This window comes from Oncorhynchus mykiss, chromosome 5 (assembly GCF_013265735.2).
Source record: "Oncorhynchus mykiss isolate Arlee chromosome 5, USDA_OmykA_1.1, whole genome shotgun sequence".
NCBI lineage: Eukaryota > Metazoa > Chordata > Actinopteri > Salmoniformes > Salmonidae > Oncorhynchus > Oncorhynchus mykiss.
The window spans coordinates 40,239,036-40,383,214 of NC_048569.1; the positions used below are offsets into that span (position 1 = coordinate 40,239,036).

A 144,179-nucleotide genomic window follows, 5' to 3' on the forward strand; every position below is an offset into this window, starting at 1 on the left:
TCAACTTCCGTTCACCAGCACAAACAGAGACCCGTGTCCTATCCATGAACTTCTTCCGTCCCCTTTCTCTGTCTTAGCTAGCCACTGACTACACTTTAGTTATATAGTTAGCAGAGCAGTAGATTTAAAAAAAAAAAAAAGCTTAGATAATCGTTTGTACAGTATGTGGACTTTGGTGTCTATTTCAGACCTTATGTACATTTTCAAGGATGAACATAAGAGCATTTAAAGGGGAGAAGACCTCTGTAAGTCTGGCCATGTGGAGAAGTGCATCTAAACCTAGGGGCAACTAGGTTAGCCAGCATGAGGGATGGAATTTATATTGTGTCGGTGAGTGTAGCTATTAAGTTAAGTTTGAGCATCTTAGCAATATAATGTGTTCTTTACTACTATCGACATTCTACAAAAAAAGAGCCACTTAATCAATTATAAAGTCATTAACCAGATTACCCCAGATACCAGACTTAGACAAGTGATAACTCAGTTCTAGAATGTTGTCCTTGAGGAGAATACATCTAAACATCCATTGGCATTCAGAATGGACTTTGTTTAAACATCCAGCCTTTATTGTAGTTTCATGACCAGAGACAAATCTTTAAAGGCACAGTGTTTATTTACTTGGGGTGGAACATGCCTATGTCAAGTGATAAAATCCCAAAATATCAATTAAAAGTTTATGGAAAAACTGCACTTGTCCTCATTAAATATTCTTTAGCTGTAACGCCATCAATCAAATCAAACTGTATTTATATAGCTAATTGCTTACAACACACATATTTCAAGGTGTTCAAAGTCATGCGTAGAAAGGCACGTGGCACTTAACATCCGTCCTCTTGCTAGGTCTCCATAGGTAATAGGTGGTTCTCTTTACCACATGTGAATCCCCCTGTAGACTGCAGTGTAGCCATGCAGCTGCATTGGCTATTTTTGTGATTCGCGATATTGGCTGTACAGATGTGGAATGCGAGTGGAGGAAGCTAGCTGTGCCCGACCAGGTGCAGTCAGTGGAGGACCTGTACCAGGTCGAAGACTACCACCCTCTGACCCGAGAGCCCACAGAAGAGGATCTTCAGTGGCTAAGGAACCGTCTCCGGGGCAGGTTCAGTGGAATGACATGACTCCTTGAACCTGAGCCAGAACAACCACTACCTTCCTGTCATCACCGGACATTGTTAAAAAAAACAAGGGCACCTGGGGCATGCAGGGATCCTGGCTGGCATGGTGCTATCAGTCGAGCATCAGGAGGCTATACTGTAGGCAACAGTAGGACAGTGCATCAACCCCAACTGGCACACCATGAAGAGAGGGAGGTTGACAGCCAGCAGTTATGGAGCAGTGGTTAGGGCCAAGTTCATTACTCCGTCTCTGCTAAAAAAGGGTCCTCAGATCACAGTCGTTGGTTGGGGGTGTTTTCTGTAAAGTGGGGCATCGATAATGAAGAGGAGGGCATCAAGGTATTCAAAATGGCTACAGGGATGGATTTGCTGGAGTCACGGCTTTGGGTTATGGGGTCCAGGATCCTGGGTGCCTCACCGGATGGTCTGTTGGGCACCACAGCAGTGGTGGAGGTCAAGTGTCCCTAAGGTGCAAGGGAACTTACCATTGACGAGGCAGTGAAGTCAAACTATTTCTATAACCAGGAGTAGGGAGGATTTTACTGCCTCCGGGAAGAAGATCCTTACTGGCACCAGGTCCAAGGGCAGCTCCAAATCATTGGAAGGGGCTTTTACTTTTTTGTTATGTGGACCACCAAGGCCTTCATCCCCATCCAGCGTGACGACCACTGGTAGACTCATATTGCTGGACTAGAGGAGTTTATCAAGGACCACATGCTCCCAAAGTTGGCACTGCAACAGTGAACCTCTGTAAATATATTGTAACACTGTCACGTTCTGACCTTTATTTCCTTTGTTTTGTATTTATTTAGTATGGTCAGGGCGTGAGTTGGGTGGGCAGTCTATGTTTGTTTTTCTATGATTTGGGTATTTCTATGTTTCGGCCTAGTATGGTTCTCAATCAGAGGCAGGTGTCATTAGTTGTCTCTGATTGAGAATCATACTTAGGTAGCCTGGGTTTCACTGTGTGTTTGTTCCTGTCTCTGTGTTTGCACCAGATAGGACTGTTTTGGGTTTTCACGTTTCTTGTTTTTGTAGTCAGTTGTTCATGTGTACCTTTACGTATTAAAAGAACCATGGACACTTACCACGCCGCATATTGGTCCTCTGATCCTTTTCGCCTCTCCTCTTCGGAAGAAGAGGAGGAAATCCCTTACAGACACACACACGTATCCCAGAATAGGTTATACTACATACAAGATTTGCTCAAAGCAGCCAACTAAAGTAATGTACTTAACATAAATTAAATCACAAAAGCTGGTATGAGTGCATCTTCTTACAGTTTTATTCAGTGGTACAACATAATTCACATTGCATTTTATCATGGGCACAGTGGGAATTTATATATGTAATGTTTAAATTATTTCTTACCCCCCTTGTTGTGTGGAGCTTCGTTTTCTGGTAAATTCAGGGCCATTTTTCTTTCCCAATGGAAAATTTGCAATAATGCAATGATTAAAGTAGTTAGCAGATGTTTCCTTTTAGCTCATTTTGCTGTTATACCAGGTAATTGACAAATGTAACAGCACAGCATCATGTCACTCCTCCTCAAACTATCAATTAGCCAGGTCAATTTGTAGATGTAGCTACACAGTATGTTTGTTATCCAACTAACCAGCCAATTTAAGTGGAATGATTAACTGACAATATTTACATTTAACGGACAATATTTAAACTTAACTTCCATCAACCAAGCTAAGAAACATCTAAGCAAAAGGCTACCTGCTATCCCGACATCTGGCATCAACTCTCGTGCCTGGAACGTCAATGTTATCAATGAAATCCAAATAAGAAGTAAGTAGAGTTGGATAGGTCACACCCTACGAAAATAATCTGGACTGATTACCTAGAGATAGTACATCTAAGGATGGGAGAGACATCACTTCCAGCAGATCTCCTTGCTGAGGGTGGCGTTGATCATGCAATGCTTCTCGTGGGGTGAGCTTAATGTGTGAATTGGATCCTTTTCCTGTTCTGCAAAGCATTCAAATTGTAATGAGTAACTTTGGGTGTCAGGGAAAATGTATGGAGCAAAAAGTACATTATTTTCTTTAGGAATGTAGTGCAGTAAAAGTTGTCAATAGTAAAGTAAAGTACAGATACCCCCAAAAACGACTTATGTAGTACTTTAAAGTATGTTTACTTGTGTATTCTACATCACTGTGGGTGAGTGACTGACTTTTTCCCCATCATATCATTTTTTTGATGGCTACACAGCCACAGATGCAGGTGTCATTTGGTTAGCTAGCAAGAAATGTTCATCACTTTGCTAGCTAGATATGCTGTACGACTGTTATCCTGTTAGCATATCTCTTGCATATCCCTTGCGTTCGTAAATTTACTCTGTTACACGGAGCAGACTCAGACGAGGAGACTGGGATGAGGTAACCAAGGTATTTATTGAAAAGCAGGGGGAAGATAGGGTGCAGGCCAGGGAAAGATTGTGCGGTTTACAGGGAGACAGGTGCTGAGGCTGGGGCTGGAGTTAGGGCTGGGTAAGCAGGTCCTGGTGAGGAATCCAAGGAAGCAGTAGAGTGGGGGGTCCAGGACAGGGTGGCAGGATTGACGAAATGTGGGACTGGAGAAAAAGACCAGAGTCAAAGCAGACAGAACTGTAGCAGAGAGGAAAACAGCATCAGGCATGGGAAAACAGGCACAACACAAAAACAGGATCTATGCAGGAACAAATGGCTAAAAACGCAGACTGACTGAGCAGAGGTTACGATCTGGCAGTGTGGAAGTGGTAGGGCTGAGTATTTGTAGAGGTCTTGATTATGGAACAGGTTGCAGCTGGTAGGGATCTGCTCTGCCTACAGCACACATGTCTCCGCCCACACAATCACACATACATACAGAGAAAGAGGGAGCGAGCACTGGGGGAGTGGAACGAGCTGGAGGTGAGAGCGGTGAGAGGTGCTGCCAGATGGCTGTAGTTGCAGATGAAACGTGTGTAAAAATGTGCAAACCCCAGGAAACGCTGTAGCTGCTTCAGGTTTGAAGGCGCAGGCCACTCTGACTGCCTTGACCTTGGAGGGATCCATACATAACCAGCCCTGTGCAATAATATAACCCAGGAAAGACACAGAGGATGGAACTCACATTTTTCAGCTTTAACAAGTAGCTGGAGAGTGACTTGGGAAGGGAGGCAGTCAGAGGAGGAAAACCAAGCAAAGAAGGTTATCTCACACAGAGAGAGAGAGTGAGAGAGAGAAAGAGGGAGAGAGCACTGGGGGAGTGGCGGCAGGTTAGGGAGACAAGACGGAGCAGTAGAAGACGTGGCAGGCGCAGATGTAACACTCTGGCTATCTACTCCTATTTCAGAGCACTCTCGCACGCAGGATAACTGATTAATCTGTGAACGCGCAACACCTGCTGAATATGACCAGTGTCAGTAAACATAGGAGAAAAAAATTATAGTTAGTCAAGAAAACTCTAGATAACATGTAAACAGCCTAACCAGCTCTGCTAGGTCTAGTAAAATGGTCAGAGTGAGGTGTTCTCTCATTTGTGTCAGGAAGTAGCTAGCTAGCAAGCTAGCCAACTTTAGCCAGTTAGCTTGGTGCTTGATTGGGACAAGCATGCATTGGCAGGTAAGCTGCAGGATGAGCAAGCTACTTACTATTCCCCATTGTTCATCAGTGAAATTTTGATGGTCAACTATCTGAAAAAGTTTGAGAGGGTTTATCTAATGTTCCTTCGTTAGATTTGAGCTCATCTTGCTCTGGCTAGCCTTAATCTTGTTGATGTGGATATAGGGAAAGATAGCCTACCTTTTTATGTTTGCTTGATCAATACGACTAAAATTTAAGAGGACTCCAATGGTATTTGCATAAATCTATTCAGGTGTATTTTCTGGCTTTTGCCAAATGCTTTCTAATGGTTTAAAGTTGCATTGTTGCAACTGCCTGTAAACACACAGTTCAGTTCACAGTGAATGATGACAGGCCCTTGTGGCAAATGGCTTGTTTGCATAAAGGCCTACTGTAGCTCTGATTGAATATGTGCAGACCGGTGTCTGCATACACTCTGGTCCTGGAAGACTGATGTTTTTACTAGGTTTTATTTACTGCAGTGTCTATTTAAGTGATAATGCCAGAGAAGCCGATGTTTTGATGATATATTGGCTCAGGTGCTGATAGGCCCAAGACGAAGTCGAGGGCCGGCAAACCATGCTAATATATCCTCCAAACACCGGTTTTGAGGGCATTATCACTTTTATACAACTGGTTACCAACATATTCAAATAATGATTTACATATTTTAATTTAAAACATTATTTTGATGAATTTAATCACACTATTTCATAGTGTGAAATAGCTACCCAAGCCAGCTGCTACCCAAGCCATCTGGTCGTTCGTTCTATCGGTTCGGTTGCCAGAGACGAGACCCAGTTGCTAAGTCTTTTTGTTCTGTATCTATGGACCCAGTCATTCGATCGAAATGTTCTGTTGCTATACTGGCTGGCAACATTCTTATCCCTTGCTTACTAGCTAGCCAACTATGGCCAACTTACAGTCACGTCAAACAGTGCAGCCAGAATAACAACCAAGTAGCTGCATTTGTTTAAGCTGTTTTCTAGTGACATTTACTTGGATACATCCATTGTCAGAAAATGTAATAAAAAATTGTCATATTCGTCCTGGGGGTGTATATGAACAGATTTGAATAAGATTTCATGTTGCTAAAATACTGTTGGTTCCAGGTCCACTAAAGGCTTAGAGGCCTATCTGGGAACCTATCTGGCCTGAGAGTTTCTTTACAAATACACTGTGTCCTTATCTCCATTTGGACTTAGGCAAAAAGTTATATTCAAACCATGATCAGTGATCACCCACTGATAAATAGTTATATCCTAAGAATATATAGATAAAGTAAACATTCACAAAAACCTATTGCATTGCCATACGGTTTCCACTGCCTTTTCCAACACCCTGTACTATTCAACAGTAGTGGTGGTGACGAGCACTCAAGATAGGATACTGCTCCCTCTAGTGGCACATGGTATTCTCATTTCGCCACCCAGTGGAACTACCACACTCGTGGCGAAGAATTAATGATGTGCAATATGGAAAATCTTTGTTTTATGAATAGCATCAAACCTGTACGGTATGCATTATTTGTCCCCAAACAACTGCTCACAGTCTTAAATACACAACTCCATAACCATAACGAAATAAGTGACCGATTTTGTGTGAATCAGCATTCTACGTAGACCTAAGGTATTCCATGTAGCAACAAATTATTATATGGTTACAATATAACCCAGACAAAGGGACTTTACAACGACAATGACCCTGGACATTTGAGCTGGGACAAAAGCCTACTTTCCCATTAAATAAATTGAAATGATCTTGGCTGTTAGATAATGTAATTGTATGCAAGCCAAAGTATTTTTTGCACCTAAGTATCTCTCTTCTTAAGTACGTCAATGTATGATTCTAATTAAGGGGACAAAAATATGTAAAGATCAGAACATGTTGCCAAGACAAAACCCCTAAGTAAGACAAAGGATCTGGATAAGAAGTTCCTATCGTCAGTGGGCAGATGTCAAAATACTGGTGACAGTGTGTGAATAATTTATAACATGTTTCATGTCCTCTTGATAAGGTTTAACCACTGTTTGGCCATATAATTCCATTCTAGTTCATGGGGGTTGACACCTATGTCATGTGCACAGCAGAAATCTATCAGTTTTAGAGGATCATAAATGTCTCATTAATTTGATACCATCAATCTTGTTTGGATCAAAGGGGAGAACGTTCAACGTTGCTGCTCAAGCCAAGCTCTGGTTCACTCAGTTAGTGTGGATTCCAAGGCCAAGAGTTTACCTGCTGTGAACCTGGATGCACATGTTCAGATGGATGAGAGGGTTGCCAATAGGTTACTTTCCCACTCTCTCTGACTAATCCTATTCAAACATTTACATGCTGATGAAAAAAAAAGAAACTCTCTTCAAAGGAAGTTAATGTGTAAAGGATGTTTAATTACTCTCACACCACATGTACTATGAACGCAAGAGTGAACTGGCATAGAAAAAAGTCCTCTGTCCAGCCAGCACTGCAAACAGGACCCAACAATAGAGTAGAATAGAACACCTGGATGTCATTGCTGAGGTAGCCTTCCTGGGGAGATAATAGGGCACTTGGCAGTGACACGTTTGACAAAGTAACAGTGCTAGTGATATGTCCTAGAAAAAGCGATATATCTTTAACAATTTACATAGCACATTCAACCAAGTTTATGAGCATTCTGTGCCTTGGAGAAAGCATTCAATCACTCAACCCCCTCACGCTGACTCTCAGTCTCATCAGTGAATGGATGCCTCAGTTTCCATGGTTATGAACCAGCCCACAAACCCATCCCCCATCCCCTCGTCTCTCTTTCTCTGATTGGAGGATTAGATGAGCGGGCCCTGGATGAGAATGAGGCTCCTATTCCCATCATCCCTTGCTCCATCCGGCTGTACTGAATCAGGCCTGGGTGTGAGCACAGTGAAGATCTCAGAAGAGAAGGCATGGCTACTGTATCCTCTCACCAGCCTCCACACCCCTTATATCAGAGTGAGTCCCCTCTCCTTGTACACTGTGTTGACTGGTTCTATGCAGCCACAGATGGACCCCTGGAGAGGGGCTTTTGCAGATAAAACGGATTCATTTCTAGACTGAGAATGAATAGTACATCAGACAACACCCTGACTCTGGTGTATTTAAAGAGACAGAGTAGTCATCCTCTCATATCTATAATTTATAGTATGCGTCCTAGTTAGACATTTATAAAACAAAGTATTGCCTTACTAATGAATTGTATAATATATTTCAATGTTCAATTGAAAAATATATTTTTTCATCAGCATGTTGTATTCCTCTCTTCATGTCTTTCACATATACAGTGCCTTCGGAAAGTATTCAGACTCCTTGACTTTTTACACATTTCGTTAAGTTAGAGCCTTATTCTAAAATTGATTCAATAAATACAAATCTTTATCAATCTACACAAAACACAACATCAATATTTTTTTTTTTTGCAAATGTATACAAAACAAATCTGAAATACATTATTTACTAAAGGATTTAGACCTTTTGTTATGAGACTCAAATTTGTACTCAAACATGATTCATGTTTTAATGTTTCCATGAATCATCCTTGAGATGTTTCTTGAACTTGATTGGAGAACCCCTGTGGTAAATTCAATTGATAAAATCAAATCAAATTGTATTAGTCACCTGTGCTGAATACAACAGGTAGACCTTACAGTGAAATGCTTACTTACGAGCCCCTAATCAATGCAGTTTTAAAAAAAAAGGGAGGGAGGTGTTTAGTCCCAGGGTCCTTAGCTTAGTGATGAGCTTTGAGGGCACTATGGTGTTGAACGCTGAGCTGTAGTCAATGAATAGCATTCTCACATAGGTGTTCCTTTTGTCCAGGTGGGAAATGGCAGTGTGGAGTGCAATAGAGATTGCATCATGTGTGGATTTGTTGGGGCGGTATGCAAATTGGAGTGGGTCTAGGGTTTCTGGGATGATGGTGTTGATGTGAGCCATGACCAGCCTTTCAAAGCACTTCATGGCTACAGACGTGAGTACTACGGGTCAGTAGTCATTTAGGCAGGTTACCTTAGTGGCCTTCAGCACAGGCACAATGGTGGTCTGCTTAAAACATGTTGGTATTACAGACTTGGAGGGGGAGAGGTTGAAAATGTCAGTGAAGACACTTGCTAGTTGGTCAGTGCATGCTCGCAGTACACATCCTGGTAATCCGTCTGGCCCTGCGGCCTTGTGAATGTTGACCTTTTTAAAGGTCTTACTCACATCGGCTGCGGAGAGCGTAATCACACAGTCTACCGGAACAGCTAGTGCTCTCATGCATGTTTCAGTGTTATTCCCTCGTAGCGAGCATAGAAGTAGTTTAGCTCTCTGCCAAGCTTGTAGCGTCATACCCAAGAAGACTCAAGGCTGTAATCGCTGCCAAAGGTGCTTAAACAAAGTACTGAGTAAAGGGTCTGAATACTTATGTATATGTGATATTTCAGTTTTTTATTATACATTTTCAAACACTTCTAAAAACCTCTCTTTGCTTTGTCATTACTGATTGACGAGGAGGAAAAAACTATTTAATCAATTTTAGAATAAGGCTATAACGTAACAAAATGTGGGAAAAGTGAAGGGGTCTGAATACTTTCCGAATGCACTGTATAGGTTTTTCAAGAGGTATTTTTTTGTCTGGAATGAATGGTATACAAACGGATGATGAGCAGTATTGTGTTGCACATGAAACAATAACAATATACACATTTCAGTAATTTAGTACTGTTACTCTACTGAAGCCAGTTACACGGTTGGACAGGGGTCTGTTGAATGCAACGTCTTCAGCCCACCAACAATGTTGCCATTCACTATGAAATACAGCCAAACAAGGCAAAAACCTAGATGAACTGAATAACTGATTAGTGAAAAATACCTCTTTAGTTTGCATGTAAGCTATTCCATTATAAAAGGCTATATAATATCATTCTATACACAAATATTATTTCATACATGTCGTTTATTATGTTTACACAGCTTCTACTTCATATTGATGATCCAGACCTTTTGGAGGGTATGTTTCAACTTAACTAGTCAAACAGAGTGATAAGTTATGGTGTATGCCAAGACCTGGCACAAATCAATTCACACACATCTCACAAGACCTCACTGGTCAACGTTTGACTTAATTAATCTGGATATAATGTCAAGGGCCATTGTACAACTTTTCCCTCATGGCACAATAGTGGAAAGACCAGACGACACATAGTCTGTCTTGTGATCCCACACTGGAGTCATGCCATACCATAATGGGATTTCACATGGGATTTCAAGCTAGGGCATTCTTTAATATTAGGTCCACAGATATGACATCACTGCAGGTCACGAGACAGGAACTATTAGCTAGTCACAGATCGATTTCTGTACCATAACACTGAGCACAATGGGACTTCATATAGCAGATTTGGAGTGTTGTGCTCCATGGCTTAATTGGCTAAGTCTTAGTCAATGACATAGCTAGAAACCAGGAACACAACTCACCATCTAGTAGTTCATTAATGAGGACTAATATGCAATGCAGAAGTAAAAAAGAATGTGTGAACACGTATTTCCCTTAAAAGGCAAACCTTACTAAACCCTAGGCCTCTGGAAACAGGACATTCAGTCAAATGCAAAATAAATCTAGTTCTAAAAAAACATGTACATTTCCATTTTTGACACGATGACAGATATATTAATGTATGCAATACATAATAAACTGAGAACAGGGATCATTAATCTGGTGTCAAGTCAATAGTGAATGAACCCCTATCTTATTGCTGTGTTGTAAGACAATCACCAAACCAGGTCACTGTGTCAACTAGAACTACTGCATGTTAACAGTTTGTGACCCTTCTGCTTTAGTTTCCATTTGTGACCCTTCTATTTCTGTTTCTGTTTGTGACCCTTCTTCTTCAGTTTCAGTTTGAAAACTAACCAGATCCCAGGTTAGGTCTGAATATTAACAGATAGATAAGCCACACCAGCCAGTAAACGATTGACTTTTGTTACCCTATTGCCCTGAACAAAATTAGATTGCCAAGGGAGGCCTTGCTTCCACTTTATGGACAACCCAAAAGGAGACAGTGGCCCCACCTCCCCACACTGTCCAGCCTATGGCAATGATCAGTGTCAGGACAAGGGTTGCCCTTATCGCTATACTCATCCAACATAGATTTGAGACAACACCCTTTTTGTCATTCTACTCCGGGGTAGCAAGAGAGGCGTGTGTATGACACTACCAGAGAGACAGGAGAGACAGGATAAGAGAAAGTAGAGAGAGAGCATGTGACACTCACATGTTGGCTGTGAGAGAGAACACTGATAGCGGTGACTATTTGTAGGTGTACCTGTAGGTTACATGTTCCTGACTACAAAACTTTGACACAAAATTTGCATTCCTCTTTGGGTTGGCAGAACGAAGTGTGGGTGAGTTATTGTTTTGCCTCAGCCTGAACATTGGTAGAATAACAAGTAGCCTGCGTTTGTAACCTATGTGTGCCATTTCATGCATTTCACGCGTTTTAAGACAGGTAAACGTAGAGCATCTAGAGGAGGGTCTAAAAATGATTTTGACCTAAAATTGCTATTACTATTTGAGTACCGTTAGTGCAGTTAATACATGAGGGGTGAGTGTTGACTTTGGTACAGGAAGAAGAAGCAGGAATCAAAGCCCATCAGACAGCTGTAATGAGGTTATGATGGGACACAACGATAAGATTTAATCTTCTGTTTACTGCTACCGTTAAGGGTTATCATCCCACCGGGCACAACGTCTGTTGCATGTTGGTGCAACCTAAGTTCATTGAAATGACATGTAAACAACATTGATTCACTCAGTGTGTGCCCAGTGGGACAGTTATCTACTGCATAGTTTAGGGCTTCTGAAGACATGATAAGACATGATGAGCTCTATGCTGAATGTCTGGATCACTCATTCATCTCAATCTAGAGATGTTCAGACTGTCCACAGTGGGAAATGTAGGAATTTCTTTCTTTCTACTGATTAGAGGCATGCTTTCTATCATTAGAGGCATGCTTTGATGCTTGATATTTCCGGTTAGGTCGCATTTAAGATATATTGGAGTTTTAGATGGTTTGTCAATACATTGTCTGCGTTTGTCTTTGAATTAAGGGGCAATCTGAGATGGGTTGCCTAAGACACCTGTATATTTTCACTGTGGTCCTTGAGTAAGTGTTGCCACGGTTATCACCACTCAGGTAAGACCCAGATGCAGACAGCGTCTATGTAACAACAGTTTATTAATCGAACAGGGGCAGGCAAAAAGCAGGTCAAGGGCGGGCAGAGGTCGGTAATCTAGATTGGTGGTGCAACGGTACAGGATGGCAAGCAAGCTCAGGCTCAGGGCAGGCAAAATTGTCAACACCGGGAAAACTAGGAAACAGGCCATATAGAGAGACAGGAGCAGAGGGAAAACCACTGGTAGGCTTGACGAAACAAAACGAGCTGGCAACAGACAAACAGAGAACACAGGTATAAATACACAGGAGATAATGGGGAAGATGGGCGACACCTGGAGGGGGGTGGACACAATCACAAAGACAGGTGAAACAGATCAGGGTGTGACAACGATGCTGAATGTCTCTGTGTAACATTGAACTTGATGTGGGAGCACATTAACAGCAAGCAGGAAGTTTATTTGACGATAGCCTAACTAATCTCTCACAGATCCCGACATGTTTATTGCTTTTCAATGTTTTAATTTTCACTAAATCACTCCTTGACTGAACCTCTGTTACAGTTTCAATGATACAATAAACTACGCATCAATGTTTAACGAGAGAACTATGAGTAATGCAACACCCCTTGAATGCAAATGCTTGTTGGGAAGGTGTTTAATCATTGTTTCCTTCGGGGAGGACACACTATCTAATGATCAATGAGTGTCATGATGAGTGAAGATTCTCTGTCTGATTCATTCCAGGAGCACAGCTAAGCACCCCACCCCCACCCCCACAACCCACCCCTTTCAGAGGCCATGGAGGAAGCCAAGGTCACTGAAGTTCCCCACCTGGAGCGGAGGGTCCGGCAGCGGAAAGAGCCCATGACCGTTCTGAAGACCAAGCTGAGCCGTAGCCTGTCTTGCTCTGTGCCCAGGGTCAAGAACACCTTGACTGGGTTCTTCCCTGTGGTGCTCTGGCTTCCCAAGTACAAACTGAAAGAGTATATCTGGGGTGATCTCATGTCAGGCCTCATCATAGGCATCATCCTGGTGCCCCAGGCCATCGCCTACTGCCTGCTGGCCGGAGTGGACCCTATCTATGGCCTCTACACCTCCTTTTTCGCCAACATAATCTACTTCTTCATGGGGACCTCCAGGCACGTGTCTGTGGGCATCTTCAGTCTTATGAGCCTCATGGTGGGCCAGGTTGTGGATAGAGAGGTGTATATGGCAGGGTTCGAGCTGGATGACACCAAAGCAGCCACCATAGATGGATTCTTAAACGTAACAGAAGACTCAGACAGCTCAGCCGTCAACCTGACAATAGGGGCCTTCGGCATGGAGTGTGGGAAAGAATGTTATGCCATCAGCATTGCAGCAGCCTTGACGTTTTTGGCTGGGATTTACCAGGTACAGTTTCAACTACTCTGATTGATTCAGCACTCTCATAACTGCTTTCAACATGTAGTGGAACAGATTTCAACATGTAGTGGAACAGATGTAAATCAGTTAGACTTGATTACTCATGTCCTAAACATCATAAATTAACTCACATCAAAGATGACTGTGCTGAATATTGACCTTTAGATTAGATTAGCTATCTGATAAACATGGTTACCTCCTTTCAGGTATTGATGGCTGTGTTCAGACTGGGCTTTGTCTCCGTCTACCTCTCTGCTCCCATGCTGGACGGCTTTGCCACAGGCGCATCGTTCACCATCCTCACCGTCCAAGCCAAGTACCTACTGGGGCTCAAGATCCCTCGCCACCAGGGCTACGGCACTGTGGTGGTCACCTGGATCAATATCTTCAGTAACATCCAGAACACCAACTACTGTGACCTCATCACCAGCGTCATCTGCATCTCTGTCCTGGTGTTGGGGAAGGAGCTCCAAGATCGCTACAAGGATCGTCTGAAGATCCCTTTGCCCACAGAGCTGGTAGTGGTGGCGGGCGCTACACTGGTGTCCCACTTTGTAGACTTCCACGGACGGTACGACTCCAGTGTCTCTGGTGCTATCCCCACAGGCTTCATCCCCCCTAAGGTGCCCAGTTTTGGTCTGATGCCCCGGGTGGCCTTCGATGCCATCCCACTGGCTGTGATCAGCTTTGCCTTCACGGTTTCCCTCTCTGAGATGTTTGCCAAGAAGAACGGCTACACCGTCCGGCCCAACCAGGAGATGTTGGCCATTGGTTTCTGTAACATTATCCCTTCCTTCTTCCACTGTTTCACCACCAGTGCTGCCCTGGCTAAAACTATGGTGAAAGACTCCACGGGCTGCCAGACTCAGGTCTCCAGCATTGTAAGTGCCTTTGTCGTTCTCCTGGTCCTGCTCTTCTTCGCCCCCTTCTTTTATTCCCTCCAGAAGTGCGTCCTGGCCTGTATCATCATCGTCAGCCTGAGGGGAGCTCTCCGTAAGTTCAGAGACGTGCCCAGTAAGTGGCGCGTCAGTAAAATGGACGCTGTCGTCTGGATGGTGACTATGGGTGCCTCAGCACTGATCAGTGTGGAGATGGGGCTGGTGGTTGGAGTGGTTTTCTCTATCCTCTGTATCATCGTCCAGACCCAGAAGCCCAAGGTTTCTCTGTTAGGACAGGTCCATGACACTGTCTACTACGAGGATTTGGAGGAGTATGAAAACCTCATGTCCCTCCCTAAAGTGAAGATCTTCCGCTTCCAGGCCCCGCTCTACTATGCAAACAAGGACTTCTTCCTAAAGTCGCTGTACAAGGCCGTGGGCGTGGAACCCTTCCTGGAGATGACCAGGAGGATGGAAGCAGAGAAAAAATCTGAAAAAATGGCAGCGAAGGAAGTCGGGAGAGACGACAAGACTAATGGAGAGGTGAATGTAGGGCTGGTATCCAGAGAACTTGACTTCCACACTATCATCTTAGACTGCTCTGCAATGCCCTTCGTAGACTCCACAGGGATGCAAACCTTCAAAGGGATCATTAAAGACTATAAGGAGGTGGGTGTTACAGTGCTGCTTGCAAGCTGTAATACAACAGTCATAGATTCTCTCAGACAAGGCTCTTTCTTTGGGAAGGCTGACAAAGACATGGAACGCTTGGCATTCTATACTGTACACACTGCAGTTCAATTTGCCAATGACAGGGCAACATCTGCATTTATTGGTGACACATTGGTGTAGACCAGAGCCGTATATTTCCAAATGAATGGATATGTAAATAAATGGCTCTGGTCAGGGATGGACTGGCCTTCTGGCAATTCTGGAAAATGCCAGATAGGCTGGACAATTTTTCTGTTGGGTGGCTTGGTCAAAATTGACACACACACAAACCTTTTTTTTCATATCAAAATAAAACAATTAAAAAGGTGACATCGCCGGCGGTCCATGGGCCTGGTAGCCCTTCACACTCACAGCCCCTGTCATCCCCTTTACGGGTTGAAAATGGCAGATTTGGTCCCTCATAAGCATCTAAATCTGAATGCAGTGGCTGTAATACAGTAATGTACTATATATGATGTCAGAACAAGCTCTTTACTTTACAGCTCACTTTACAGCCCTGTGCGCGATTCAACTGACAGTCATTCTAAACATGTGTACCACGCACAATAAAATAAATGCCCCCAAACCCTCCTGCTAATTGGGCTAGTAGTTAAGCAACATTTTTGTGGTCTGAGTGAGGGGACGCTGTAAATTGAGAGGAGTCAATGTGTTCTGACAGATGACACTTGGAGGATTATAATAAACACTGCTTTGATGTCATACAAGCAAACCACACACCCATAAGTCCAAATGTGCACTTCACATTTCCATATTTGAAAACTGATGTAATTTTACCGTATCAACAATCATGATATCTATATTTGATGTACAGTTACACGAATGACAAGCGTCATACCATGGGTTGTCCTGAACAGAATGTTTGTCATATTGTGAAGAAAATTTGCTGCAGAACACACACTTGAAGGACTCCATTCTATGCGCACCAAAATTACAATATGTTTGTCTGAAGTGCCTTGTGAAAGCCCAACACTGTAAGATCCTATTTTATAACTAGTCATGTTGGCAATAGAATAAGCTTTCAAATGATGTCCACCTGACCCAGATTGTGATTTATAATGGAAAGGTTTTTTTTAACGTAATTGTGTGATGGTGGGGACGCAGGGCTGTGTTCCAAACAAAAGACTGTAAGTGTGCTTGCTTCAGTTCCTCAACGGCAAAGCTAGGAGATCTAAAAAAAAAAACACCTTTAAGTTGAAGGCTCTTTCCTTGTGTCACAAAAGTGCATTGAAATGACTTAGGTACTGTGCACAGTTTGGAGAGGTGTGTGTCCACTTGAAGACACCAGTTAGACTTCTCACTCAAGCCCTTGTAATAATGTTTGCACCTACCCCAAAATTGCAGTGAATATTCTTATCTTATGAGTGTATTCGTTATCAACAAATGCAGCGAAAAGTACAGTAAATGTTAAACGCAGATGAAATCAACAGCGTAATGTTTGGATTTGTTTGGTCTTGTGTCAGGTGAACTGTTGTGTTCTCACCTTTGGTCTGATAATTTCCTTCAATTTATACCATAGTCATGAATATACTTTTTATATTTCTTCTGTTAGAAACTATCCATATAGGTGTAAAGGGTTAAAGATATACCAAGCAGAAATCTTTCCGACATTTCCTGGTTGCTAAAATTCTAATAGTTCACCAAATTTCAGTTTGTGACAAAATAAGCAAGTATAGAGTAGAGAATCATTGTACAATCTGTGAAACATATTTTCCATAAGCAAAAGTATTGTATTTTCAGCTGTTTGAAGCTGGTGTATAAAACCGAAAGTAAAAGACACAAAAATTAAATTTAAGACTGGGAAGCATAGAAATGGCGGTCATAGAACAGATCTACTGCTTCTTAGACTTGCTTTCAAGAAGAATGACAAATCTATAACTCACATTTCTATCAAATTTGCCTTTGGTTGTTCTGTGGGCAAGGGCCGGCCCGGTTTTCTGATCGGCTGAGCTGAGGTCAGGCAAACTCACCTTCAAGGTCAAACGTGGCATCAGCAAAGAGACCTTCCCCGACTCTGTCATAAGTTATACAGCCAAGATCATGGATTGTAAAAAACGGAAAGGTGTTTATAAACGTAGCAAGAGCAAGTTGTACATTGTACATTACACTCACTCAAAATATCCTATTTTTTTGGCAGCTAAACCTATGATTTGGTCAAACAGTAAAGTGTATTATCCTCATGATTCCTGTAATTTTTTATTTTACCAGGTAAGTTGACTGAGAACACGTTCTCATTTGCAGCAATGACCTGGGGAATAGTTACAGGGGATGAATGAGCCAATTTCAAACTGGGGATTATTAGGTGACTGTGATAGTTTGAGAGCCAGATTGGGAATTTAGCCAGGACCTCAGGGTTAACACCCCTACTCTTACAATAAGTGCCATGGGATCTTTAATGACCTCAGAGAGTCAGGACACCCATTTAACATCCCATTTGAAAGACAGCACCCCAATCACTGCCCTGGGATATTTTTTTAGACCAGAAGAAAGAGAGCCTCCTACTGGCCCTCCAACACCACATCCAGCAGCATCTGGTCTCCCATCCAGGAACTGACCAGGACCAACCCTGCTTAGCTTCAGAAGCAAGCCAGCAGTGGTACGCAAGGTGGTATGCTGCTGGCAATGAAAGTGTCGACCATGTGCCTGTGCCCTTGCTGGTGTCTGCCTCCGTGATGAGCACTCTCTTCTCCCCCATGCACTCGAGAGAAGAAGAAAAAAACAGCTTTGGAAGCTTCGTGCCGTTCGCCCCCTTCTTCCGGTCGAAGGGAGGAAGGACTCAGGTTTCTGTAGGTATACTTTGATTTTAAACAACCAACATGAGAGACTCAGCTTTCGATGGTGGTGTCAACCATTCAGACGCTACAGACAGAAGTTGGCACATCGGTGGCACCGACTTCAGATGATTTTCAGGGATGTCTCCTGGTCGGACAAACACCGCTGTAACTCTGCCACCTCCCACCACAGATGTGGAAGACCAACACAGGTGGATTGAGACGCAGCCCATGCAAAAGAAAAACATTATCTCTAGCTTAAACAGAAGGATTTCCTTGATCATGCTAATGGTGGTGGTGGTGGTGGGGGGGGGGGGGGGGGGGGGGGTTAATGTTATTTGAATAATAAAACTAGCAAGCTTTTGTACAGTGATGAATGTGTCAGTGATCATGTTATCCGCTGGTTGTTTTATAGGGGATTTATGATTGACCATCTAACTACTAATCAAGGGAGAATCAATCTATTTTATGTTTCATTTTGAGTTTGACCAGGACAGATTCACCATAATATATTGATGGTGACTTCACCAGTTATTTTGTAACACACAAACTCCAGTTTCTATTCCAACAAGGTGCTGGTATCTAAAGATTTACAATAGAAGTTGATGTTTCAGATGAACTTTTAAAGTTTGGAATCTTATCAAACTATTCTTAAAATCGTATTTTATATTACTTTGTAGAGTTGTTGACGGTTGAATGTTTTTATATACTGTGCATCTTAGTTATCAATAGAAACAACGCTTTTGTATAAAGTATAAGTAAATTCATGGTTTAATAAACTACTACAATACTAGCTATGTGTAATTTAAATGACTAATGATTTTGAGACTATGAAGTTATATTGAATGCTAGTTCTTTTCAATTGCCAATTCACTTGACAGCAGGTGTGTCAATGATTAACTGGCAAAATAACAGAATGCAGCATTGGAACAATTCCTCTGCGCTCAGCCATTACAGGCTTACTACCGTTTAGTCATTTCACAATTTGCTGTGTCAGTTTGATAGAAATAATAATTTACTTTGGACATTGGCATGAATTATGCTGACTTTTCATATTGCAGGTTCAAACATCACTCCAGAGCACTACAGACATTGAGTACAAAGTGAGCTTTCCTGACTCTTCATTCAACATGATTGAATGTATAGACTTATGTGTATCCATCTAATCAGCAACATCTACCAGCAAATAACATTGATATGGCGTGTGGCGTAATTCTATAAAAGTATTTTGACTTTCTTGGTATAGTACTGAAGTGAAAATGCAATGTAGCCTACTGTCCACTTGATGACGGCAGAGAGCCTCCCGACCAAAGTGAGAAAATGGGAGTGCCATTGGTGAGTGAATAGCCTATTACAGCGCTTCTTGAACAAGGACGTCTTTTTTGAATTTTTTTGCACAAGCAGCTGAAAGGGCACTGTTTCCGCACCGCTGTAGTGACAAATGAAACTAGCCAGCCATCTACGTCTTTTTGTATAAATAATTGATATTCCTCAACAGCTACCTATTTTTCCTTTATTGTTTTCGGGGAAAACTATGTCAAGTCGGAGGAGGTAAGTTCAAGTTGACTTGGCTTGCTAAAGTATGCTAACCTTAATACAGACGGTAGCACCACAGTTATACGAAATCTTTGGTAGTACCAGTTAGCTAGTTAAGTTAACTGGTACTGTCTCTTAGCTAGTTAGCTGCATCAATGTTTGGTTGATTACCATTAGAAATTGCTTCCGCAATAGAAATAGCTAATGACATTGCAGCATTGCCGAGATAGGGGGAAATGTTCAAACCGTTGGTAGCTAGCTAACAGAGGTAGTATCTTTGATACCCTTACAAACTAGCCAGCTGTGTGTTAGCGCTGGTCCAGGGTGTTATTTTTACATTCGCCCCTAGATGGATTTCCACCTTAATATTGACAGACTTTAACATACATCTGCTACTCGCCAAAGTAAAGATGTTGCTAGAGTAACGGTTGCTGACGAACCTTTATTTGCCTGAACCGCGAAAATAGTTGTGTGGTCCATCCGTTGTAGTACAGATCTAACGCATACGCTTGGACCAGAGCTAGTCTGGCAGTAAACAAAGTGTTCAAAATACCTAGTTATATGTTTGCTAGCTACTTAGCCAGCATATGTTACCAAATTTGATTGTCTTGTCACTCATCTCTGCAGTGAAGCCCTGGCTTTCTCGCTAGTGACGGGTATAAACCATGCCATGGCCAGGCTGGTGGACATCTGGGACAGCATGGGCATCATGGAGGAGCAGAGGGTGGAGCGAATGGAGACAGTGAAGAAACACATTGAGGTGAGGCTTTAGAAAACAGTATATTCAGATGAACTGCATGTTACTGAATCCTCGTTAAGTAGTCAATTAAATTAACCAACTCTGACACTATTTTCCTAAGGGCCTTTTGAATGACATGATCACCGAGGAAGAAGCCTTGAGGCACCGCATCCGGGCCAATATCATCACTTTTCAAAAACAGCTGGATACCTTGTGCCTGGAAATGTCAATGGATCCATACAAAGTAAGTGGTACTTTAAGGCCTTTTATAATCAACCTCAACATTGTTTGCTGATTCCTTTCCTTGACTCCATTCCTTCCTTTGTACAAACCTCCTGTCTCCGTCTTGCCCACCTGTCAGATGGAGGAGGGCCTGACAGTCCTCCAGATTGAGAAGAACCTGCGTCTGCGTGTGGAGGTTCTGACCAAGGAGAAGGGGGAGCGTTTGAAGGAGCTATACAGACTGCAGCAGCAGGATAAGGAACTGTGTGTGGAGCTGTGCGTCACCCCCTATTACATCCCCACTGGCAGCATGCCATCTCGCACGCAGCTACAGGAACTCCGGGAGCACATCCAGACCCTCAGTGAGGAAAAGGTACTGTAATGGCTGCAGGCCAGGTTGAAGATTTGGGTTTAGTATGAATGTCATTTTGAACTTCCTATTGTCTTTAAAAAGCAGCATTATTATTCAAACTGTACATTTGTCATAACTGCCCATTACTGGTATTCTGGAGAGAGAAAAAATCTAAACTCTTGTCACTCAATCCTGTAGAAGAGTCGTGCAAAGGTGTTCTCAGGTCTGCGTGAGGACATCAGGAAGCTGATGGAGGAGATGGGTCATGAACCAGAGACTAGCCTGGAGAAAGAGTCTGTGGGCCACGACGAGGATATATTCCTGCTCACTCATGAAAATATCAAAGCCCTCAAACTGCTGCTCTCCCAGGTACTGAAAATAATCTAGCCGCGCTACTAATGATTACTTAGATATTATATTGTAGTCTTTTATTGTATCTGATGTGACTTCTAGGTCTGGGTCTAGTATTTGTATCATTTTGTGTAGATGGAGGTCAAGAAGGAATCACTGACAAATACTCTAGCTGAGCTGAAAGAACGATCCATGTGCCTGTGGAATCGTCTGGATGCGCTGGAGCAAAACTGCAGTGTGTTCCAAGAGAGTGTGCAGGGTACCCTCTCTGACCAAATCACACAGGTTGGAACTCTCTCCTCCTTCATACCTCTCCTTCACCACTATGTTGGACAAAGCTTCACATGCATACCACACACCACTGTTCAAAACAGTAAACCTTACACTATGACTATAATGTTGCCCCGGACAGCTAACAAGGAAACAGAACAGAGATGTGGTGTTAGTATCCCACAGTGTTTGAGACAGTCCTTACCTGGGTAATGTTCATTGGGGACCACTGAGGAAAAATGTGTTTCTTATAGTACCTCCTCGTATCACTGTTTCTGAGCGTTGTTTTCCTTTTTCTTCATACTGAACCTGACCATGTTGTCCGGTCCAGTGGCAGGGGGAGGTGGACCGTCTGACAGACCTGCAGAAGACCAGGCTGGGGGATGTGATTGAAAAGGTCAGACAGGAACTAGTGACCTTCTGGGACAAGTGCAACCTGGGCCGTGAGCAGAGGGAACCCTTCAATGCCCACTTCTGTGACAGTGAGTAGAACAACACTATGAAATCTCACTCTCACAGACAAAATACACATGCATCTGATCGAACCCATTTGTTTTTCCCTAGATAACTTCACAGAGGAGTTGTTGGCGCTGCATGATGCTGCGCTATTGAAGGTGAATAATTATTACGACCAGGTAAAGCCCTTACTGGAGGCCCTGCAGAGATGGGAGAAGTACTGGGCCCTCTTCCAGGATTTTGAGGTACTGCTGGTATTTGCGGTCAGGCTATGTTTGAATGAAATTGCAACGTTTTGTAAAATTGTGCACTACTTGGTGCATGTCATCTAGGACTGTCCGTAACAACAAAAAATCGACCAAGAGTTGACTTCTTTCGACCAATCGATTGGTTTAAATTTCAAAAGGTGTATTTTTCCCTATATACAAATCAACTAGCCTATATGTAGGCTAATGAGCTTGTCTTATGTTTTAAGCACAGTGATTAAATAATTAAGACACAAATGACTCAAGAAGGAGCCAGAGATAACCCACCCTCTTCCTCCCCTTGCTGCTGGCTTTCTGCAGTTAAGCTCCTGAAGTTGCTGGTAATAAATAGCCTGTAGAAACAAAATAGCCTACATAAAGTTAACAAATAAAATGTTGAAGCCTGCAGGTAGAAAATATCTTGACTAAAAATAAATATCATATAAATCACATTGGCTATGCATGGTTTGTCTGCAAGGAACATTGTATCAACTTGGTCCGGCCTGAAGCTCGCGCTAGCAAACTTGCAATATTGTATAAAAATATTCTGGGCCCTTAGTTTCCCGCAAATTAGCTCCAGACCGACAAGGCTGTAGATACACAGTTGTAGGCCTATTTTACAAGGTTTCCACCGGATCACAGCACAAGTGGTTATCGAAGGAGCTGGAAAGATTTTTCAAATAGGCTACGTTGAGGAACTATTGTCTTTCTCAATGAATGTAAAAACAGACCTTATTTACTTGCTGTTTGAGTTGAAGAAAGAAGGAAGTTCTTACTGACTTTATTGTCCCAATGGGTAAATGTTGTTGCAGTGTCATTTACACTTTTTAATGTGCTTTTAAATACAAAACAAAATTGTCAATACAACTTTCATAACAGTTACATACCAATACATAAACATTAAAAAAAAAAAGACTAGCCTGCCGGCCTTACTGAGTCTGTAGGAACATTAGCCCGAGCTATTTAGGAGTGATATCACACCTGGCACAAATGATTGTCTGCTTCTGTTTTTCCTGCTGAGGGGTGCCCTTTACCTGCGCCCAGAGGGGAGTACGTCAAAGTCCGGGTACATGGGATGGCTTGGGTCTAAAATGATTTTGTGAGCCTTGCGGCGGGCCCTGACCTTAAAGATCTCATCTAGACCTGTCTGTTTGACTCCAAGTACCTTGCTTGCTGTGGTGATAATCCTTCTCAGCATATTTCTCTGGCTGACAGTGGCACTGCCAAACCAACAAACAATAACAAGTTCCACAGTGGTGGTGAGGTAAGACAATCAGAAATACTATCAGATCCCCAAATGGGCACGTTTATAGGCCTACCTTTGCACGAAGGCCAGGCAGCCTAGGCCTATTTCTCTGCATAATCCAGTGTGAGTTCTCAGTTAACGTTGATAGGAGAGCTACAAACAAAAGACAGTTCATGAATTGACAACTCGGAAATGGTATGGAATAAACCAAAACTTGTTCCTCTTAACTGTAGCCTAGGTTGTGTGGTCCTTAAACAACGTGTCCACTCCGGACAATGAGAACGGTAAAAGGCGGTAATAATAATATATTGAATGCATTAACAGAAATTAAACCAATGTTGTAGATTAGAACGGTAAATGTACTACTGGTAATACTACCGCAATGGATTAGTCCACTGAGACAGGCGCGAGTCAGGCGTTGTCTCGCGAGTCAGGCGTTGTCTCGCGAGTCAGGCGGTGTCTCGCGAGTCAGGCGGTGTCTCGCGAGTCAGGCGGTGTCTCGTGTACCATACGTATTTTTTATTTTATCTTTTACAAAAATGATGTATACACTACCGTTTAAAAGTTTGGGTTCACCTAGAAATGTTCTTCTTTTTGAAAGAAAATGTTAAAAAAAATTCCATTAAAATAATATCGAATTGATCCGAAATACAGTGTAGACATTGTTAATGATGTAAATGACTATTGTAGTTGTAAACAGCATTTTTTTAAAATATTTTTTTAATAGAATATCTAAGTAGGTGTACGGAGGCCCATTATCAGCAATCATCACTCCTGTGTTCCAATGGCACATTGTGTTAGCTAATTGAAGTTTATCATTTTAAAGCTAATTGATCATTAGAAAGCCATTTAGCATTTGTTAAACTGTTGTGCTGATTTAGACTTGTTGAGTATCTAGAGCATCAGTATTTGTGGGTTCGATTACAGGCTCAAAATAGCCAGAAACAAAGTGCCTTCTTCTGAAACTCGTCAGTCTGTTCTTGTTCTGAGAAATGAAGGCTATTCCATGTGAGAAATTGCCAAGAAACTGAAGATCTCGTACAGCGCGGTGTACTACTCCTTTCACAGCACAGCGCAAACTGGCTCTAACCAGAATAGAAAGAGGAGTGGGAGGCCCTGGTGCACAACTGAGCAATAGGACAAGTACATTAGAGTGTCTAGTTTGAGAAACAGATGCCTCACAAGTCCTCACTGGCAGCTTCATTAAATAGTACCTGCAAAACACCAGTCTCAACGTCAACAGTGAAGAGGTGACTCCAGGATGCTGGCCTTCTAGGCAGAGTTGCAAAGAAAAAGCCATATCTCAGACTGGACAATAAGAAGGTTAAGATGGGCAAAAGAACAGACACAGGACAGAGGAATATTGGGGGTAAAAAGTGTTATTAATCTAAGTTTTAGGTGTTCGGCTCACAAAGAAGAACATTGTGGAGGCAATGTGATGGTCTGGGTGTGCTTTGGTGGTGGTAAAGTGGGAGATTTGTACAAGGTTGAAGAATGAAGGCTGTGACTCAATTTTGCAATGCCATGCCATACTCAGTGGACAGCGCTTAATTGGAGCCAATTTCCTCCTACTCAGGACAATGACTCAAAGCACAGCTCCAAACTTTACAAAAACTATTTAGGTAAGCTGGTATTCTGTCTATAATGGAGTGGCCAGCATTGTCACCGAATCTCAACCCTATTGAGTTGTTGTGGAAGCAGCTTGACCTTATGGTACATAAGAAGTGCCCATCAAGCCAATCCAACTTGTAGGTGCTGCTTCAGGAAGCATGGGGTGAAATCTCTTCAGATTACCTCAACAAATTGACAACTAAAATGCCAAATGTCTGCAAGGCTGTAATTGCTGCAAATGGAGGATTCTTTGATGAAAGCAAAGTTTGAAGGAGACGATTATGTCAATAAAAAAGTATTTATAGCCTTGTCAATGTCTTGACGATATTTCTTATTCATTTTGCAACTCATTACATATATGTTTTCATGGAAAACAAGGACATTTCTAAGTGACCCCAAACTTTTGAACGGTTGTATGTATGCACACATACACAGTGCATTCAGAAAGTATCCAGCCCCCTTCTCCTTTTCCACATGTGTTTTACATTGCAGCCTTATTCTAAAATTGGTTAAATAATCATTTTTCCTCATCAATCTACACACAATACCCCAAAATGACAAAGCGAAAGCAGGTTGTTAGAATTTTGGCCAAATTTATTACACATTTTTTTAAAAATGCCTTATTTACGTAAGTATTCAGACGCTTTGTTATGACACTCGACAAACACCTGTCTATATTAGGTCCCACAGTTGACAGGGAAATAACCACGCCATGGGGTTGAATGAATTGTCCGTAGAGCTCTGGGACAGGATTGTGTGGCTGTACAGATCTGGGGAAGGGTGGCAACTTTGCGGCATCATTGAAGGTCCCAAAGAACACAGTGGCCTCTGTCATTCTTAAATGGAAGAAGTTTGGAACCACCAAGACACTTCCTAGAGCTGGCTGCCTGGCCAAACTGCGCAATCGTGAAAGAAGGGCCTTGGTCAGGGAGGTGACCAAGAAGTCGATTGTCACTCTGGTGGAGTGCAACAGCTCTGTCATTCATGCCTTTATGGTAGAGTGGCCAGACAGAAGCCACTCCTCAGTAAAAGGCATATGGCAGCCTGCTTGAAGTTTGCCAAAAGGCACCTAAAGGACTCTGACCCTGAGAAATGAGATTCTCTGGTCTGATGAAATCAAGATTGAACTCTTTGGCCTGAATGCCAAGAGTCATGTCTGTAGGAAACCTGGCACCATCCCTACGGTGAAGCATGGTGGTGGCAGCATCATGCTGTAGGGATGTTTTTCAGCGGCAGGGACTGGGAGACTAGTCAGGATTGAGGAAAATATTAACCAAGAAAATTGCAGAGACATCCTTGAATAAAGGCCTACTATAGAGCGCTCAGGACCTCTGAGGTAAAGGTTCGCCTTCTAACAGGACAATGACCCTAAGCACACAACCAAGACAATGCAGGTGTGGCTTCTGAGTCTCTGAATGTCCTTGAGTGGCCCAGCCAGAGCCCTGACTTGAACCCGATCGAACATCTCAGGAGACCTGAAAATAACTGCTGCAACGCTCCCAATCCAACCTAATAGAGTTGGAGAGGAGCTGCAGAGGAGAAACTCCCCAAATACAGGTGTCCCAAGCTTGTAGCGTCATAAAGAAGACTTAAGGCTGTAAGTGCTGCCAAAGGTGCTTCAACAAAGTACTGAGTGAAGGGTCTGAATACTTATGTAAATTTAATATTTCAGTTTTGCATTTTTTATAAATTTTGATATTCTATATAATTTGACAAGAAAATGTATAATCTATTACTGAAACTTCTCTTTGCAGAAAAAGGCAAATGATCCAAACCGTTTCTCCAACAGAGGAGGAGCCCTTCTTAAAGAGGCCAAAGAGAAGGTCAAAGTTCAAAAGATGCTGCCAAAGGTAAGACTTCATTTGATTTAAGTCATGTCCTTCTATACATTTGTATGGCAGTTGGCTTCACAGTCAGAAGGAATGTTATATACCATTCATTCATCTCTGACAATTATTTTCACCTGCTTAAAATCTGTTGTAAGTTGTAGAAATTATAGTCTTTACATTTTTACATATAAAATATGTTTATGAAAAGTGACAGACATGGTTGATGATGGTAATCAAACAAACTCCTGCTAAATTAGTTGGAGTGCAGCGTTATATCGCCACAGCTTCTATTCACAACCACTCACTGGAGCATCCAATGATCGGTTCAAGGTCATTCTCATTCTTATATGGCGGTGTCATTGACGTTGTACTCTGATTTAAAATGCCAATGATGTATACAGTGCATTTAGAAATTCCATCATTCTTAAATGGAAGAAGTTTGGAACCACCAAGGCTCCTAGAGCTGGCCGCCCGGCCAAACTGAGCAATCGGTGGAGAAGGGCCTTGGTCAGGGAGATTCTCACGCTGACACAGCACCTGAGTTCCTCTGTGGAGGTGGGAGAATCTTCCAGAAGGACAACCATCTCTGCAGCACCCCACCAATCAGGCCTTTATGGTAGAGTGGCCAGACGGAAGCCACTCCTCAGTAAAAGGCATTTGACAGCCCGCTTGGAGTTTGCCAAGAGGCACCTAAAGAACTCTCAGACCATGAGAAACCAGATTCTCTGGTCTGATGAAACCAAGATTGAACTTTTTGGCCTGTATGCCAAGCATCACGTCTGGAAGAAGCCTGGCACCATCGCTATGGTGAAGCATGGTGGTGGCAGCATCATGCTGTGGGGATGTTTTTCAGCGGCAGTGACTGGGGACTAGTCGGGATCAAGGGAAAGATGAACGGCGCAAAGTACAGAGAGATCCTTGATAAAAACCTCCTCCAGAGCACTCAGGGCCCCAGACTGGGGTGAAGGTTCACCTTCTAACAGGACAATGACCCTAAGCACACAGCCAAGGCAATGAGCGAGTGGCTTCGGAACAAGTCTCTGAATGCCCAGCCAGAGCCCAGACTTGAACCTGATCGAACATCTCTGGAGAGACCTGAAAAAAGCTGTGCAGACACGCTCCCCATCCAACCTGACAGAGCCTGCAGAGGATCTGCAGAGAAGAATGGGAGAAACTCCCCAAATACAGGTGTGCCAAGCTTGTAGCGTCCTATCCAAGAAGACTCGAGGCTGTAATCGCTGCCAAAGGTGCTTCAACAAAGTACTGACTAAAGGGTCTGTATACTTATGTTAATGTGCTATTTCAGTTTTGTATTTTTAAGACATTTGCAAATAATGTTTTGTCATTATGGGAAGTGTTGCAACGATATGACACTTTTTTTTTTGGCCGATAGCGATATCCGATATTTTCCTTCCTAAAAAACACGATATCGGTATTTTAAAATTTTAGTGGCCTTTTAAGCATTCTAGCACAGTTAAATAGTTAACACACACACATGGACGCAGCACTCTAAGGCACTGCATCTCATTGCAGGAGGCGTCACTACAGTCCCTGTTTTGAATCCAGGCTGTATCACATCCAGCTGTGATTGGGAGTCCCATAAGGGCGCACAATTATACATTATGTATGTACTGGTATGTCCCCATTACCAGTAAAGCATAATCGAAGCCCATTTCTTTCACTTACTTGCTGTGCTGTTTCGTTGTTCAGTCGTTTCATTCTCAACCAGGATTTCTATGGGATGCCATTTGGATCTTTGCGTGTCAAAATAGAAATCAATGACCAGTAGATAACACTATTTGACGCGTTAGATAAGCTTGCTGACCAATCAGGACCTGAATGTGACTGCACGTCACATCATCATTTAACGCATTCATACATTTTTTACGCAGTTATTACACATTGATTACACTATCACTTGTATTTCATGTGACAATGATTAATCGATACGTATGCTATGATGCTGGTAAAGTTGCCTTGTGCACCTACAGTGCTGGTCATAAAAATAAAAGCTAGCTTAGCTCAGGGATGCAAACAATGTTCTTCCCCAAAAACGACATCTGTTTCAGTAGCCATTGTTAGTTAGCTAGCTAACTATATAGCTAGGTGTTATCATTCATAAGACAGATTTTATTTGATTAATGGTGGTCGGGCCCATCTATGTGAAGCCAACCACAATAATAATTAGCCACAATAGTGGACTTTGCGGTTAGCCTTCAAAATAACAGTATGGCATAATTCTACTATTTTTTTAATCATTTGTATCACTTTCAATTACTTATTTTGAAGGCAAACCGCAAATTCCACTATTGTCCCTAATCCTTATTGTGGCTAGCTTCACCACACATAACCATGTCCGGTCGAGCCTCACTAGCCAGATGAAGCTAGCTGGCTTCTTATAACGTTAGCTTTGGGCAACAGGGTTAAGTAGCTGGCTAGCTATTTATTTTCATGAACTGAAGTTAAATTTCAATAGGTGAACAAGTGGCAACCTAGCTAATACTTAACTCACAAGGATTCCTAAATCATTGCTAAGAATAATGAAAATGACTGCAGTGTGTACCGGTGCTCGAACAGTTAGCGAAAGCCAACATCATTCATGACAGAGAACGGTTGATTGTCAAGGGCAATGAATTCCATAATCTTGGATTTTGCCTTTTGAGTTGTCTCGCTAAAATGTTCTTACTCTTACTCTTTACATGGCGTGATTACGTTATATAGGTATGCACGTCAACTTTGACATTGGTTTCTCACATCAGCGTTAAACTAGACATTAGTTGATTCCGATGTTGGCATTTTTAGCTAATATCGTCCGAATCCGATATGTTCACCGATATATCGTACATCCCTAATTATGGGATATTGTGTGTAGATTTTACGAGGGGGAAAAAACTATTTAATCCATTTTAGAATACAGCTGTAATGTAAAAACAATAAGGAAAAGGTCAAGGGGTCTGCATACTTTCCAAATCCACTGTAAATAACAGTACGGTGTGTGTGTGTGTGTAAAGGCTTTTTACAAAGGAAAAGTGACATTGTTTCTCCCTGTTATGTGATGTGACCAGTTGGAGGAAGAACTGAAGAAGGGGGTTGAAGCCTGGGAGAAGGACCAGGGTTCTGCCTTCCTGGTTCAGGGCCGGAGAGTCATGACCTACATCTCCAGCCAATGGGAGGAGTACAAGCAGCAGAGGGACAAGGAGAAAAGTGAACGTGCCGCCGTAAGTCCAGCCCCTCCTAATTCTCACCCATAGATTACCACAGTCATAATCCCCATAAACCCTAGCAGTCAAACAGGGAATTGGTTCCAATTGTTTTCCCACCATGCATTTTTCCCATAGGGGATTTTAGAAACACTTAAATGAAGGTCTGTGTTTCGTCTAGGCTTACTCTGGCATAACGTTTTGATACCTGTGTAAATCTGTCTTACAAGGTGACTGTTTTTCATCACAAACTATCGTAAAGCAATATCTCTCTGTTCCCATGTGCAAAAGGCCGATTCTAAAACTTACTGTGCTGAATGTAGATTAAAATAGACTTGTACAGAGTAGCGTGGTCAACATGTGTAACTGCCAAATGGCAATGCTGAGAAATGTGGATTTGACCATTCTGGGGCATTGATCGTTTGTTACTGACTGGTCTGTGACTGAGGCTTTGTTTGTCTCTGTGTTTAAGTTGCAGACATCAAAGAAGGGGGAGATGACGACTCCATTCAAAACTCCCACTAAGAGGGCCCATGGAGGGATAAACGGCCCTACCCCCAACAAGATCAGAAAGGTACTAGGGCTGGGAATTGCCAGGGTCCGAACAAGCTATGAAGGAAAAATACTGGAGTTTTGGTACAGGGACAGCTGACTAGCGCAAACATAATATTTCGATTTTTTTGTAAAAAAATAATCTCCAGATATGTAGCTGTAGAAGGTACAGTAACTAGCACTTACAGTGGTCCTTATGAGACGAGTTCACTGGCCTCCGAAACCAACTCGAGCACTTTATTATTGTGGTAACACTTATTTTGATATAATTGCGTATTGTAAGAATCTCATTAAGTACCTTACGTATATGGAAAATGTAAGAAATGTGTCACTAGTCTTACATGACCTTGACCCACATAGCCCTTCTTTCAGAAGACTCCTAGCCAGGTTACCAGGGTGCGGTCAGCCAACACCTTCATTAGTGTGCCCAGCAGCAAGCCTCCTCTCTCCCAGGTTCAGATGCAGGTACACACCCAGCACTCACTCCAAACTGTGGACCATTGTTGGTTCTTGTCCTTGGTGAACAGCTTCCATTTATATAGCGCAATGACTATTAAGAGAACCACTAGGTGATTGCTGTTATAGAGTTTTTCCTGTTCGAGCCATAAACCACTTTCCAAAGTCTACCTAGCTTGTGAAAGACACAGTATTGACAGCAAAATCCAAACTCGTCTTTAGAATCTAATCTCTTTCCAAGTTAATAATTCTATTAAAGAGATGTAGAAATATAATACTTCAGGTGGATTTGATAGGTAAGCAGAGAAGGAAGTGTGCTGCATGTTCAGAATGTTGACTCTGATGTGTTTGTTTGTGTCCACTCATTGGCTGTGCAGAAAATTAGGCCCCTGGAGAGCAGCACCAGTCAGAGAACGCCCCTGCTGGAGTGCAACAGTACAGAGAGGAAACAACCTGTTGACATCAGCTACCTTGACTTCACTGTGAGACCAGCCTTTTAAACTATACTCTGACTTTAAGACCAGCTGTTAATGATTTATTTATTTTTACAAATATTTGAATAGGATTTTTCTCTCGGCTCTATAGTCAACCAATTAAATAAACATGGCACTTTACAAAACAAAGGCAATTCATACATTCTCATAGCTCATCATATATTGTTAGTTACGCATTTTAAACTACTCTGACTTCACTGTAAGACTAACCCTTTAAACTAAACTCTACAACCGTCTTGTCTGCAGAAACATTTTGCTCTCAAAATCACATTTCCTGCAATTCTACACATTCTGTCATGGGGTGGAGAGAAAATATTAGTTTTAACGCAAATTTCCTGCAATTTATATATTGTTAAACCAGCCTTTTAAACTATATTCGGACTTCACTGTGAGACCATCCTTAAGTGTCAAGACTGTCATGACTGTGTCATGAATTTACAGTGCATTCGGAAAGTATTCAGACCCCTTGACTTTTTTTCAACATTTTGATACGTTACAGCCTTATTTTAAACTGTGGTGAATGCAATTGATTTGGAAAAACACACCGGTCTGTATAAGGTCCCACAGTTGACAGTGCATGTCAAAGCAAACACCATGCCATGAGGTCAAAGGAATTATCTGTAAAGCTCTGAGACCGGATTGACGTGCAGATCTGGGGAAGGATACCAAAACATTTCTGCAGCATTGAAGGTCCCCAAGAACACAGTGGCCACCATCATTCTTAAATGGAAGAAGTTTGGAACCACCAAGACTCCTCCCAGAGCTGTCAGCCTGGCCAAACTGAGCAATCAGGGGAGAAGGACCTTGATCAGGGAGGTGACAAAGAACCTGACGGTCACTCTTACTGAGCTCCAGAGTTCCTCTATGGAGATGGGAGAACCTTCCAGAAGGACAACCATCTCTGCAGCACTCCACCAATCAGGCCTTTATGATAGGGTGGCCAGATGGAAGCCACTCCTCAGTAGAAGACACATCACAGCCCACTTGAAGTTTCCAAAAGCCACCTAAAGACTGTCAATGAGAAACAAGATTCTCTGGTCTAATGAAACCAAGATTGAACTCTTTGGCCTGAATGCCAAGCTTCACATCTGGAGGAAACCTGGCACCATCCCTACGGTGAAGCATAGTGGTGGGAGCATCATGCGGTGGGCATGTTTTTCAGTGGCAGTGACTGGGAGGCTAGTCAGGATCGAGGGAAAAAATGAACGGAGCAAAGTGCAGAGAGATCCTTGATGAAAACCTGCTACAGAGTGCTCAAGACCTCAGACTGGGGAGAAGGTTCACCTTCCAACAGGACAACGACCGTAAGAACACAGCCAAGACAACGCAGGAGTGGCATTGGGACAAGTCTCGAAGTCTAGGCTGGGCCAGTAACCGAGAAATTGCTGGTTCGAATCCCCGAGCTGACTAGCTGAAATTTGTCAACGTGCCCTTGAGCAAGGCACTCAATCCTAATTGCTCTTGTAAGTCGCTCTGGATCAGAGCGTCTGCTAAATGTAAAGTCTCTGAATGTCCTTGAGTGGCCCAGCCAGAGCCCGGACTTGAACCCAATCAACCATCTCTGGAGAGACCTGAATAAAAGCTGTGCAGATAAGCTCCCCATCCAACCTGGCAGAGCTTGAGAGGATCTGCAGAGAAGAATGGGAGAAACTGACTAAATACAGGTGTGCCAAGCTTGTAGCGTCATACCCAAGAAGACTCAAGGCTGTAATTGCTGCCAAAGGTGCTTCAACAAAGTACTGAGTTAAGGGTCTGAATACTTATGTAAATGTGATATTTCTGTATTTTTGTTGTAGATTTGTAAAAAATATTGAAACCTGTGTTCTTTGTCATTATGGGGTATTGTGTGTAGATTGATGCGTTGGAAGAAAACCCTTTTTTTTTCAAATAGATTTTAGAATAAGGCTGTAACGTAACAAAATGTGGAAAAGTCAAGGGGTCTAAATATTTTCCGACTCCACTGTAAGTTAAATGTTGACCTAAGTTTTTCCTCACTTTCTACTCCAACAGTGCTTTTTTTTGGGGGGGGGGTTATGGTATCAGTTACTGAAATATGTCTTTCATTCCCTCCAGAGTGCGTTGTCCAAAAAGTCAAGTGATGCAGTTTTCAATTCCACAGCAAAGGACCCCGCGTTTTAAGAGGTGCGTGCACAGTTCACTCCTCAGAGGTTGTGTTCTGTCCACTTGGCACTCTTCTCCTGGCTACACGGCCGGTGTTTTAATCAAATTGGTTAGATTTCAAAGTAACAGCAACACCAATTAGCTCAAATTAGTTACATCAAAGACTTGCCGTGGCTACACGTGTCTTGATGCAACTAATTTGAGCTAATTGGTGTTGCTGTTACTTTGAAATCTAACCAATTGTATTTATGTATAGTAATACTACAACCTGCATGGAAGTGGATAGGTCAAAAGGGACTCTTAGTGTAATTTGCAGCGTATTGTAATAGTAAAGGTGTGGATGAAACTGTCATAAAGCCATGTTTTCCAGTGATTAATATTCTGCTGTCCAGGGCAGGTATTTCACGAGTTTGATACTTTTTAAAGGTAGAGTCCCTTAGATGTTAGACATGCAGTACTTTAATATTCATTTTAAATGTTTTACTTTATAATAAATGACCAGGTAACACCAGAGGAAGCATCCTGTTTTGATACAGACCTTCCAGCAGATCTACATGCTACACTTTTTTTTTTCAATTTAAATTTTTATAAATATTTCTGTTTGTAAATACTTCTTTCTTGTAATGCTACTTCTCATTTGTTTCTTCTGCACACACACCGTTTTGTCCTTGTGTCAACATGTGAATTTTACTGTTTCTTGTATACCTATTAATAAATGTCACCTGTCTTTTAATTACAGTAGTGCATGCATTTTCATACTGGTTGTGGATTTGAACTCCACAACCATGGCATTGCAAGCACCATGCTCTATCAACCGAGCTACATGGCAGTGTTTTAACTTTTATCTACACATGAAATGATGGCATGGGAGAGTTTGGCTTTATTCATGATAGGGAATGTTGGTTTAGAGCCAAAGTCCTAAGATTGATTCAGACCCTGTAAACTTGAATGGTTATAGAGAATTAATGATATTCCTCTTCTGCTCCATCAATCCTGGATTGTTTCATTGACCTTGAGCCAAAACACTCCTTTACCGTTGACCGACGAGTGGGATTGTAGAAACCATGTAATTGTCATGGATAATCAAGTTAGTCATTTATGAACATGGAGAAGAGGATTTTTGGCTGTATAATTGCCTCACTCAAACAATGGCATGATGGTCAAGAACGTTTAAATGCTTTCAAGGCAACACAGTATTACACAATTAAAGCTGTTTGCTATTCAACTGTCTCCATTGAAGCCCGTCACGTTGTCTAGGCTGCATGATTACAAATCTAAGGCTAGATTAAACTGACCCTGATCCAGTGGGAAAGAATTTTAGACATTCAGAAGCACATTTTTAGTTGCCAAATTACATGATTGGTACATCCCAACTATGCAAAACATACATATATACATGAAATATTTGTCAAAAGATAATGTAATGCTAAGTTGATTGACATATTTAAACGTAGTTGTCCTTAACACACAGGTCACTAGCAGGAATGGGAGTGACCCCAGTCCACACAACTGCTTACATGTACAATAGCTTTTAACTTCATAGGGACTCTTAGAACATCAATCACAAACAATCTTGGCACAATGCTGAGTCATTCCACAGGCACACTAGCTTTTGATCTCTTCCTGTATCTTCATTGTCTGAGTCTTCACTTGGGGGGGGGGCTCGACTGGACAGTGCTTTTTTTTGCATCAAATTCCATAAACCTTGACCTGCTAATTCAATAATCAGACTGCAGTCCTCTCAAGTCCTTCAGCTCAGAATCTCAATGTCGTGACCATACGTCCCCATTAATACCTACTGTATTTCACTTGTTCGACTTGTGTGAGACAAGCAGGTTAACACCATTATTTCTCTGGGCTATAGTCCACCCATGGAGTCTTGAGATCCTACCTCATTGGATAAAATCTTTCTGCTGTTCACTGTGGCTTTGGTTGGGAAGGAAGGATAATCTAGAAGGAGGAAATGAAAAGAATGCTGTTAGTTACCGTTTATAAGCTGATGAGGGTCAAAGTGAAATACTAACGATATCCTGTGGAAAGGTGAATCGGGAAAAACACGACTAATGTAGGTGTAGGGAATTTGTATACAAGTGCTGTTTCTCATGAGTTATAATGCTGTTCTGCTTGTACAGAAAAGTGCACTGTAGTTGGCTTCTAGCAGGCAGGGCAGATACCAGATAGTATACCTGGTTGCGTAACACTAACAAAAGAACAATTGACACATATTTCATGCCTCAAGACATGGATTCTTAATTAGTAAACAAAAATACCCCTCTTAGCCAGTGAGAAAACATGTCATATTTGGAATATTGGATAGATCATGTCTTAGGTGGTTTAATCACATGTAGGGTTAGCTGAGTTATGACTGAGCCCCTCAGGCAGCAATAAGGCTCATAAGAAGTGAAAAATAAGTAGGACTAGTGCTGCTAGGTTTTACTGCTGCCCTGCCTGAGTTCCAGGGAGTCTACTGAAGCCAGTCTCAGGAGGCCAAATGTCAGTTGTCCTCATTATCAGACCACCAAAGCCCTCGATGAGAAACCTGAGGGGGAACAAAACAAACAGCAATGTTCCTCCACCTCCAAATGCACTCTGTTCTCTCAGGAGACCCTTTACTGTCCAAGTAGAGCTCTGTAAGTACTTATCATACTCCGGCAAACAATGTCAGATGCCACCTGGCTTAGCCCGTACAGTATGGGAGGTAATTGTCATGTCAGGCATCAGAAAATGTCACCAATCAAGTTTGTCACGTGAACATCCATCAAACTTGGGAATGTGTTATCACTCCTACACTGATGTATGTTACAAGCAAGAATGACAAATGGCTTATAGCCACTGTTCCCTGGGCGCTAAAGATGTCGGTTAAGGCAGCCTCCCGCACCTCTGATTCAGAGGGTTGGGTTAAATGCAGAAGACACATTTCAGTTTAAGGCATTTAGTTGAACAACTGACTAGGTATCCCCCTTTCCAATGAGTAAGCTCTTTCTAATGAGGAACTCTTTTGACACCTCGTAGAGTCCATGCCCCAACAAATTGAGGCTGTTCTGAGGGCAAAAGGGGGTGTGCAACTCAATGTTAGGAAGGTGTTCCTAATGTTTGGTATACTCAGTGTGCAATATGTGTGGCTAAATTCACTGTGACTTCCTTGTCTTTGAATGTAATTTAAGCCTGTTTATACCTGGTGCTAACATGGGTCCTTTGTCCTGATCTTGTCTACATTCTGAATGTATCCACATTTCCAGAAAGACACATTTCTTGGAAATGTACTTGTGCAATGTCTTGTGTTTCTCCTTAATTAAGCAAACATTTAAAAATAAATATGATTCTTGAAAATAAAGTTTTGGAATTTGTTCTTAATTCCAAGATAGCTTAACCCTTTTCGTAAACGAAGGGCAGTGAGAGAATAAGCTCATGAAAGCAATTGAACATGTTTAATTCACTCACAAAGTTAATCTGAAAGTTTCAGTGTTGATTTCTTTAAACCCAAGAACATGTTTTAGAACAGTAATCTCTGTAGGAAATATGCTAACATGATTGCCATTGCTAGCTAGAAAGCTAGATAAATCGGTTGACTAGCAACAAACGTCCTAAGAAAATTCGTAAGAACATATTTGAGAAGTTCGTAAGAAAATGATTCAATCTTAAGATATTGTTGAGGAATTGCACATACAAACTTTGTTATGAACTTCTTCCTTTTTCTTCTTAAGAAGCTTACGTTTTTGAGTAAGAAGTGTTTTGTGAATCTGGGCCCAGATGTTTATTATCCACTATCCTCTGTGGGAACTTCAACATGTCTGTGACGTGGATTAAACCTGAAGCTTAAATCTGATACACATGAGGTCTACATCAACGAAGGGCAACCATTTGAACATGGCCATGGGAAGGTTTTATTGACTAGTTTGCTGTTTAATTTCATCTTGATTCCTCAGGCGCTGGTCCATATGGTTGTTCTTGCCAACATATAATGTGATCAGTCTTAAAGTATAAACTCTGAAACCTGGAGGACTCTGGGTGGAAATCAAACCCAAACACTGGACCTGAGACACCTCAGACATGAAGAGCCATGGAGATCACATGTTGATTGGCTTAATAATAATAATATGTTTTTCTTCTGACATGACATCAAAGAATGTTGAAATTGAGCTACAGTATATGATACAAACCACTTCTACCTTATTTCACAGGGGTCAGAAAACAGAACCTGGCATGAGTCCATGGGGTACTTGAGTATGCTGAATGTCTTACTGCCAAAACATGCTACGAAGGATTTGTTCTGCCTCTAAAAACAAATAAAATTGCATTTTTTAAACTATCAAATCCCAAAGTCCCAGATAGTTTCAAATGTAGTACAACCAAAGCCCATCTCTGGTGCAACTTGTCAGGGAATAGCAGCAGGCAATATTTGTACAAATGTAGAGCCATGGTACATTTAACAACTGTTTATTCCCAGACCAAAAAATAACAGAACAAAACATGTTTTTCTTTTTTACCTTTATTTAACTAGGCAAGTCAGTTAAGAACAAATTCTTATTTACAATGACCGCCCTATGGGACTCCCAATCACAGCCAGTTGTGATACAGGCTGGATTTGAACCAGGGTGACTGTAGTGACTGAGATGCAGTCCCTTTAGACCACTGCACCACTCGGGAAACCAGGCACCCCAAAGGAAATTAAAATACCAACTTTCCAATCACCAGACCATTTTTCCGTGCCCCCAACCGATTGTATTTTTTTTGTTTGTTTATCTGCGTTGTTTTTAAATATTTTTTTTACTCATTTTGTGCATAATGTTGCTGCTACCGTCTCTTATGACCGAAAATAACTTTGAGATATCAGGACTGCGATTACTCACCACAGACTAGCAGAATCCTTATTCTTCTTTCACGACTCTGATGAGCCCGAGGCGGAGGATATACAGTGCCTTGCGAAAGTATTCGGCCCCCTTGAACTTTGCGACCTTTTGCCACATTTCAGGCTTCAAACATAAAGATATAAAACTGTATTTTTTTGTGAAGAATCAACAACAAGTGGGACACAATCATGAAGTGGAACGACATTTATTGGATATTTCAATCTTTTTTAACAAATCAAAAACTGAAAAATTGGGCGTGCAAAATTATTCAGCCCCCTTAAGTTAATACTTTGTAGCGCCACCTTTTGCTGCAATTACAGCTGTAAGTCGCTTGGGGTATGTCTCTATCAGTTTTGCACATCGAGAGACTGACATTTTTTCCCATTCCTCCTTGCAAAACAGCTCGAGCTCAGTGAGGTTGGATGGAGAGCATTTGTGAACAGCAGTTTTCAGTTCTTTCCACAGATTCTCGATTGGATTCAGGTCTGGACTTTGACTTGGCCATTCTAACACCTGGATATGTTTATTTTTGAACCATTCCATTGTAGATTTTGCTTTATGTTTTGGATCATTGTCTTGTTGGAAGACAAATCTCCGTCCCAGTCTCAGGTCTTTTGCAGACTCCATCAGGTTTTCTTCCAGAATGGTCCTGTATTTGGCTCCATCCATCTTCCCATCAATTTTAACCATCTTCCCTGTCCCTGCTGAAGAAAAGCAGGCCCAAACCATGATGCTGCCACCACCATGTTTGACAGTGGGGATGGTGTGTTCAGCTGTGTTGCTTTTACGCCAAACATAACGTTTTGCATTGTTGCCAAAAAGTTCAATTTTGGTTTCATCTGACCAGAGCACCTTCTTCCACATGTTTGGTGTGTCTCCCAGGTGGCCTGTGGCAAACTTTAAACAACACTTTTTATGGATATCTTTAAGAAATGGCTTTCTTCTTGCCACTCTTCCATAAAGGCCAGATTTGTGAAATATACGACTGATTGTTGTCCTATGGACAGAGTCTCCCACCTCAGCTGTAGATCTCTGCAGTTCATCCAGAGTGATCACGGGCCTCTTGGCTGCATCTCTGATCAGTCTTCTCCTTGTATGAGCTGAAAGTTTAGAGGGACGGTCAGGTCTTGGTAGATTTGCAGTGGTCTGATACTCCTTCCATTTCAATATTATCGCTTGCACAGTGCTCCTTGGGATGTTTAAAGCTTGGGAAATCTTTTTGTATCCAAATCCGGCTTTAAACTTCTTCACAACAGTATCTCGGACCTGCCTGCCTGGTGTGTTCCTTGTTCTTCATGATGCTCTCTGCGCTTTTGACGGACCTCTGAGACTATCACAGTGCAGGTTCATTTATACGGAGACTTGATTACACACAGGTGGATTGTATTTATCATAATTAGTCATTTAGGTCAACATTGGATCATTCAGAGATCCTCACTGAACTTCTGGAGAGAGTTTGCTGCACTGAAAGTAAAGGGGCTGAATAATTTTGCACGCCCAATTTTTCAGTTTTTGATTTGTTAAAAAAGTTTGAAATATCCAATAAATGTCGTTCCACTTCATGATTGTGTCCCACTTGTTGTTGATTCTTCACAAAAAAATGCAGTTTTATATCTTTATGTTTGAAGCCTGAAATGTGGCAAAAGGTCGCAAAGTTCAAGGGGGCCGAATACTTTCGCAAGGCACTGTACGGCTTCCTCGGGAACAGGCCACGACAACCGTGATCTGAGTGAAGATGAGACGGAGAAAGAGGCGCCAGAAAGCGGGCCGCCTTCTGAGAATTCGAAGGCAATCGAATAAACCCCCACTTCCCTCAATTCTGCTAGCAAACGTGCAATCTTTGAACAATAAAATAGATTAGTTACGAGGAAGATTAAACTACCAACAGGACATTAAAAACTGTAACATCTTATACTTCACGGAGTCGTGGCTGAATGATGACAATATCAAAATACAGCTGAACTGGCTGGTTATACGATGTACCGGCAGGATAGAACAGCGGCGTCTCGTAAGACAAGGGGCGACGGATTATGTATTTTTGTAAATAACAGCTGGTGCACTATATCTAAGGAAGTCTCGAGCTATTGCTTGCCTGAGGTTGAATGTCTCATGATAAGCTGTAGACCACCCTACCTACTGAGAGAATTCTCATCTGTATTCTTCGTAGCTGTTTACATACCACATCAGTCAGAGGTTGGCACTAAGATAGCATTGAATGAGCTGTATTCCACCATAAGCAAACAAGAAAACGCTCACCCAGAGGCGTCGCTCCTAGTAGCCGGCGACATTAATGCAGGGAAACTTAAATCAGTTTTAACAAATTTCTATCAGCACGTTAAATGTGCAACCAGAGGGAAAATAACTCTGGACCACCTATACTCCACACACAGAGATGCATACAAAGCTCTCCCTCAGCCTCCATTTGGCAAATCTGACCATAATTCTATCCTCCATATTCCTGCTTACAAGCTAAAATTAAAGCAGGAAGCACCAGTGACTAGATCAATAAAAAAAGTTGTCAGATGAAGCTACAGGACTGTTTTGATAGCACAGACTGGAATATGTTCCGGGATTCCTCCAATGGCATTGAGGAGTAGACCACATCTGTCATCGGCTTTCTCAATAAGTGCATCGATGACGTCGTCCCCACAGTGACCATACGTATATAATCCAACCAGAAGTCATGGATTACAGGCAGCATCCTCACTGAGCTAAAGGCTAGAGCTGCCACTTTCAAGGAGCGGGACTCTAACCCAGAAGCTTATAAGAAATCTCGCTATGCCCTCTGACGAACCATCAATCAGGCAAAGCATCAATACAGGACTAAGATTGAGTCGTACTACACCGGCTCTGACGCTTGTCGGATGTGGCAGGGCTTGCAAACCATTACAGACTACAAAGGGAAGCACAGCCGAGAGCTGCCCAGTGATATGAGCCTACCAGATGAGCTAAACTACTTTTATGCTCGCTTCGAGGCAAATAACATTGAAACATGCATGAGAGCACCAGCTGTACAGGAAGACTGTGTGATCACGCTCTCCGCAGCAGATGTGAGTAAGACCTTTAGACAGGTCAACATTCACAAGGCCGCAGGGCCAGACGGATTACCAGGACGTGCACTGCGAGCATGCGCTGACCAACTAGCAAGTGTCTTCACTGACATTTCAACCTCTGCCTGTCCGAGTCTGTAATACCAACATGTCATGGCTCACATCAACACCATCATCCCAGAAACCCTAGACCTACTCCAGTTTGCATACCGCCCCAACAGATCCACAGATGATGCAATCTCTATTGCACTCCACACTGCCGTTTCCCACCTGGACAAAAGGAACACCTATGTGAGAATGCTATTCATTGACTACAGCTCAGCGTTCAACACCATAGTGCCCTCAAAGCTCATCACTAAGCTAAGGACCTTAGGACTAAACACCTCCCTCTGCAACTGGATCTTGGACTTCCTGACAGGCCACCCCCAGGTGGTAAGGGTAGGTAACAACACATCCGCCACGCTGATCCTTAACACAGGGGCCCCTCAGGGGTCCATGCTCAGCCCCCTCCTGTACTCCCTGTTCACTCATGACTGCATGGCCAGGCACGACTCCAACACCATCATTACATTTGCCGATGACACAACAGTGGTAGGCCTGATCACCAACAAAGGCGAGACAGCCTATAGGGTGGAGGTCAGAGACCTGGCCGTGTGGTGTCAGAACAACAACCTCTCCCTCAATGTGATCAAGACAAAGGAGATGATGGTGGACTACAGGAAAAAGAGGACCGAGCACTCCCCCATTCTCATCGATGGGGCTGCAGTGGAGCAGGTTGAGAGCTTCAAGTTGCTTGGTGTTCACATCATCCAACAAACTAACATGATCCAACCACACCAAGACAGTTGTGAAGCGGGCACGACAAAACCTATTCCCCCTCAGGAGACTGACAAGATTTGGCATGGGTCCTCAGATCCTCAAAAAGTTATACAGCTGCACCATCGAGAGCCTGCCTGGTATGTCAACATCTCAGCCTCCAACCGCAAGGCACTACAGAGGGTAGTGTGAACAGCCCAGTAAGATCCCTGGGGCTAAGCTTGCTGCCATCCAGGACCTCTATACCAGGCGGTGTCAGAGGAAGGCCCTATAAATTGTCAAAGTCTCCAGCCACCCTAGTCATAGACTGTTCTCTCTGCTACCGCATGGAAAGCGGTACCAGAGCGCCAAGTCTAGGTCCAAGAGGCTTCTAAACAGCTTCTACCCCCAAGCCATAAGACCCCTGAACATCTAGTCAAATGGCTACCCAGACTATTTGCATTGCCCCCCCTCCCTTCTCCACACCACTGCCACTCTCAGTGGTCATCTATGCATAGTCACTTTAATAACTCTACCTACATGTACATACTACCTCAACTAACTGGTGCCCCCGCACATTGACTCATCTATACATAGTCACTTTGATAACTCAACTTACATGTACAGTGCCTTGCGAAAGTATTCGGCCCCCTTGAACTTTGCGACCTTTTGCCACATTTCAGGCTTAAAACATAAAGATATAAAACTGTATTTTTTTTGTGAAGAATCAACAACAAGTGGGACACAATCATGAAGTGGAACGACATTTATTGGATATTTCAAACTTTTTTAACAAATCAAAAACTGAAAAATTGGGTGTGCAAAATTATTCAGCCCCCTTAAGTTAATACTTTGTAGCGCCACCTTTTGCTGCGATTACAGCTGTAAGTCGCTTGGGGTATGTCTCTATAAGTTTTGCACATCGAGAGACTGAATTTTTTTCCCATTCCTCCTTGCAAAACAGCTCGAGCTCAGTAAGGTTGGATGGAGAGCATTTGTGAACAGCAGTTTTCAGTTCTTTCCACAGATTCTCGATTGGATTCAGGTCTGGACTTTGACTTGGCCATTCTAACACCTGGATATGTTTATTTTTGAACCATTCCATTGTAGATTTTGCTTTATGTTTTGGATCATTGTCTTGTTGGAAGACAAATCTCCGTCCCAGTCTCAGGTCTTTTGCAGACTCCATCAGGTTTTCTTCCAGAATGGTCCTGTATTTGGCTCCATCCATCTTCCCATCAATTTTAACCATCTTCCCTGTCTCTGCTGAAGAAAAGCAGGCCCAAACCATGATGCTGCCACCACCATGTTTGACAGTGGGGATGGTGTGTTCAGCTGTGTTGCTTTTACGCCAAACATAACGTTTTGCATTGTTGCCAAAAAGTTCAATTTTGGTTTCATCTGACCAGAGCACCTTCTTCCACATGTTTGGTGTGTCTCCCAGGTGGCTTGTGGCAAACTTTAAACAACACTTTTTATGGATATCTTTAAGAAATGGCTTTCTTCTTGCCACTCTTCCATAAAGGCCAGATTTGCGCAATATACGACTGATTGTTGTCCTATGGACAGAGTCTCCCACCTCCCAGCTGTAGATCTCTGCAGTTCATCCAGAGTGATCATGGGCCTCTTGGCTGCATCTCTGATCAGTCTTCTCCTTGTATGAGCTGAAAGTTTAGAGGGACGGCCAGGTCTTGGTAGATTTGCAGTGGTCTGATACTCCTTCCATTTCAATATTACCGCTTGCACAGTGCTCCTTGGGATGTTTAAAGCTTGGGAAATTTTTTTGTATACAAATCCGGCTTTAAACTGCTTCACAACAGTATCTCGGACCTGCCTGGTGTGTTCCTTGTTCTTCATGATGCTCTCTGCGCTTTTGAAGGACCTCTGAGACTATCACAGTGCAGGTGCATTTATACGGAGACTTAATTACACACAGGTGGATTGTATTTTTCCTCATTAGTCATTTAGGTCAACATTGGATCTTTCAGAGATCCTCACTGAACTTCTGGAGAGAGTTTGCTGCACTGAAAGTAAAGGGGCTGAATAATTTTGCACGCCCAATTTTTCAGTTTTTGATTTGTTAAAAAAGTTTGAAATATCCAATAAATGTCGTTCCACTTCATGATTGTGTCCTACTTGTTGTTGATTCTTCACAAAAAAATACAGTTTTATATCTTTATGTTTGAAGCCTGAAATGTGGCAAAAGGTCGCAAAGTTCAAGGGGGCCGAACACTTTCGCAAGGCACTGTACATACTACCTCAACTAACTCGGCACCCCCCTGTGAATGTTATTTTTTACTGCTGCTCTTTAATTACTTGTTATTTTTATCTCTTATTCTTATCCGTAATTTTTTATAACTGCACTGTTGGTTAGGGGCTCGTAAGTAAGCATTTCACTGTAAGGTCTACACCTGTTGTAGTCGGCACATGTGACTAATAAAACTTGATTTGATTTTATTTAGTTCTACAATATACGATGCTGATAGATGAAAACACTGACAAGTGAAATTACCATCCGGATCAGCCTCCTCGGATCCCTGGTATGTGGATGTTACTTGTTTCAATTTGTATTGGGTTTATTGGATTGAGGCCGAGACACACTGTTACATTTTCCAAAAATGTGGTTCTAAACTCAAAACCTTGATCATAACCAGATGACCATCAGTATGGTCAGATCAGGACAGGAGTGAGAGGGACTGTGTGAGAGAGAGGGTGGTCTGTCTGAGGAAATGGACCCTGCTATTGGAGGAGCCTTGCTACAGTCCCTTCAGAGAGTATTCACACCGCTTGACTTTTTCCACATTTACAGCCTGAATTTAAAATGGATTAAATAGAGATGTTTTGTCACTGGCCTACACACAATACCCCCATAATGTAAAAGTGGAATCATGTTTTTCAAAATATGTACAAATTTATAAAATATGAAATTGAAACATCTTGAGTCAACAAGTGTTCAACCCCTTTGTTACGGCAAGCCTACATAAGTTCAGGAGTAAAAAGTTGCTGAACAAGTCACATAATAAGTTGCATGAACTCCCTCTGAGTGAAATAATAGTGTTTAACATGATTTTTTAATGACTACCTCATCTCTGTTCCCCACATACAATTATCTGTAAGGTCCCTCAGTTGAGGGATGGTGAATCAGTACGTTTTGATGGTGAATCAATACACCCAGTCACTACAAAGATACAGGCGTCCTTCCTAACTCAGTTTCCAGAGAGGAAGGAATCCGCTCAGGGATTTCACCATGAGGCCAATGGTGACTTTAAACAGTTACAGAGTTTAATGGCTGTGATAGGAGAAAACTGAGGATGGATCAACAACATTGTAGTTACTCTACAATACTAACCTAATTGACAGAGTGAAAAGAAGGAAGCCTGTACAGAATAAAAATATTCCAAAACATGCATCCTGTTTGCAACAGGGCATAGTGCAGGAAAGTGGAAATGTGACAATGCAATTCACTTTTTGGGGCAAATCCAATACAACACATTACTGAGTCCCACTCTCCATATTTTCAAGCATAGTAGTGGCTGCAGCATGTTATGGGAATGCTTGTAATCATTAAGGACTGGGGAGTTTTTCAGGATAAAAAAGAAACAGAATGGACCTAAGCATAGGCAAAATGCTAGAGGAAAACCTGGTTCAGTCTGTTTTTCACCAGACACTGGGAGAAGAATTCACCTTTCAGCAGGACAAATAACCTAAAACACAAGGCCAAATCTACACTGGAGTTACTTACCAAGAAGACAGTGAATGTTCCTGAGTGGTCGAGTTAAATCTGCTTGAAAATCTATGGCAAAACCTGAAAATGGTTGTCTAGCAATGATCAACAATCAATTTTACAGAGCTTGAAGAATTTTGAAAAGAATAATGGGCAAATGTTGCACAATCTAGGTGTGGAATGCTCACAGCTGTACTCGCTGCCAAAGGTGCTACTACAAACTATTCACTCAGGGGTGTGAATACTTATGTAAATTAGATATTTATGTACTTCATGTTCAATACATTTGCAAAAATATATTTTTTAAAAATATTTAATACATTTTGAATTCAAGCTGTAACACAACTAAATGTGGAATAAGTCAAGTGGTATGAATACTTTCTGAAGGCACTGTATCTCAGAAGGTAGACAAATCACCACAGCTTAGCTCACTGAAGGGATCTAGGAAGCATCAAGCATCAACCAGGTCTGGTAAAATGAAGTAACACAAAATATCTGTTATATGTGAAAAATGTTAATAAAAAATTACTGTTCAAGTTTCAAAACATGCAGATAAATTACACATGAACACTACACTTTGCATTTTTGAAAATGTATTGACAATTATATACAGAAAACAAATTAACAACATACTTCCAGCATGCTTATAAGGAAGGGCACTCAACATGTGCAGCACTGACACAAATGACTGATGATTGGCTGAAAGAAATTGATAATAATAAGATTTTGAGAGCTGTTTTGTTAAACTTCAGTGCAACCTTTCATATCATTGATCATAACATATTGCTGAAAATAATGAAGTGTTATGGATTAACATTTTCTGCCTTATCACGGATGGACAGTTATCTATCCAATAGGGTTTTCTTTAATGGAAGCCTCTCTAATGCAAGTTTGGTTGAGTGTGGTGTACCACAGAGCAGCCAGCTTGGACCATTATTGTTGTCTGTGTTTACTAATGACCTTCCACTGACCTTGAATAAAGCCTGTGTGTCCATGTACGCTCAACAACTCAACAGTATACATGTCGGTGGCAACAGTAAAATAAATAGCTGACGCTCTCGACATATCGCTCCAATCAGTTTTAGAATGGGTAACAAGCAATTGGCTGATGCTAAATATTTGAAAAATGAAATGCACCATTTTTGGGACAAATCACTCACTAAACCTAATCTGGATCTATTATTGAATCTATTACATAAATCTGTCGATGTGCCTTTGAGCAAGGCACTTAACCGTAATTGCTCTTGTAAGTTGCTCTGCATGAGTGCATCTGCTAAATGACAAAAATGTAAAATACCCAATTTACATATGTATTTTACACCCCTGAGTTGTTACATGTTAGAATCACCTGTGACAGTGATTACAGCTGTGAGTCTTTCACGGTAAGTCTCTAAGAGCTTTGCACATCTGGATTGTACAATATTTGCTTCAAGCTCTGTCAAATTGGTTGTTGATCATTGTGAGACAACCATTTTGATGTCTTGACATAGATTTTCAAGCAGATTTAAGTCAAAACTGTAATTCGGCCACTCAGGAACATTCACTGTCTTCTTGGTAAGCAACTCCAGTGTAGATTTGGCCTTGTGTTTTAAGTTATTGTCCTGCGAAAAGGTACATTCATCACCCAGTGTCTGGTGGAAAGCTACTGAACTGGGTTTTCCTCTATGATTTTGCCTGTGCTTACAGTAGCTCCATTCTATTTATTTTTTACCCAGCCACCACTATGCTGGAAAATATGTAGAGTGGTACTAAGTAATGTGATGTATTGGATTTGCCCCAAACATAACACTTTGAAATCAGGATCTTCACTCTGTCAATTCATTTAGTATTGTGGAGTAACTACAATGTTGTTGATCCATCCTCAGTGTTCTCCTATCACAGGCATTACACTCTGTAAATGTTTTCAAGTCACCATTGGCGTTATGGTGAAATCCCTGAGTGGTTTACTTCCCCTCTGGCAACTGAGTTAGGAAGGATGTCTGTATCTTTGTAGTGACTGGGAGTATTGATTCCCCATCCAAAGCCTAATTAATAACTTCATCATGCTTAAAGGGATAATGAAGCATCTACAAATAGGTGCCCTTCTTTGTGAGGCATTGAACCCCCCCCCCCCCCCCCCCTCCCTGTGCGTGCAATTCACTACTCAATTGAGGGACCTTACAGATAATGAAGTAGTCATTCATAAATCATATTCACCACTATTATTGAACACAGAATGAGTCCATTCAACGTATGTGATTTGTTAAGCACATTTTTTACTCCTGAATTTATTTAGGCTTGTCAAATCAAAGAGGTTTAATTCTTATTGACTCAAACATTTTCTACAAACAAAGTTCCACTTTCACATTATAGGGCATTGTGTGTAGATTAGTGACACAACATCTAAATGTAATACATTTTAAATTCAAGCTGTTACACAACAATATGTGGGAAAAGTAAAGGGATGTGAATATTTTCTGAAGGAACTGTATATGTATATTTTGTACTCTGGTCTGGAAGGTCATTTCCTGCAATTTCATCCATTTTGCCATGGGTGTTTTGTACTGTGTATTTAAATACTGTATTCTCAACATACAGTACCAGTCAAAAGTTGACACACCTTTTCATTCAAAGGTTTTTCTTTATTTTTACTATGAACACTATGAAGTAACACATATGGAATCATGTAGTAACCAAATAAGTGTAAACAGATCAAAAGATATGTTATATTTTAGATTCTTTAAAGTAGCCACCCTTTGCCTTGATGACAACTTGCACACTCAAAGGCATTCTCGCAACCAACTTCACATGGAATGCTTTTCCAACAGTCTTGAAGGAGTTCCCACATATGGAGGTGTGTTTTGGGTCATTGTCCTGTTGAAAAACAAATTATAGTCCCAACCAGATGGGATGGCATATCGCTGCAGAATGATGGCATATCGCTGCAGAATATTGGTTAAGTGTGCCTTGAATTCTAAATAAATCACTGACAGTGTCACCAGCAAATCACCCCCACACCATCACAACTCCTCCTCCATGCTTCATGTGGGAACCACACATGCGGAGATCATCCGTTCACCTACTCTGCGTGTCACAAAGACACAGCGGTTGGAACCAAAAATCTAAATTTTGGACTCATCAGACCAAAGGACAGATTTCCACCGGTCTAATGTCCATTGCTCGTGTTTCTTGGCCCAAGCAAGTCTCTTCTTCTTATTGGTGTCATTTAGCAGTGGTTTCTTTGAAGCAATTCGACCATGAAGGCCTGATTCACGCAGTTATAAGGGCACAAGGCGGGACCCAAATGCAGACACAGGAGGCAGATGATTGAGCTCTGAAATGTATTATGACAAAAGGGGTAGGCAAAAGGCAGGTCGGTGTACAGGCGAGAGTTCGTAAACCAGTTCAGAGTCCAAACAGTACCAGCAGATAGACAGGCTTGAGGTCAGGACAGGTAGGGGTTCTGTAACTAGGTCCGAGTCCAAACAGTACCAGGTGATAGGCAGGCTCGAGGTCAGGGCCAGGCAGAGTGGTCAGGCAGGCAGGCTCAGAGTCAGGACAGGCAAGGGTCAAAACTAGAGAACTGAGAAACAAAATTGCTGGTTGACTTGACAAACAAGACGAACTGGCACAGAGAGACAGGAAACACAGGGATAAATACACCGGGGAAAACAAGCGACACCTGGGGGGGGGGTGGGGGGGGGGGTGGAGACAAGCACAAGGACAGGTGAAACAGATCAGGGTGTGACAGCAGCAGTCTCCTCTGAACATTTGATGTTGAGATGTGTCTGTTACTTGAACTTAGTGAAGCATTTATTTGGTCTGCAATTTCTGAGGCTGGAAAGTCTAATGAACTTATCCTCTGCAGCAGAGGTAACTCTGGGTCTTCCTTTCCTTTGGCGGTCCTCATGAGAGCCAGTTTCATCATAGAGCTTGATGTTTTCTTCTTGAAATGTTCCGTATTGACTGACCTTCATGTCTTATAGTAATGATGGACTGTCATTTATTTTTGTTATTTCAGCTCTTGCCATAATATGGACTTGGTCTTTTACAAAATAGGGCTATCTTCCACAAATTAACTTTCAACATGGCACACCTGTTAATTGAAATGCATTCCAGGTGACTACCTCATGAAGCTGGTTGAGAGAATGCCAAGAGTGTGCAAAGCTGTCATCAAGGAAAAGGGTGGCTACTTTGAAGAATCTCAAATATAAAATATATTTTGATTTGTTTAACACTTTTTTGGTTACTACATGATTCCATATGTGCTATTTCATAGTTTTGATCTCTTCCCTATTATTCTACAATGTAGAAAATAGTACAATTCTAGAAAAACCCTTTAATGCGTAGGTGTGTCCAAACTTTTGACTGGTACTGTAGCTCATTCTAATATTTCTACTACTGTACAATGCATTTTAGGTACACTGTTTATGCACAATGCATATTTATTTATATACTGGATTCTTGACATAGCTTACTCTAATATATCTACTACTATACACATCATTCTTAGTATAACTGGTGTAAATTCATCTGTTGTATTTACATATAGATCACATTTGGATTACTGTTACACTGCTGTTTGGATTGTTAATTGGATTCATTTTTGACATTTCTAGATCATTTTTTGTATTATTTGTGTACTTGTTTGACATTTAACTCAATTGTTAGGAGCTAGTAACATAAGCATTTAGCTGCACCGGCTATCTGCTAAAAGTTGTACACAACCAATACATTTTGATTCTGATTTGTCAAATGGTACAGGGGCCCACTCAGGCCGTGAAAAGAAAACCGGTCATGTTACATCATGAATAAATGTTGCTTGTAAAAACAAATTCCTAGTCGCAGCTGTTATTATCTGAGTACAAAGTAGGACACTTTGCAAACTTTGTTAACAATTTCATTAAGAATTAATTATGAGTGTTGATGTGAAGGTGTATCATTTATGGAATGCATTTGATCTTTGTTATATGGAATGTTTGTCCAGAGTTAATTGTGTTGCTGCACAATGTGGAGGAGAGCTCGACTTAAATCAATTATCAACGCTCTATCAACAACTGTCAAAGCAAACACGCTGATATGGAATGCTCATATCAAGGCTAATTAAACGTAAATAAACCTTCCACAAACTTCATTCCAACTTAATCAAAACCAAGAGGTGATACAGTATCTGAACAATCAAAAGGTCTGTACTTAAGATCACCGACTCTCCAGACATTACCGCGGACTGACCAAATCAAGTGTTCACATACTTCAATAATCCACTCACATTGCCACTCCGTACTGTTCGTCAGTATTACTCAGTGTTAATGGAACAGTGCATATTTATACTGGCAATTTGCTTGTAAGCAAAATCCTCCAAACGCAGATCCTGCCAAACGCCTGTCTTGAACTGGGACGGGAAAGACTAATCAACATGATCATTTTGGACAGATCTGGCAGTATCACCACCGTGGTTAGATTTGAACACTGACATCAGACGATACACATGAGATGATGTACCAGTTGTTTTGCTGTTACTATACAAACAAACATGATGGAAAACAACTTCTTTGGTTGTGAGTATCATTCTGAAAATACATGGGACCATGTCACTGAGCAGACATTTATTGTAATCAAATTAGTCCTGCAAGCTGGAGAAGAGACTGGAACCTTTTCCAGGTTACACGTGTTACAATGATGATTACTGAGATTGTCAAAATACAAGTCTACCACAAAGCTGCTCTTCTGGAGATGAAACCAACTACATTTCCAGAATTAGCTAGATATTTGAGTATGCTGTATTGGGCAGACACGAGAGGCAAACCTGAAAAACAATGGATGTTTACTAGGACTAATCAATGTGACTGCCTGACAGCAGTAGTCAACAGACTGACAAGGCTGGCCATCAACCTGAGATGAGTTGATTTGTTGCTTCATAGACAAAACTTTACCCAAGTTTGACCAAATATGGAGATATCATTCTAGGAAATGGATCACTGTAGCAGGTGATATCGACACACAAATGGGTATTTTCTTGGTAAGTCACCATGGTGATAAACGCTGATAGGAAGGCTGATCATTTGGAGACAAATTGTTCAAGACAGCCTCATTCAATCCACTATTGTAATCAGCATAACAAAATGCTCTGTGATTTTAGAAAAAACAGGATTTGATGAATTCTAGTGGTATATCAAAAATATTGATCTCACTACTAACAGTGCAGTTGACTGCAAGGGCCGTAATACTATGTGGGGGGATTGTATATTTACTTTTGATCTCACACTCACAGGTTCTAACACCCAATATCCCTGATCAAGCCAGAACATAAATAATACCTTTCATCTCCTGATTCTCCTCATACATAGAAACAAGTGGAGACAGAGTTTCCCATGTACAGTAATGTAGTCAAGTCAGAGTAGGAATAATAGAACATGGCAATGTGATTCCAGAAGGTAACTTACCCTCTTCATGCAACCTAATTTCACTTCCATACAAAGAATTGTATTTAGGCGTTCAGGTCAGCAAAGTACAGCTGTTGGTGATTAACATTGGCAGCATGAGGGTACAATATACAATAGACTGCAACACGACAGTCTCTACAGAACACCTTCTACACTAGACAACAGAAGCCCAAAGGGTGTCCACCGAACCAGACCTTCACAGCGCTATCAACATATACATTTCATTAAACATTGTAGACATTTGCAGGATATCCCCACACATATAAATTGCAATGTATAGACTTGTTGAATTCTTTGTCACACACAACATAGTATAGGCACGTGTCTTTTTAAAATATCACTCTCTCTAAACCACGGAGGCTGTTAGTTGACATTTTAGGGTGCTACAACGACTGGGTTCCAGATCCATACAGTTAACATCTGCAGATATACATACACACATGCACAAACACACACAGTGCACACAGCTAAACACCTGTAATGTACCAAAGGTCAAATCTATGTAGCACTTAGCCTGCTTCTTTAGTGAGCTTCTTGAAATGCCTCAACCCTTCTGTCGGTCTACCTGGAAGGAAGGTTAATAGTAGTGTGCCAAATGGTGTAGTGATTACATTTAACATATCTTCTATTCTGTTAAGCCTACCCTTTACCACAATGAAGATGCACAACACAAAGGACGCTGATCATCATCTTTGTATCAGTTCATGACTGCAATGTTCATGGGAAAAGCTAATTGTGACAAAAGAAGCATCATGACCCGATGTAGGCTACAGTACGGCTGTGTCAGTGAGAGAATCAAAAAGAGTCCAGGTCTGTTTGAGGTGAAGAACATTAAACCCAGTGTTTCCCCAAGGATTGGTAGTGGTACTGTAGTGATAGTGGGTGTGGCCAATTGCACAGTCTTGGCTGCAGAGACAAAATGTTGCTGTTTTAAAGCTAATTTCCTTACATTTTTTCATGGGCCGGAGACAAATATGTACAGTTTTAAAGTTGGTTTTCTGCAATACTACACATTTTATAATGGGCTGAGAGAAAAGAAAACCGTTTTAGAGCTAATTTCCTGCAATTCTACACATTTTAAAGCTAATTTCCCATGCCTTATGCCATTCTTATGCTATCAGAGTGACTCAAACCTTACAACAAAATCAATGAAAAAAGTTCTTAGTAGCTAGCTAACTTTTTAATTTGGATCCCGCGACACAGTTGGCATCAGTTGCTGAGACTGGTAGCTTCTGTCCAGTGATCCTGCCATCCAAGGACGGGTCTGAGGAGCTATTTGGGCTTGCAGCTAACCTAGCTGCTAGCTAGCTGCATATCAAGCTAGCAGGGTTTTCTTGAGGGCTTGAACACAGCCAGCGACGCGGTTAGCCATTGTGTCTGGGACTGCGGATTGTCCCGGGTTTGTGACTGTCTAGATCCTTGATGTTTGTTGTTCTCAATCTGCCCTGTGACTTGCCCTGTCTCAAACTGCGAGGAGTAACAGAGTAACCTACGTTGCTAGCTACCATGACAAAGACCAAAGCCGACACCACCGTTGAGGACAGTGGTGTCTCTCTATCAAACGTGAAGGATCTTTTAACAAACAAAAATAGTTCTACAAGCTGTTGTTACAACAACAAGGAAATAGCTTAGAGTGTTTTGTCCAAATACTGGTAGATTCAACTAATACAAGAATGGACAACCTGACCAGAGAGATCCAGGACCTGAAGAACAATTTGCAGTTCTCCCAGGGTCAGCTCAATGAGTTGAAACAGGAGAACGGCAAAATGACAGCAATCTGTAAGTCATTGAGAGAGGACATCAGTTATGTATGTGAATCCATGATAAAAATGATGGATAAATCAGATGGAACAACATGGTTGTGGACGGAATTGCAGAATTTCCACATGAGAATTGGACGGAGTCTGAGGACAAAGTGAGGGAAATGATCTCTGAGAAACTGAAGATAGACCACAGGAAGATTGGAGTGCACACACAGGACTGGAAAACCCACCCCCGGCCCAGGTGACAGGCCCAGGCCAATAGTGGTAAAATTCCTGAGGTTCAGGGACAAGGTTCCTGAAAGAGCCAAGAACTTGAGAGGAATGTATATCTTCCTCAACTAACCTGAAGCTGTGCGCCAGAAGAGGAAAGAACTGATCCCAGCCATGAAAGCTGCCAGAGCGCGTGGGGACATTGCTTACATCCGCTATGACAGGCTCATTGTCCACCCTCCCTCCCAGAAGCCTGGAGGGGATGAGAGAGCCAAGTCTATGGGTTCGTAGTTTCAACCCCGCAGCACACGCACGCACGCACGCACACACGCACGCACACACACACACACACACACACACACACACACACACACACACACACACACACACACACACACACACACACACACACACACACACACACACACACACACACACCAGTTGATTATAATGTACTGCTGAATGTATATTTTTGTATCTTGCTTTGTATGCTATTTTCAGTATTATGTCTATCTCTGATAAGCTACCCAGGAAAGGGCTGAACATATTAATATGTGTAGCCTTAGAAATAAGGTTAATGAAATCAACAACTTGATAACATCAGATAACATTCATATTTCAGCCATTTCTGAGACTCATTTTGATGATACAGCAGTAGCAATACACGGATATAACATCTATAGAAGAGGCAGAAATACTTATGGGGGAGGTGTTGTGGTATATATTCAGAGCCATATCCCTGTAATTCTTAGAGAAGATCTTGTGTCAAGTGTTATTGAAGTGTTGTGGTTGCAGGTTCACTTGGCACATCTAAAGCCTTTTCTTTAGGGGTGTTGCTATCGGCCACCAAGTGCTAACAGTCAGTTTCTAAACAATATGTGTGAAATCCTTGATAGAGTCTGTGATGTAAACAGAGAGGTCTACTTTCTTGGGGACCTGAATATTGACTGGTTTTCATCAAGCTGTCCTTTCAAGAGAAGGCTTCTTACTGTAACCGGTGCCTGTAATCTGGTTCAGGTTATTAATCAACCTACCAGGGTGTTTACAAACATACCGGAACAAGATCATACACATGTATTGATCACATTTTTACTAATGCTGTAGAACTTTGTTCTAAAGCTGTATCCGTACCCATTGGATGCAGTGATCACAATATAGTGGCTATATCCAGGAAAGCCAAAGTTCCAACAGCTGGGCCTATAATAGTGTATAAGTGATCATACAAAAGATTTTGCTGTGACTCTTATGTGGATGATGTTAAAAATATTTATTGGTCTGATGTGATTAATGAGGAGCATCCAGATGCTGCACTTATTATTGATAAACTTGCACCTAAAAATAAACTAACTGTTATAACTGTTAAGGCTCCATGAATTGATGAGGAATTGAAAAACTGTATGTTTGAAAAAGACGGGGCAAAAGGAGTCTGACTACACATCTGACTGGCTGAACTACTGCAAATTGAGAAATTATGTGACTAATCTCAACAACAACAAGAAGAAACTTTATTATGAAGCCAAAATCAATGATATAAAGAATGATGGAAACTTTGGAGTACTTTACATTAATTTATGGGCAGGAAGACAAATTCAACTCCATCTTTCATCGAATCAGATGGCTAATTCATCACAAAACCATTTGATGTTGCCAATTATTTTAATGATTACTTAATTGGCAAAGTGGGCAAACTTAGGCAGGAAATGCCAACAACGAACAGTGAGCCATCATATTCATGCGTAAAAAAACTATTAATGAAAGAAATGCATTGCAGGTTTGAATTCTGTAAATTTAGTGTGGGAGAGGTGGATAAATAATTGTTATCGATCAATAATGACAAACCTCATGGCATTGACAACTTAGATGGAAAGCTACTGTGGATGGTAGCTGACTCTATAGCCACTCCTATCTGTCATATCTTTAATCTGAGCCTAGAGGAAAGTCTTTGTCCTCGGGCCTGGAGGGAAGCCAAAGTAATTTCGCTACCCAAGAGTGGTAAAGCGGCCTTTGATACTATTGACCATGACCTGTTGTTGACCATAACCTGTTGTTGAAAAAACATACATGATGTGTTATGGCTTTTTTAGTGTGGATTCAGAGCTATCTATCTAATAGAACTCAAAGGGTTTTCTTTAATGAAAGCTTCCCTAATGTCAAACATGTAAAGTGTGGTGTACCGCAGGGCAGCTCTCTAGGCCCATTAAACAAAGCGTGCGTGTCCATGTATGCTGATGTTTCAAACATATACTCATCAGCAACACAGCTAATGAAGTCACTGAAACTCTTAACAAAGAGTTGCAGTTTGTTATGGAATGGGTTGCCATTAATAAACTGGCCCTGAACATCTACAAAACTAAGAGCATTGTATTTGGTACAAATCATTCCCTAAATTCTAGACCTCAGCTGAATCAGGTAATGAATGGTGTGGCTGTTGAACAAGTTGAGGAGACTAAATTACTTGGCATTACCTTAGATTGTAAACTGTCATGGTCAAAACATACAGATTCAATGGTTGTAAAGAAGGGCAGAGTTCTGTCCGTAATAAAAGAGATGGTCTGCTTTTTAGACACCACACTCCAAAAAGCAAGTTCTGCAAGCTCTAGTTGTATCTAATCTTGATTATTGTCCAGTCATGTGGTCCAGTGCTGCAAGGAAAGACGTAGTTAAGCTGCTGCTGGCCCAGAACAGAGCGGCATGTTTTGCTCTTAATTGTAATCAGAGAGCTGTTATAAATATTATGCATGCCGGTCTCTCTTGGCTAAGAGTTGAGGAGAGACTGACTGGATTCTTCTTATTTTTATAAGAAACATGAATGTGTTGAAATTCTCATTGTTTGCATAGTCAACTTACACACAGCTCTGACACACACACTTACCCCACAATACATACCACCAGGGGTCTTTACACAGTCCCCAAATCTGGAACAAATTAAAAAAGGGTACAATATTATATAGAGCCATTGTTGCATGGAACTCTGTTCCATCTCATATTGCTCAGATAAACCAACCTGGTTTCAAAAAACAGATAAAGCAACACCTCACAGCACAATGCCGCTCCCCTATTTGACCTAGATAGTTTGTATGCATTGATATGTAGGCTACGTGTGCCTTTTAAAAAAAATGTATGTAGTTCTGTCCTTGAACTGTTCTTTTCTATTGATATTCTGTATTATGTCATGTTTCATGTTTTGTGTGGATCCCAGGAAGAGTAGCTGCTGCTTTTGGAACAGCTAATGGGGATCCTAATAAAATACCAAAAATACCAAATATACAAATGGTTGGGGAGTAACGGATTACAAAAAAACGGTATCTGTAAATCTTTACGTTACCAGCAAAAATATTGTAATCAGATTATAGATACTTTCAAAAAATTAGATGATTACTTTGAGGATTCAATTTAAATTCAGAAAGGATGTGCGGGAAAAAAATCATTGACACTTCTCTGTTTTCTCATTGACATTCAAATCAGCATTGAAAAAAGGCACAAGTTTAAGTTTATTCGACCTGAGCGAATCTGACCACAAGTCAGAGACCACTATGATGACACACTATATTTAAAATGTATTTGGTGGATTGCGGGAAAAGAGCAGGAATGGGCTTTTTGTAGGCTACAGTCAAAGCTATCTCTTCCAATGGTGCAACTGCTGTCAGCATCCAAAGATTATCCAACTGAAATAAACGCTTGGAGGTCAGGATGACAGCAGTGGTGTAGTGTACGGCGATACGGATATCACTTATTATTGATATCTACATAGCGCATTGATGTGAATCACACTGATGCTCTCTCATTTAGCTATTTGTGTCTTACGGATTGTGGTTGTTGTGGATGGCTGTTCACAAATCTAAATGTGTATTTGAACCCAATAATGGTTGAATTAAAGAAGTTTAAGCTGCCTATCAATCATTGTTTTTGATACCAGTGGGCAGCAAGTGAAAAATGTGCTCTTGTAACAGCTGCATAGTTCAGATCCCAGCCTATGGAATAAACGTGGGGATTTTATTGCTCAGTCTAATTCATTTATTTATTTAAAAAAATGTAACCTTTATTTAACTAGGCAAGTCAGTTAAGAACAAATTCTTATTCACAATGACGGCCTACACCAGCAAAACCCAATTAAGCTCAGCCCTATGGGACTCTCAATCACGGCCGGTTATGATACAGCCTGGAAACGAACCAGGGTGTCGGCTCTAACATTGAGATGCGGTGGTGATAATGCAGTACAGGGCAGTGCTGATAAAAAAATGGACACCTCCTCAAACTCTCACATTTTTGATAGACTTTAAGGGGCAATCTGTCGCTATATACATTTTTGGACTTATAAATTATATTTATATAACTGGTTTCCTTCCTCTCCGTCATATATATATATATAAATATAATTTATAAGTCCAAAAATGTATATATATATATATATATATATATATATGGCCAGCAACTGTATGTACATTTTAACATTTTAACAAAGTTCAATTGGTAACATACATTTTTGTCTTCTTCTATTGCCTATTAAGGGGAACGTAATCTAAAAGTAACTGAATGTAATCAGATTACGTTACTGAGTTTGTGTAATCCAAAAGTTACCGATTACAATTTTGGACAGGTAACTAGTAACGGTACCGGATTACATTTAGAAAGTAACTTACCCATCCCTGCATTTACAGTGCCTTCAAATAGTATTCACACCACAACTTTGTCCACATTTTGTTGTTGTTACAGCCTGAATTTAAAATGGATTACAATTCGATTTTGGTCACAGGCCTACACGCAATGCCCCATCATTTTAAAGTGGAATGAAGAATTTCTAAATGTTTACAAGTGAATTAAAAACAAAAAGCTGAAATGTCCTGAGTCAATGAGTATTTAACCCTTTGTTTATGACAAGCCGAAATAAGTTCAGGAGTAGAAATGTGCTAAACAAATCACATAATAAGTTACATGGATTCACTCTGTGTGAAATAATAGTGTTTAACATGATTTTTGAATGCTTACCTATGTACTATCTGTAGCCCACACATACATTTATCTGTAAGGTCCCTCAGTCGAGCAGTGAATTTCAAACACAGATTCAACCACAAAGACCAGGGAGGTTTTCCAATGCCTCGCAAAGAAGGGCACCTGTAGACGGTTTTTAACAAAGCAGACATTGAATATCCCTTTGACCATGGTGAAGTTATTAATTACACTTTGGATGGTGTATCAATACACCCAGTCACTACAAAGATACAGGCATCCTTCCTAAATTGCCAGAGAGGAAGGAAACCTGTCAGGGATTTCACCATGAAGCCAATGGTGAGTATAAAGCAGTTACAGTTTGGCTGTGATAGGAGAAAACTGAGGATGGATCAACAACATTGTAGTTACTCTACAATACTAACCTAAATTACAGAGTTAAAAGAAGGAAGCCTGTGCAGAATACAAATATTCCAAAACATGCATCCTGTTTGCAATAAGGCACTAAAGTAAAACTGCAACAACAACAAAAATGTCAAAGAAATTTATCTTTTTGTCCTTGAATACAAAGTGTTATGTTTGGGGCAAATCCAACACAACACATCACTGAGTACCACTCTTCATATTTTCAAGCATGGTGGTGGCTGCATCATGTTATGGTTATACTTGTCATTGGCAAGGACTAGGGAATTGTTTTGGATATAAGTAAATGGAATAGAGCTAAGCACAGGCAAAATCCTTGAAGAAAACCTGGTTCAGTCTGATTTCCAACAGATGTTGGGAGACAAATTCACCTTTCAGCAGGACAATAACCTAAACCACAAGGCCAAATATACATTAGAGTTGCTTGCCAAGACAACGTTGAATGTTCCTGAGTGGCCTAGTTACAGTTTTGAATTAAATCGGTTTGAAAATCTATGGCAAGACTTGAAAATGGCTGTCTAGCAATGATCAACAACCAACTTGACAAATTTTGAATAATTTAAAAAATAAAAATTTAGCAAATATTGTACAATCCAGGTGTGAAAAGCGCTTAGAGACTCACAGCTGAAAAACGTACAGCTGTTATCGCTGCCAAAGGGGATTCTAACATGTATTGACTCAGGGGTGTGCATACTTATGTAATTTTAATATTTCTGTATTTCGTTTTCAATACATTTTAAAACATTTCTAAAACAACATATTCACTTTGTCATTAGGAGTAATTGTGTGTAGATGGATGAGACAAAATATATTTAATACATTTTGAATTTAGGCTGTGGAATAAGTCAAGGGGTATGAATACTTTCTGAAGGCACTGTATATTTATTGCCGTGGCGGCGGAGACTGTCCACAGTTTTTGCTCAAGCTCTGAGGTAGAATAACTTAGTGTTCATTAGATTAACAGATACTGCATCTGCAGTAACTTCCCCTACACCCTAAAATTGTAATCTAGGAATGTCAAATGCAGAAACGTGTCCCAATGGTGCAGAGCTGTTGACAGGGATGTAGAGTTGCTACAGGAAGTAGTGTTGGTGGCCATATTGAGAGCAGTCCCAGCTAGCACATTTGGTTTCTTGGAAGTAATGGTAGCGTACATTTTTGGTTTCCCATTGGTTCTGGGAACGAAGATATATGTTTCTGAGAATCTAGTGTAGCACATAGGGATGTGTGAAACTTGCTCCTCAGCCTTAAGTATCCCGCTTGCTTTGCCTCATTAGCTAGCTTTTGAGGTGGTGCGATCGGCTACCCTTGAGGAGGGCGGTCACGTGTGTTTTTAAGGCAGAGGTCCCGAGTTCGCGCCAGGTATGGGCCGAATTGGGAGGAGGTAGTACTCCCTAAGCAAACAGGGTTACGTCCTTTACAGTGGTTCCTAGTGACTCGGATCTACAGTTGCACTCAGTTCAGTGCTGGGGTCACTGTTAAGTAAGTTTGAGGGGTGAATGTAGCACGTGGGGATGTGTGAAACTCACTCCTCACCCTGTAATAGGCCTACGTAGCGCTCATCTGCATCTTGTTTTGTTGCAGGCTTCGTTTTTAGTAGCCTAGCTAGGACTGTGTCTGTACACTTTCCCTCCGCTGTGCACTGTAAATGGGACAAACAAAAGCAGCGCGATTGAAGTTGATTTCACCGATGCCAGGACATAAGGCTCTAATTTGATAAAATAGATCTCAATTGTTGACTCGCTTATGTGTCCTGTTCGGCCCACGGGCCTTATGTTTGACATGTACGCTAGCCTATTAGCCACGCTATAACTACGTTATGACCGACTTGTGATCATTGCCCTGAAACAGTACATCCCGCCCGAATGGGTGGAGGCAGCAAACAATGTACGGGGCGGGGCGCCAGCTGTGATTTACAGCTATACATTTTTGGGAAAAAAGTGAATAAATGTATTGGTGAATTATATTAATCATGTATTGAACTGCATCCATCTATTGTGCCAATAATGCCTTACTGTACATCATGGATTTTTTAGTAAAGTAGAACCTATTTCAAACCTCTTATAAAGTTGGTTTTGTAGCATAAAGTAGGAATTTGATATTTTTCACTGATATTATGATTGTCTGTTTGTTTCATATCTGCAAAGTAGTTAATGCTGTCAGTTCCACTTTAACATTATCTGAACGTTCTGAGAACATAATTTAAAATAGAACCATAAGGAAACCTGTAGGAAACGTTATGCTGAAGTACTAATATTCCCACAGAAGAACGTTGTTTCTTAACGTTTTTTGAACTTTGAGAACATTCCCAATGCCAAACCAATTGGAGAACATTCCTAGAACAATACAAAAAAATTTAATTAAATGTAACCATGTTTGAACTTTTAGGAACATTCCATTAAAGTAATAACGTTGTTTTGTCATGTTCCTTAAATGTATTGAGGATGTTCCAAAGCCAAGCAACTATCCTACACCATTCCAATAACATTTTGGGAAGGTTGCAGGCAACATAACCATAGGACAACCATACTCTCACGAAGCTCTAAGAAACATATGGTTCTCAGAACGGTATGTGCTAGCTGGGGTAGGAGGCACTTATGTCTCTGTGGTGAACCAACACACTGAGAGTGAATGTATTTACTTTACAAATGAGCAACAGCAAACAAAGAAAGTAGGGGTGCTTGACAACAATGACAAAAATCCATCAAAGGGGCTTACCAAGAAACATTTCCAAAAGGACTAATTGCAGGCAGAAAGGAGCACTCAACAAAAAAGGCAGAGATCAATGTTTTATTTGCTCACTTTAATCCATTGTTCAGGGTAAGTACAGGTGATTTACTCATCCTGAACAATGGATTAAAGTGCTGAAACTCCTTTCTGCCTGAATTAGTCATTTTCTTGTAAGCTCCTTTGATTACTTTACAAATGTATTTCTCTCATACCACAGGAGGTTGGTTGCATCTTAATTGGGGAGGACGGGCTCGTGGTAATGGCTGGAGTGGAATCGGTGGAACGGTATCAAATACATCAAACACATGGTTTGGTGCCATTCCATTCGCTTTGTTCTCGCCATTATTATGAGCCATCCTCCCCTCAGCAGCCTCCACTGCTCTCAACCCTTGTGGGCAATAAAGATTCAATGGCACCTATAGAGTACACATTTTTATCCTAACCTTGTGGAATTCCCAGTCAAGCTAGGTTCCATTTGGTTGTGTTGACTCGTCACCTTGCCACCAATAGAGCTTATACACAGGAAAGCGCATGTCCTGGTGGAAAATGGATTCTGTAGCTACATCACTTAGATATAGACATTTTTAGATAAAACATAATCCATCCATGCTTTTATCTTTTTATTAACCTTTATTTATTTAAGTAGGCAAGTCAGTTAAGAACAAATTCTTATTTTCAATGACGGCCTAGGAACCCTAGTGGGTTAACTGCCTTGTTCAGGGACAGAATGACAGATTTGTACCTTGTCAGCTCGGGGATATGAACTTGCAACCCCAACACTCTAACCACTAGGCTACCCTGCCGCATCTTGGATGCAACAGTGATGACAAGAGAAGGCTACTTCTGGCAAGATGGTGGAATGCTTTCAAGATGCTAGAACATTGTGTTAGCGGTTAGCTTGAGGCAGTCTTGAAGATGGTGATATTGCTTTATTATGCGATGATGTGAAGTGTAGTTATTTCAGGTTGTAAAAGCCCAGGTAGCTACAGTATAGGGCTTGTAAATTGTTGAACAACATAGTGAAAGTTTTAACAGTGTTTCCACTATATATTCATTTTGAATCCTTCCCTTTTTGCTATGTGAATAAAACCAGAGTGCTCAGCGAAGTGCATCAAAGTGGATGGTAGTCTGTGTGTGAACCAAGGCTAAACCTGCTTTTCAGCCACAAGTACTTAATTCTCTGTGTATATTATGACCTTGCTACACAAGGCTTGGTTTTTGACGTGTAATGTCCTTATGCCTTTTTCCTGCAGATGACTAAACACACACTCTCTATCGACACTTTGTTCTGCTGCTGAAAGCAGCTTCAGAATAAACAAATACAAACTAGAGCAGCTAAAGCTACTAAGCAAAAGGAAATCCATAACAAATACTGAAAACAATGAATGCACAATTCAACACAGAATGGATTTTGACCATCCTATGTAGGCATTATAACATAACTAATAAAGTGTTATTCAACATCCTGAAACCTCGTGGAAAGACGACCAGTGCTCTATACTATGAATCAGGTTTGAGGAGTTAGCGAGGTCTAGGGAATACAAATTAGGAACTTCTTAATTTCTCCTCCCCAGGCACAATCAAATCAAATTTTATTGCTCACATGCGGCAAATACAACAGGTGTAAACTTTACAGTGAAATGCTTACTTAAGAGCCCATTCCCAAAAATGCAGAGTTAAAAAGTAAGACAAACATTTGCTAAATAAAAAAGGAAATAGTAACAATAAAAACAATAACGAGGCAATATACAAAGAGTACCAGTAACGAGTCAATGTGCAGGGGTATAAGGTAGTTGAGATAATTATGGTAATACAGTATGTACATGTGATTATAGGGGTAAAAGTGACTAGGCAATCACTGAACAAAATATAAACACAACATGTAAAGTGTTGGTCCCATGTTTCATGAGTTGAAATAAAAGATCCCAGAAATGTTCCATATGCACAAAAAGCTTATTTCTCTCATTTTTTTGCATAAATTTGTTAACATCCCTGTTAGTTAGAATTTCTCCTTTGCCATCCACCTGACAGGTGTGGAAATTCAAGAAGCTGATTAAACAGCCTTATCATTGCACAGGTGCACCTTGTGCTGGGGACAATAAAAGGTCACTGTTTTTGTCACACAGCACAATGCCATAGGTGTCTCTAGTTTTGAGGTCATGTGATATTGGCATGCTGACTACGGAGTGTCCACCAGAGCTGTTACCAGATAATTTAATGTTAATTTCTCTAGCATAAGCTGCCTCCAGCGTCGTTTTAGAGAATTTGTCAGTACGTCCAACCGGCCTCACGTGAATGACGCCGTGTGGGTGAGCGGTGGGGTAATGGTATGGGCAGGCATAAGATACAGACAACGAAAAAAATAGCATTTTAACGATATCAGGAATCAAGGTAAGGCCCAAGTGCAGACTATGTGAAGTACCAATATTTATTTGAACCACATGGGCAGGCAAACGAGGCCAAGGTACAAGACGTCAGGCAGGCTCAGGTCAGACAGAGGTAGGTAATCCAGAGGTGGAGCAAAGGTATAGGACGGCAGGCAGGCTCAGGGTCAGAGAAAGACAGTGGTCAGGCAGGTGGGTACAGGGTCAGGACAGGCAAAGGTCAAAAACCAGGAGGACGAGAAAAAGAGACTAGGGAAAAACAGGAGATGAAACAAAAAGCTGGTAGGCTTGAACAAACAAGACGAACTGGCAACAGACAGAAAACACAGGTATATATACACAGGGGATAATGGGGAAGATGGGTGACACCTGGAGGGGGGTGGAGACAAGCACAAGGACAGGTGAAACAGATCAGGGCGTGACAATAGACGGCAATTTGAATGCACAGAGATGCCGTGGCGAGATCCTGAGGCCCATTGTCGTGCCATTTATCCACCTCATGTTTTAGCATGTTGCTAATATCTCTCTGTCCTAACATTTTTCCTTACTAGGAACTAGAACGAGAGAATCCTTTCATAATGTCCTCCCAAAAAATGACCTGCCCTATCCAGTCTACTTCCTCCCTTTTCTGACAGCTGGAGCAAAAGTCCTTTCACCCTCTTCCATGACTACAAATGCATTTGGAGCTTGTGTTTTAATTCCCAATGATAAAGATCAAGATAGATAGCTAATAAGACGTTTGCTAGCTGTTGATATTTGATTTACTTAGCTATACAGTAAAGTTAGCAAGCTAGCATCTCATCATATACAGTGGTCTACCTGTATGCTAGCTAATAATAATATATACATGTATATTATTATTACTTTTTTTTCAAAATGTATTTACTTCCATGAATAAGTTCTCCAACTACCTCTGTGTTTTGGAATCCTTATAAAAATCTCCAAAAAAACCCTCTCGCAAATATTCTGTCATCATCGCCTTCATTTGAGGAAGATGACTGCTTAAATATTTTATGAATCAAATATTTTTTTGTTTGTAAAAAATAGTAACGTTAAAATAACTACCATATTACACGTGTAATAATGACAGCATTTGCTTCCCAAACTATACGTTTTTCACAAGACTGTTTTGGACATTTTCAAAAGGCAAACTGGCACCCACAACCAACCATAGACATATTTATCCATAGATGTAAGTTTCCATTTAAGACAAAACTGTCAGCTATTCATAGTGTACCCAGGAGTTTAACAGTCAAATTGCCAGGGTTAGAGGTTCCAAAACCCTTCTATGGATTATTTCTATGGCCATAACACAACAAGCTTTTCCATCAACATGTTCTCTGAGCATTTCGTATTATTCTGTATGTAAATCCGACACACTCCATTTAGTGTGATATGTTTATTATGGTATGTATTCATTTGTGGATGTCCATCACCCATTTCGTATGATATGTTACGAATTACAATTGATATTATATGTTACAAATTTGCTAAACTTACAGTATGTTATGAATTTGCAAAACATTCAATATGTTACAAATTTGCAAAACGTATGATAAGTTACGAATTCTAGCTAGGTAGCTAGGTGGCTAACATTGCCTAGGCTAGGGGTTAGGGTTTAGGAGTTAGGTTAAAAGGTTAGGGGAAGTAAGGCTGTCCCCAACTAAATAAAATCTTGGTAGACTGAAAGTAGTCTGTTTTTTCGACCAATCAATTGGTTGACATTTTCACTATGTGACTGACTACTGACCACTTTAATGCTAGAAGAAAAAGTATCTTACGCAAAATCCGTAATGATTTTCCAACAGCTTCTATTAGTTGCAGTAATTTGATTCTGAGCGGAAAAAATAGACATCTGCTTTGTGTCTCAGACATTTTTTTAATAGAGAGACATTAGGGTGTCTCTAATACCGTTTGTTTTTCTGCCTACTATATTACACAAAAATGAATCCAAGGAGTAACCACTACAACTGTGAATATGGCCGCAGAGTTACCAGTTAAGAATGAAATGTTATTTTCCAAAACGTAATAAAATAGAAACACATGGACGGTAGACTTGTAACATTTTGTATGGAAACAAAGTCAATCATTATGTGAAAAACTCACAAACAAAACACTGAACAATAAAAAAAAAGGCTAAGTCACCCTGGAGAGAAGTATGTAAAACCAGCTACTTCTCTCTCTCTTCTCTCTTTCTCTAAACAGCCTTTGAGAAAGATAAATGATGACACAAAAAGATCACAACATCCGGCACCTCATCCGATTTCAAAAGGAAAACATAATCATAAAAACATGAATAAACAAACACTATCCCATTTCAAAATGCCAATGTGGTTTAAAAAGCACATACATACTACTTCTGGGCCAATTGACAATCCAGGATATAGTCACATGCATTTTGTTTTCCCCCCTCTGTATATCCAGTAGTGTTGATGAGGTCATATAGGCGCGGGCTGAGTGGCCTAAGTGCCTTCCTCACACATGGGCCTCTGAGTCTGGTAGAAGAGTACAGCACTGCTCAACGTGCCCAACCAAATTGGGTATGGAAAAAAACAGGGTATAAGAGCAAATCTAAATATCCCTAATGATGCCCCATCCTTTACTTGTCTTCACTTGACGATAACCTATTCTGGCTTCCTGGTTGTCTAATTAAACATTATTATTTTTTTAATAACACACAGACATTCAACAGTTAAACAAACTCAAGCTTCTGAGTTTGAGTTAAACTCTCACTATGTTGTTCAACAATTTAAATATTCATTCTTTGATGACCCTGATTGGAGAATAACCAGGTTTTCTCTTCAGACCTCAAACTGTCACACCCTGATCTGTTTCACCTGTCTTTGTGTTTGTCCCATAATTTTTTAAATGTTTTTATTTAACATTTATTTAATTAGGCAAGTCAGTTAAGAACACATCCTTATTTACGGCCTACCCCGGCCAAACCCTAACCGGAAGACGCTGGGCCAATTGTGCGCCGCCCTATGGGAATCCCAATCACGGCCGATTGTGATACAGCCTGGAATCGAACCAGGGTCTGAAGTGACGCCTCTAGCACTAAGATGCAGTGCCTTAGATGTCAAATCCTACCTGTTTTCCGTGTTTCCTGTGCTATAGTTTTTGTTTTTCTTAGTCTTCCCAGGTCTGACCTCTGCCTGTCCTGACCCTTATCCTGCACGTCGTGCTGTACCTGCATGACTCTGATTTGGATTACGACCCTTTGCCTGCCTTGACTTCTTTTGCCTGCCTTCATAAGGCATTGCAGTAACAAAAACGAGAGCACAGGAAACACAGGAAAACGCTGGTAGGACTCGACGGGACAAGCACAAAGACAGGTGAAACAGATCAGGATGTGACACAAACGTCTTGGGCAATATCTCATCTCAGATGAATCAAAAAGTATTAGAAGTAAGATGGGGCAACAGAGACTCAGCTTAACCCACCTATCTGAGAGAACATTATGTGTCTGTACCTGAGAGAGAATGATCTTAATTCAAGGCTAAATGATAAAAGGTAGGACACGTGTGGGTGGTCCAGTATCAGTTCCTTACCTGAGTGCGACGGAGGTCCCATTGACAGATCCAGAGTAGCGTCTGGTGGGGCCGTAGCTCCCCTGGCGTACGTATCTCTCACCACCACAACACAGTACCATGAGGAAGGCCCGTCTGAAGGCCCTGTTCAGGAAGGCGTAGAGAAAGGGGTTAAGGCCAGAGTTAATATAGCCAAGCCACAGCCAGGCGGTCCACATCTGCCAGGGCACACTGTAGTGGATGAAGGGGTCCACCACGTTGGTAATGAAGAATGGGGCCCAGCAGAGACAGAAGCAGCCCATGATGACAGCCAGGGTCTTGGCAGCTTTGGTCTCTATGCGCATGCGACTGGAGCCCTGCTGCTCGGAGCTGAGGTAGTGATGGGGGGGCGCCGAGTAGTGGGCGGAGCCTGCCCGCTGCAGCGTGCCGATCTGCCGCGCGTGGCCCATGGCGGTGATGTAGATGCGCTGGTAGGCCAGCACCATGAGGCCCAGGGGAACGTAGAAGGCCACAGCGGAGCAGATGAGAGCATGCGGACGGTTCACCACAAATACACAGTTGGTCTTGTTGTTGCTGCTGCTGCTGCTGAACTTCCTCTCCTCAATCTGGAGACAGACAGCATGCAGAGAGAGAACAAGCAATGAACGAGCAGATCCACATACAGGAAGAGGCATGTGCGTTCTGTTGTATCCACATATGGAATAGTGACACGCTTGTATCCCCTTCAACCCGAGAGTGTAACGATTGCCTAATGTCCATTTACTGACTCTCTTAAAACAAACTATGAACGGGTAGACGTTGACATATAGTATTATTTGTGTTCATAAACTGGTAGCTGTGAATTGTGCTCAGCACTGACTCCAGTGTTTAGATCTCAGTGCGCTTGGAATTTTCTTGGGTGTTTGTGTCTATGTAAATGGTAGTGGTAGCTTTAGCCTAGGATGGTTCAGTGCACTTGGACGGCACTTACACTGAGAGAACAAAACATTAGGAATACCTGCTCTTTCCATGACATAGACTGACCAGGTGAATCCAAGTGAAAGCTATGATCCCTTATTGATGTCACCTGTTAAATCCACTTCAATCAGTGTAGATGAAGGGGAGGAGACGGGTTGAAGAAGGGTGTTTAAACCTTGCGACAACTGAGACATGGATTGTTTATGAGTGCCATTCAGAGGGTGAATGGGCAAGACAAAATATTTAAGTGCCTTTGAACAGGGTATGGTAGTAGGTGCCAGGCACACCGGTTTGAGTGACAAGAACTGCAACAATGCTGGGTATTTTCACACTCAACAGTTTCCGTGTGTATCAAGAATGGTCCACAACCCAAAGGACATCCAGACAACTTGACATAACTGTGTGAAGCATTGGCGTCAACATGGGCCAGCTTCACTGTGGGACGCTTTTGACACCTTATAGTCCATGCCCCAACAAATTGAGGCTGTTTTGAGGGGACAATGGTGTGCAACTCAATATTAGGAAGTAATGTTTTGTACAGTCAGTGTATATGGATAATTTGAATTTTGTAAACAATAATCAATGTCATCATTTGACAAAGATACGTTTTTTCAGATGTCAAAGGTGAAACAATGAGTCATTGTACTATTTTTAGAACTAAAAGAGGGCTTGTGTGTTTGCTCTCCCCAAAGAGCTTGATGCATGAACAGTTCATGATCTCAGCAGCTCAAAATCGGCACTATGTCAAAAAAACGTTTTAACTATTCAAACATACTGTAGGTCTCCAGTTTGATCTGTTGTGCTTGTTGCTGAAAAGGGCTGTGAATAGTGCAATTGTTTTATGACTACTACAACACCATTCTACGAGATTGAAATGTTATTCAAATAAAAAAATGTAATTCTTGATGTTAACCATGTGTCCTTCACTTAACAATATCTGTCCACATTTTCAAGGATCAACAAAGCAATTCATGGTAGCTCAAAACATCTAGCATGTAAATTGATTTGGATCAAACGATTTAGACGACAGAGCAAGACTCTGTCTGTAGTAGAACCATCGGATAGACAGGCAGGCCACAAGCTGCTTACAGACTTACAATGTCCTCTATGCCGATGGCATGCCAGCTTTGCATGATGGGAAGGAAGGAGATGAAGGAGGCGATGACCCAGCATCCCCCCAGCATTAGGGCCACTCTGACAGGAGTCATCTTAGTCCTGTACACCAGCGGCTGGCAGCAGATCGCATAGTACCTACAGTATCAAAATAATATAACAACATTATAACATCAACATCATAGATTCAACAGAGGACAAAACCTGTAATTTATTGATAGTGGTTTTCTGAATAACATTTATATCTACAGGCCACAAATATCTACCTGCTATTTACACACCAAAATATTGCCAATGATGACTCATTCCTTATTAAGATAATCTCATTACTTGTAATACCAAATAATAAACTAAACGGACACCCTCTATTAAATGCTTTAGTCCTATATAGGTGGATAAGAAAGACAAGCAGTGACTCATCACTTCAAAGACTACTTTTAAAAAAGAAATATCCTTCTAATGATCGATTGCAGTTTTATAAATGTTACACAAAAAAATGTGGGTCATTTCTGTAATCCTGCACTGGGTCAATATAGTACCTACCGTGCTCCTACATCTACATTGCTTGCTGTTTGGGGTTTTAGGCTGGGTTTCTGTACAGCACTGTGTGACATCTGCTGATGTAAAAAGGGCTTTATAAATACATTTGATTGATGGATACCTGGCACTAGGTTATTTTGACCCAGCAGTGGGTTGGTTTTTACTCTTGCTGGGTTATTGTTATTCATGTATTTTTAACACAGCCGAGGATTATTTATTACTTTATGGCTGGGTTATCATTATTTGTATGTTTATTTACCCAGCAGTGTTCATTTCTTAGTTTCTTGCTGGGTTCTCTTTTTCTACCTTCTCTCTATTACAGAATCTGCTAATTTTCTTAAAGTACAAATACTGTTAACAATCAAAGTTACAACGTTACTACACAAATGTTTATTTTTCAGCTCTTAATTTCAACTACAAAATGAAGTCATGCAAAAGATAAAAAAAACAAATAAGGAACACACAAATCAACCAATTTTTTAAAGCACAATCCATCATTTGAATATCTCAGCAGCCCTACCAATTAAAGCTGAGGAATGGGGCTGAAGAAAAGTCACCACCCCACAACTCCTACCAGGTATACATTTTCAACATGATTTTATGTCAAACAACAACAACAAGGAAACATAATGTCTTCTGCTCCAGAGCCTGCCCATTCATGATGGTGAATGCCAGGGAGTAGAGGTGATTTGTCCCTGAGAGTCACAATGAAGGGTTCGGGTCTCTTGTTCTTTTGGTCGCCTGGCAGAGTTATTCAGCCATCTTTGTAACAACCTGGGGATTAGAGAATATTATAAATGTTGAAAAATGATCATGACACTTTTGCACAAGCCCGTGCACGCATGCACACACACACACACACACGCACACACACAAATTGTGGCCTTTCCTATTTCTCAGAATATGCTCTACTCCTATACAGTCTATGATTATTTTTTATGTTTTTATTTCACCTTTATTTAACCAGGTAGGCTAGTTGAGAACAAGTTCTCATTTGCAACTGCGACCTGGCCAAGATAAAGCGTAGCAAATTCGACACATACAACAACACAGAGTTACACATGGAATAAACAAAACATACAGTCAATAATACAGTAGAACAAAATAAAACAAAAAGTCTATATACAGTGAGTGCAAATGAGGTAAGTTAAGGAAATAAATAGGCCATGGTGGCGAAGCAATTATAAAATAGCAAATAAACACTGGAATGGTAGATCGGCAGAAGATGAATGTGCAGGTAGAGATACTGGGGTGCAAAACAATTGCTGTGTGCAGGACGTTAATCTGCATTGAGTTGAGTCCAGCTCCTTTGTGCATGGTTTACAGTGTCACATATTAAATATAATTCAATATTCCACATGTACAGTGGGTCAACAAAGTATTTAGCCAGCCACCAATTGTGCAAGTTCTCCCACTTAAAAAGATGAGAGAGGCTTGTAATTTTTATCATAGGTACACTTCAACTGTGACAAACAAAATGAGAAAAAAAATCCAGAAAATCACATTGTAGGATTTTTTATGAATTTATTTGCAAATTATGGTGGAAAATAAGTATTTGGTCAATAACAAATGTTTATCTCAATACTTTGTTATATACCCTTTGTTGGCAATGACAGAGGTCAAACGTTTTCTGTAAGTCTTCACAAGGTAAACACACACTTGATGGTATTTTGGCCCATTCCTCCATGCAGATCTCCTCTAGAGCAGTGATGTTTTGGGGCTGTTGCTGGGCAACACGGACTTTCAGCTCCCTCCAAAGATTTTCTATGGGGTTGAGATTTGGAGACTGGCTAGGCCACTCCAGGACCTTGAAATGCTTCTTACGAAGCCACTCCTTCGTTGCCCGGGCGGTGTGTTTGGGATCATTGTCATGCTGAAAGACCCAGCCACATTTCATCTTCAATGCCCTTGCTGATGGTAGGCTTTGTTACTTTGGTCCGAGCTCTCTGCAGGTCATTCACTAGGTCCCGCCGTGTGGTTCTGGGATTTTTGCTCACCGTTCTTGTGATCATTTTGACCCCATGGGGTGAGATCTTGCGTGGAGCCCCAGATCGAGGGAGATTATCAGTGGTCTTGTATGTCTTCCATTTCCTAATAATTGCTCCCGCAGTTGATTTTGCAGGTCTACAATTTTGTTTCTGGTGTCCTTTGACAGCTCTTTGGTCTTGGCCATAGTGGAGTTTGGAGTGTGACTGTTTGATGTTGTGGACAGGTGTCTTTTATACTGATAACAAGTTCAAACAGGTGCCATTAATACAGGTAACGAGTGGAGGACAGAGGAGCTTCTTAAAGAAGAAGTTACAGGTATGTGAGAGCCAGAAATCTTTCTTGTTTCTAGGTGACCAAATACAATGTGATTTTCTGGATTATTTTTCTCTCATTTTGTCTGTCATAGTTGAAGTATACCTATGATGAAAATTACAGGCCTCTCTCATCTTTTTAAGTGGGAGAACTTGCACAATTGGTGGCTGACTAAATACTTTTTTGCCCCACTGTATACTTACAGTATGACTTTCGGGAATCATCAATGCTTGGGCAGGCAGTCTTCTTTCCAACTTGTCACACACGTCTTTAGTATCTGTATCTGGGGAATACAGACGTAACAAGATTTTAGGGGGCAGTCAAAATGGACAAACGTGGATAAACATTTGAGATGCTACTTTAATTTCCATATGTAGCTGCCTGCACTCTGTACACTGGTGGTGGGATAAGTACTCTCAGGGCCATGCCGCCTTTAGTATCTGGGGGACAAAGACATGACAACATTTAAGTGGAGAGTCTAATTGGATAGTTTAAACTTGGCTGAACAATTGAGACACTCCTTTCATTTCAATATGTAGCTAGCTAGCTATATCCACCTATCGTTAAAGTAACTGTGCCTGCATCCAGACTGAGACTAGCTAGCTAGCTAGCTAACTCATGGAAATAATTAGGTTAAAAACCATACAGTAACTGAACCACCATAAAAGCATGAATTATAAGCTTGACAACTACTGTAGCTACCAATCATGTTAATTTTACTGCAATGGGCACACACAGAATGTTTCTTGGTACAAATCTACTTTGAACAAAAGCATACACCTTACACACATGGGTATGGGCTTCAAAAAGAAGAGACCTGCAACATGTCAGATATAGAATTGAAATGTATTTAATTTTAAGTTTGCATCCCAATACTATACTTGATCTACATCATATAAGACTGAAATTTAACAGAACCATTTGACATAGAAACACCAGATTTTTGGCAGTTAAGAAAACCCTATGTTTATTAATTATGAAATTATGAAAAATATTAATAATATTGCACCCATGAGGCCACTAGAGGGTGATTTGGTAATTTGACTACAGGACAGGGCTACATTAACTCAGAGAGAGGGAATACTCCTAGCTAAGTAAAATCTAACGTTTGGCTAGATAGATAGCTAGCTAAGATAAATTAGCTAGATACCTGAGAGGAAACAATGCTGCACACAGTAGGCCTACAGAAGAAAGGTTTTATTCAGGCACTGATATAGCTATCTTCAACAAAAACCTTACATTTCTGCTTTCACACACAGCACATGAAAATAGCTTGCATCATATGATGCAAAACGCAGCATCATATGATGCAAAATGGCATTATACAGGGGATGATTTCTGTATTTTGAAAGTTACATATCTTGAAAACTTGAGTGCTGACAAGCAAAACATTTTGGGACTATGTCAACAATCGACTAATTAAACAAATACCAAAAGATCATTTTGGGGTGGAATTTTCCATTAAGACCATCAAAACATTAAATACATTACACAAAATCAACTACTTCTATCAAAACATACAAATATGTCACACAATAGCCCATTAAATAAAGGGCCTTCAGAAGGTATTCACACCCCTTGACTTTTTTCACATTTTGTGGTGCTACAAAGTGGGATTAAAATGGATTTAATTGTCATTTTGTCAACGATCTACACACAATACTCTGTAAAAGTGAAAGAAATATTCTAAAACATTTTTTGAAATTCATGAAAAATAAAACACTAATATATCTTGAGTATATAAGTATAATTCAACCCCCTGAATGAAAACATGTTAAGCCGAAACGACACAGACAGACGTCGTCAATGGCGTCAAAATTTGCGTGCGAGAGTAGAGAGTCAATTCACATTACAATGCCTAGTGTATGCCAACTTAATGGTCATGAGAATCCATAATAAACTGTTGTAATATGTTATGTTCACTTTGTGAATTATTGTTGTGTGTTCCTTTTGACTCATCTTATACTGTATGTCCTATGGGAGCCCTGTACCTGCCTCCTGTTACGTCGGCTCACAAACATGAGGAGAGTTGTAGCTAATACACCCTAGCAGTTGATAAAGAATTTAGCTAGTCTCATTCTTTCTTCAAAACAGTATTCTCTCAAACAGAGTTCTGCGAGTTTCCCAGCCGTGGCCTGCATAGGCCATATGCCTGTGCTCAAAATCAACAAAGGTAGGCAAAACATTATTATTTTTAAATATGTATTACTGGCACTAGCAGCTAAACGTATAAACACAAAATAGACACTTTTTAAAAGACCAGACATAACAATTCACAAAATCACATAACAATTCATTTTACCAGCATTGCTTCGCGTACACGTAAGAAAAATTGACTTGTTTTCTAATTTGAAGCGCATGATACCGTTGACGGCATTGAAGCTCGCGCCACGTCTGTTTTCTCTCATTCACTACCGTGCATTCTAATTCCAGCATGTACGCGCTCATTCATGCCGTAAACAAACTAAATGCTTTTCCTTTGATTTGGGCTTTAGAATCACCGTTGGCAGCGATTACAGCTGTGAGTCTTTCTGGATAAGTCTCTAAGAGCTTTCCACACCTGGATTGTGCAACATTTGCCCATTACTCTTTTCAAAATTCTTCAAGCTCTGTCAAATTGGTTGTTGATCATTGCTAGACAACCATTTTCAGGTCTTACCATAGATTTTCAAGCATATTTAAGTGAAAACGGTAACTAGGCCACTCAGGAACATTCACTTTCTTATTGGTAAAAAACTCCAGTGTAGATTTATCCTTGTATTTTAGGTTATTGTCCTGCTGAAAGGTGAATTTATCTCTCAGTGTCTGGTGGAAAGCAGACTGAACTAGGTTTTCCTCTAGGATTTGCCTGTGCTTAGCTCCATTCTGTTTCTTTTTCTTCCTGAAAAACTCCCCAGTCCTTAATGATTACAAGCATAAAATGATGCAGCCACCACTATTGTTGAAAATATAGAGAGTGGTACTCAGAAATGGTTGTATTAGATTTGCCCCAAAGATAACACTTTGTATTCAGGACAAGAAGTGGATTGCTTTGCCATATTTATTGTAGTATTACTTTAGTGCCTTGTTTAAAACAGGATGCATGTTGTGGAATATTTGTATTGTGTTCAGGCTTCCTTATTTTCACTCTGTCAATTAGGTTAGTATTGTGGAGTACCTACAATGTTGTTGATCCATCCTCTTTGTTCTCCTATCACAGCCATTAAACTGTTTTAAACTCAGTTTCCTTCCTCTCCGGCACCTGAGTTAGTAAGGAAGCCTGTATCTTTTTAGTGACTGGGTTTTATTGACACACCATCCAAAGTGTAATTAATATATGCAACTTCACCATGCTCAAGGGGATATTCAATGTGTGCTTTTTTATTTTTACCCATCTACTAATTGGTGCCCTTCTTTGCGAGGCATTGGAAAACATCCCTGGTCTTTGTGGTTGAATCTGTGTTTGAAATTCACTGCTCGACTGAGGGACTTTAAAGATAATTGTATGTGTGTGGTACAGAGATGAGGTAGTCATTCAAAAATGTTAAACTCTATTATACTCCTAAACTTATTTAGGCTTGCCAAAGAGGTTGAATACTTATCGACTCAGGACATTTCAGCTTTTAATTTGTTTTACATTTAAAAAGAAACATAATTCCACCTTGACATTATGGGGTATTGTATGTAGGCCAGTTAATTTTGTATTGATCCATTTTAAATACAGGCTTTAACACAACAAAACGTGAGAAAAGCCAAGGGGTGTGAATACTTTCTGAAGGCACTGCACTAACTACAACTATCAATATACCCTAACCTGGTTAACCGTCTTTGGCTGTGCCATTTGTTGATACTATAATTATAGTATGCACCATAAAAGGCAAGTAAATTATATTATCACAGCATGAACTGTATTATTTTGTCCTCAAATGTAATTCAGAGCATGAATATCCAGAAACAAAAGGCTTTATTTACCCTTTTCCATTTTAACTGAGAGCTGAACTATCTTCTTCTATGGGTCCCTCTACAGTACCTCTCCTTTGTCCTTTTCCTTGGCCTCTTACTTGGTCCATTCTTGCAAACAGCAACTCAGATTTGACCTCTTTTATACATAAGGACTGATTGCTGATTGAAACATTGTGCATATAAGTTTTGCACACGTTTAGAAGAGGTTCGCATTCATGGGAATAATTTGTATCATCTGTCACCAAATGTTACATTTTGTTTTTCATTTTTCATGATTTACTCAACTTGCACCTTTTGTAGAGAGTTGTGTTTACTGTTTTTCAATAATGTGCTTAGCATTTGCATTGTGTGCGAAAGCAATAAGAAATTACTTGGAGATCAAGTGGACTCCAGTTTCATTAAAAGTGTCTTAGCAATCGAGAAAAACTGTAACCTGAATGGATGATCAGTAACGTTAGCTTTTTACTCACAGCTTTCAGTCAGCCACAACGCCTTGCCCATTGGTCCGTCAAAAAGTAATCCCACTCAGTGCCTGGCTGCACTGGTAGACTTGCTACAGCTGCAACAGTCCTCATTCACGAGCTTGCCCGATACATTTATTCTTCTGGATTTGCCGGGAAAATTAACCCACTCACTGGGTCATCATATGTCAAGAGTACCAGTACCGAGGTGATGTGCAGGGGTACGGGATAATTAAGGTAAGTATGTACAGTAGTAGGGGTAAAGTGACTCGGCAACAGGATTTTTTAAACTTTCACAACAGGAGTGTGAAAGTGTCTGTGTGACTGTGTGTAGTCAGTTGACTAGCTAATTAGCAGTCTTGTTCAGCAGTCTTATGGCCTGAATTCTTCGGGGCATGGATTCTACAAATTGTGTTAGTTTCAGTGACCGCGTGCCCGCTGGAGGAGCCGCTTCTTCTTGTTTTTAACTGATAAGCGTGGATCCCGTTGGGGTCGTGGTTGTCTGCTGCAATAGCCCATCCGTGAGAAGGACTGACGAGTTCTGCGTTCCTAGATACTGAGGTACTGAGACGGGCGCGTCTGGCACCGACGATCATGCCACGCTCAAAGTCACCTAGGTCACTCGTTTTGCCCATTCTAACGTTCAATTGAACAGCAACTGATTGCTTCAATGCCTGTCTGCCTGCTTTATATAGCAAGCCATGGCCACGTGACTTACTGTCTGCACTAGCAAAGCATTTTTTGAATGGGGTGGTGTACCTAATACACTGAGTGTATGTCCAAACTCTGAATCAAATAGGTTTCCCCAAAATAACATGGTCGCTGAGGTAAAACGTTTATTTTGATTGTCGATCTTGTGCATTTATCAACATTTCATCAGGTAGACTGACTTCAGATGTGTCATGTAAACAAGATTATTAGGAAATGGTTCTTCTTCCACATAACATGTAAACGTTTAAATCAAACTATTATATTATTCTGACTAGTCACAATAATCATATTATTGTGTGCCAATCGTGTTCTTATTGGTCAGTCACCAGTAGACCTAGACCCTGTCACACTGGCCCGCAAACTCCCCCAAATTAAAAATAATAATAATTTGTTGAAGGCCCACTGGAGGTCGGGGGCCCGGGGCCCTGCATACCTGTTCGGTAATCCGGCCCTGGTCCTGTAGAGAAGCATACATTAGATTTGTTTGGAGCGAGGGGGTGAGCTAGCAGGTGACTTACTCCAGTGACTTTTGACTGTATGGGGCAGGTGCAGGACAGGACAACATATCTGCTCATGTATCAGCCATGACAGGCTGCCATATGCTTAAGGACAGAGAAGGACAGAGAGGTGCTAGAGAAGGGCCCTCCAAGACATGTGCTAATGCTAACACACAGCTGGGTGCTAACAAAGGTGTACGGCTATTAGGCTGAATGGATGTATCAAGGTGACTGGGCTGGGGGGGCGTGGCAACAGTTTGCAATAGTTTTGCAATAATTACCAAAGTGAAGGGATGTTTTTCACTATGTTCATTGCTCACCTGTCTAGTGCTATGCAGCACAGGTGTAGGATAGATGCAGTGGTCAGAAACACATCCAACGAGGTCCTGACCAGACAGAAGATCTCCCCATACCTCCACTGACCTGTGGTCAGCTCAATGGCTGCAAATGGCATGACAACCACAGCAACCAGGAGGTCTGCAAACGCCAACGACACTATGAAGTAGTTGGTCTTCTTTTTCCTTGAGGCAGAAGGGGAACAAAAGCATTTTCATTCATTTCCAGAAAGGCGCATGAGTTGAATGCAAAGATAATTATATATTTTTTTTATCTAGCTTTTAAAATGATCGACTGATCTGCACTAGACAGAACAACCTTTTTTTTTTCTCATAACTCTTTAAAACCATACCGCATAAACGTAGAACATGACAGAAACAATGCCCGTGTCTAATGTGAGAACAGCTGCTTTGTTGTCACCCAATAGCCAGAACGTGGCATATTCATCAGTCTGTCAATCACACATCTCCTACTTCAATTAAATTCTGTCCAATATTTTTTTTGTACATGACATCATATGTAATTTTATAGAAAACAGTGCGCTTAACAGAAGGCCCATATGAGAATCCCCTAGAAGCAAATATACAGACTTGTTGACACACAGCAACAAGATAATGTTCTCTAGAGATGTTGGGACACAGGATGTAAACACAATTATACTATCCATCTCTGTGCTAAAAAAGCACACTCTAAAGCAGTGGTTCTCAACTCCAGCCCTTGAGTACTTCCAACAGCACACATTTTTTGTTGTGCTTTAAAGGGGTCACATTTCCTCCTTTGAGCACTTAGGCAATTTCTCAATTGGATTTGCTCCTGAGTCCTCTCTCCTCAGTACTCTCACCTCCTTTTGAAAAGGGTCAAAGGGAATTGAGGAGAGGCGGCGAGGAGTGCTTGTATGAAATGAGACTCTCCTTCTCCGCTCGCACATCATCAGGAAAACTACGTTTACAGGGATGGATCCCGAAATAAATGTGTGAAGTGATGAAAACAAATTCAGTTAGTTGTGCAAGACATTTTATAAATAAAACAATAAGTAGAACATTGTTTTAGAACGTGTGCATGGTTTTCTCCTTCGACAAAACAAAAGCTGATTCAAAGGTGGTGTGGCAGATTTCAAAACTCTTCCGTGAAGGACACATGACTTTCCTCAATGAAAGGTGGCTATCAAGGAAGGGAGGACACTTTTTCGTTCGCAACTCGACCACTTATCGGATTCTGGGTCACGGAGGAGAGAGGAAAGAGGGTGGATCATGGACATTTGCCCAAATTAGAAAAAGCCTTCGATTTGACAGGACGTGACCTACATGTAACAGGAAGTGGGCTTACCGAAGATGTCTGTCCTTGCAGAGCGCCACCATCACCAGCAGGTTTCCCAGAACAGTCATGATGATGATGATGGAGAGGAAGATGGTGAGAATGACCCTCTCCAGTGAGTTCAGTACATGCTCCATGTTTACCACGTCATCGACTGAACTACACAATCAAACAATTACTGTTATTAAGGTCATCATCATAACATCATTGGAATATGACTGATAATCATAAGACATGTATGAATGAAGACCTTTCATAACATTAAAAATATATATATTTTCAATAACAGAGAGCATTTGATGTGTGGGCTGTGTCGCCTCTAAATGGTATTTAGTTTAGATCTTTCATACAGACCATCATATCGCAACAATGAATTATGTTCCCTCTCAGGAAATAAAAGTGATTTGAATTTAAATGAATTACTCGTGTTCCACTGTGTGTTCGTACTGTTCAGGTGGGTGGGATTCTGTGGCCATCGCTGTTCATCTGCATAGAGGGTGCTAAAGGAGAGTCCTCCACACCAGTCGCTGTGGCCCTGAGGACAAACACAACTAGGCAGTTCATCACAGCTCTAATACTAACACTGTGAATTGTTCACATCTACAGCTTCAAGGCTGTACGATGTTACAGCTGTAATACTGTACGATGCTACAGCTGTATTACTGTACGATGCTACAGCTGTATTACTGTACGATGTTACAGCTGTAATACTGTACGATGCTACAGCTGTATTACTGTACGATGTTACAGCTGTAATACTGTACGATGTTACAGATGTAATACAGTACAATGTTACAGCTGTAATACAGTACGATGTTACAGATGTAATACTGTACGATGTAACAGCTGTAATACAGTATGATGTTACAGATGTAATACAGTACGATGTTACAGATATAATACAGTACGATGTTACAGATGTAATACAGTACGATGTTACAGCTGTAATACAGTACGATGTTACAGATGTAATACTGTACGATGTAACAGCTGTAATACAGTATGATGTTACAGATGTAATACAGTACGATGTTACAGATGTAATACAGTACGATGTTACAGATGTAATACAGTATGATGTTACAGATGTAATACAGTACGATGTTACAGCTGTAATAATGTACGATGTTACAGCTGTAATACTGTATGATGTTACAGCTGTAATGCTGTATGATGTTACAGCTGTAATACAGTACGATGTTACAGCTGTAATACAGTACGATGTTACAGCTGTAATACAGTAGGATGTTACAGCTGTAATACAGTACGATGTTACAGCTGTAATACAGTACGATGTTACAGCTGTAATACAGTACGATGTTACAGCCAATGACAGACTGCCCGTCTGGAGCACCGGGAATTTTCCCGGTGGGCCGCTTGACAATTGGGGTCGTTGCAACGCAAAATATAAATAACCCCAGTCCGCTTAAATAAAAATAACCAAGTGCTGTGTGTCTGACTGGCCTAGGCGAGCGGGCTGCCGGCCCACTGCCACTGCTGTTGGGTATTACATCTCTCCCAGCCAATTACTTTTGGTCCAGTCCATTCTAACTTTACCTGAGCCCTACCCCATTTCCTATCTCTGTTAAGTGGTGACATTTGGATAAATAGTGAAGCGGAGACAATGGACAACCAAAAAGAGAAAAACGTAAAGCTGTTGCTTAAAAGCAGAGAGAGAAGAGGTTGAAGTCCCTTGAGACTGATGCAGCCAAATGTTTTAAAATAACAAATTATTCATTTGGCGCCGTTACCAGTCAATCATCTCAGCCTCGTGGGCCTGAAGACACTGGCAGCAGAGGGGAGAGAGAGCAGAGAGAGCAGCCCATTGAGCCCAGCGATACCAGTTCAACTGTTCGTCAATGTTTTGCAGGTGAACTGGTAAGACAATAGGGATAAGATAAGCAATGTTTGGGTTTAGCTAGCTGGCTATTTAGCTATATCAGTTGCCTTTTGTTGAAACAAGCACTCGTCAATGTCACTTTTCGTGAACCGACCAATCACAGCCTGGATGGGGCGGGACATTAAAAAAAGGTTGACGTGCTACAGGAAACTTTTGAAATGTTGAACTCATTATTATGCATGAATGGTTATGATTATTGACAAGTTAGTACTTGGCATTATCAAATTAGAGACTAACCACCAATGTAGACCATTTTTCTTGCACAAGGATTTAATGACGGAACAAAACCTACAAAATTATAAATGTTGGATGTGTAGTTCATAAACTGCTGTATTGTCCAATTGGAATTAATATTATACTAGTGGTATACAGTATACTATTATATGAAATTATATGAATATATATGAACATTATATAATTCATATATTAATATTATACTAGTAGTATACAGTATACTATTATATGAAATTATATGAATATATATGAACATTATATAATTCATATATTAATATTATACTAACATTATACTATTATGTTATAATATTATACTAATATACTAATTTATACTAATTACTCATCCAGGTCGAGGATAATGCATCTGCGGTGGACAGATGTAGATTGAGCCAAAGCCAGGATTCCACTGCCACCCAAATTTGTGATTATTTTAAGAGGCCGAAGTCAGGGGACCTAGATATGTTTTTTAGCTTCCACCTCCAACAAAAGTGTGAAAAGTCTGTGGTGCAGAAGGTTTTTCTTTTATAAAGATGAGACCAACAGGAAGTGGCTGTCATACAGTGAAGAAAACCATGCTTTATTCTGCTTCATTTGTATGGCATTTGCAAAGCCCACCGAGAACAGCCCTTTCACAAATGGAATGGCAGACTGGAAGCATATCCATCAGGGAGTGGGAGAGCATGAGAAGAGCGTTATGCATAGAGGTCATGCTGAGGCCTACTTTCTAAGGTCCTCCAAAGGTAACATTGAGAGCATGTTCATCAGCAGTCAGACTGCTCATAGAGAGCAAGTGAACAGAAGTAGGCAAGTGCTAGAGAGCATTATAGATGTAATTATAGTCATAGGCAAGAGGGGTCTGTGCTACAGTGGAACGCAGTCTGAAGCAGCTTATACGCTAGATGACAACAGCATTGACTATGGCAACTTTTTAGAGATTATCATTCTGCTGGGAAAGTACGACCTGTGTGTGAAAGAGCATCTCACTGCCTGCATAGAGAAAAGCAAAAAACTGCTTGAGTCTGGGTCAAGAGGGGGCAGAGGCTCTCCAATCACTCTATTATCAAAGACTACCATCGATAACGTCATTACCACCATCCAACCCACAATGCAGGCCACCATAGCAAGTGAAATCCAGGATTGACACTATGCAGGACATTACAATGCAAAATCAATGCTCTGTCATAGTCAGATATGTGACGAACGTCATCCATGAGAGGTTTGTGACTGTTATGAAATGTGAGGCATCCACTGGACAATACTTTGTCCAGGCACTGAGTGAAGTACTGGAAAACATGAAGCTTGACATCAACAAGTGCCTTGGCAATTCCACTGATGGAGCCTCCAGTACGCAAGGCCAGTATACAGGCTTCCCTGCCCTGCTCTCTGCAAAGTCAACCAATCAAGTGCATGTGTGGTGCTATGCATACATTTTGAACCTTGTTTTGGCAGACACAACAGAGAGTGTCTTGGCAAGTGGGTCACTTTTTTCTCTCGTTAACAGCACAGCTGTGTTCTTCCGTGAATCCTACCAGAGGGTGAACATTTGGGAGAAGGAGAACAAGGACACAAGACACAGACATCTTGCTCCAATTGGAGAGACACGCTGGTGAGATAAAGACAGTGCCTTAAAGAAGGCCTTTGGAGCTTTTGGAAATCCAGATGAGAGTCTGTATGTTGATGTCCTTCTCACTCTTTCAACCATACAAGATCAGAAAAACATCAACACTACTGCACAGGTCAAGGCACAAGGATACATTGAGGGGTTGCTGAAGTATGAAACAATACCTAAAGCTCAGATATTCCTCAGAATATTTCAGGCCACCTCACCAGTCTCAAAATATCTTCAAACAAGTGGAATGGACATTCTGTCTGCGCATCATATGTTTGTGTCTACAGAGGAGCAGCTGAAAGGAATGGCAAGAGATGTTGAAAAAGTCAAAGCAGCCGCAGACACATTTGTTCAGTGGGCCAACAGGAAGTTGCAGGAACGGGATGAGGAAACAGAGCTGGAGTTAGAGACCACTCTGCCAACGAAAAGGGCTTGAAAGAAGAAAACCATGCCTGGAGAGATTGCACAAGATGAGACTTTTACTGGGGCAGAGAGTGCATACAGGATTGGTGTCCATAATCAAATTCTGGATAGTCATAGATAGCATCCATCGGCGATTTCTGATGACACTTTGTATGCCGACATGGCTCTTCTGGACCCTAAACACTTTAGTCAGCTAACATCCAGTGCCAGTGGCCTTCCACAGACAGCCCTTCAAGAACTAAGCAAATGTTTGATCAAATCTGACAGCAGAGCAACGGTGGCCAATTTAAAGAGTGAGCTCATGAGTCTGGCAGAACAGTGGACTAGGTTAAAACAATCGGGATTTGAAGAATACACAACCAGGACAATGGAGGGTCATGGACCTGAAGGAAATGAAAACGAGGTGGAGATGGTTAACAAGAGCTGTTCATCTTGCAAGGACTGTCCAGCGTGTTGCTACCGTATTCTTAGTCAGTACAACCTATTGACTGACGTATACCACATAATGGGCCTTGTTTACAAGTTCCGACTTACACTGTCAGTAACCCAGGTAGCTTGCGAGCGGAGCTTCTCTACTCTGAAATTCATCAACAGTAGGCTCAGCACTCTAGCTCAACAGCACCTGGAGGCTTTTATGCTCATGGTTACTGAGCGAGATATTTTAATGGCCCTGGACAGTGACCTGGTTATAGATGACATTGCTGAGAGAAGTGAGCTGCTGCAGAAATTGTTTAATTTAAGGAGGTAGGAAATATGTTTATTTAAATTTTATTCTACGACACCAGTCTTTTCACCAACAAATGTATTCTTGTAATATTTATTTCACTGGTCAGATTGCTGCCTTGTTCTTTTTTTACATCTATTTTACTAAACTTATTGTTTTAAATATTGTTCATGAATCTTGTTTACATAAAGTGTGGCGTCGGTTGTGTGGGTGGTGGTGTATCGCTGGGGGGGTTTTGGTGGGCCGGTCAAGTCAAAAAGTCCAGGGCCATTTTTCATTCCCAGTCCGTCCCTGGTTACAGCTGTAATACTGTATGATGTTACAGCTGTAATACAGTACGACATTACAGATGTAATACTGTACGATGTTACAGCTGTAATACTGTATGATGTTACAGCTGTAATACTGTATGATGTTACAGCTGTAATACTGTACAATGTTACAGCTGTAATACTGTATGATGTTACAGCTGTAATACTGTATGATGTTACAGCTGTAATACTGTACGATGTTACAAATGTAATACTGTATGATGTTACAGCTGTAATACTGTATGATGTTACAGCTGTAATACTGTATGATGTTACAGATGTACTACAGTACGATGTTATGGCTGTAATACTGTACGATGTTACAGCTGTAATACAGTATGATGTCACAGCCGTAATACTGTATGATGTTACAGCCGTAATACTGTATGATGTTACAGCTGTAATACTGTACGATGTTACAGCTGTAATACTGTACGATGTTACAGATGCAATACAGTACGATGTTACGGCTGTAATACTGTACGATGTTACAGCTGTAATACTGTACGATGTTACAGATGTAATACAGTACGATGTTACAGCTGTAATACAGTACGATGTTACAGCTGTAATACTGTACGATGTTACAGCTGTAATACTGTACGATGTTACAGCTGTAATACTGTATGATGCTACAGCTGTAATACTGTACGATGTTACAGCTGTAATACAGTATGATGTTACAGCTGTAATACTGTACGATGTTACAGCTGTAATACTGTATGATGTTACAGCTGTAATACTGTATGATGTTACAGCTGTAATACAGTACGATGTTACAGATGTAATACTGTACGATGTTACAGCTGTACGATGTTACGATGTTACAGCTGTAATACTGTATGATGTTACAGCTATAATACTGTACGTTGTTACAGCTGTAATACTGTATGATGTTACAGCTGTAATACTGTACGATGTTACGATGTTACAGCTGTAATACTGTATGATGTTACAGCTGTAATACAGTACAATGTTACAGCTGTAATACTGTATGATGTTACAGCTGTAATACAGTACGATGTTACAGATGTAATACTGTACGATGTTACAGCTGTAATACTGTATGATGTTACAGCTGTAATACTGTATGATGTTACAGCTGTAATACTGTATGATGTTACAGATGTAATACTGTACAATGTTACAGCTGTAATACTGTACGATGTTACAGCTGTACGATGTTACGATGTTACAGCTGTAATACTGTATGATGTTACAGCTGTAATACAGTACAATGTTACAGCTGTAATACAGTACGATGTTACAGCTGTAATACAGTACGATGTTACAGATGTAATACTGTACGATGTTACAGCTGTAATACTGTATGATGTTACAGCTGTAATACAGTACGATGTTACAGCTGTAATACTGTACGATGTTACAGCTGTAATACTGTACGATGTTACAGCTGTAATACTGTATGATGCTACAGCTGTAATACTGTACGATGTTACAGCTGTAATACAGTATGATGTTACAGCTGTAATACTGTACGATGTTACAGCTGTAATACTGTATGATGTTACAGCTGTAATACTGTATGATGTTACAGCTGTAATACAGTACGATGTTACAGATGTAATACTGTACGATGTTACAGCTGTACGATGTTACGATGTTACAGCTGTAATACTGTATGATGTTACAGCTATAATACTGTACGTTGTTACAGCTGTAATACTGTATGATGTTACAGCTGTAATACTGTACGATGTTACGATGTTACAGCTGTAATACTGTATGATGTTACAGCTGTAATACAGTACAATGTTACAGCTGTAATACTGTATGATGTTACAGCTGTAATACAGTACGATGTTACAGATGTAATACTGTACGATGTTACAGCTGTAATACTGTATGATGTTACAGCTGTAATACTGTATGATGTTACAGCTGTAATACTGTATGATGTTACAGATGTAATACTGTACAATGTTACAGCTGTAATACTGTACGATGTTACAGCTGTACGATGTTACGATGTTACAGCTGTAATACTGTATGATGTTACAGCTGTAATACAGTACAATGTTACAGCTGTAATACAGTACGATGTTACAGCTGTAATACAGTACGATGTTACAGATGTAATACTGTACGATGTTACAGCTGTAATACTGTATGATGTTACAGCTGTACGATGTTACGATGTTACAGCTGTAATACTGTATGATGTTACAGCTGTAATACTGTACGATGTTACAGCTGTAATACTGTATGATGTTACAGCTGTACGATGTTACAATGTTACAGCTGTAATACTGTATGATGTTACAGATGTAATACAGTACGATGTTACAGATGTAATAGAGTACGATGTTACAGCTGTAATACTGTACGATGTTACAGCTGTAATACTGTACGATGTTACAAAGCCACTATTTACCCACTGTCTGGTACTCATGATTGAACAATGACTTTATAGAGGAATTCTATATCAGTCGTGAATATTTTTAACTCAGAAGTCCAGGAAAGTCCATCAAAGTCTAGGAAAATGGTGTTGTCATATTGGCAACAGTTATAAAGTTCATGTCATAACCCGCTATATCTAGTGTGTGTGAGGTTACCCTCATGTTACAGTATGATGATTCTGTGTCAACATATTTGAGAATATCCCTCTATGGTCCACATTTGGCCTTGATATAAGACAGCTACAGTAGATTACAACTACAGGCTGAGAAGGGATTTCCGGATGGAGATCAACAAGTATGGTCTGAATCCCTCAGACATTGACGAAGCAATTGTGAAAAAGCAAACAGAGGGCAGTGTCTGCACACAAATCTCCCCTGCCGCACAAAGCTCAGTGGCTCGACAACAAACAGAGACACATAAGCACACGTGCATACTGTGCACCCACACACACCTTACAGAACAAACACAACCCACCAGCCAATGGAATAACAAAATATCTGCTCTATCTGTATTTAATCACATAAAAGGGAGCAGAGAAAGCTTTTAGACAACGCCACCATTTTCTTTGACAAACTATTACTCTAGAGGTGTCTACATTTCCGAACATAAATGTGTCATCTTTCAGACTGGGAGTTTAGTTAAACAGGAAGGTTCCCCTACACAACACGAGGAAGGGAGGCGAGTTTTGGCACATTGTTATTAACAGGGAGTCCTCTGTGGCCAAATTACATCTCAGCCTCCTAGGAGGGGGGGGGGGGGGGGGGGGGGGGGGGGCAGTGGGTCCAACTCACACATGACTTCTTTGCCTGGAGCCCCTGCTGGGTAAATACATGGGGACAGTGAGAGTGATGTGGGAGTATGCCGAGATCCAAGTGGGTAAATACATGAGAAGACTACGGTGTTCACCATTCTAGAAGACTCCTCATTCTAATATAGATCACACCCTAAGCACTGCTCTTCAAAAGAAAAGCATGCCTCCCATATTGTCAAAAGTCCTCAGCAATGCACTGCAAGTGTCTTCCGTCGCCAACAGAGATGGCCGCCTCGCTTCGCATTCCTAGGAAACTATGCAGTACTTAGTTTTTTTTACGTGTTATTTCTTACATTGGTACCCCAGGCAATCTTAGGTTTCATTACATACAGTCGGGAGGAACTACTGAATATAAGAGCAACATCAACTCACCATCATTACGACCAGGAATATGACTTTCCCGAAGCGGATCCTGTGTTCTGCCTTCCACCCAGGACAATGGATCGGATCCCAGCCGGCGACCCAAAACAACGACGTCGTAACAACGACGTCGTAAAAGGGGCAAACGAAGCGGTCTTCTGGTCAGGCTCCGGAGACGGGCACATCGCGCACCACTCCCTAGCATACTACTTGCCAATGTCCAGTCTCTTGACAACAAGGTTGATGAAATCCGAGCAAGGGTAGCATTCCAGAGAGACATCAGAGACTGTAACGTTCTTTGCTTCACGGAAACATGGCTCACTCGAGAGACTTTATCGGAGTCGGTGCAGCCAGCTGCATCACGCTGACAGAAACAAGCATCTTTCTGGTAAGAAGAGGGCAGAGGGTTATGCCTTATGATTAACGAGATGTGGTGTGATCATAACAACATACAGGAACTCAAGTCCTTCTGTTCACCTGACTTAGAATTCCTCACAATCAAATGTCGACCACATTATCTACCAAGGTAATTCTCTTCGATTATAATCACAGCCGCATATATTCCCCCCCAAGCAGACACATCGATGGCCCTGAACTAACTTTATTTGACTCTATGTAAACTGGAAACCACATATCCTGAGGCTGCATTCATTGTAGCTGGGGATTTTAACAAGGCTAATCTGAAAACAAGACTCCTTAAATTCTATCAGCATATCGATTGCCCAACCAGGGCTGGTAAAACCCTGGATCATTGTTATTCTAACTTCCGCGACGCATATAAGGCCCTCCCCCGCCCTCCTTTCGGAAAAGCTGACCATGACTCCATTTTGTTGCTTCCAGCCTACAGACAGAGACTAAAACAAGAAGCTCCCGCGCTCAGGTCTGTTCAACGCTGGTCCGACCAATCTGATTCCACGCTTCAAGACTGCTTCGATCATGTGGATTGGGATATGTTCCGCATTGCGTCCAACAACAACATTGACGAATACCCTTATTCGGTGAGCGAGTTCATTAGAAAGCGCATTGACGATGTTAGACCCACAGCAACGATTAAAACATTCCCAAACCAGAAACCGTGGATTGATGGCAGCATTCGCGCGAAACTGAAAGCACGAACCACTGCTTTTAACCAGTGCAAGGTGACCGGAAACATGATCGAATACAAACAATGTAGCTATTCCCTCCGCAAGGCAATCAAACAAGCTAAGCGTCAGTATAGAGACAAAGTAGAGTCGCAATTCAACGGCTCAGACACAAGAGGTATGTGGCAGGGTCTACGATCAATCACGGATTACAAAAAGAAAACCAGCCCCGTCGCGGACCAGGATGTCTTGCTCCCAGACAGACTAAATAACTTTTTTGCTCGCTTTGAGGACAATACAGTGCCACTGACACGGCCCGCTACCAAAACCTGCGGACTCTCCTTCACTGCAGCCGAAGTAAGTAAAACATTTAAACGTGTTAACCCTCGCAAGGCTGCAGGCCCAGACGGCATCCCCAGCCGCGTCCTCAAAGCATGCGCAGACCAGCTGGCTGGTGTGTTTATGGACATATTCAATCAATCCTTATCCCAGTCTGCTGTTCCACATGCTTCAAGAGGGCCACCATTATTCCTGTTCCCAAGAAAGCTAAGGTAACTGAGCTAAACGACTACCGTAGCACTCACTTCCGCCATCATGAAGAGCTTTGAGAGACTAGGACCAGATCACCTCCACCCTACCTGACACCCTAGACCCACTCCAATTTACTTACCGCCCCAATAGGTCCACAGACGACGCAATCGCAACCACACTGCACACTGCCCTAACCCATCTGGACAAGAGGAATACCTATGTGAGAATGCTGTTCATCGACTACAGCTCAGCATTTAACACCATAGTACCCTCCAAAATCGTCATCAAGCTCGAGACCCTGGGTCTCAACACCGCCCTGTGCAACTGGGTACTGGACTTCCTGACGGGCCGCCCCCAGGTGGTGAGAATAGGAAACAACATCTCCACTTCGCTGATCCTCAACACTGGGGCCCCACAAGGGTGCGTTCTGAGCCCTCTACTGTACTCTGTGTTCACCCACGACTGCGTGGCCATGCACGCCTCTAACTCAATCAGCAAGTTTGCGGACGACACCACAGTGGTAGGCTTGATTAACAACAACAACTAGACGGCTTACAGGGAGGAGGTGAGGGCCCTCGGAGTGTGGTTTCAGGAAAATAACCTCATACTCAACGTCAACAAAACAAAGGAGATGATTGTGGACTTCCGGAAACAGCAGAGGGAGCACCCCCCCTATCCACATCGACGGGACAGTAGTGGAGAGGGTAGTACGTTTTAAGTTCCTCGGCATACACATCACGGACAAACTGAATTGGTCCACCCACACAGACAGCGTTGTGAAGAAGGCTCAGCAGCACCTCTTCAACCCCAGGAGGCTGAAGAAATCCGGCTTGTCATCAAAAGCACTCACAAACTTCTACAGATGCACAATCGAGAGCATCCCGTCGGGCTGTATCACCGCCTGGTACGGCAACTGCTCCGCCCACAACCGTAAGGCTCTCCAGAGGGTAGTGAGGTCTGCACAACGCATCACCGGGGGCAAACTACCTGCCCTCCAGGACACCTACACCACCCGAGCCACTGCCTGTTCACCCCGCTATCATCCAGAAGGCGAGGTCAGTACAGGTGCACCAAAGCAGGGAACGAGAGACTGAAAAACAGCTTCTATCTCAAGGCCATCAGACTGTTAAACAGCCACCACTAACATTGAGTGGCTGCTGCCAACATACCGACTCAACTCCAGCCACTTTAATAATGGAAATTGATGTAAAAAATGATGTATCACTAGTCACTTTAAACAATGCCACTTAATATAATGTTTACATACCCTACATTACTCATCTCATATGTATATGTATATACTGTACTATATATCATCTACTGCATCTTTATGTAATACATGTATCACTAGCCACTTTAAACTATGCCACTTTGTTTACATACCCTACATTACTCATCTCATATGTATATACTGTACTCAATACCATCTACTGCATCTTGCCTATGCCGTTCTGTACCATCACTCATTCATATATCTTTATGTACATATTCTTTATCCCTTTACACTTGTGTGTATATGGTAGTAGTTGTGGAATTGTTAGGTTAGATGTCTCGTTGGTTATTACTGCATTGTCGGAACTAGAAGCACAAGCATTTCGCTACACTCGCATTAACATCTGCTAACCATGTGTATGTGACAAATCAAATTTTATTTGATGATTTTTGATTTGCAATAGTTTAGACATAGGAATGTCAAGCAGAATGCACTGCAATCCTGTGAAATAGTGCACAGGGTTTGCAGGTATCTTTTCATGACCACAAACCAAAAGGATTACTAGTAAATTGATAACGACCATGTGATTACAGTTCCCTGGAAAGTTTGTGTGACCGACTTCATTAGAGGTCGACAGATTAATCGGCATGGCTGATTACTTAGGGCCGATTTCAAGTTTTCATAACAATCGGTAATTGCCGTTTTTGGACGCCGAATATGGCCGATTTACGTTGCATTCCTTCGGGGAAACTGCGTGACAGGCTGACGCGAGTGCAGCAAGGAGCCAAGGTAAGTTGCTAGCTAGCATTAAACTTACCTTATAAAACAAAATCAATATTCACATAATCACTAGTTAACTACACATGGTTGATGATATTACTAGGTTAACTAGCTTGTCCTGCGTTGCATATAATCAATGCGGTGCCTGTTAATTTATCATCGAATCACAGCCTACTTCGCCAAACAGGTGATGTTTTAACAAAAGCGCATTGGGCAAAAAAAGCACAATAGTTGCACGAATGTACCTAACCATAAACATCAATGCCTTTCTTTAAAAAAATTGAAACCTGCATAGTTCAAAGAAATTCATGTTAACAGGCAATATTAACTAGGGAAATTTTGTCACTTCTCGTGCGTTTATTGCAGGCAGAGTCAGGGTATATGCAACAGTTTGGGCCGCCTGGCTTGTTGCGAACTAATTTGCCAGATTTTTACATAATTATGACATAACATTGAAGGTTGTGCAATGTAACAGCTATATTTAGGCTTAGGGTTGCCACCCGTTCGATAAAATCTGGAACGGTTCCGTATTTCACTGAAAGAATAAATGTTTTGTTTTCGAAATTATAGTTTCCAGGTTTGACCATATTAATGACCAAAGGCTCATATTTCTGTGTTTATAAAATTATAATTAAGTCTATGATTTGATATTTGATAGAGCAGTCTGACTGAGCGGTGGTAGGCAGCAGCAGGCTCGTAAGCATTCATTCAAACTTTATTGCATTTGCCAGCAGCTCTTAGCAATGCTTGATTCACAGCGCTGTTTATGACTTCTTCAAGCCTATCAACTCCTGAGATTAGGCTGGCAATGCTAAAGTGCCTATTAGAACATCCAATAGTCAAAGGTAAATGAAATACAAATGGTATAGAGAGAAATAGTCGACACTTCACAATTCCTATAATAACTACAACCTAAAATTTCTTAACTGGGAATATTGAACAACCAGCTTTCGTATGTTCTGAGCAAGGAACTTAATTTTTTTTTTTTAAATGGCACATATTGCACTTTTACTTTCTTCTCCAACACTGTGTTTTTGAATTATTTAAACCAAATTGAGCATGTTTCATTATTTATTTGAGACTAAATAAATTGTATTTATGTATTATTTTAAGTTAAAATAAGTGTTCATTGTTCATTCAGTATTGTTGTAATTGTCATTATTACAAATATATACACTGCTCAAAAAAATAAAGGAAACACTGAAACAACACGATGTAACTCCAAGTCAATCACACTTCTGTGAAATCAAACTGTCCACTTAGGAAGCAACACTGATTGACAATACATTTCACATGCTGTGCAAATGGAATAGACAACAGGTGGAAATTATAGGCAATTAGCAAGACACCCCCAATAAAGGAGTGGTTCTGCAGGTGGTGACTACAGACCACATCTCAGTTCCTATGCTTCCTGGCTGATGTTTTGGTCACTTTTGAATGCTGGCGGTGCTTTCACTCTAGTGGTAGCATGAGACGGAGTCTACAACACACAAGTGGCTCAGGTAGTGCAGCTCATCCAGGATGGTACATCAATGCGAGCTGTGGCAAGAATGTTTGCTGTGTCTGTCAGTGTAGTGTCCAGAGCATGGAGGCGCTACCAGGAGACAGGCCAGTACATCAGGAGACGTGGAGGAGGCCGTAGGATGGCAACAACCCAGCAGCAGGACCGCTACCGCCGCCTTTGTGCAAGGAGGAGCAGGAGGAACACTGCCAGAGCCCTGCAAAATGACCTCCAGCAGGCCACAAATGTGCATGTGTCTGCTCAAACGGTCAGAAACAGACTCCATGAGGGTGGTATGAGGGCCCGATGTCCACAGGTTGGGGTTGTGCTTACAGCCCAATACCGTGCAGGACGTTTGGCATTTGCCAGAGAACACCAAGATTGGCAAATTCGCCACTGGCGCCCTGTGCTCTTCACAGATGAAAGCAGGTTCACACTGAGCACATGTGACAGTCTGGAGACGCCGTGGAGAACGTTCTGCTGCCGGCAACATCCTCCAGCATGACCGGTTTGGAGGTGGGTCCGTCATGGTGTGAGGTGGCATTTCTTTGGGGGGCCGCACAGCCCTCCATGTGCTCGCCAGAGGTAGCCTGACTGCCATTAGGTACCGAGATGAGATCCTCAGACCCCTTGTGAGACCATATGCTGGTGCGGTTGGCCCTGGGTTCCTCCCAAGACAATGCTAGACCTCATGTGGCTGGAGTGTGTCAGCAGTTCCTGCAAGAGGAAGGCATTGATGCTATGGACTGGCCCGCCCGTTCCCCAGACCTGAATCCAATGGAGCACATCTGGGACATCATGTCTCGCTCCATCCACCAACGCCACATTGCACCACAGACTGTCCAGGAGTTGGCGGATGCTTTAGTCCAGGTCTGGGAGGAGATCTCTCAGGAGACCATCCGCCACCTCATCAGGAGCATGCCCAGGCATTGTAGGGAGGTCATACAGGCACGAGGAGTCCACACATACTACTGAGCCTCATTTTGACTTGTTTTAAGGACATTACATTAAAGTTGGATCAGCCTGTAGTGTGGTTTTCCACTTTAATTTTGAGTGTGACTCCAAATCCAGACCTCCATGGGTTGATAAATTTGATTTCCATTGATCATTTTTTGTGTGATTTTGTCAGCACATTCAACTATGTAAAGAAAAAAGTATTTAATAAAAATATTTAATTCATTCAGATCTAGGATGTGTTATTTTAGTGTTCCCTTTATTTTTTTGAGCAGTGTATATATAAATATCGGCCGATTAATCGGTATCTGCTTTTTTTTGGCTCTCCAATATTCGGTATCAGTATCGGCGTTGAAAAATCATAATCGGTCGACCTCTAGACTCCATAGAAGGAGCCAAAGTGACAAGAATCTGGGGACAGAATAAGTGGTGCTCATTTTTTCTCCCCTGAATCTGTACAACTGTCCCCTGGACATTCTAATAGAAATTACTAATCCAATTGAAAAGAAAAAGCATACAAATTTCTACCATGTGTTTCAAATTCCCAAGACAAAGGAAGATGAGCATTGTCATTATCAATTACAAGACTCAAGATTGCTTTAATATTTCCTAAAAAGTCTGAATTGAATTGACCTTGCAGATGATGTCACGTTCTGACCTTAGTTCCTTTGTTTTGTCTTTGTTTTAGTATGGTCAGGGCGTGAGTTGGGTGGGTTGTCTATGTTAATTTGTCTATGATTTTCTATTTCTGTGTTTGGCCTGGTATGGTTCTCAATCAGAGGCAGCTGTCAATCGTTGTCCCTGATTGAGAACCATATTTACGTAGCCTGTTTTCCATTGTGTTTTGTGGCTGGTTATTTTCTGTTTAGTGTTGTGTTGCACCTTACAGGACTGTTCGTTGGTTGTTTATTGTTTTGTTTTCAGTGTTCATTAAAATATTTAAAATATGAACACTTACCACGCTGCACCTTGGTCCTCCTCTCCTTCCCCAGACGACAAGCGTTATAGAACCACCCACCAAGAAAGGACCAAGCAGCGTGGTAACGGGCAGCAGCAGCAGTGGCCGGAATTGCAGGACTCCTGGACATGGGAGGAGATTCTCGACGGAAAGGGACCATGGGCACAGGCTGAAGAATATCGTTGCCCCAAGGCTGAGCTGGAGGCAGTGAAAGCTGAGAGGCGGTGGAATGAGGAGGCAGCACGTCGGCACTGTTGGAATCCCGAGGCAGCCACAAAAATGTATTGGGGGGCGGGGGCACACGGGGAGTGTGGCTAAGTCAGGTAGGAGACCTGAGCCAACTCCCCGTGCTTACCGGAGAGCGAGAGGGACCGGGCAGGCACCGTGTTATGCCGTGAAGTGCACGGTGTCCCCGGTGAGTGTGCATAGCCCGGTGCGGTACATTGCAGCGCCTCGTATCGGCCGGGCTAGAGTGGGCATCGAGCCAGGTGCCATGAAGCCGGCTCAGCGCATCTGGTCTCCAGGGCGTCTCCTCGGGCCGGTGTACATGGCACCAGCCTTACGCATGGTGTCCCTGGTTCGCCAGCATAGACCAGTGCGGGCTATTCCACCTCGCCGCACTGACCTGGCTACGGGGAGCATTCAACCAGGTAAGGTTGGGCAGGCTCAGTGCTCAAGAGCTCCAGTGCGCCTTCACGGTCCGGTCTATCCGGTGCCACCTCCATGCACCAGCCCTCCGGTGGCAGCCCCCCGCACCAGGCTGTCTCTCCGTCTCCTCCCTACAGGTGCTCCCGCCTGTCCAGCGCTGCCAGAGCCTTCCTCCTGCCCAGCACTGCCAGAGTCTCCCGTCTGTCCTGAGCTGCCAGAGTCTGCCGTCTGTCCTGAGCTGCCAGAGTCTACCGTCTGTCCTGAGCTGCCAGAGCCGCCAGTCTGTCCTGAGCTACCAAAGCCGCCAGTCTGTCCTGAGCCGTCCATCAGCCAGGAGCTGCCAGAGCCGTCAGTCAGCCATGCGCTGCCAGAGCCGTCAGTCAGCCAGGAGCTGCCAGAGCCGTCAGTCACCCAGGAGCTGCCAGAGCCGTGAGTCAGCCAGGAGCTGCCAGAGCCGTGAGTCAGCCAGGAGCTGCCAGAGCCACCTGTCACTCCGGCGCTGCCGGAATCTTCCGTCCATTTGGGACCCGTGGCTAAGGTCCCCAGTCCGAGGTCGGCGGCAAGGGTCGCCGCTCTTAAGAGGCCACGGAGGCGGTTAAGGAGGCGGAGAAAGACTATGGTGGAGTGGGGTCCACGTCCCGCGCCAGAGCCGCCATCACGGACAGACACCCACCCACCCAAACCCTCCCCAATAGGTTCAGGTTTTGCGGCCGGAGTCCCCACCTTTGGACCTTAGTTCCTTTGTTTTGTCTTTGTTTTAGTATGGTCAGGGCGTGAGTTGGGTGGGTTGTCTATGTTAATTTGTCTATGATTTTCTATTTCTGTGTTTGGCCTGGTATGGTTCTCAATCAGAGGCAGCTGTCAATCGTTGTCCCTGATTGAGAACCATATTTAGGTAGCCTGTTTTCCATTGTGTTTTGTGGGTGGTTATTTTCTGTTTAGTGTTGTGTTGCACCTTACAGGACTGTTCGTTGGTTGTTTATTGTTTCGTTTTCAGTGTTCATTAAAATATTTAAAATATGAACACTTACCACGCTGCACCTTGGTTCTCCTCTCCTTCCCCAGACGACAAGCGTTATAGAACCACCCACCAAGAAAGGACCAAGCAGCGTGGTAACGGGCAGCAGCAGCAGTGGCCGGAGATTCTCGACGGCAAGGGACCATGGGCACAGGCTGAAGAATATCGTTGCCCCAAGGCTGAGCTGGAGGCAGTGAAAGCTGAGAGGCGGTGGAATGAGGAGGCAGCACGTCGGCACTGTTGGAATCCCGAGGCAGCCACAAAAATGTATTGGGGGGCGGGGGCACACGGGGAGTGTGGCTAAGTCAGGTAGGAGACCTGAGCCAACTCCCCGTGCTTACCGGAGAGCGAGAGGGACCGGGCAGGCACCGTGTTATGCCGTGAAGTGCACGGTGTCCCCGGTGAGTGTGCATAGCCCGGTGCGGTACATTGCAGCGCCTCGTATCGGCCGGGCTAGAGTGGGCATCGAGCCAGGTGCCATGAAGCCGGCTCAGCGAATCTAGTCTCCAGTGCGTCTCCTCGGGCCGGTGTACATGGCACCAGCCTTACGCATGGTGTCCCTGGTTCGCCAGCATAGCCTAGTGTGGGCTATTCCACCTCGCCGCACTGACCTGGCTATGGGGAGCATTCAACCAGGTAAGGTTGGGCAGGCTCGGTGCTCAAGAGCTCCAGTGAGCCTTCACGGTCCGGTCTATCCGGTGCCACCTCCATGCTCCAGCCCTCCGGTGGCAGACCCCGCACCAGGCTGTCTCTCCGTCTCCTCCCTACAGGTGCTCCCGCCTGTCCAGCGCTGCCAGAGCCTTCCTCCTGCCCAGCACTGCCAGAGTCTCCCGTCTGTCCTGAGCTGCCAGAGTCTGCCGTCTGTCCTGAGCTGCCAGAGTCTCCCGCCTGTCCTGAGCTGCCAGAGTCTCCCGCCTGTCCTGAGCTGCCAGAGTCTCCCGCCTGTCCTGAGCTGCCAGAGCCGCCAGTCTGTCCTGAGCTACCAGAGCCGCCAGTCTGTCCTGAGCCGTCCATCAGCCAGGAGCTGCCAGAGCCGTCAGTCAGCCAGGAACTGCCAGAGCAATCAGTCAGCCAGGAGCTGCCAGAGCCACCTGTCACTCCGGCGCTGCCGGAATCTTCCGTCCATTCGGGACCCGTGGCTAAGGTCCCCAGTCCGAGGTCGGCGGCAAGGGTCGCCGCTCTTAAGAGGCCACGGAGGCGGTTAAGGAGGCGGAGAAAGACTATGGTGGAGTGGCGTCCACGTCCCGCGCCAGAGCCGCCACCACGGACAGACACCCACCCAAACCCTCCCCAATAGGTTCAGGTTTTGCGGCCGGAATCCCCACCTTCGGACCTTAGTTCCTTTGTTTTGTCTTTGTTTTAGTATGGTCAGGGCGTAAGTTGGGTGGGTTGTCTATGTTAATTTGTCTATGATTTTCTATTTCTGTGTTTTGCCTGGTATGGTTCTCAATCAGAGGCAGCTGTCAATCGTTGTCCCTGATTGAGAACCATATTTAGGTAGCATGTTTTCCATTGTGTTTTGTGGGTGGTTATTTTCTGTTTAGTGTTGTGTTGCACCTTACAGGACTGTTCGTTGGTTGTTTATTGTTTCGTTTTCAGTGTTCATTAAAATATTTAAAATATGAACACATACCACGCTGCACCTTGGTCCTCCTCTCCTTCCCCAGACGACAAGCGTTACAGATGATCATGCCATGAACGCAAATTTAACTTACTGTAAAAGCCTTGAATGAATCCCAAACCATTTACCAGCGCCTCCATATAAATAATTTACAAGTAAATATTCCAAAACAACTTCACACATCATGCTTTAAGAGGTCTGGCATGCTGTGGATTTACATGTGAGGAGGAGGAGTGTCAAATCTGGCCACTGGCCGCTTGGACGTCTCCATGTTAAAATATGATTCCCCTGTGGTGCTCTCATTGCTCAATGAGTGATGGTCCTGCTATCATATCTACAACCTATGGATTTCAGAATACACTGATAGACATTTTATTGAAAATCTTAGAACTGCATGTCTTTGCATCCTAAAATAGTAATATAGTTAAACTAGAACTGGATAAATAAAATCCTATTTTTTACTACTAAAATCTAGGAAAATAACACTTGTCGCCTTCATTCATTTTCATCCATAGTCCCATGATGTAAAATCTGGGCATTTCACTTTCCAGTGTGTTCAGGCATACTTCTGTCCCAACACATTCAGGCAAGGAGCCGAGTTTAACCCAAACAGACTTGCGGGAAGGGAAATTGAAGGGATTTTGAGAAATAGCATACTTGTAAAGTTTGTTTAAGAACCAATATACATGGGCTCCTTGTCAAACTTCTGTCCCACATTCATTTGTTACAAAGTGAGAGAATAAAAATAAGTAAATCAGAGATCCTGATATGTTTAAACCCCTGCCACCATCACAATCCGGAGTTATTGAGAAAGACCAAAACAGATTCATTGAATTACAATACATTACATTACATAACATTAGTGGAGGAATAAGAAAAAAGTTACAACAATGATCTGACACCTTCCCACACTGGCTGTCTTTACTGTGTGGCTGTTGAACAGGCAAACATGTTCATATTCTATACACCTCCACTGACCACTTGCCACAATTTGTTTAGTTTAGTGAATTTTAGAGTACGGAATATATAATCTAACCATGCTATAATCTCCACCACAGTAGTTTAATACAGTAAGAGTAAGTAACTGTAACAGTAGGTTGACAGTAACTGTGCATATGTAGGATCTTCATTTGAGCCAGTTTGGTACAGCAGGAAAATAATCGTGCAGCAACAGGATATGTAAATTATTATGTGGATTATAATTCATGTTAAAGCTCCCAATTCACCACTTTATTGACAACGTTTCAATTGAAACGTTGTCAATAAAGCGGTGAATTGAAAGCTTTAACAGTGTGCGGGCCTTCTTTGTCTATGCTAGTACTCTAATTTATCCCAGCACCTATGTTTTTAAGGTTGTGCGTATGACCACAAACTTGACTATAATTTATGGACCTTTTTGTAGGTGTTGACACATTTTTCATAAGGGAAAATCAAGTCTGACATTTTTAAGTTGAAATTACAAACTTCATAAACTTTTTAAAAATCTCTAATACACTACAACTAAAACATTTCCTGTATTGCAGGAAAGTTATCCTGCAACAGGGTGATCAAATGAAGATCTTACATCTGTACCAGTAGTTTGGACAGTGTGTTCCATGTACCGTATGTTCTATGTGTGTTCTCTGACATTTACTCTAATGGCTGACAAATTGGGCTTCTCCACCGTAATCCAATCGTATCATCTATTCTAATTCACATGACAAGCATTTCAAAGCCTCTCATTTTCTCCAGAAATAACACCATAAAGAAGACTTTTCCATGTGCTTAGGGAGACAATTTCACACGCTATTCAAACCAACGACAGGGACAGGATGCAAACCCAAACTCTCATTCCGTGCAAAGAAACATGTTTTATGAATTGAGCTTAGATGACTGTAATGATTTGTGAAGGAGTAAGTGACTATGCAGGGCCACTCAGGAGTCGTTGTGACGCGTGTGATGGGGGGTTAACGGAGAATGAATACAGACACACCAGGCACCATGGAATAAAACAGCTATTCGCTACCATCAGGCAGCTGTGGATGTGGTTTTCCCTCTATTCGGTGGAAACGGACTAAATCTCCATTCTCTCATGGCACCACATGGCAGCACTGTCAAGATCAATGATAACTAGATGCTTGGGCTAGGCACTGTAACTGAAGCTATTGAGAGTATGATACGTTGTTGGATCACACTTCTGCTAATAGCCTCTAATAGACACGACATCCTACTTATCAGGATGTGGATACTTTTAAAATGGAACCGAAGTGGAGCTTGGAAGTGGAAACAACCTGAAACAGAAAGAAACTAAGGGAAAGTAGTAGCAGAATCTTATGGGCATGCTACACTGAAGCACTAGTAGAGTCAAAGACTAGTAGAGACAAAGCCTAGATACTATCTTCCCGATCATGTCTGCTGGTGCCTTAAAAGACAGTGCAAAGTTTCTAATCCTACTATACCTACCTATACATGCAAACATCCTCTTGAGAGTATTTCAGCAAGGCTATACATGATGCTTTGGATATGAATGAAATGAAACAGGATTGGTCACAGCATAAGCATTCCTCCTTGGGGTTAACGTTACATCATCACTGGAGCTCTCCTAAACACTGCAGACCTGGTAGCAACTAACGTGTGTGTGTGTGTGTGTGTGTGTGTGTGTGTGTGTGTGTGTGTGTGTGTGTGTGTGTGTGTGTGTGTGTGTGTGTGTGTGTGTGTGTGTGTGTGTGTGTGTGTGTGTGTGTGTGTGTGTGAGAGAGAGAGAGTGAGAGAGAAAGCAAAAGGAAGAGAGAGAGAAAGTGTGTTTACTCTGTGCTGTGAAATGGATGTGAATGTTTGCCATTAACGGTTCAGTACTTTCTAGTCTCTTTTAACCTCCATTTAGATCCGGGGTGTTGGTTTAGCTGCGGACTAGCTAGCCTGATCTCTGCTCTAATGAAATCCACAAGGTGTAACAGTATAAAACCCAACAAGGTGTTATATATATACCAACCCAGTAAGTGGTAGGCTACTGTTTACTAAAGGGTGATAAAGTAACAAGGATCGAAGAAAAAATTACATTTAACGCGTTGATGAAATGAGCTTGCAGTCTATGAGAAAGTGGAGACATGAACAGTCCTGAGAGGCAGGAACAGGGACCTTGAGCCTCATTTTAATATCTGATGATCATGGCATATTAATGGCATATGATCATGGCATATACAGTAGGTTCAGAAGTTTTGTGAAATAGTACAGTTGAAAAATATTTGGCAAATAGAAATCAAAACTGGATGGTAATTTAGAGATAGATGGGAGGGGTTGAGGGTAGCTGAATGTGACTAAAAACAAACAAAAGATAACTATTGTAAAATATACTGTGTCCGTAAAATGTATATAGTATGTACATTAGTTTAGTCCAATTAGGGGAGGGGTGGTAGGGTTAGGGGAAAATAAAACATTAAAATATATTTAAACATCTATATATATATATATATATATATATAAAAATATATGGGGGATTTGAAATGATGCAGACAATTACATTGATAAAAGCCACAATCTATATTCAATTTTAAAGCTGATCTACCCCCTAAACAATAAAACACTTGGATTTGCCCTTTAATTGCCATCAAGCAATGAAATGCAATGTTAAGTTATGGACAATAGGCTAAACTGTTCTATGCCAGTTTGTATGAAAACTGGGTTAAGAAAAACAGTGCACTTTAATTGACAATGCTATGCACAAAAAGAGCAAGTGAAATATGTTACAGCTCTGTTCACTGTCAAATTAGCTACCCAGGTCACAAATAACAAACTAAAGGTAGCCTATGCCTAATCACGGACACATAATAATAATGGCTAGATAATTATCTCGATTATAACATGCATTAATTAGTGAATAAATATAATAAACAGCCTATACAATTCAGGGTTCGTATGGGGTTTGTGTACGCTAACAACCATAATAATGCCTACTTCAATCATAGTCGGGTATAAGAGTACATTTGCTGAAAGTCTCGTGCGTAATTGTGTTATGCACAACGACATTGCCCAAGCAGAATATCCCCAGGCTGTACTACTACAAACTCTTCAATTAGGTCATATTATTTTCGATGTAACCAATTCATTTTCAGTGTCTGAATAGCTACATAAACCCCCAATGCTACTGAGGTTTTCCAAATTTGATGTCAAAGTTTTCCTCACCTTTTAGGGGTCGGCAGCTCGGTTTTCGGGTTTGAACAGCTCCCTGGGTTGCTATGGACTCTCATATTCCATAGGTGTCACGGAATAATTAAACACACCAGGCAATGACCACTGAGTGCCATAGGAGCGGGAAAGTTACATGCCATGGTGCGCGAGCCGATGTGCAGGAGAACAGATGTGGATCACAGTTTGCAAATGAACTAAATTTCATTTCACTTCTACAGCTGGGCGGTAGATGGGAAACCCGCTTTTAACGCCAGTTTCTCTCGAATGAGAGAAAAGGTTGACTAGACCGTCCCCATGTGGTTCCAATAAGGAGACACTAGGAGACCACAACTTTCCCCCTGTGAGACACATTATTGTGTCAAATGCTGGAGACTTTGATTCATTTTTGTTTGGACAACTTCATTGTCCTCTTTCCCTCCATGCACTGACATTACTTGGCTCAGAATGTGTGAAGGTCTGCAGCTTCAAATAAAACAAAGTCATGTTCAAACAGTATTAGAGTGATTTTGCAACTATGGACACCTTTGGCATTTCTTATTTGAAACAAATACTTTTCATGAAATAAACTTTTATCAACAGAGATATTTTATAAGGAACCATATACCGGTATTGGCTGTGACCATTTTATTCGACAATACATGGATTTTTCACGAAACACAGATAGATGACACTGCAGATGACATTATCATCACATCATAAAACATTTAATTTTAGTTTAAAACTGAACGACAAGCACAACGGGTTTTGGGGTTATTGGGTTTATCTGTCTATAGGGATTGGTACTACCACATTAAGAAATAACAGAGTAATGGTAAATTGCGTTAGTTGTTAAAAAAATAATTGTGTTAGTTGTTAAGAAATAAGTGGGTGGAAATGGATATCTACAATATCATTGATTGCTATAAAGACAGTAAAATATAATTTGATAAGCTGTATTGAGCAGGGGTATATGAGCAGGGGTATACCCATTTTATACAGAAGTTGTTATTTTCTGATAGTAATCACCTTGAAATCCTAATTTCTGACACATTTTGTGGTGGTAATGACAGTGTTGGTTATGACAATTTGCAAATATATAATGATTTAACTGCCAGGCCATGTGGTTTACTTGGTTAATATGATCAGCTATCATTTTATAAATCCCAACCACAACATAATGAGATGTATTCTTTCAAATAGAGGACAATAGAGCCCCACAGTGAATGTGTCATAACACCCATAAAACCTAGTGGTCAGACAAGGAAATGGTTCCAATCGTTTTTTTGGGGGAAAAGCTAACGATTTGATAACCATGTCAATTTATTTCGGACAAGGTGACTTTTATCAATATCTTCGGCTCTACTTACTCTCAAATTGGAAAATGCTAATTAGCATCAAAGCAGACTACAAATCCTCCTGCACATCATCTCTAGCTGACACCTTTACTAACAGGTATTGTGTCCATTTAATAAAACTTGCCCAAGACAGTTCACAGAGTTGTCAATTTAAAGAAATGTTGCCAATTTATTAATTGCTGCATTTAGCTAACATTATATAGTTAATCCAGAGATTCTTACCTTTGCCTCGATTTGGCAGTCTCATCCAGATCATCATGACTCTTTACTTATCATGAGTAAAGAATGGCGCCAGAGGAGATGGCTGCTGTTTTACGGACTTCTAACCAATTGTGCTCTTTTGTGTTTTTTTGCATTGTTTGTCATTTATTTTGTACATAATGTTTCTGCCATCGTCTCTTATGACTGAAAAGAGCTTCTGGATATCATAACAGTGATTACTCACCTCGACGTGAAGGATTTACTCCAGATACCTGACCATGTCGGGGTGCCTTGTGAGAATTCGTTGTCGAGTGAGTAACCCTCCTCTACCGTCTTTCCAATTGGCCAATGTCAATCATTGGAGAATAAACTGGATGAGCTACATTCAAGCCTATCCTACCAACGGGACATTCAAAACTGTAATATCTTATGTTTCACCGAGTAGTGGCTGAACGACGACATGGATAATATACAGTTGGCTGGTTTTTCCAAGCATCGGCTTGACAGAAACGCTGTCTCCGGTAAGACAAGGGGTGGCGGTCTGTTTCTGTTTGTCAATAACAGTTGGTGCACAAAATCAAATAATAAGGAAGTCTCAAGGTTTTGCTCGCCTGAGGTAGAGTATCTCATGATAAGCTGTAGACCACACTATTTACCAAGAGAGTTTTCATTTATATTTTGTGTAGCCGTCTATTTACCACCACAAACCGATGGCACTAAGATCGCACTCAACGAGCTCTATAAAGCCATAAGCAAACAAGAAAATGCTCATCCAGAGGAGCTGCTCTTAGTGGCCTGGGGACTTTAAAGCAGGGAAACTTAAATCTGTTTTACCTCATTTTTACCAGCATGTTATATGTGCAACAAGATGGAAAAAAACTCTAGACCACCTTTACTTCACACACAGAGAAGTGTCAAAGCTCTCCCTCGCCCTCAATTTGGCAAATCTGACCATAATTCTATCCTCCTAAATGCTGCTTACAAGCAAAAATTCAAGCAAGAAGTACCAGTGACTCGCTCAATACGGAAGTGGTCAGACGACACAGAGGCTAAGCTACAGGCCTGTTTTGCTAGCACACACATATGTTCCGGGACTCATCCGATGGCATTGAGGAGCATACCACATCAGCCACCAGCTTCATCATCATCGATGACGTTGTCCCCACAGTGACCGTAAATACATACCCCAACCAGAAGGCATGGATTACAGGAAACATTCGCACTGAGCTAAAGGGTACACCTGCCGCTTTAAAGGAGCGGGACTCTAATCCGGATGCTAAAAATAAAATTGCGCTATGCCCTCAGATGAATCATCAGACAGGCAAAGTGTCAATACAAGACTAAGATTGAATCGTACTACACCGGCTCCAACGCTCGTTGGATGTGACAGGGCTTGCAAACTATTACAGACTACAAAGGGAAGCACAGCTGAGAGCTGCCCAGTGACACAAGCCTACCAGATGAGCTACAGTGCCTTGCGAAAGTATTCGGCCCCCTTGAACTTTGCGACCTTTTGCCACATTTCAGGCTTCAAACATAAAGATATAAAACTGTATTTTTTTGTGAAGAATCAACAACAAGTGGGACACAATCATGAAGTGGAACAACATTTATTGGATATTTCAAACTATTTTAACAAATCAAAAACTGAAAAATTGGGCGTTCAAAATTATTCAGCCCCTTTACTTTCAGTGCAGCAAACTCTCTCCAGAAGTTCAGTGAGGATCTCTGAATGATCCAATGTTGACCTAAATGACTAATGATGATAAATACAATCCACCTGTGTGTAATCAAGTCTCCGTATAAATGCACCTGCACTGTGATAGTCTCAGAGGTCCGTTAAAAGCGCAGAGAGCATCATGAAGAACAAGGAACACACCAGGCAAGTCCGAGATACTGTTGTGAAGAAGTTTAAAGCCGGATTTGGATACAAAAAGATTTCCCAAGCTTTAAACATCCCAAGGAGCACTGTGCAAGCGATAATATTGAAATGGAAGGAGTATCAGACCACTGCAAATCTACCAAAACCTGGCCGTCCCTCTAAACTTTCAGCTCATACAAGGAGAAGACTGATCAGAGATGCAGCCAAGAGGCCCATGATCACTCTGGATGAACAGCAGAGATCTACAGCTGAGGTGGGAGACTCTGTCCATAGGAACAATCAGTCGTATATTGCACAAATCTGGCCTTTATGGAAGAGTGGCAAGAAGAAAGCCATTTCTTAAAGATATCCATAAAAAGTGTTTTTTAAAGTTTGCCACAAGCCACCTGGGAGACACACCAAACATGTGGAAGAAGGTGCTCTGGTCAGATGAAACCAAAATTGAACTTTTTGGCAACAATGCAAAACGTTATGTTTGGCATAAAAGCAACACAGAACACACCATCCCCACTGTCAAACATGGTGGTGGCAGCATCATGGTTTGGGCCTGCTTTTCTTCAGCAGGGACAGGGAAGATGGTTAAAATTGATGGGAAGATGGATGGAGCCAAATACAGGACCATTCTGGAAGAAAACCTGATGGAGTCTGCAAAAGACCTGAGACTGGAACGGAGATTTGTCTTCCAACAAGACAATGATCCAAAACATAAAGCAAAATCTACAATGGAATGGTTAAAAAATAAACATATCCAGGTGTTAGAATGGCCAAGTCAAAGTCCAGACCTGAATCCAATCGAGAATCTGTGGAAAGAACTGAAAACTGTTGTTCACAAATGGTCTCCATCCAACCTCACTGAGCTCGAGCTGTTTTGCAAGGAGAAATGGGAAAAAATTTCAGTCTCTCGATGTGCAAAACTGATAGAGACATACCCCAAGCGACTTACAGCTGTAATCGCAGCAAAAGGTGGCGCTACAAAGTATTAACTTAAGGGGGCTGAATAATTTTGCACGCCCAATTTTTCAGTTTTTGATTTGTTAAAAAAGTTTGAAATATCCAATAAATGTCGTTCCACTTCATGATTGTGTCCCACTTGTTGTTGATTCTTCACAAAAAAATACAGTTTTATATCTTTATGTTTGAAGCCTGAAATGTGGCAAAAGGTCGCAAAGTTCAAGGGGGCCGAATACTTTCGCAAGGCACTGTAAATTACTTCTATGCTTGCTTCGAGGCAAGTAATACTGAAACACACATAAGAGCATCAGCTGTTCCGGACGAATGTGTGATCACGCTCGCCATAGCCAATGTAAGACCTTTAAACAGGTCAACACTCACAAGGCCGCAGGGCCAGATGGATTACCAGGAAGTGTACTCCGAGCATGCGCTGACCAACTGGCAAGTGTCTTCCCTGACATTTTCAACATGTCCCTGGCCGAGTCTGTAATAGCAACTTGTTTCCATTAGACCACCATAGTCCCTGTGCCCAAGAACACTAAGGTAGACTTCCTAAATGACTACCGACCCATAGCACTCACGTCTGCAGCCACGAAGTGCTTTGAAAGTCAGGTCGTTGCTCACATCAACACCATTATGCCAGAAACCCTAGACCCACTCCAATTTGCATACCGCCCCAACAGATCCACAGATGATGCAATCTCTATTGCACTCCACACTGACATTTCCCACCTGGACAAAAAGAACACCTATGTGACACCTATTCATTGACTACAGCTCAGCGTTCAACACTATAGTGCCCTCAATGCTCATCACTAAGCTAAGGACCCTGGGACTAAACACCTCCCTCTGCAACTGGATCCTGGACTTCCTGACGGGCCACCCCCAGGTGGTAAGGGTAGGTAAAAACACGCTGATCCTCAACACAGGGGCCCCTCAGGTGTGCGTGCTCAGTCCCCTCCTGTACTCCCTGTTCACTCATGACTGCATGGCCAGGCACGACTCCAACACCATCATTAAGTTTGCTGATGACACAACATTGGTAGGCCTGATCACCAACAACGAGACAGCCTATAGGGAGGAGGTCAGAGACCTGACCGTGTGGTGCAAAGACAACAACCTCTCCCTCAATGTGATCAAGTCAAAGAAGATGATTGTGGACTACAGGAAAAGGAGGACCGAACATGCCCCCATTCTCATCGACGGGGCTGTAGTGGAGCAGGTTGAGAGCTTCAAGTTCCTTGGCGTCCACATCACCAACAAACTATCATAGTCCAAGCACACCAAGACAGTTGTGAAGAGGGCACGACAAAACCTATTCCCCCTCAGGAGACTGAAAAGATTTGGTATGGGTCCTCAGATCCTCAAAAGGTTTTACAGCTGCGCCATCGAGAGCATCTTGACGGATTGCATTACTGCCTGGTATGGCAACTGCTCGGCCTCCATCCGCAAGGCACTACAGAGGGTAGTGCGTACGGCCCAGTACATCACTGGGGCCAAACTTCCTGCCATCCAGGCCCTCTATACCAGGCGGTGTCAGAGGAAGGCCCTAAAAAATGTAAACACTCCAGCCACCCTAGTCATAGACTGTTCTCTCTGCTCCCTACATGTACGTATTACCTCGACGAACCCCCTGTAAATAGCCTTGCTATTGTTATTTTACTGCTGCTCTTTAATTATTTGTTACTTTTATTTATATATTTTTGGGGGTATTTTTCTTAAAACTGCATTGTTGGTTAAGGGGTTGTAATTAAGCATTTCACTGTAAGGTACCTGTTGTATTTGGCCCATGTGACAAATACAATTTGATTTGATTTGTTGCTTTGCTATGGTCCCTGGTCGCTGAAGAGAGAGAGAATGTGTACTAGTCACAGAGGCACTCGCTGTCATTTTTTTTAACACAGCGCGATCAAGCTCGTCCCAAATCAATTGCAGTCGGGCTCCCTCACAGATACATATGAGGGGGGAGTACAAATCTTACAAGCTTGTTTGGCTGGTCTGTAGCTTATTCTTTAGATGTTTGGGGCTGCTTGTGAAGCATGATCAAAATCAAAGTGACTCTGGACTATCGCACTTGCCAGAGTCTTTAGGATGTCTATAGCTAGGTTTCCATCCAATTGACGACAGATTTTCATGAAAATATTCTAAAATCTGCATAAAAACAATACGCTCATTTCAGAGTTTCTTTGGGAAAATTTGGTGCCAGACAACTGATCTTGAAGATTTTAATTTACTGGACATTTGAGGAATTTACCGACATCGATATGCCTTAAAATCCAACCTGGCTTCAGATTCGAGCTGGCGCAGCAAGCATCATCAATAAACGAGGGATATTGGCCAAATGAGCCACATTTACTTAAAAACAGCCTGTAATAAATCGATGTGTAGCATACGCAAAAAATAATTGTCCACCTCAAGGTTCAGCTGACAGAGATTTGAGCACTAATTGCATCAGGGCATTGCATGCTTAGGCATATAGGCTTAGTTGTCCACTGCATGACATTAATATTTAAAACAAATATATATAGCCTATAAATTGGAAAAGAAGCTTAGCCCCAGCGAGACAGAAACTTTTGAATGGAACATTCAAATCACAGGGCTTTTGCCCCGTTATTCAAATCACATTTTCACTGCAGCCTAGAGTAGAATTTTGTACTGGCTTGAAAACAATATCGAATTATTAATTGCATTGTGGTGTTGTAGGCTAGTCTAGGTAGGATAATTGTATTGTCCCTAAACAAGATCAATAGGGGAGCTTAACTGTTCTTTCATGTGCAATGGGCTCTCCACTGGCAATCAGCTATCCCTTTTTGTTCTTGTGGATTCATATTTTTTTTACATTTATGCAGCTTTGAATGCTTTCTTGTGTGGTATGATTGCTAATTAGCCTATTGCACATCTGGATAAATGATCCACCTAGCACTATTGTCACTATGAATAGTGGATAAAGGGCAGGATGGACCATTAGACTGGTAGACTATACTGATCTGTAGTATAGTAAACGTTACCACACAGAGAAGCATAGTGCATGAGGGAAGTACCAAAACACCTTGATATAGGGAAAGAGCATGTAAGCAGATAAGGAAATGTGTCTAGGTTGGAAGAAATTATATAGTAAAACCAGAAACTAGCTAATGTAAACCAGGGAGAGAAATGCACTACCCTCCCCTGTGCCCAATTAAAAAAAACACAACCCTCACCAAACCAAAAAAAAGAAAGTTTGAACACCCCTCCCGCCCAATCTGTCCCTTAAACTTAAATGCTTTGAAAGCTGACAAAAATGAAATGTTATTTGTGTGTGTGTGTGTGTGTGTGTGTGTGTTCTGGATTCTGTCGCAGTACATTTCAAGAGTGCTGAATAAGTAGTAATATTTACTTTGTCCGTCTTAGCTTGCTCATTAATGTCTTAATTGAAATTACAGATATCCTCTTGTCCGCTCATCGTTCCCTTATGCCATAGTTTATACATCTCAAATGTCAATTGTCAGAACCACATTTGTTTAAGCAAGTCAGCCATATCAGCTATCAACTAAGGCAGTAAATGAGGCTGAATGAAGTGTGTCGCTGCCAGACAAGACTATGCGGTTAGGACAGCTTTATGTAGGCCCTAACAGTTTGTGGGCACCGTTTGTCACCGTTAGAGTGCAATTCATGCATTGTTTCGTGTTGTGTTGTGTAGTAGCTTTGCTGGCATGGATCTAAAAAAAATTATATAGAGTTTGCACCACCAAGATTTACATGCTAAAATCGCCACTGGCCAAAATAGTACAGTAGTCTGAAACTCTGCAGAGGAGTGGGACTACTGGTGGGACTACTTGTGGGATTACTGGTGGGACTACTGGTGGGACTACTGAAGTCCATCCAGGAAGCGCTTTGCTGAATACTTTCGGTTGCGGTCGAGATATCAGGATGAGATAGCAGTGTGATAGGTCTGTGTAATATAATATGACAGCTGTCATAAACAAACAAATTGGGCGACTTTAGTCATGCTTTCAGTTTGATTGGAGTTTGTTTTATGGCATAGTTAGACAAATAGCCGTTTTGATCTTTAACCTTGTTGCAGAATGGATATAAAAGGCTATATGCAGAATAAACAGGTATTTTTTGCATCACTCCAACAAACTAGACCATGCCATCTAATCCAACTACTGTTTGGTTAAACTAAACATTGAATTACCACTGCAGAGTGATTTAAAACAATGTTGAAACTACCGGCCACTGCAGGGGTCTCTGTGCCGGGCGACAAGTCTGGAGTTTTGCCGAGATGCAGTGACTTTTTGTGAACAACGAATTGAAAAGCAATCAAGATTGCCGAACAAACCAACAACCTTCGTCTGTTAGGAATTCTTTGTGATAGTCCTATTATAGCCCTATAATAGCCACTTATTCGCACGCTTGTGTGTGTGCGCGTTGGTGTGTTGCAATAGCCTAATCAGTTGAACTTTGTCACGTTTGCCTAATAAGCTTACATTGTTATACATTAATACATTGTTTTGCTTTTCATAGCCTACATACTGTATCCGTTTAGACTTGATTTCTATTTTTAACACATTAGCAGGCAATGATAGGATTTAATTTATGATAATTCATCCATGGATTAGACAGGGCTTGGTAACTGACCATGTCATGAGATGCACCAGTGACTTTGTCTGGGGGGGTAGGGGTTCAATGCATTCCACATGAGGTTACAGTTTCTGGTCTGAATGTAAAATTATGACATTGTAGTCTAGTTTTGGACCTATCCCTTGCCAAACTCACTGGCTCCAGGTCATCTATTAGTCCATGCTAGGTAAAGCTCCGCCTTATCTCAGTTCACTGGTCACGATGGCAACACCCACCCGTAGCAAGCGCTCCAGCAGGTGTATCTCACTGGCCGCCTTTCGTTCCAGTTCTCTGCTGCCTGTGACTGGAACGAATTGCAAAAATCGCTGAAGTTGGAGACTTTTATCTCCCTCACCAACTTCAAACATCTGCTATCTAAGCAGCTAACCGATCGCTGCAGCTGTACATAGTCTATCGGTAAATAGCCCACCCAATTTACCTACCTCATCCCCATACTGTTTATATTTATTTACTTTTCTGCTCGTTTACACACCAGTATCTCTACCTGTACATGACCATCTGATCATTTATCACTCCAGTGTTAATCTGCAAAATTGTAATTATTTGCCTACCTCCCCCTGCCTTTTGCACACAATGTATATAGACTCTTTTTTTTCTTTTTTTCTACTGTGTTATTGACTTGTTAATTGTTTACTCCATGTTTAACTCTGTGTTGTCTGTTCACACTGCTATGCTTTATCTTATCTTGGCCAGGTCACAGTTGTAAATGAGAACTTGTTCTCAACTAGCCTACCTGGTTAAATAAAGGTGAAATAAAAAAATAAAAAAAATTAAATTAGAAGATGACAGCTATACCCCTTTGCTTTCCCATTGAAAGAGGAAATTACAACTGATGGGCAAATGTGGTCATGATATTACTGTTTTTCAGAGAAATTATCGGTGTTCCTGAAAGACTCTGCTGATGTAATTCACAGCATGTTTTATTATATTTTTATTTCACCTTTATTTAACCAGGTAGGCAAGTTGAGAACAAGTTCTCATTTACAACTGCGACCTGGCCAAGATAAAGCAAAGCAGTGGAACACAAACGACAACACAGAGTTACACATGGAATAAACAAACATACAGTCAATAATTCAGAAGAAATAGAAAAAAAATCTATATACAGTGTGTGCAAATGAGGTGAGATAAGGGAGGTAAGGCAATAAATAGGCCATAATGGAGAAATGTATGGAGACAACATAGTGACTGCTAATGCTGAGTTGATCCCCTAAACCTGCATGCTTTGGTGCTATTTGGATAGGTGAACTGATGGGAAGCCAGGCCGTCCCAAAAATTTAGTTTCTCTGTGTTTCATAATTTTCCTTAAATTCCCAAGAGGTTGAATGTGTCTCACAGGAGAAAGCATTCGAGCAAAACAGCATCCTTCGGGCTCTCTATTTGTAGGCCATCTATCTGCTGCTGTCTGGTCCAAACAAGTATGCTGCCCGTAGCATTGAAGCGTTGAGTTAAACTGAGCGAGTGTCACGCCCTAACATTAGAGCCTTTTTATTTCTCTATTTGGTTAGGTCGGAGAGTGATTTGGGTGGGCGTTCTAGTTTTTCTATTTCTTTGTTGGCCGGGTATGGTTCCCAATCAGAGGCAGCTGTCTATCGTTGTCTCTGATTGGGGATCATACTTAGGCAGCCGTTTTTCCACCTTTTAGTTTGTGGGATCTTGTTTGTGTGTAGTTGCTTTCTGCACTGCATGTAGCTTTACGCTCGTTTTAGTATTATTATTATTTTCCGGTGTCATTTAAATAAAAGTAAAATGTATGCTTACCACTCTGCAGCTTGGTCTAAAACGCAGTGACAGGGTAGCCTAGTGGTTAGAGCGTTGGACTAGTAACCAAAAGGTTGCAAGTTCAAATTCCCCAGCTGGCAAGGTACAAATCTGTTGTTCTGCCCCTGAACAGACAGTTAACCCACTGTTCCTAGGCTGTCATTGAAAATAAGAATTTGTTCTTAACTGACTTGCCTAGTTAAATAAAGGTAAAATAAAACACGATCGTGACAGCGAGCTCAACTGTGAGGGGAAGCCAGCTTGGATTTTGGCATCACTTCTATCAAATCCCATTGAAAGCATACGTCATTGACAGAAAAACTTGAATTGTTGTATCTCATTGTGTTGTTGTCCTCCGGTGGCTGGCTAGCTAAAATTGTCCTTTTCCTAAATTAGAAATGAATGTAGCTAGGGATTTTGACTTGTGGTTTTACTTAATTCTCTGTACTGGCCAATGATTATAATGGTGATTCTGATCCAACCATTAATTCATACATTGTTGTGCCCCTGGCCTGAGAGGATGGAAGATCAATATGTAGCTAACGTTAGATGTAGAAGACTATTGTTAACTAGCTAACGTTGGCCATGAATGCAAGTTAGGCTAGCGAGCAAACATTTTAGCCAGGTAGCATAGGACAACAACAAATAAAAGCGTGTACTGTATGACTGAGTTATAGACCGTTTCGTGACATGAAAGAGAGGAGGATGGCATTGGTGTTTCTCTACAAGTAGGGTGAGTCAACATGAACTCAGAACCATGGACAGCCACATCATGATTTGATGATGTTAAAATGTTGAAGTTTAAATGGTGCTGGAATAGTGGAGGCAGCTCCTGTTTTCTTTGCGACTTGCGGTAACTCTGTGGTTCTAAATCAATAGTTGTTTTGTGGTTCGAAAATGTAGGAAACATTAACTTGCTTGACCATGCTGTAGGGCAGGTTACTGCACATGCAATATGCTTTGTGGACTTCACCAGACAGAGGCTGGGATAAAACAAGGGTGTGGTTGAATTTATTCTGCCACTGTGTCTTATTTTTGTCTTGGCCTTTAGGCCTACACTACATTTTGGAAAATATTCAGACCCCTTGAGACTTTTTCCACATTTTGTTACGTTACAGCCTTATTCTAAAATTGATTAAATAGGTGTTTTTTGGCGTCAATATACACACAATACCTCATAATGACAAAGCAAAAACAGTTTTTGCAAATGTAAAAAATGTAATGGAATATCACATTTACATAAGTATTCAGACCCTTTACTCAGTACTTTGTTGAAGCACCTTTGGCAGCGATTACAGCCTTGAGTGTTCTTGAGTATGATGCTACAAGCTTGGCATACCTGTATTTGGGGAGTTTCTCCCATTCTTCTTTGCAGATCCTCTCAAGCTCTGTCAGATTGGCTGGGGAGCGTCGCTGCACAGCTATTTTCAGGTCTTTCCAGAGATGTTCGATTGGGTTTAGTCCAAGCTCTGGCTGGGCCATTCAAGGACATTCAGAAACTTGTCCTGAAGCCACTCCTGCGTTGTCTTGGCTGTGTGCTTAGGGCCGTTGTCCTGTTGGAAGGTGAACCTCCTTTGCCCCATTCTGAGATCTTGTGCACTCTGGAGCGGGTTTTCATCAAGGATCTCTCTGTACTTGGCTCCGTCCATCTTTCTCCCGATCCTGACTAGTCTCCCAGTCCTTGCCACTGAAAAACATCCCCACAGGATGATGCTGCCACCACCATGCTTTCCCGAAGGGATGGTGCCAGGTTTCCTCCAGACGTGAAGCTTGGCATTCAGGCCAAAGAGTTCAATCTTGGTTTCATCAGACCAGAGAATCTGGTTTCTCGTTGTCTGAGAGTCCTTTAGGTGTCTTTTGGCAAATTCCAAGCGGGCTGTCATGTGCCTTTTACGGAGGAGTGGCTTCCGTCTGGTGACACTACCATAAAGGCCTGATTGGTGGAGTGCTGCAGAGATGCTTGTCCTTCTGGAAGTTTCTCCCATCATCAGATCTTTCAGGGACCATCTGGTTCTTGGTCACCTCCCTGACCAAGGCACTTCTCCCCCGATTGCTCAGTTTGGCCAGGTGGCCAGCTCAAGGGAGAGTCTTGGTGGTTCCAAACTTCTTTCATTTAAGAATGATGGAGGCCACTGTGTTATTGGGGACCTTCAATGCTGCATAAATGTTTGGTACCCTTCCTCAAGTCTGTGCCTCGACACAATCTTGTCTCAGAGGTCTACGGACAATTCCTTCAACCTCATGGTTTGGTTTTTGCTCTGACATGCTCTGTCAACCGTGGGACATTATATAGACAGGTGTGTGCCTTTCCAAGTCATGTCCAATCCATTGAATTTACCACAGATGGACTCCAATCAAGTTGTAGCAACATCTCAAGGATGATCAATGGAAACAGGATGCACCTGAGCTCAGTGTCTAGTCTCATAGCAAAGGGTCTGAATACTTGTGTTTTTTATTTTTAATACATTTGCACAAATTTCTTAAAACCTGTTTTCACTTTGTCATTATGATGTATTGTGTGAGGGACAAAAATAATTGTATCCATTTTAGAATAAGGCTGTAACGTAACAAAATGTGGAAAAAGTCAAGGGGTCTGAATATTTTCTGAACGCACTGTATATATCCATTGAACGCACGGTCACAAGGCATATAAAATAACAGGTTATAGAGAAAACAATTCAATTATCACAACACATAGGGTAAAGCTGCTTCAGGCCTCCACACTATTCCTTATTTAGACCAATAGATGGAGTCATTGTACTGTGTTTCTTTATTTCTCATATACTATGAGCAGCTCCATGATGTTGTCCATTGTATTCTGTGTTTTTTAATTCATGCGAGGAGGCCTGCTTGCTGCTTCTGTCTATCACCAACCTCTTCACAGGAAATTGTCTCGACTCAGGGTCTGACCTCATCAGCAGGTAAAGACTTGGGTAAGACAAGGTGAAAATGTCATTACAAATAGGCATGAATTTAGGCTAGCAGTGTTTCTTTCCTGCACAGTGTTTGTGAAAAGTGATTATATGGTCTTTCTGCAACGTAAGAACCCTTTAAAACCCCCAGTCACATGCCTTCATGCAGTCTTACTCAAAATACACCGGCAGGACCATACCAGAAATGTATGTTTTGTTCTACCACTTCTTGTGGAGTGTACCCCTTTTTTAAACAGCTGGGGACAGAGCTGGTGTTAGGGCTGTTCCTAAACGTGAACCCACAGTGAGATTACAGGCTCGGTACCCTACACTTGCACAGTGAGATTACAGGCTCGGTACCCTACACTGGCACAGTGAGATTACAGGCTCGGTACCCTACACGGGCACAGTGAGATTACAGGCTCGGTACCCTACACTGGCACAGTGAGATTACAGGCTCGGTACCCTACACTGGCACAGTGAGATTACAGGCTCGGTACCCTACACTGGCACAGTGAGATTACAGGCTCGGTACCCTACACTGGCACAGTGAGATTACAGGCTCGGTACCCTACACTGGCACAGTGAGATTACAGGCTCGGTACCCTACACTGGCGCAGTGAGATTACAGACTCGGTACCCTACACGGGCACAGTGAGATTACAGGGTCGGTACCCTACACTGGCACAGTGAGATTACAGGCTCGGTACCCTACACGGGCACAGTGAGATTACAGGCTCGGTACCCTACACTGGCACAGTGAGATTACAGGCTCGGTACACTACACGGGCACAGTGAGATTACAGGCTCGGTACCCTACACGGGCACAGTGAGATTACAGGCTCGGTACCCTACACTGGCACAGTGAGATTATTAATATATGTTCTATTGTCGGATGCACCAGATAGGTGCAGTGAAATGTGTTTTACAGGGTCACCCATAGTAGTACGGCGCCCGTGGAGCAGGGTTAAGTGCCTTGCTCAAGGGAACGACAGATTTGTCACCTTGTTGGCTCAGGTATTTGGTTACGGGCCCAACCGCTAGGCTACCTGTACCCTACAATGGCACGGTGAGATCAGCCTCTGCCACCCATACTGTAGATTTACCCCTCTTAGACATGCTGCTCACACTGGGCCTCAATTTAACACATATTGTAGTCTCACTTCAAAGAATTTCCTGCCCCCTTTGCACATACAGTATATTAATTGATCAGAATGTGACTGTAGACCTTTCAACCCGCTGTCCTTCCCTTACAGGGATCATCTCTTCTCTGGCTTCTGCACAACGCTGGAGGCTAAAGACAAGCACATGGACATCATTAAACACAAGCTGGAGTGTGAGAGACAGGGGCGAGTCCATAAACATGTTGTCATAGACACATACCTTGTGATCACATGTAGTGGGTCTTCTCTCCTCACTTTCATTGTCACTGGTTCTCAAAGCTCTATCACTTTCTCTCTTTCTCTCTCTCTCTCTCTCTCTCTCTCTCTCTCTCTCTCTCTCTCCCCTCCCCTGTCTCTCTCTCTCTCTCTCTCTCTCCTCCCCTGTCTCTCTCTCCCCCCTCTTTCTCTCTCTCTCCCCCTCTCTCTGAATAGCCAATCAGGTGAGTCCACTACATTGCTTGTTATCTCATCTCTCTCTGTCCATTCATGATCTGAGCTCTAGGGGGAGTAGCATGCCCACTTCTCTAAAGAAGTCTGAATGTAAAGGGAACATCATGTCTTTTTCTAGACTTATTATAGCCAATTGGGATCTCCCTGTGGCACGCAGTGACAATTACTTTCTTTCTTTCTAAATTGTTTACAATGATACGTCAGTATTTTCCCATATTCCCCACTTTCTGAAATCAAGCATGAGTATACAGATATCAACTCTATTTGTATTTTCCTTCCCATCCCAATGTATATTATCTCTGATATTAGGAAGGGTATTAATCAAAGCAGGCCTCCTACATCTCAGTCAGTGTTTATGATGCAGTTGCTGAAATGTATGGATTGTGTGATTAAAAATAAGTTATTGAATATTGTCTTACTCCCATCGCCAATTCATTATGGTCCAGTTGATGACGTCCATCTTGGAATAGTGTGACCTCATGCCTCTTTACGCATCAACTACAGCCCATGAGGGGAATTGATTGGGCTTAAATTGATTGACCCTCTTGTGTTTTCTGTGTGAGTGGAAAAAGTAATAGCTTGCATTTGCAATGGCTTAAAGTGTGTGCTCGGATGTTGTGTAATGTGTTTTTCATATTTTTTTAACACTGAGTGAGTGTGTACAGTTAGTACAATCTTTCTCAATTAAAGTTGTATTTTTTATTAGGAAAAACCCTTAGTCAATTGGACCGATGTAAAGATCTCTCCCTGTGTGAGTCCTGACCTGGAGATGTCGTTAATAAGAAGCGGCTTGAGACTTCAACCAGCCAGTGAGGCGCCGACACAACTAAGAGCAAGAAAAAACAATTACAAGTGTTGAGATTAATCAGACACAAACAGGTGATAATAGATGCATATTTAATACTAATAGCTCATGAATATCAATCTGTCGTACAGAGTGAACTGTCAGGGTGGGGAGGGGAGGATGGAGAGAGGGAGGATGGAGAGGGAGATGATGAATAGAGAGAGGGAGACGGAGGGGAGGATGGAAAGGGAGAGGGAGAGAGAGTAATAGAGAGATGGAAAGGGAGAGGTAGGATAGAGCGTGGGAGGATAGAGAGAAGGAGTCGGGAGAGGGAGAGGAGGATAGAGAGTGAGATGGAGGAGAGGATCTAGAGGGAGAGGATGGTGAGAGGGAAAGGTTGGAGAGAGAGGGAGAGGGAGAAGAGGGGAGGAGGAGGAAGGGAGAGGAGAGGAACCCAGCTCCCAGTAGACCTCCCCCTCTCGACAGGTGGATGAATAATGCATACTTACACGCCCAGGTTATGATTGGTAATTGATTGAGGCATAAACACTGATGATGCAGGGCTGGAGTTGGGTGGAGGGGGGGGGGGGGGGGGGGGGGTGTTCGTCATGGGTGGAGGGAGGTTCGTCACGCCCTCCCCTCACCTGAGGAAAAGCAGCCACAACAATAACAATACCAGGAGAGTGAGAGAGAAGGAAAGAGAGAGTGGGAGAGAGAGAGGGGGAGGGAGAGACAGAGAGAAGACAAAAGTGGGTTAGCGAGAGAGAGAGTGAGAGAACGATAGAGTACTTTAACCAAGACCCAGGCAGCCAGCCAGGCATCATAGCCGCAAGGCCTCACCTGGCATCATTAAGGTGGCGGATTAAGATTCCCGAGCTGTCGGAAAGACGTGAGTAATCCTCTCAAATGGAACGAGGGAGTGTGCAGCGGCATTTTAAGCCTGTCCTGTTGTCGCTTGCTGGTGGAATATTAACTCTGAGGTCAGTGAGTCTTACTGTTCTCTACAATGACCTGACTGGGGATGATGTGGCTGAGCTAGTTTCCACTAACACTGTCAGACTATTGCTGGACTCTTTCTTTCCTACTGCACTCATTCACTTAGCCCTGGACTCTTGGACTCTCACACTTCATTCTGGGACCCATAGAAGACTTTATATTCCAGGACAGTTGCTGCATCACCTTTGTGCCAGCCTATGATCAGAGATGGAGTCGAGACAGCAACTGTTGAGATCCAGACCCATCTTTGCCCCATGTTGTGTTTATTTATTTCCCTCAGAACTTTGTGCCCAGAGCCCCGGCCAGGTGGGCCCATATGCTGTCTGCTAATGTGGTTATACATAAAACATCCACATCTGGCCTGCTGCCTGCCTCACTGCCTGGTAGCAGGATGTGATGTCACTGGGAATAAGTACTAGGCCTGGTGAGGGGTTGTAGACCTGTGATACAAGACTGTAGCTCCTCGGCTTCAATCAGCCATCTTTAAATGCCAGGGATCACGAATACAGACATCCTAAATATGTGAGGTCATTTTAGACCATAGAACTAGTGTACACATTGAGGAGATTTTTTTTCCACTCGGTTTTTGATAGTTCATTGGAATAAAATGTAAATGTATCTTCCCAGTCTTCAAATAGTTGTATTAGAATCGTATTAACCCAGATTCTCTGTCCCTGTACCATGATCAGTATTTATTTCAGAGAACAAGGATCAGTATTCATAAAAGGGTTTTGTCTAGCACTCTGCAGAGTGGTGACACGTTAAGCAATGTTTTTCAAAGCTTGTGTGTGTGTGTGTGTGTGTGTGTGTGTGTGTGTGTGTGTGTGTGTGTGTGTGTGTGTGTGTGTGTGTGTGTGTGTGTGTGTGTGTGTGTGTGTGTGTGTGTCCATGCTTGAGTGAGTGCGTGTGTGACCTGTAGACATGCTCTCTGCTCTGCTCAGAGAGGAGGCTCTCTATCTCCCACTGGTAAACAGGAAGCAGATTCTCTATAATGACACATCAGTGCCTCTCTGTGATGGACTTAATGCCTTAACAAACCCCCCACTACCTCTAATTGAGTTAATGCAAGAGGGACAGAGGAGAGGAAGAAGGAATTCTTCCTCGGGATTCTCTCTCGGTATTGTGCCAGTCGAACACTAGTCATTAAGAATGATTACTGATTGCATACCAAATGTATGTTGCTATAATTAAATACCTCGGTTTGTTCCTGCCATGTTCATTTCTCTAGGATTTCTAGGAAAAGCAACCACTGATGTTGAGTTAAGGTCAAATTACTGCCCTCACAATGCAATGCCAGTCTCCCTCCAAAGGACACTACTCTGGGAGGCTTCCACATTCCCACGGGTTACGCTGCCATGTACATCAGCCACGCCATCAAAGCGACCTGGAAGTGTTGCAGAGGACTTCCTGCCAGAGAGTTGAGGTGGAAGGTGAGGACTTTACACAGAAACTCTTCTCTTATTGCTTTTACAGTAGCATTATTCACTTTTCCTCTCAAACAGTGCATCAAAACAGTGTAGCAAAACAAAAGGGAATGAGCTCTCAGTGGAGGCACGCTCTGGGCCTGAATGTCTTGTCCCTGTCTGTGTACCTCTGTCCATGCCGTTAGCCAGACTGCAGCTGGAGCTAATCATTATTCTCTCTCTCTCACTCGCTCTCTTTTAGAATATAGCCCTTCAATCTCTCTCTCTCTTCTCTAATACCTTCAGAAAATAGCCCTTGTAATGTAAGGATTTTATGCTTTTGCCATGATTGAATGTTGAGATCGAAATTAAAGTTTCCATTATGCTGATGATCACATACTTTTCCTGGGTCAATCGAGCTGCCATCTGGCATTATAGTTTTATAGGAGGAACTTCTATATTGTGAGCTTATCTTGTCCTCTTCTGAAGGATTTAACTTCGAAAGGTGGTCCTCTTTAGCTCAGTTGGTTCTAAGCTGACATATGGAATTGTTTTGAGGTCATACCATGGATCATTTTGTTATTTCATTTAGAATTTTAGGACCCCTTTAGATACAAAAAATATATATATTTAAACGCTATTTGATAAAATATTGAATTTGGCCTTTTACTAATACTTAATAACACATTCATAAATGTCAAAAAAAGAATAAGGTTTTGAAGTGTCTGTCCTATATCTTGGCGATATAAGACAGCTCAGAAAATATATATATGTTTCCACATATTAAACCCCTTATTTTTGTTGGCACAAAATTACCTGTATACTTCCATTCATTTGTATGGGTTTAGACGAGTCACTTATGGGAGTCCTAGAGCAAAACGAAAATCATGTTTGTGAGAATCTCCCCTTCCCATAATGGGGTCACATTAGTTTGTATCCCCAAATGGTTCGGACGCTACAATCAGAAGTTGGCACATCGACGGTACGGACTTCAGACGACTCTCCTGACACTTAATATTGTAACTACAATGTTGTTGATCTTCAGTTTTTTCCTGTCACAGCCATGCAACTCTAACTGTTAAATGTCACCATTGGCCTCATGGTAAAATCCCTGAGTGGTTTCCTTCCTCTCCGGAAACTGAGTTAGGAAGGACACCTGTATATCTGTAGTGACTTGGTGTATTGATACACCATCTGAAGTGTTATGAATACCTTCACCATGCTCAAATGGAAATTCAATATTTTTTACCAAGGTACCCTTCTTTGCGAGGCATCCTGCCTAAATGACTACCGACCCGTAGCACTCACGTCTATAGCCATGAAGTGCTTTGAAAGTCTGGTCATGACTCACATCAACACCACTATCCGAGAAACCCTAGACCCACTCCAATTTGCATACCGCCCCAACAGATCCACAGGTGATGCAAGTTCTGCTGCACTCCAAACTGCCCTTTCCCACCTGGACAAAAGGAACACCTATGTGAGAATGCTGTTCATTGACTACAGCTCAGCATTCAACACCATAGTGCCCTCCAAAGCTCATCAATAAGCTAAGGACCCTGGGACTAAACACCTCCCTCTGCAACTGGATCCTGGACTTCCTGACGGGCCGCCCCCAGGTGGTAAGGGTAGGTAACAACACACCCACCAAAGAAGTCAAGGGATGTGAGAAACTCCCCAAGTACAGGTGTGCCAAGCTTGTAGCGTCATACCCAAGAGGTTGTAATCACTGTTAAAGCTGCTTCAACAAAGTACTGAGTAAAGGGTCTGAATACTTACGTAAATGTGATATTTCTGTTTTTGTATTTGAATAAATATGCAAAAAGGTCCAAAAAACAGTTATTCCTTTGTCATTATAGGGTATTGTGTGTAGATTGATGAAGGGGAAGAAGGAAGGAAAAACAATTTAATACATTTTAGAATTACAACACAACTGAGTAGCTCAAACCCATTAAGAAGGAAAGAAATTCCACAACTTTTAACAAGGCACACCTGTTAATTGGAATGCATTCCAAGTGACAACCTCATGAAGCTGGCTGAGAGAATGCCAAGAGTATGCAAAGCTGTCATCAAGGCAACCTTGACTACTTTGAAGAATCTGAAATATAAAATATGTTTTTTTTGTTTAACACTTTTTTGGTTACTACATGATTCCATATGTGTTATTTCATAGTTTTGATGTCTTCACTATTTTTCTACAATGTAGAACTGGTACTGTATATATATATATATATATATATATATATATATATATATACGCTCCAAACTCTGACATTGCTCCTCCTAATATTATATATTTCTTAATTCCATACCTGTACGTTTAATTGTGAGCATTGTTGTTGTCACGGGTCCCTTCGGAACATTCATCACTCACACCTGTCCCTTATTCCCACTGATTAGTATCGGAATATATGTTCCCTTTGGTTTCCATTGCTGGGTCGATTATTGTTCCCATGTCCTTTGGTGGTGTGAGTACCTATGCGTTGGTGCAGCTGTTATGCTGCGTGCTTTATATATTGTGTATTATGGGTATCGTGTCGTTCAACGAGGTTTACCCTCGCTCTTTTGTTTGGGTACAGCCCAGTGTTTTTGTATACGTGTTTGTTTTGGGTGTATTAAAAACCACTATTGTGTATTCCTGCACCTGTCTCCAAATGCTTAATATCAGTGTGACAGTTGTGAATTGTTAGATATTATACTCCACTGTTGGAGCTAGGAACACAAGCATTTCTCTACACCCGCAATAACATATGCTAAGTATGTGTATGCGACCAATAACATTTTATTTGATTATTCCTAGCACGCAATGACTTCAGAAAGCTTGACTCCACAAACTTGGATACATTTGCAGTTCGTTTTTGTTGTTTTTTCAGATCATTTTGTGCCCAATACAAATGTATGGTAAATAATGTAGTGCCATTTTGGAGAATAGAATAGATTTTTACATTAATGTTAATTCTACAATGATTACGGATAATCCTGAATTAATCATAAATAATGATCACTGAGAAAGTTACAGAGGGTCAAAGATCATACCTCCAAGACATGCTAACTTAGTATGTCTTGGGGTTATGATCTTTGACCCTCTGAATTTTTATCTCTTATGATTATTCACGATTGATTCAGGATTATCCGTATTCAAGGTAGCAGACACACTAAGTGTTATTCATTTTATAAAGTCATTATTGCTAATCTTTATCAAGGGTGTCAATAATTTTGGACCCCTTTGTATCAGTGGAGGCTGATGAGGGGAGGACAGCTCATAATGTCTGGAACAGAGCTAAATGGAATCCACACTTAGTGTTTGGTATATTTGATCCCGTTCCACTCCAGCCATTACCATGAGCCCGTCCTCCCGAATTAAGGTGCCAACAACCTATTGTGCACTGTTTATACTGTACAGTGCCTTGCGAAAGTATTCGGCCCCCTTGAACTTTGCGACCTTTTGCCACATTTCAGGCTTCAAACATAAAGATATAAAACTGTATTTTTTTGTGAAGAATCAACAACAAGTGGGACACAATCATGAAGTGGAACGACATTTATTGGATATTTCAAACTTTTTTAACAAATCAAAAACTGAAAAATTGGGCGTGCAAAATTATTCAAACTTATTCAAACCTTAACAATTGCAGATTGAAAAAATTGGTTCTGTCAAGAGGAAAATCATACCATCCCTAATCATATCCATTCAATATTCTCTCCAATATTTTTCCTCCACATATTTATCTAATTATCTTATGTTGACTCAAATAATAGCAGAACGCTGTCCTTCATTTTCTTTAGATGAATCAGAAGTCCTACAGGGGAGGGGAAATATGAGTCAACAGTGGTAATCTGTTGATTAGCCATGAGTCAACTGTAGCTTCAAATGCCTGGGTGCAGTGAGTGAGTCTCTCTTGTCATTTCTACACTGCGGCAGTTATAGCATAGAGCATGATGCCCATGGCTAATCAACAGAACAGCGTGTAAAAACTCTCTCTTCCTGTCCACTTTCCACACCGACAGATGGAGGCTTAATTTTCCCTGGAGGGTCCACCACTGCCCACCCCCATCCCAACCCCAACTCCGTGCCGTCCCCAGGCCTCTCTCCTCTCACTGAGCTCTGCTACCCCCCCCCCCCCCCCCCCCCCCAACCTGTCATCCCCTCTCAGTGGTCCAATTCCCTGCCCCCAGCAGAGGCCGTCACAGCTGGTGATATGGGAACAGGAAGTGAACTGCCACTCACTGTGACCTCATACAGGGCAGCCAGGCCAGGTCTCATCATGCATCAAACCCTGCAGCAGTGGGAAGCATCCGTGGGCTTCCGACTGACAATGAGGCCAGTTTGATTCACTCTCTCCACCTTTCTGTCCTTCTATTATTCTCTCTCTCACCGACCCCCCCTCATCATCATCATCAGAGCACCTACCGTGTTGCTGCTGTATCATTTCATGGTATGAATTTCACACATTATCAGTCACTTATCAGATATTATCACAGTGTTACCACAGAATTTCACTGTAACTCTATCATGACTGTATGACTGAATGTTGTCTCTTACCAGATCCTTGGGCTCTAAGCATTGACAGCCTTATCAACATTATCTCTGATACTCAGTTGTTCTCATGATAGAATAGAGATTGAGATTAATCCCCTAGATATACAGACGCTTGTGAAAGTCTGCACACTCCTTGCACAGTCTTCACATTTTTCTGCCTTAATAGTACATGTAAAAAGGATTATATTACATATATTTTTTCTTACCAATCTACACAACCTACTCCACAATTTCAAAGGGAAAGAAAAAAAGTAGAACATTTTCCTAATGAATAATAATACAAAACCAAAGATGTGTTGATTGTGTTTGTCTTCACAACCCAGAGTTAATACTTGGTGGATGCACCTTTGTCGGCAATTACAGCTATAAATCCTTTTGAATAATATTCTACCAACTTTTCACAAATCTTAGGGCAACATATATCCAAATTGCTCAAGCTCAGTAAATTCTGCAGGCAATCATTGACGGACAGCAATATTCAAACCTCTCTGATTTTCAAGCAGATGTAAGTCAGGACTGAGACTAACCCACTCAGGAACGCTCAACACCTCTTGGAAAGCCATTCTGGTGTGTCTTTGGCATTAAAATTTGCGTAATGGTCACGCTGAAAAATTAAATACTGAGACATCTTTTCCTCTTTTTACCTGGGCTTTGCTCCATTCATATTTATTTTGATTCGGAGAAACTCCCCAGTCCCTGCCAGTAACAAGCATACCCATAACTTGATGCCACCGCAAAACTTGAAAATACAGAAGGCGTCACTCTATCGTGTTGAGTTAGATTTGATGCAAACCTGTTTTTCATTTAGGTCAAACAGTACATTTATTTGATGTTTGTCTTGCGTGTAATGCCTGAACATATATTACAGAGATGTAGCAAATAGTAAAGGGTCTGAATACTTGAAACAGGGTTATAAATGCTTTGTGAAGCCTTAATTGAATATTATTTATTAGGCCTTTATTAAGCAGTGCTTATGCCACCCTTTATAAAGCACAGGTTTATGTCATATTTGACATTGGTGGGTATTTCACACAGTTATGCCACATTTATGAACCCTTTATAAAGCATGACATACGGTTCTAGATGATTTGTAACACGTTAATGTAGTGTTTATGAAGGCTTTATAAGCTGCACTTCATTTAAAGCGGGACCAAATGTAATGTGAGAATTGCATTGTGAAAGGCAATTATTTGACAAGAACGTGTATTGTAATGTGAAACATGGATTTCTAGGCGAAACACTAAGTTTGGTGAAACTGTACGATTTTGTGTGTTCTTAGTCTATTGAAATTGTGCTTAGCGTTTTCACACAAACTGCCTTTTGGATTATCTGTTTTGAATTTTGTACTAAGAGTTGTGAAAATGTACGACATACTTGTGGAAATTGCACCAAACCGTGTTGACTATAACTTGACATGAACAATTTTTGTAGAATTTGTATCCAATGATAGGTTGTGAGCATGTTAAGAAATGTGTCGGTCCTACGGTTAAATCATCAGAAATGGGGGTAATGTAAAGCAGTTGACTGCTATAAAAACGTAGTACGGGGTTTTATGCCATTTCTGCCCCATGTAACATTGTACAAGACCACCTTTTCTTCACGTGACTTGTCAACTGATACATTATCACCTGTCCCTCTGCTTGAAATGTATCAACTTAGTGTATTAATACAATTCAGATAATGATTGGCATATATTGTCACATTCAAACCAGGTATTTCAGCAGTGCATTGTATACTACACTACATGTATAATTCCAAATGGTAGAATATATATTGCCTCTTACAACTTTGTCCTATTGATGCACACTGGCTGATGGAGAATGATTGGCGTATTATTTACAGCCTCATCCATATTTGGTTTTAACTTCAACCATAAATGTATGTCAAATTGATGCATTTACGAGGTAAAAATATAGAAATGTACAGTGTTCAGCAGTTATCAAATGAAATACATTAACTATGCACATAGTTATCTGTTTTCAGCAGTTTGATTAAGTTCATTGTATTGTTAACAAATTAGAATAGAATTTTGGAAAAGCAGATACATAGATTGAACATGTATCCAAATTGAAAGAGTGATTTGGTGCAGTGAACAAGTGACTTGTGAATTAGTTTGTTGTACTCAGTCAATTGAAAATGTGCTTAGAGTTTTGAAACATCGGTTTTGATTTTTGTGCCAAAGTGCTAAAAAAAAAACATTCGGGGGGGGTGCATTAGAACCCATTTTCATAAACAATAGGGGGGAAATTATATAAATGATATACATTTTTCATAAATGGACTGTCCATTATCTATTACTATTTTTTAAAGCATTGCAAAAACAAGAGGGAAGGACTATGTTTATGTGTAATGTGGATGAGTTCAGAACTACACAGGCTGGTTTTCAATCAGGTTGAGTTTAATGGGAGAGAGTCCATATGCTGCATAGAAAATAAACCAGCTAATAGGGTTTATGTTGTTGGTTTTTGTTGTGGTGTTGCTCAAGGGAGGAGATGTACAGTCTGTTGTGCTGTCTGCTTTTCATGCAGCAAAGAAAAAATAGGAAGTAATTCAGCCATTCATTTCCACTTCTCACTGTAGCACTGCACCACCTTCAGGACTGGTAGACTGGAATGTGACGTTTTAGGGAGGACAGTGATGGAGAGATGTGGCTATCAACAATAAACTGCTTAGTACTGCTCTCTCTATCATCACTCCCAGAATAGAGGCAAGCTAATAAACAACCTATTTACAGTGCCTTGCGAAAGTATTCGGCCCCCTTGAACTTTGCGACCTTTTGCCACATTTCAGGCTTCAAACATAAAGATATAAAACTGTATTTTTTTGTGAAGAATCAACAACAAGTGGGACACAATCATGAAGTGGAACGACATTTATTGGATATTTCAAACTTTTTTAACAAATCAAAAACTGAAAAATTGGGCGTGCAAAATTATTCAGCCCCCTTAAGTTAATACTTTGTAGCGCCACCTTTTGCTGCGATTACAGCTGTAAGTCGCTTGGGGTGTGTCTCTATCAGTTTTGCACATCGAGAGACTGACATTTTTTCCCATTCCTCCTTGCAAAACAGCTCGAGCTCAGTGAGGTTGGATGGAGAGCATTTGTGAACAGAAGTTTTCAGTTCTTTCCACAGATTCTCGATTGGATTCAGGTCTGGACTTTGACTTGGCCATTCTAACACCAGGATATGTTTATTTTTGAATCATTCCATTGTAGATTTTGCTTTATGTTTTGGATCATTGTCTTGTTGGAAGACAAATCTCTGTCCCAGTCTCAGGTCTTTTGCAGACTCCATCAGGTTTTCTTCCAGAATGGTCCTGTATTTGGCTCCATCCATCTTCCCATCAATTTTAACCATCTTCCCTGTCCCTGCTGAAGAAAAGCAGGCCCAAACCATGATGCTGCCACCACCATGTTTGACAGTGGGGATGGTGTGTTCAGCTGTGTTGCTTTTACGCCAAACATAACGTTTTGCATTGTTGCCAAAAAGTTCAATTTTGGTTTCATCTGACCAGAGCACCTTCTTCCACATGTTTGGTGTGTCTCCCAGGTGGCTTGTGGCAAACTTTAAACGACACTTTTCATGGATATCTTTAAGAAATGGATTTCTTCTTGCCACTCTTCCATAAAGGCCAGATTTGTGCAATATACGACTGATTGTTGTCCTATGGACAGAGTCTCCCACCTCAGCTGTAGATCTCTGCAGTTCATCCAGAGTGATCATGGGCCTCTTGGCTGCATCTCTGATCAGTCTTCTCCTTGTATGAGCTGAAAGTTTAGAGGGACGGCCAGGTCTTGGTAGATTTGCAGTGGTCTGATACTCCTTCCATTTCAATATTATTGCTTGCACAGTGCTCCTTGGGATGTTTAAAGCTTGGGAAATATTTTTGTATCCAAATCCGGCTTTAAACTTCTTCACAACAGTATCTCGGACCTGCCTGGTGTGTTCCTTGTTCTTCGTGATGCTCTCTGCGCTTTTAACGGACCTCTGAGACTATCACAGTGCAGGTGCATTTATACGGAGACTTGATTACACACAGGTGGATTGTATTTATCATCATTAGTCATTTAGGTCAACATTGGATCATTCAGAGATCCTCACTGAACTTCTGGAGAGAGTTTGCTGCACTGAAAGTAAAGGGGCTGAATAATTTTGCACGCCCAATTTTTCAGTTTTTGATTTGTTAAAAAAGTTTGAAATATCCAATAAATGTCGTTCCACTTCATGATTGTGTCCCACTTGTTGTTGATTCTTCACAAAAAAATACAGTTTTATATCTTTATGTTTGAAGCCTGAAATGTGGCAAAAGGTTGCAAAGTTCAAGGGGGCCGAATACTTTCGCAAGGCACTGTATATTTGCTTTTATACTTACAAGACCATCAGGCTTGGTTGACTGAGCTGTTTTGTCGTGTACCTGCCTGTTTTTCCCTAAACCTTTATTTTAGCAGTACATGTGACTGAGATACTTAAAAAAAAAATCATAACATCAGTAGGTGTCCAACGTAACAACAGGTTGGACACAGTCACTCATACAGATATAATGAGCTAGCCTGTCTGCATTCCTGGTTCTTGTAACCCGTTGACTACCTGTGCAATATTGCCATGAGCTCAGAACCACTTTTTTTTTTTTAGCAAACATGGTCTTATCAATTGCTGTGCTGATCAATGGAGAGTTCCTTACCTCTGTCAAATGAATACGTAGCTTAAAGTTATGCTTGTATGTGTATTTATTTTTTGCAATGAAAATGGTGACAGTGCAACAATACACATTTCCAATAGGCCTTTATCTACAAATACATACAGCCTAATATACTGGACATATTTATATATAGGAATATGTTATTTTAATAATAGAACACTGTAAAGTCCATTACCCCCTATAAAGAGAATGAATTAGGCTGTTTGAGAAGGTTTGCCATTGATCTATGAATGAACCAGGGGGTATTTCTCCCTCTCCCTCTCCCTCTCCCTCTCTCTCTTGCTCTCTCTCGATGTCTCTCTCTCTCTCTAGCAGATAACTGTTGTCATGGCAACTGGCCACCTGACTGTGTCTTTACCGATGGGGATTCCCCTATCAAAGGTTCCTCTAGGATTTTTTTTACAGCAGCGGTGGCAAAGGCAGTGGGGGTGGGGTTGGAAGTGCTCTTTGCTGGGGTGGCCCAGCAAATGTTGTAAATGACTACTGTAGCTGGAAACGGCAGATTATTTATGGAATATCTACATAAGCGTACGGAGGCCTATTGTCAGCAACCATCACTCCTATGTTCCAATGGCACATTGTGTTAGCTAATCCAAGTTTATAATTTTTTAAAGGCTAACTGATCATTAGAAAAGCCTTTTGAAATTATGTTAGCACAGCTGAAAACTGTTGTCCAGATTAAAGAAGCAATAAATCTGGCCTTAAGACTAGTTGAGTATCTGGAGCATCAGCATTTGTGGATTCGATTACAGGCTCAAAATGGCCAGAAACAAAGAACTTCCTTCTGAAAATCGTCAGTCTGTTCTTGTTCTGAGAAATGAAGGCTATTCTATGCGAGAAATTTGCAAGAAACTGAAGATCTCGTACAACGCTGTGTACTACTCCCTTCATAGAAAAGCGCAAACTGGCTCTAAGCAGAATAGAAAGAGGAGTGGAAGGCCCCGTGTGCAACTGAGCAAGAGGACAAGTACATTGTTAACTAGTTTGAGAAACAGACGCCTCACAAGTCCTCAACTGGCAGCTTCATTATATAGTACCTGCAAAACACCAGTCTCAACGTCAACAGTGAAGAGGCGACTCCGGAATGCGGGCCTTCAAGGCAGAGTTGTAAAGAAAAAGCCATATCTCAGACTGGCCAATAAAAAGAAAAGATGGGCAAAAGAACACAGACACTGGACAGAGGAAGATTATAAAAAAGTGTTATGGACAGATTAATCTAAGTTTGAGGTGTTCAGATAACAAAGAAGAACATTTGTGAGATGCAGAAAAAAATGAAAAGATGCTGGAGGAATGCTTGACGCCATCTGTCAAGCATGGTGGAGGCAATGTGATGGTCTGGGGGTGCTTTGCTGGTGGTAAAGTGGGAGATTTGTTCAGGGTAAAAGGGATCTTGAAGAAGGAAGGCTATCACTCTATTTTGCGACACCATGTCATACCCTGTGGACGGCGCTTAATTGGAGCCAATTTCCTCCTACAACAGGACAATGACCCAAAGCACAGCTCCAAACTATGCAATAACTATTTAGGGAAGAAGCAGTCAGCTAGTATTCTGTCTATGATGGAGTGGCCAGCACAGTCACCGGATCTCAACCCTATTGAGCTGTTGTTGGTATATCTTGACCATATGGTAAGAAGTGCCCATCAAGCCAATCCAACTTGTGGGGGGTGCTTCAGGAAGCATGGGTGAAATCTCTACCTCAACAACTAGAATGCCAAAGGTCTGCAAGGCTGTAATTGCTGACAATTGAGGAATCTTTGACGAAAACAAAGTTTGAAGGACACAATTATAATTTCAATTACAAATCATTATGTATAACCTTGTCAATGTCTTGACGATATTTCCTGTTCATTTTGCAACTCATTTCATGTATGTTTTCATGGAAAATGAGGACATTTCTAAGTGACCCCAAACCTTTGAACAGTAGTGTACTGTAGGTCATAGGGTGCCATTTGGGACCCAGCTTCTGAAATATTCATCATGCAAAGAGAAGCTTGGCTTCTGACCAGAGTATTGACTGACTTGATCCTGTGTCTTTTCACCAAATGTTATGGGTCTTACTTTTTAGGAAAGAAAGACAGCTCAGGGGTCATCAGTCTGTGTGATGATAAGTCCCTGTGTCTCTATGCCCTTCACCGCACTGCAGACAGAGCAGCTGTAGAGGATCCTCCCCCACCCCCCCTTCATCAGCTGAGGCAGGGCGGCAGGGGGGCAGGGGGCTGCTCCGCGCTGACTCACTTCTGAATCCTCCCCCTCCCCAGGGTTTCATGGGAGAGAGCAGCATCCCTCTCACAAACACACACTCAGACGTTAACACAAACAGAGACATTCCACACAAGTGCACACACACAAACACACACCAATGGACATTGCATGGATGCAAAGAGACATATCGATAAACAGACATGTAAGAGATATGTAGACTACAGTACTTCAATCATAAGGCTAATACAACATAAGAATGGAGGCACAGCCATAGATTGATTTAAAACCGTTCATTTTATATGAATATGAATCATTGCGGCCACTCCAAAAAACATGATTACATGAATAAAGCATTTTGTCGAGATGTGCTTCTATTTTTTATTTTTTTATTTCACCTTTAAAGCGATAGTGCGTGATTTTCGCAATTTAGGCCCTTTTACTACTTACCCAGAGTTAAATGAACTAATGGATACCAACTTTATGTCTGCATGCAGTTCGATGGAAGTTGCTAACTAAGTGCAATTGCTATCTAGCGTTAGCGCAATTGCTAACAACATGCTAGCTGTTCCTCTAAGCTTCTAGTCATTGTGCTAGTTAGCAATGGTTTGTGAAACTACCTTCAACTTCCTTTGAACTGCAGGTAGAGACATACCAATTCTATCTATGAGTTCAACTGACTCTGGGTAAGTGGGAAAAGTGCTTAGTTACCTAATCTTGCACTGTTACACTGATCAATTTGATGTTATTTTAATGGACAAAAAAATGAGCTTTTCCTTCAAAAACAAGGACATTTCTAAGTGACCCCAAACTTTTGAACGGTAGTGTATCTAGGGCTCTATCTTGGGAACAGGGTGCCATTTTGAATGCAGACAGAGCCTCTCCTGCTCTCCTTATCACCTGCCTCTTCAAATCAATCAACTCGCTCTTTGAGGACCAACATCCTTCCTAGAGCCTCTTCATTTACATAAACCCTTTGAGACTCTAGCGCTTTCATCAACATACGGAGAACAGTAACCCCTAACACCTATAATCCAGACTGGGGTTCTTTCCCTCTTGTCCTGATTGCTGTCGCACTCCTCTTCAGGCCTCGTCGTGTTCAATTAATGCAGAAGGAAAAGTAATGCCCCACCTCTTTTTGATGGTGTCCATTGCTCTCTTCCCGTCATTGAGTTCTTCTCTTTCTCTCCTCTGCTTTCTCATCTCTCTCCCCTTTCTCTTCTCTCTTCTCTTAGTTCCTGTCTTTTCTCTCTGTCCTTGTCTCCTCAGTGGACATCGGATGGAGTGAACAAGGTGCTGGGTTTCAGTCAGCTCTGAGGCTGGATCAGCCCTCTAAGCAACACTAATGACTGTCCGGTCCTGTTATAAAATGTCATGCATGGACCACAACCCTGATCTCAGCAGTCAGGAAGGCAGGGTAATCTCACTTCTAGGGCCCACTGACAATAGTGCACCACTCAGACTGGAGTAATCATGCTGTAAGGCAAACAATCATTTCTTAGAATGTGGAATCTCTCGAATGTGCTTTAGAAGGTCATTTCCACAAAATCCCATAACTTGCTTGTTGGGACAGAGAAGAATATATAACTCGCAGCTGTGGAAACGTTATCTGTTCTATCATACAGAGGGACTGGAGAGGAGGAGATGCTTGCCCTAGTGTGAAAATAAATTGGCCTGAAGAAGGATGACAGTGAGATGTCCTGCTGCAGCTCATTCACACCTGGCTAGTAGTCACTGACAATGTGTGCTGTGCAGGAAGAGAGAAGAGCGGACCCCAAGAACACCATTCTCAGTGTAACATATCTAACATTCGATACGACGATGATAATGGCGATATATCATTTTACAAGAAAACATTCGGCATGCATCTCTCTTTCTGAACAACCAGACATTCTAGAGACTCAAACGCTCTAAGCTGTCGTCATTCTGGCAGACACTCTGACTGAACAATGACGGTTGTATACGTTCAGCTATTGTTTGTGTGGGCCGTTTTCAACCTCTGTTTGTTTCCCGGAGACTGTGATATGCTTGACCGCTGACATGTCATTCATCTGCAGGTGTGACTCATAGCAGAGTCCTGGACCCCTCCCTGCATCATAGTGACTGACTGCATACTCACTGGTACACACTGATAGAGATGGTGAGGCAAGTCTTATGTGCCTGTATGTTAGGTTGAGTGTAAAAAAAGACAAATCAATATACTGTATATGTTTCCCTACACTCTGTGGCATCTAAAATACTGTATGTTTGTTCAACGTGGTTTACATGATCACAGTTGCACAACTCCCAGGAAGTACAACAAAGGAGATGGAAAACCATTTCACACATTATAATAACAGTGTTGAAGCTGACCACAGCATCCGATGATCCGGTTGGAAAACACAGCTCTGCTGGATTTTGGAAGCCAGCCACTCAGAACCTGCACTTCATCTCTGTCCACTTAGTGCATTAGTCCACACTCCTGTCTCAGAGTAACCCAAGATGCTTCCTCTCACTCGGCTTCCTTCCTGTAATACTAGTGGAGAAAGAGAGCTGAAGTATATTCAAAAACGTGTTAGTTAATATGTGTGGTGCGGAGACGAGTAGGTTCCTGCTGTCAGTCTAACTGCTACTCTACCACCCATAGACAGGTAATACAGAATGAATGTAGGTAGCTAGTTATAGAAAATTATAAACTGGGGGGTTCGAGCCCTGAATGCTGATTGGCTGACAGCCATGGTATATCAGACCGTATACCACAGGTATGACAAAACATTTATTTTTACTGCTCTAATTATGTTGGTAACCAGTTGATAATAGGAATAAGGCACCTGGGGAGTTTGTGGTATAAGGCCAATATACCATGGCTAAAGGCTGTATCCAGGCACTCTGCGTTGTGAATATACTACACCCCTCGGGCCTTATTGCTTAATTATACTCTGAAAAACAGACCATATGGACATATATTTTGATAACATAAGATGATGTCAATAATATGGATTTATGGATATCTACAAACCTCTGTTGTGTATTAAATTAAGAAACACTGACCGGACAGTTTTTTAGGTACACCCATCTCGTACGGGGTCGGACCCCTTTGCCTCCAGAACATCCTGACTTCTTTGAGGCATTCTAGTCACAAACATTCCAACAGGGATGTTCGTCTGTGCTGACGCGATGGCATCATGCAGTTGCTGCAGATTGGACGACGGTACATTCATGGTACGAACAGCCCGTTACCTCAGAAACAGAAACATTTTTGTTTGTCGCACCATTCTTGGTAAACCCTAGACACTGTCGTGCGTGAAAAGACCAGGAGGGTGGCGGTTTCTGAGGTACTGGATCTGGCGTGTCAGCAACCGACGATCGTACCACGCTCAAAGGTAACTTTTTTTCTAACGTTAAATCAAACAGTAACTGAATGCCTCAACTCCTGCATTGGAGTCCAGCTCAACAATGTCTTTCCCAAGGTTCCTCCTCTCATTTACTCTCCTCTCATCGCTCTTATTCCTCTCAGTGTCAGTGAGATGCACCGTCATCGTTTCTCTTTTTGCTCCATGGATTTAGCATGATGCTACCAATGTCCCTTAAAAATAAGCAGCATTTGGTCTATGTAAATGTCCAACATTGCTGACCATTTAGATAGGAAAGATCTGTCTCCAGTGCCTGAATGTCTGTAGCCAGTTTCTCAGCAAGTAGAGCACCACTCAGGAGATAGAGACTGGTCTGTTCAGTAGGGATTGCTCTTGGCTAAAGGGATAACGCTGTTGCGGTGGTAAGTGTTGCTGTAGGTATTCTATTTGGCTGCTTGTAAGAACAGGCCAGCTGTGCAGGGCCCTCTGTGGCGTCACTGCCAGGCAGGCAACTGTTAACTGGGACCATCAGACTGCGTCCCAAATGTCACCCTATTCCCTATGTAGTGCACTACCTTTGACCCTAGCTGTATGGGCCCTGGTCAAAAGTAGTGGCTTATAAAGAGAATAGTGTGCCATTTGGGATGCAGAAACTTCTGTCTGTCCAGGTGAGAAACAGGACAGGTGTGCTGCTGCCATGATGACAGTGAGGTGGGCGGGGATCCTCTTCCTGTTGCCGGTGGCTATGACGACGTGTGTACCAATAGTCTATATCCAGTGGTTTTGACAGGCAGGAGCCAGGAGTCTTAGCGTCTGGTCACCAGATCGCTCGCTGCTTATCAGTCAATGGAACAGAGATGTGTGACGGGCCCTGTTGACAGGGATATTGATGTCCAATGTTTGCTGTTCACAGTCAGGGTCGGCCGGTGGTGGTGACACAGGATGTCCAGTCATTACACTCTAAAAATATCACCAACACGGCAACGATTGTTTTAACAACAGCAGCTGCTTAAGCCCCCGCAGATCAGATCCTCTGTGAAGCTGTGAGGGAGCCTGGGTGCCTGCCTGTCATGCCTTGGCTGTGTCCCAAATGGCGCCTATTCGCTTTATAGCATACTACTTTTGACCAGGGCCCAAAAGGCTGTGGTCAAAAGCAGTGCACTATAGGGAATAAGATGGCAATTTAGGAGGCAGCCCTTATCCTGTCAGATCAGCCTACTTCCTCTGACGTACTGAGCTGAGTGTCTGTACTGAGCTCTCTGATGCCCACTGATAGACAAGGCTCTGGGAGATTGCCATCCACTAAGCAGGGAGTATGACTCACTCTCTATTGCTTTTCATCCAAGAGAACCAGTTACTGTCAGTCATATAGACGATAGGTACCACACTACTTCATTCAGCCCATCACTCACCCTGGGAATTGCAGATTTTCAGAACTATGCGGTAATACGAGACCCCCCCCCCCCCCTCCCAAGGCCTAGAATCATGACAGGAGGAGCTTGTGTATGCTTATGGACGTCATCAACTTCCAAAAATGATCATCCTTTTCCTGTTTAGTGATTTTATGATTTAGTGCATGCGGGCGGAGAGGGGTATTGTGAGGGATGGCTCAATCCTGATCCTGATAATGGAAGAGCTGATGCTGAAGTATACTTACACTGCCTCCTGCATACAGATGTGCTGGCTGACAAAGGCTGCCTTACGGCTGCTATGAGAACTGTTTTTCTCGCTTACTGTAGCTGTTTTGTTTGTAGGAAAGGAATGCACTCACTGCTCAATGGTGGTGTAGGTAGGCCTATAGTGAAAATATAGATATCAAGCTCATTATATATGAGATATTGTGTCTGCCTGAGTAACTGATCGTTGATGAAAGAGCGAGAGCATGAAGCATATCTTTGAGACGGGTACCATGGCAACAAACAGACATTGGTTTGAGAGGATGAGCTGTACTGAGTACTGTCTGTTTTATTAAAGCAAGCCATTTTACCGACCTCGGGTCAAAACCTCAAAGTAATAAAAGCATCATTTCAACGTGGATTTCACCCACTCAAAAAGACATCCAAAAGTTTGTTGAATTTCCAATGTAGAAGCAAATTCCATTGGATAAACAATGTCAGACATGGAGATTCTAGGATTTGCGTTCGCCACATATTATTTGCATTTCTCAAACGTGAACGAGCCCTACAACCCCGCCTGGAAAATGCACCCCATTCACCTTGTATGGTAAAAAAAAAAAAATTGCTGTATGATTTGATGATGTTGGAACTGGACCATGGTAGTTCCTAAAAGAAAGCGCAATGGCAAATTTGATCACATTTCTGTAGAGGCGTGGGCAAAATGCTGCAGTGACTTTTCCAAACTAAAAATGCATACCGCCTAGCGTGTGCCAAACACTGGCCGCGCACTCTGCTAGATTGATTGTCCTTTCGAAAAATTGAAAAGTAAAAGCTACAGTGCACACATCGATGCAAAAGAAAAATTGTTGTTCAATATTTAGTTTATCAATGCATGATTGTGTTTCTATTTCCTGCCTTGCTATAGGCTCTGAAATTCAATAGGCTAGGCTATGATGTCGTTCACCTTAGCTAGAGATATCCAGCATGGGCTGCGTCTCAATCCACCTCATCCGCCAATGGTGGCCTTCCGCATCTAAGGTGGAGGGTGGCCCAGCTACCGTGGTGTTTGTCAGACCACGAGACCACGAGAAAATTGCTCTTCTCACGAAAACGTCTGTAGCGTCCGAACGGTTTGACCCCCTCTAACTAATTTGACCCTTTATGGAAAGGTGAGACTCTCACGAACACCTAGATGGTGGTTGTTTTGCTCAGAAGATTAACAACACTCTCCTGAACGTAGTAGCCCGGTACCAGTTAAAAACGTTTCTGGAAGTATATATGGAAGTGGTTTAGTGCCTACAAAAACGGGTTAAATGTGTCAAGAAAAATGTTAAATAGTTTCCTGATCTTTCTTCGATCTCTCAGATATAGGACAGACACTTCAAAATAGACTTCCTTTCTATTTTTTTATTTTTACTTTCTGTTTTTTCCATGTATGAATCTGTTATTCAATGCATTTCTATTGGCTAATAGCAGTATGACCAAATTCAATGTTTCATAAAAAAATATATATAAACCTAAAAGGGTCCTAAAACTCTAAATCAGATGGCTTGGTATAACCATTTTAAAACAATTTGCTTAGTAGAACACCCCTCCCCCCAATAAAGGGGGAGGGGTGTTCCTAATCCTTTCCTAATCCTATCACACAGAAATACTGTAGCCTACCCATACTGTCACATACTGCCAAGGCTACCGGTCTATTTACTTTAGAGCCTGCTTGGCTATTGAATGAGTGATTGATGAATGGTTGCCTACTATTGAATGAATGATTGATAAATGGTAGCCTACTATTGAATGAGCGATTGATAAATGGTAGCCTACTATTGAATGAATGATTGATAAATGGTACCCTACTATTGAATGAGCGATTGATAAATGGTAGCCTACTATTGAATGAGTGATTGATAAATGGTAGCCTACTATTTGTTGTGTAGCGGGAATCATTTAAACCAGTTAAGTCAGAAAATGAAAGACATGTCCTGCAATATGATTATGATTTAGGCCTATATAATAAAAGTAAAATAAACATATTAGATGACATGCTGCTATGCGATCTCCTTACCAATGGCAAATGCATCTGTTTTATTATTAGGCCTACGTTTTAATGTTTTTCTTAGCCTACCATGATCATAATTCCTGTCCATCAAACACCCCCATTTCCCCCAAATGAACAAGAAGCCTATTTGCTTGCAATACAGTTGATCAACATTCTAGAAGTTGTGTGCAGGCAGGGGTTCTAGTTTTGCGTGGATATACACACGCTTACCCGTCAAGTTCAAAATGGATAAAACCCAACCTTTGCCGAAAAACTGGCGCACGCAGGGTTTAGAGTATTTTTTGTGGGCATGCACCTTTGATATAAAAGTACATGGCGCAGGGGACCGTTGCCGTTCGCGATTCTGTGCAGATAATTACAGCAATTGTGAAGATCTCCACAGACCTGCGATGACCTATACATGCTGTCTTGAACATGCACACTTTACATGATCACATAAGAAGACATTTATATTTACAGTAACATCAACAGGTGGCCAAGGATGTATTGCTCATTTTAAGGTGAATGTCACATTCGTTTGTAAGATAACCTTAACTTTAGGCTATTTAATGTATTACAAAAGTACTATTGCATTGTGTTTGGTTGACAACGCAACCAAATATTAACATTTAATGGAGATGTGTCGCCTGCTTGGATAGTTCCATCTGACTTAGTCTGGCTTTAATTCCAGTTTGTCTACAAATTAATAATCGATGTCATCAACCAAAAATCTAAGTTAAAGAATAGGACAAAATCAAATCAAACTTTAAATGGACTTGAATTTAGTCCTAATCCTTTAAATTAGATTTTTGGTTGAACTGGAGACCTTTTGGTTGAGATGTGAATCCAGCATATCAATTATTAATTTGTAGACAAACTAGAATTAAAGCCAGACTAAGTCAGTGGCACAGATGGAACTATCCAAGAAGAAGATACATCTCCTTCAAATGTTGATATTTGGTTGTGTTGACGACCAAACACAATTCAATATCACTAAATATCATTCCCTTTGAAATTAACCAAGCTTGAAACCCTAGGCCTCTTGTATTGTCTATGATTAGTTGAATCCTGGGTTGAACTGAAACTATAGCTGTTGATGACTTTGCAAATGATATATAGTCCTAGTCATTGGTATAGTCATTGATGATACATGAGTGACAAGTTCACATTTCATTTGCTCTGTTAAACCTACCCTTTGGAATGACTTCAATAGCAACAGTGAATCTATTTAGTTTTTAAGTGGTGCTTGCACAACAGTCATTCTCCCCATAGCACATTGGTAATAGTCAGTGACAAATGTCATAGCTGGGCTGGGATTGGTTAAAACCTTGGTCGGGAGACTGAAGGGTAGCTGTAAATAGTTCCCTTGTCCAGTAGGAAGTGCTGTCTATCCTACTGTTTATTTTTTCTGATAGTGGATATAATGTTGAAGATCTGATGTTCAAAGGTAAAAATTCAAGGTTTGTCTATGTTGAAATTTGGTTACCATGATGACATAATCCTGTGGTTGAAATGTCACCCTCAAGAGAACACTTGAGAGTAAATTACATTGATAACCTTTTTCAAATGCAATGTATTTTCCACGTAAATTCCACGTCACAATACGTTGACAAACTATGTTGAAACAACATTGATTCAACCAGTTTGTGCCCAGTGGGACATTACTCTCCTATGTTGACTTGACTGCAATTCTCCCTTGTTGTGTACAGACACGCAGTAACAGGTTTTGATGGTATATATAGGTTCCGAAGTGTCCACTGCGGTACTTGAGACAAGATTCACAACTCTTAAGTTTAGATCCTAGGTGATGGTGCATTGTAAATAAGTATATCCTACAGTATCTCGTCATGCCGGGGCTGCTAGCTAGCTGCAGTAGGCAGTGACAAGAACATTGAACCCAGACATATCCATTCTGAGGAGCTGGGGCGGGCTCAGTCATGGGACAGATGATGTTGGCTTAGTGAAATCTAGCTTGGCCAGCCCCCCAAACCTAGGTCACCCCTGAGGGGACAGTCCATTTGTCATCTTCCTTTACACATGGCAGCCTCCACACCCACACACACATCAGCAGGGCCAAGAACACTACTAATGTAGTGCTGAGCGATTAACCGACATTTGGTTAGTTGTTTAAAAACGAAAAAAATAATTGATGATGGTCGGTTCAATTATTTGAATTCCATTTCATTAAGTTTTTATCTGTGATCTCAATGCGCAGTTTCTACAGAGATACATCAGATCAAGCCCAAAACTGTGTGATGAAGTAGGGAGTTGTAGTTTCCAACAGGCCAATATTCTACATAGTTTAGCACGGAAAAGGTAGTAATTAACTAGAATTACTCTAATCCATTGTGCACTTACTAGTCCGGTCTGTGTGCGGCAGACACGGAGAGGGAGAGAAGAGACAGAAGACGCACGTTCGAGAGGGATAGAGAGCAGTTGCTCCGTGAGGTATCTCTACCTGAAAAAACATGAGCTAAGTGATTGATAATTGGTATTCAGCAGTCATAAAAGTATACCTCGTTTACTACTAAAAATATAGTAGTAATATAGTAGAACTACTCAAATATAGATTTTGTCAGACAGTATAGGCAGCAGCTCTATAGAGATGAGATGATGAATTGGAATGAAATAATAAAGTCATTAAATTAAACAAATGTAATATACACAACTGAAATATTTTATAAAGTAAAAAATAATGTGTTTTTTTATGGTTAATGATAAGCAGTAATGAACATTCACTACCATCATGAGACTTTATTAATTGTTTTAATCTGTGTTGTTACAGTATTCAACCCACATAATGCATGGTGCATTTAATGTTGAAAAAAATATCCATAATCGGAAACCGTGATTATTTTTCTTTATAATCTAACAGAAACCGAACCGACCTCTAAAAGCACTAATTGCTCAACACCATTCTATAGGACCATGAGTTGTATGAGAGGTGACAAGATGTGTGTTTCAGAATCATGGATCTACTCTAAGTGTTGATTTATACGTAAACAAAATCATATACGTCCCTTTAAGCATAAAGGCATATATTAAGAGAAGAGACATGGGGTGTCTTTCAAAAACAGTCAATTAGTGTATTGCATGGAACCCTTCTTTAGCTTTTTAAATCAAATGCATTGGAATAGCCTCTTGGAATCCATTCGAAACATGCTCTCTGTATTCTTGTGATTTATTACCTGGCCCATCCCAACTGCAGCAGTGTTCTCAGTGGTCATTACTGAGGCACCATCACAAGAGGGGTAGCTGGCAGTTTCTGCCTTGGCCAGGCTAGTGATTGGGATTTGTGTGACCAGAGAGGAGACTCTGGAGAGCAGTAGGATGTAGGTCGGAAGCTATGAGTCATCTTCCCCCTTCCCTCTCCCTTACCCTCTCCCCTTACCGCCCCTGGCAACGGCACTCACTCAGAAGGAAAGATATCAGGGGCAAGGACGACCTGTCATTCGTGTACTGTTAGCATCAAACTGGTCACTTCAGAGATCCTGCAGTTGACGAACAGGACACTACGTCACCATATGTGACCCACCGGTCTTACGTAGCAAAATGTTTTTATTTTGTATTTTTACATCGTAGAGACTCAGAGCTAGAAAAATAGTATATCGTATACTGCTGTTGAGGAACAATGTGAAAGTGATTCTGCTTTGAAAGTTGATAAACTTTTGAGAAAATGGCCCCTTGAATG

At 41.8% G+C, this 144,179-nt stretch overlaps 3 protein-coding genes and 1 long non-coding RNA gene across 8 annotated transcripts; 2 read left to right on the plus strand and 2 right to left on the minus strand.

The window, feature by feature from the left end:
• The first annotated feature begins 10,837 nt into the window (after positions 1–10,837).
• Positions 10,838–16,619, plus strand: LOC110523804 (sulfate transporter). Its single transcript, XM_021602834.2, has 3 exons — positions 10,838–11,104; positions 12,622–13,269; positions 13,488–16,619. Exons 2-3 carry the CDS (start codon positions 12,676–12,678, stop codon positions 15,009–15,011), a joined length of 2,118 nt encoding a protein of 705 aa, XP_021458509.1. The 5' UTR covers positions 10,838–11,104; positions 12,622–12,675; the 3' UTR covers positions 15,012–16,619.
• A 2,393-nt stretch (positions 16,620–19,012) lies between these two features.
• Positions 19,013–34,072, plus strand: LOC110523805 (protein regulator of cytokinesis 1). Of its 5 annotated transcripts, XR_005051734.1 has the most exons (15): positions 19,013–19,210; positions 19,823–19,955; positions 20,056–20,178; positions 20,296–20,529; positions 20,707–20,877; positions 20,995–21,144; positions 21,461–21,611; positions 21,694–21,830; positions 26,442–26,537; positions 29,582–29,734; positions 30,189–30,290; positions 30,629–30,733; positions 31,102–31,206; positions 33,292–33,441; positions 33,544–34,072. XR_005051734.1 is itself a non-coding variant. In XM_021602835.2 (14 exons), the coding sequence occupies exons 1-14, from the start codon at positions 19,194–19,196 to the stop codon at positions 33,355–33,357; spliced, it is 1,743 nt and encodes a 580-aa protein (XP_021458510.2). In that variant the 5' UTR covers positions 19,013–19,193; the 3' UTR covers positions 33,358–34,072. The 5 variants fall into 5 exon arrangements, 4 of the variants coding, with proteins under 4 accessions (XP_021458510.2, XP_021458512.2, XP_036833382.1 ...); XM_021602835.2 differs by having other exon boundaries at positions 33,292–34,072; XM_021602837.2 differs by having other exon boundaries at positions 30,644–30,733; positions 33,292–34,072.
• Positions 33,903–68,841, minus strand: LOC110522939 (5-hydroxytryptamine receptor 4-like). The gene is made up of 3 exons (XM_021601375.2): positions 68,830–68,841; positions 68,189–68,772; positions 33,903–35,289 (listed from the first exon to the last, which is right to left on the minus strand). Exons 1-3 carry the CDS (start codon positions 68,839–68,841, stop codon positions 35,232–35,234), a joined length of 654 nt encoding a protein of 217 aa, XP_021457050.2. The 3' UTR covers positions 33,903–35,231.
• Positions 68,842–80,350: 11,509 nt separating this feature from the next.
• On the minus strand, positions 80,351–103,771 carry LOC118964588. The gene is made up of 3 exons (XR_005051735.1): positions 103,600–103,771; positions 80,763–80,874; positions 80,351–80,498 (listed from the first exon to the last, which is right to left on the minus strand). It is a non-coding gene; the product is annotated as an uncharacterized LOC118964588 (long non-coding RNA).
• Positions 103,772–144,179: the final 40,408 nt, after the last annotated feature.

Coding starts and splice junctions, on each gene's coding strand:
- LOC110523804 (XM_021602834.2), top strand. CDS start 12,676: ATGGAGGAAGCCAAGGTCACTGAAGTTCCCCACCTGGAGCGGAGGGTC. Junction 13,270..13,487: donor TTTTGGCTGGGATTTACCAG/GTACAGTTTCAA, acceptor ACCTCCTTTCAG/GTATTGATGGCTGTGTTCAG.
- LOC110523805 (XM_021602835.2), top strand. Junction 26,538..29,581: donor TTCAAAAGATGCTGCCAAAG/GTAAGACTTCAT, acceptor TGATGTGACCAG/TTGGAGGAAGAACTGAAGAA. Junction 31,207..33,291: donor TCAGCTACCTTGACTTCACT/GTGAGACCAGCC, acceptor CATTCCCTCCAG/AGTGCGTTGTCCAAAAAGTC.
- LOC110522939 (XM_021601375.2), bottom strand. Junction 35,290..68,188: donor GGGACCTCCGTCGCACTCAG/GTAAGGAACTGA, acceptor TCCTCCTTCTAG/ATTATCCTTCCTTCCCAACC.